The 144,179-nt window shown below is 39.7% G+C and overlaps 4 protein-coding genes across 10 annotated transcripts; 3 read left to right on the top strand and 1 right to left on the bottom strand.

Annotated features, from left to right (window-relative positions):
• Window positions 1–775: 775 nt before the first annotated feature.
• LOC134314837 (BLOC-2 complex member HPS6) lies at window positions 776–5,595 on the bottom strand. Its single transcript, XM_062995600.1, has one exon. It carries the CDS (start codon window positions 5,383–5,385, stop codon window positions 2,854–2,856), a length of 2,532 nt encoding a protein of 843 aa, XP_062851670.1. The 5' UTR covers window positions 5,386–5,595; the 3' UTR covers window positions 776–2,853.
• Window positions 5,596–7,572: 1,977 nt separating this feature from the next.
• nsmce4a (NSE4 homolog A, SMC5-SMC6 complex component) lies at window positions 7,573–14,049 on the top strand. The gene is made up of 12 exons (XM_062994815.1): window positions 7,573–7,611; window positions 7,750–7,787; window positions 8,993–9,240; window positions 9,354–9,434; window positions 9,547–9,677; window positions 9,792–9,934; window positions 11,357–11,456; window positions 12,077–12,167; window positions 12,270–12,364; window positions 12,521–12,569; window positions 13,383–13,468; window positions 13,787–14,049. Exons 3-12 carry the CDS (start codon window positions 9,057–9,059, stop codon window positions 13,853–13,855), a joined length of 1,029 nt encoding a protein of 342 aa, XP_062850885.1. The 5' UTR covers window positions 7,573–7,611; window positions 7,750–7,787; window positions 8,993–9,056; the 3' UTR covers window positions 13,856–14,049.
• Window positions 14,050–16,384: 2,335 nt separating this feature from the next.
• On the top strand, window positions 16,385–102,354 carry tacc2 (transforming, acidic coiled-coil containing protein 2). Of its 7 annotated transcripts, none has more exons than XM_062995618.1 (22): window positions 16,385–16,407; window positions 21,251–21,322; window positions 22,897–22,962; window positions 39,894–40,132; window positions 55,263–55,361; window positions 60,471–60,752; window positions 77,118–77,245; window positions 77,544–78,951; window positions 79,342–79,377; window positions 81,213–81,481; window positions 82,447–82,490; window positions 83,887–83,996; window positions 84,111–84,264; window positions 84,603–84,725; window positions 87,436–87,528; window positions 91,019–91,153; window positions 91,952–92,028; window positions 92,109–92,152; window positions 97,553–97,713; window positions 98,698–98,804; window positions 99,014–99,134; window positions 101,506–102,354. In XM_062995618.1, the coding sequence occupies exons 2-22, from the start codon at window positions 21,290–21,292 to the stop codon at window positions 101,569–101,571; spliced, it is 3,795 nt and encodes a 1,264-aa protein (XP_062851688.1). In that variant the 5' UTR covers window positions 16,385–16,407; window positions 21,251–21,289; the 3' UTR covers window positions 101,572–102,354. The 7 variants fall into 7 exon arrangements, with proteins under 7 accessions (XP_062851688.1, XP_062851687.1, XP_062851682.1 ...); XM_062995617.1 differs by lacking the exon at window positions 16,385–16,407 and adding an exon at window positions 18,882–19,001; XM_062995612.1 differs by lacking the exons at window positions 16,385–16,407; window positions 21,251–21,322; window positions 22,897–22,962; window positions 39,894–40,132 and adding an exon at window positions 52,835–54,860.
• Window positions 102,355–105,352: 2,998 nt separating this feature from the next.
• ly6pge (lymphocyte antigen 6 family member pge) lies at window positions 105,353–107,081 on the top strand. The gene is made up of 3 exons (XM_062995403.1): window positions 105,353–105,413; window positions 106,532–106,648; window positions 106,876–107,081. Exons 1-3 carry the CDS (start codon window positions 105,353–105,355, stop codon window positions 107,079–107,081), a joined length of 384 nt encoding a protein of 127 aa, XP_062851473.1.
• The last annotated feature ends 37,098 nt before the right edge of the window (window positions 107,082–144,179 follow it).

Consider the following 144,179-nt stretch of genomic DNA (forward strand, 5'->3'; position numbering starts at 1 on the left):
TCGCTTCACAGCATGAAGGTTCTGGGTTCGATCCCCAGGTGTGAAGTTTGCATGTTCTCCCTGTGTCTGCATGGGTTTCCTCTGAGAGCTCCGGTTTCCTCCCACAGTCCAAAGACATGCAAGTGAGGTGAACTGGAGATACAAAATTGTTCACGGCTGTGTTTGATATTAAACTTGTGAACTGATGAATCTTGTGTAATGAGTAACTGCAGCGCCACCTTGGCACCTACGTTTAAACATGTTGACCTCTTTATTAGGTACACATGCCTGTAAGCACTCGGTGCATGTAAATTTAGACAGTAGTAATTATTTATTAGGTGGTCACATTAAAGGTGGAAAAGTTCTAAACTGATTCATCTTGGCCTCGTTTTTTTCCACATCACCTGAAAAACTGCTATTGTAACAGGGGTTTGAAGACTTTTTATATCCACTGTATGCTTCACTATAACAGTGAGCAAAACTCACCTTAAAATGCACCACACATCTACTGTCATTTCTGTCTGACACCAAGTACATACTTAGGATCATGGGATGAAAAAAGACTAAACAAGAAATGACAGTAAATGACATTAGCTGTGATAAATGAATGCAGAGCAGCACAAGTCTGGCCAACATGCGTCATTTAGTCAGTCACTCTCATTCCACGTGTAATAACATTTACTGCTTATTTAATTTAATGTCACAGCAGTGACTGCTCAGGAATGCAGTGGGAGAGTTTAAAGAACCAAGCAAATAAAATATAGTCATATTGTAATAACACTACATTCGTCTTTAATGCAGAATCTGTAAGTAATTTCATGTTAATACATGTGATCATATATAATAGCAAATATTCAATTTAAAAATGGTAACAAAGCAAAGCCAGCTGAATAGATCTCTAAATAATAAGTGGATGTAGAACATGGAGGGGCTGACAAGACTTATATACTGTATATAATCCTATGTAAAAATATGTTATTATGTTCCATTGTCTTATAGCGTCATCACAAATATTACTATTTCATATATTTATATTTCTCAGGATATGACAATAAAACCTTTTTAAAAGCAATCAACATTGTAATAGGCTGCATGGTAGCGCAGTGGGTCCTTTCTCTATGGAATCTGTCAGTGTGGGTTTCCTCCGGGATCTTTGGTTTCTCCCACAAGTCCAAAGACATGCAGTTAAGCTACTAAAACTGCCCTAATTGTATGTGTGTTTGTCCTATAATGGACTGGTGACCAGTCCGGGGTGTTTCCTGACTTTCGCCCAATAAATCAGACCTAACGTGACCCAGACCAGGTAAAACAGACAGTGAATGAATAAATGAATGAACAAACTAATAAATGAATGAACATTTAATTGGTGTCTACATTCCTATGTAATTACCAAGCTAACTGTTAAATGCTTTACACATGCATATGTAAAAAAATACACCTGTTATATCAACTCCCAAACCATTAGAATGATTATGGAGAAGCCCCAGCTCAGTTCTACTCCAGTGTTAATAGTTTTTTAATGTGAATACATAATTTCAATTTTGAAAACAATTACAATGAGACACTTAATAACTTACACAAAATGCCAAGACATGCATCACACAGCAGTTAACATTAACTACGTCTGTACAAGGTCTGGATACAATGAATGTAGATTTAACAAAAAGTGACTGGAAAATCTAGCCAACAAATTTGAAACACACAGAACCCTATGTCAAAATAATAATAAAAAAACACACTTAAGTTATTTTAAATAATTTATATTAAAATTACCTGCCTGGTGGTCACATGACTACTGTAGTACATGCTATCAGGAATAGTATGCAGTGTACAGTTAATGTTGGTACAGTGTGTACCATGCACAGATACAACTATGTCATTTTAAACACTGTGGGTGTATTCGAAAACCTACTGAGCTCTCTACATAGACAGCATTTTACGTCATCCTACGCTTGCTCCCGAGAAGGAGGCTGTTCGAAATCCTAGATGCCTTAATATGCTGTCTACTAAGGTATCTTAGTGGGTAGCACTGTCGCCTCACAGCAAGAAGGTCCTGGGTTCGATCCCCAAGTGGGGCGGTCCGGGTCCTTTCTGTGTGGAGTTTGCATGTTCTCACCGTGTCTGCGTGGGTTTCCTCCGGGTGCTCCAGTTTCCTCCCACAGTCCAAAGACGTGCAAGTGAGGTGAATTGGAGACACTAAAAATTGACCATGACTGTGTTTGATATAACCTTGTGAACTGATGAACCTTGTGTGATGAGAAACATGAATGTAACAAACAAACAACTAAGGTATCTTAAAATTTCAACAGTATTTTGACTCAAGTGTCATTTATTTAAGTTTGGGCTTGTCAGAGACAGTTTATCCATTTTCGGTACACGGCGGGAGAAGTTATTTGACATGCTAGCGTGTTGTGCCACCTCATCCCATTGGTTTGAATGGCATGATGCTAACTGTGTTAGCTTAGTAAGCAAAACCCAATGTTATCACTGTCTAAGGCAGATCCCTAGGTTTTCGAACACACCCTGTGTTTTTGTTTAAGCACAGTTAGATTAAAAAAGAAATGAAATATGGACATTCAAACATAAAGGTAAAATGCAAAACAAAAATACTAAAATTTTAAGAATTTAAACTCTTAATAAAACAATTCAAAAATAGTAAAAACATTCTGTGTTTATAGTAGTTTTTATCCAATACTTAACCTCAATTTAATATAAAACAATCAACACTTAAAGTCAGAAAAAGGACCCTGCTATCTAACTTTGGACAGTCCGTTACCAAAGATTGCAACAACAGTAAATCAGACAGTTGTGGTCTGTCCTGTGCAAATACCACAGTCAGAGTGAAAATAGTGTAATGATTTGTGTCTGGGAATGTCAGACAGGGTTGACTTGAGCTCCAAAGGGAGTTTTCTCCTTAAGATCAATGTCGAACCCTGTGTTGACCTGGGTCAGCTCTTGGACCTGGCGAGGAGGAGTAGGGGGAGGAAGGGTGGGCGACTGCAGGATGTCAGCATACCTATGACTGGATCTTCTCTCCCGCTGAAGAACTTTACTAAGCAGAGGCTTTAAGAGCCCAATAGTAAGCTGGCTGTCATGTAAATGTCTCTGAAATGGGGCTGAGGACTGCACTGTGGATGGCATTTTTTGCAGCACAATGTTCAGAATTTCTGTAACCGTCATGTCTTCTGGACAAAGCGCCCATAGTACATCCAGGAAGGGGTCAAGGTCTCTGTGTTGTGGCACCTCACTTAGCAAGGTGGTAAAAATCTCTTTATTAAGAAGGGGGCTTTGACGGCAGAACCTCTTCGCGACGTGTATAACCCGCTCCCAAGAGCTAAGCCCTATAAGCATGTGAAGAGCTTGCATTACCGCATTAGGGCGCTGGCTGCACAAAAGCAGTTCCACCTCCAAGTCCTGGTAGGCACCTTTACAAGGAAGGATGGTGAGTGCCCTCTTATACAGGGGTACGCTCTCCAAGCCCTCTTTGACCCCATAACTCCATGAGGACACGGATGAGGAGATCGACTGCTGCTGTGCCAGGTCAAGAAACCTTGGAAGCCAGGTAGGCTGGAATTTAATGATGGATTGACACAGCAACTCAAAGATGGGTAGTGCACCATTAGCTGGCAAAAGTTTCTGCTGACTGTTGCAGTAGTTGGACACTGTTTGCACAGGACTTAGGATGATCTTCCATAATTCAGAAGGAGCTTTGCTTGATAATGAGCCTTCTCCATTGCATCTGAGTTGAAGCACTGCTTGCACAGCTTGCCAGGTCTCATTGGGGAATAGCTGAAAGATACTATTTAAATATTGCAGGTTTTCCTGATCAATTTCAGAGCTGAAAAGCCTGCAGAGTTCCTGTTGAATTAGTGTCTCCGTGTAACTCTGTAAATCTGTTTTTGAGGCCTTCACCATTGCTGTTTTAGTGTCCTCCATAGAGACAAGACTCTTGAGCTCAGAGTCAAGACAGATTAAAAGCTTCTCATTTTCTAAATAGTGCTTCTCTGTGGTTTTCAGTATATGGTTGGCCAAATAATCCCTGATGATGGCTGCCAGTGAGATGGGTGCCTGAAACATCCCACCCTTTTTCAGTTTCTCAACTGTTAGCTGTGTTGAGCTAAGACTCCTTTGTTGGTAATACTTACATGCCTCCTCAAACACAGCTTCAACCAACAGCGCACTTGAGTTGATATTATGTGGCTTGAATTTAGGTTCAAGTTCCTTCTCAACGACCAGAAATATCCCGTCATCTGTAAGCATTTGTGGGAAATGAGACTCTGCACAGTTTACAAAGAGAAGGCCCTCTGATTTTAGAGCAATTCTTTCCAACTCGATGCCACAATTGACATCAATCAAAAATAAAATTCTGCCAAGTGTTAGTGCAATTACATCACCATAAATGTTGAGGCTGTTCTGAATCCCATAGGTAGTGAGGATGTTATCGGGCAGTTTATAAATCTGGTGCAGAACGCCATCCTTTTGTATGCGACAAATCCATCCAGAGCTGAGAAGAAGCAACAGACTTCCACGTCTTTCTGGGCAAAATCCATAGAGATCATGAGGCGTGGTGGTGAAAAGAAATCCAATGCAATCAGTAACCAGTCTTTTAAAGTCTAGTTCCTTATTTGCTGTGGTATTTCTGATAAGCAGGGTTCCATGGCTGGTACTGTGGACTTTATATATGTCGTGCTGAGGGGACCATGATAAAAACAGTTTTGAAACACTGACGCAAGAGTCATTGTTTGTATCAGGCAATAGATAAATAAGATCCCCTGCACCAATCACCTTGTATCGAGGATTGTTATGCAATGCGATTTTTACTCCACCGAAACTGATCCCCCCGTCATCTGCATGAAAAGTCCTTTTACAGATGCAGTATCTGAAAATGCTCCGAGCCACATTGTAGGATGAGGAGCTTTCTGAAGGAGGCCTTTCCTCACACCATACAATAACATTTTCAATGATACACACTGAGACTATTTTAGCTCTTGCACTGTTACACAGATCCACAGTCTGAATCAGGTTCCATCCAGATTTCCTTTCAGAAAACTTCCAGATTTCAGTTTTGCCATTCTCAAATATTATTCCAAGCAGGAGGTCACCGTATTCTGTGGCATTTTGATTGAAATAAATGAGTTCAACTATTGGGACGTTTCTGGTCAGCATTAAATCCAGTTGCTCCTTGGACTGTACAAGGTGGGGTCTGTGATATTTATCATAGGTCATGAGACCAGGTTTGGGAGAATGCAGGATAACATGGAGATGTCGTCCATCTGGACTGATCCGGACATCAGACAAGCAGTTTTTTGAAGGATCCTTGTGGGAAGATCTTTTTAAAAACTCTTTCAGATCTTTACCTTTAGTAAAATCCCCGAAATCTGTCACCTGCTCCAAATGTCGTGTCATATTAGCTGAAGTATTGCAGTGTACAGTAGGAAGCAGAAGCAGAAGCAGCACTCAGCGGTCGATGACAGATCCAGTCTCTACTATTGATTTCATGGTCAGCATAAAGAGTCTCGATATTTCCATCGTCCCAATACATCCATTACAGATATACGAGTCCAATATGTTCAGATAAAATAGTTCCCAAAAGTCAGCGTTAGTACTTCAACCTTCTTTGCTTCTCCTGACATCACGAGTTTGTTCATTTCCGGAAACGATGTAGGATTTTTTTTTTCTATGGGAGGGGTTAAACAAGGGCGTGCTGACGGCTGGGGCTCATTTCAGCGATTTATAAATCATATGCGCGTAGTAAGTTGCAACAACACATGATTTATAGATCAGTGAATTACGTTGCACCCTTCATGGTTACCGTTTATTTATGACTATAAAATAAAATTAGTATAAGCAGACAAAATATCCTAGTAGTATGTATATTTAAAGTGTTTTTAAATTTTGTTTATGAATGCGTTTATTTGACAGATTAGATACACATTTTTCAGGTCATCAAAGCATTCAGAGCATCACTCATACCTTGGGGTAATTTACAGTAGTACGAGGAAGGAAAAGTAAAACCGAAAGAAAACCCACATTGGCATGGGTATATATACAAAACACATTATAGGCAACAACTCAGGACCAAGGATCAAATCCAGATCTCCAGATCTCAAATCCCCCATTTTCTATCAAAGATCACATACTCTAACATATTTTCTCCCAGGTTTTCAAAACATTTTAAGACTGTTCATCACTACACATATCATAATGAGGTTTTCTAGATCAGGACTTTCTGTTTTCAAAACCCCCTCTACTATGTGGACATCTGCTGGACAAATCATATTTTAGTTGCTGAAATGGTCTCACCAAGAAAATACTGTAATGTTTAAAAATGATTTCTTTGCATTTCTTAGTTTCATGGGACCATACCAACAACAAACAATTCATATTTTTTACTAGTGCATGCAGTATATTTTAATGAGCCTCTACCAAACAGTTGAGATGATCACAAAAATGCTGAAAACTTTTCCTGGATGATTTTTCAGCTGCCAACTTCAAGTTGACATATAGGTTAGAAAGGCTGTTTTCCTATAATAACCTATAATACCAATTTCCTTTAATACCACTATTTTTTAGTTTAACACGTCAGCCAAGAAAAAGATACGGCCAAACAAGATGATGAAAATACAGCTTATTTTTACCCAAGTATTTAGACTCAAAGTAAGCTCAACCAAATAGTTAAGCAGATAGGACATTAAAGACAGAACAATGATCCCAAGCATAACTCAAAGTCCACCAAGGCTTGGTTTCAGAATAAGTGCTGGAAGATTCTACAGTGGCCATCACACTTGCCCGATTAAACCCAATAGAATAATTTGAAGAAGACAGTAGCAAGAATAGTAGTGAGCTGGAGGCCATTGTAATTATATAATTGTTTAGTTACTTTATTATTTATTCTTTTATTGCGGTGGCTTAGTGAGTAGCATTGTCTCCTCACAGCAAGAAGGTCCTGGGTTCGATCCCCAGGTGGGGAGGTCCGGGTTCTTTCTGTGTGGAGTTTGCATGTTCTCCCTGTGGGTTTACTCCGGGAGCTCCGGTTTCCTTCCACAGTCCAAAGACATGCAGTAAGGTTAATTGGGGATACAAAATTGTCCATGACTGTGTTTGACATTAAAGACTTGAACTGATGAATCTTGTGTAACGAGTAAATACCTGTTCTGGCATGAATGTAACCAAAGTGTAAAACATGACGTTAAAATCCTAATAAATAATTAAACTTGTACCTAAAAATTTTCAAAATTCATAATTTCATTTATAATTCTAAAACTAAGTATGATTTTAATTTCTAACAATCTTTAATACGTTAATTTATTTGACAGAAACAGTTTCTCTGAAAGAAATAAAGCTAACCGGCTAAGGTTAAAGCTGAACATACAACAAGCGTGTGAAGCTGCATTAGTCAACGGTTTTAAACAACAAATGGCTTTTAACCATATCAAATGCCTAGTTAGGAAATAGGACACTAGAATCTTGTAAAGCCAGTAGTTCAAACCCCCTAGGTAGTGCACACTCGCAGAGAGGTTGAAGCTGTTTGAGATACAACCAAATATGGAAACGAGGGGAAAAAAACTACTTCCGTGTTTTTTTTTTTTTTCGCGCGAAGTGATTCTTGTAATCCGGTAATGTGGAGTTTCTGTAAGTAATAGTGAAAGACAGTGTTCTTAAATAAACACAACAATGTAGTTTAAAGAGGCTGTGTTGTAATGGATTAAAATGTATATATTCTTTTATTTATAATATTCTTATATTGTAATTCTTCTGTTGTATGTATAGCTAGGTAACAGCAGAACAGCCAGTAATACTATACAAAGGTAAGTACTTTGATTAGTCAATTAGCATTTAATAAAGAAAATGTTGAACACGTGTAATATGTATTACTTCCTAATTACACTTTAATTCATAATCTAGCGATTTATACTTTTTGTAAAATGCACTTTTATACAAATGACTGTCGGTGCAAATATTTAAGTCATGTGTAATACGCCTGATTAATTTGCACCACACAATGTTGTTAAAATTTATTTATTTATTTATTTATTAGGATTTTAACTTCATGTTTTACACACTGTGGTTACATTTATGCCAGAACAGGTAGTTACTTGTTACACGAGATTCATCAGTTCACAAGTTTAATGTCAAACACAGTCATGGACAATTTTGTATCAGTTCACCTCACTTGCACGTCTTTGGACTGTGGGAGGAAACCCACACAGACATGGGGAGAACATGCAAAACTAGAAAGGATCTAGACCGCTCCACCTGGGAATTGAACCCAGGACCTTATTGCTATGACAGTGCCACCCTAATTGGCATTATGTCTACCATCATCATAACAGCTGCAGAGTACTAATTGCAGGTGAACTGATTAAATACAAAGCATTTCAGTTCGGCGGCATGGTTGCTAAGTGGGTAGCACTGTCACCTCACAGCAAGAAGGTCCTGGGTTCGATCCCCAGGTGGGGTGGTCCGGGTTCTTTTCTTTGTTGAGTTTGCATGTTCTCCCTGTGTCCGCGTGGGTTACCTCCGGGTGCTCCGGTATCCTCCCACAGTCCAAAGACATGCAAGTGAGGTGGAGACTCGATATAACTTGTGAACTGATGAACCTTGTGTAATGAGTAACTATTGTGTAATGAATAAACATGCTTATGTATACATGTATACGTAATCATGTGTACCCAACTAGTTATATATAGTGCCACTTCTGGTCTAAAATGCTGGATTGTTGTTGGGTGTGTTTTTGTTTTGTTTTTTGCACATGCACCCCCCAGTACACACTCTAAACTTTTCTTGATCCTAATTGAGACTATGCAAGTGAACATAGGGCACAAATTGCCTTAAAGCCAGCCACAGCATGTCTAATGTTTTTTGTATGTTGGCAATAGAAATTCATAAAGAGGCTTATTAAGGTGAAGTCCGTATTGTATCACTAAACATATCTTTAATCTCAGTGTCATTTTAACTGTGGGAAAAAAATTCTTATTTTGTTAAGTAATTCTTTCAACTTATTTCAATTCAGACATAATCTCAAACAGCTACTTCAACATTTGGAAAGAAAAGAAAAAGAAAAGACAGCAGTAAAGATGTCTGAGTCGAGGCGGAGTTCTGGCAACGGACCGGGTGGGCGCAGTAGACCAGAGAGAGCAGCAGACACAGGTGATGAAGATGACAGTGCTGGTCCATCAGGGCTTCAGGAGGAAGATGATGATCCAGCACGTCGGCGACAGATCAGGAGCCAGTACAGGGATCTTATTAACTCTGTTCAGCGTGAGTTTCAAAACTGAACCTTTGTAATGATATTTTTTACTATTAATCTTAAACATTTTGTAATCAAAATTTGAGTTGTAATCTGAATTCAAATAATCTTTTGATGGTTGCAGAAAATCGGGAGGACATGCTTAACCCTGCCAACAATAAACTCTTTGATGTGCTGGAAGAGGCCAACAAACTGTTTGTTAATGGTAGGATATGCCTATATGTTGGTGTATGTTGTCTTTTCTTTGCCCGTGTACTCTTCAGTAAAAACATCTGCTCCGTTTCTGTTGTGACTGTGTTCTGAATTGCTGCTCATAGTAAGGCAGGCTCGAGAAGCAGCACTAGACGCACAGCTCTTAGTTCTCGCTACAGACCTTGGAAGAGAAAAGGCAAGCCAGCTGCATGCAGAGGGTTCCTCTTTTGATCTTGTTGCCTTTTCTGAGCATTTGGTGAGTAAATAAAATAAATGTTTAAAATATTTGCATGGCGATGTTTAAGATCGCTGTTGGGATTAAATGTGATTATTAAAATCTATTAATGAATATTTCTTTTGCCCAACATAGTTGTCCTTGATGGGTCTTAATCGATTAGAAGAGGAAGATGATGCTGATAGTGACATGAGTGGGTATCTGCCTCCAGATGCCTGGCAGAGGCTTTCCAAAAAGGCACAGTATTGCTTTAAAACAGCTCCTTCATTTCATTACATGTAAGTATGCCAAACACACGTGACTTAAAAAAACAAACATCCCCTGGTCAGTAGTTAAGCATGATTAAATCGTTTACAGCTCAATAACCATCCTCAATTTGCTACAGCTGTGATGTGTATATAAACACCACACAGAGGATAAAGTGTTTAAGGTGTGTTGCAAGCATAGTGAAAACTAAGTGGCTGAGAGAGGAGGTCATTTCATTTCACCAAAAGGACACTGTGTATAGGGAGATATCCAAGATCTTAAACATTCCTAGAGACACCATTGTCTGAATTTCCAACTGATGATGGGAAATAGTCCAACATTTCATCCAGATGCCCTAGTAGTTTCATTAGAACAACAGTTTTGTTACTGCAAAAGACTTATTTGTTGTGTGTTTTTACTGTATTTCATGTTTCAATGTTTTAGTCATTTTGTATGCTTTGGTGTTATGTTTGTTTCTGTGTTTTCTTCTTGTGCTTTTTGTGCTGCAGAACAGGAACCTGCTGTAAAACAGTTTTTAACTGAGTCAGGCCAGTTTAAATGTGGCATATTCTGATGTTGCTTTAAATTTTCCTGTATAAATAAATAAAGTAAGTAAAGTAAGTAGAAGACCCGATGAAGACTGGGACACATGCGTCAGTAGCAACCATAAGAAGATCACTTATCAGGCAAAGACTTCATGGCCGGACTTCACAAAGCATGCTACTCTTAACCTAGAGGCACAGGAAGCGTTGACTGGAATATGCCAGAGGAGACTTGGATGGGTTGGTGGGTCTCTGGGACAAATCAGGAGTAAACAAATCAAATGAGGCTTATGACCAAAAGAGCATCATCCCCAATTCAAGATGTTTTTTTGCTGCAGGAACTGACTATCTTGACCATGTGATTGGCATCAAGGATTTACAGAAATACCAATGCATTTTGAGGAGGAAAGTTATGCCTTCTGTGGTAAAATAGATCCTTGGTGATCGTTGGATTTTTCTGTAAGACAGTGATCCCAAGCACACTTCCAAGTCAACCGGAATCAGTCCTGGGATATCCTGGAGTGACCTTCTCAATCTCTAGATTAAAATTCTATAAAAAAATCTTTGGTGGGATGTAAAGAAAGCCACCACAGCATGAAAGGCATCAAACCTTAATGAGAATATTTTTTTTTTAAAGCAAGTTTCATGACAAATTGTTTCTGGTGTAACTATCACTGTTTAATCAGTGACTGCCTTTGACATCAGTGGCATTAATTTTAATAAGGTCTTTAAAAGTTGATTTAAATGATCATGTTGAAATTCTGTACCTGAAATAAGATGTCAGACCTGAGTGTATTTACACAGACAACAAAATATCAAATACTTTTTAAACCAGAAAGCCACTTTTCTGAGAATAAATCCACAATAATTTCATGTATTTAAATGTGTTTATTAATTAATTTATTATTTAAGGTATGGCTCATTTTTGGCTGAACCGCCACCACCAAGGCAGCGTGTTGAGAGACAGAGAAAAGCACCCATTAAAGAAGCAAAACGAATTATGCCCACTCAGGTTTGAGTTCATTTTTCCCCACTTATTTATTATTATTGTATTATTATTATTAATTTATTATTTATTTTATTAGATCATATTCGATTCCATTATTTAATAAATGTGTGTATTGATGTAATAAAGTGCTGTGAAAAAGTAGTTGGCCCCTCCTGATTTTCTCTCTTTTATATGTCACCCTTAATGGTTTTAAATATTAAAACAAAACTGGCAATAACAAAAGAACAGAAGTAAACATAAATCTTGTGTTTCACAGATCATTGTCTTGTTACATAACAATAGAGTTGATTGAACAGAATTACCGGAATGTTCTGGTAAAGACATTGTCCCCATGCATCCCCACACCATCTCATTACAACAACCATGCTTAACTGTTATGATGGTACTTGTGAAATGCAGTGTTATCTTCATGCCAGGTTAACAGGATCCATGTCTTTTAGAAGGCTTTACTTCATCTACGGCCTTTTTGCGAATTTGAGATCAGTCTAAATGCTGCTCTAGTTGTCCATGTCTAATAAAAAAATTATTTTGAAGAGCACATCAGAAATAAAGAAAAAAAAAAAGAATTTCTCTTGACACTGTACATGTATAAAAACATTCGCTAATAATTTGTTTCATCACAGCTAAAGAAAATGGATGAATCACACCAGGAATCTACAGAGAAAGAGGTGGAGAGAATTTTGGGTTGCCTTCACAAGTACTTCGCTGATGACCGTTAGTACATTTTATTATTATTTTTTGACAATCATAGTACAAAACTTTTAATATCAGCATTTAATTACATATTTTAATATGAACTGGGTTTGTTCTCAACAGCACAGTCGCCTATATTGTATTATGATTTTGTTGTTGATCCTGCGTCATTTTCACGGACAGTGGAGAACATTTTTCACACATCGTTTCTTATCAGGGTAAGTTAAATGTAGTTTGTTTAGGTCATTAACTGTGATTTGCAATGAGTAATTAAATCTCACATTGCTGTATAAGTTCTTTTATGACTACGTAATTCATTAATGCTTTAATTTGTTTAATGGTTGTATAGTTAATTGGCTTTTTTCCTGTCTTAGGATGGCCTGGTAAGGATGTATCTAAATAATGACAAGCTTCCCTGCATAGGTAAGCTTGCATTACGCAATAACTTCTGCAATTTACTATATCTGTTTGTTCATTTATTATAAAGACAGTGGCATTATTGGAAAGATTTACAATAATGAAGATTTACAATAATTTATTGAAAGTAGTAACAATAATAGTGAAGGAAAAAATAAAAACAAGAGTAGACAACAGCTACAAACACCCGAGACAAATGGTTTACTAATCCGCAACGTTTTGCAACATACTCTCAGACTAATGATAAGTCTGATAGGAGCAAAGTCAGCGGTCACACAAAAACAGATGACCTTCAAATGGAAACAATACGAAAACAATAAGCAATTATAAAAATGTAAAAGTGTCGTTATAGTGCCCACATGTTTAAATTAAACACAAGACACATATTCTTTTATCAAATTATCTACTATTATTATTTTACAACGTCGTTGTAAAACTTTAAGCTTAAATATGCTAGTCTCTGATTGAGCACCGATACAGGACTATTACTGTCTGAACTGGCTCAGACTGCATGAGGGGTAATGGGCATGTACTTAAAATCCAATTGAAGGATGGCTTGAATTACTTAAAAATCTGGCTTGTAGATGCACAGATTGCTCTTCGAAGAAGTGGAGTGCACACATTATTATAGAAAAGCTCAATTCATTGTATATTGACAGTGGATTAATATCAATATGAAATGTATATATTACAAAACACTAACAAATTGCATGAAAGCTCCTTGTGTTTCTGCATAAATAGATTAGATTAATGAAAATGTATTAACTTTTTACAAACTTCGACCTGGTTGGTGTCTGTGTACATGTGTGTTTCTCTTAGCTCCAGTTGAAGAAGGTGAGTTGGAGCCTGGTAGTACCAACACTCGTCACCAGTGTGTCATCTCATTGAGTCCTGCTAGCTGGAGGGTAAGCTGATGGACTTCTGATAGACCTCAGATCAGTTTTATATATATATACACACAGTATATACAGTATATATATATATATATATATATATATATATATATATATATATATATATATATATATATATAACATTTGTATTATATGTACTGTTAAATTATAGCAATCACAGTAAAGTATTTCAGTGTGATGTGAGACTGATTATCTGGTTGACAGGTCCTCCGTAGGGAGGAAACTTGAGCTACTTAAATCTAATGCTGTGGCACTGTTCCAGTTTGGTTTTTAATCCCTTAGGTTGTCTATTCCTTTTCTCTCTTGCAGGAAATCATTGAGGTGTTTGACATTAAAGAGGCCCTAATTCCATCCCCCAAAATGTCACAGGAGGACTGATAAAACAATTGTTTATATTATTCTATTTTAATATCTTCACTTTTTAAGAAAAGGGTTTTATTTCATTTACACTTTACATGTAAATTATACATGTAAAATTCACTGTGGTTAAACTTGTTTAAATCTTGTGATACAAGAATATGTTACAATATTAATATTGTAAAATAAAGGTTTACAGAATGTCTTTACATAAACTTGAGTCAGTGTCATTTTATTGCAATAAATAGAAACCCTTGGTTAAAAAAGTCTTTGTGATTCATTTTCCACTAAAAGTTTGAAACAAATCTTACGATTGCAAATTTATCCTGAGAAAGCAAAAAGCCTGGGAAAATGGAACCAGAACCATGAGGAGCAATTACTGGCATGTTAGCATTTTTACTTTTGTGTTCATACTTTATACAAAGCTCCAAGCACACACCATATCAGGGCTGACAAACTGGAATGTGTGCGTCTTCTTTTTTTTAACCACAGTTGTTAGGATTGGTTGTTACCACCTTCCTGTCAGTTTAAACCAGTCTAACCATTTCTCTCATCTTTTTTTTTTCTTTTCCCCTGCAGTACTCCTGTTCACTGGATGTTTTTGTACCATTCTGTGTAAACTCCAGTGTAAATTTAAGAACATTTTAGATCATTAGTTTCTGACCGACGTAAACTAGTACTAATGCTTGCTCACTCTCTCACATTCTTTTAAAAAAAAAAAAATATATATTTTCTTTATGCATTTTCTCCCTTTTTTTCTCCCTTTTTAGCGTAGCGTGTCCAATTGCCCAATTGCGTCATGCTTCCTCTCCACCAATGCTGATCTCTGCTCTGATTGAGGAGAACGAAGCTAACCCATGCCCCCTCTGACACGTGGGCAGCATGCCGTATGCATCTTATCACCTACACTTTGACAAGTGCAGTGCAGCCTAGTGTGTACGGAGAGACACATCCTAAGAGCACTCTTTTATCATCTCTGTGCAGGCGCCACCAATCAGCCAGCAGAGGTCGTAATTGCAACAGTCATGAGAGAGAGAGAGACCCCATCCGACTTAGTCCCACCCATCTGAACAACAGGCCAATTGTTGTTCATGTGGCCGCTCTGCTGAGATTCGATACGATGTAGTCGAGATCCCAGCTCTGGTTCCAGCGTGTGTCTTTACCGCTGCACCACCTGAGCGGCTATACTCACTTACCTTCTTAACCGTTTATCCAATTAGGGTCACGAGGTTGCTGGAGCCTGTCCCAGCTTTTCTAAGGGCACAAGGCACACAGTAACACCCTGGATGGGGCGCCAGTCCATCGCAGGACAAACACACACACACCAGTTAACCTGACTGCATGTTTTTGGACTGTGGGAGGAAACTGGAGCTCCCGAAGGAAACCCACGCAGACACGGGGAGAACTCCACACAGAAAGGACCCGGACCGCCCTGCCTGGGGATCGAACCCTTCTTGCTGTGAGGCGACAGTGCTACCCACCGTGCCGCCCAGTACTTATGCTGTACTTATGCTATCCATTTTGATATTGATGTGAACTTTAATAAAAATGTCTGAACTGTCTTTTTATGATTATGTTTATTGTGATTGTGCTTCGTGACTGGCTTGAGCAGGTGTTCCTAATAACGTGGTAGGTAAGTGTAGTCCTTTTGTCTGAATTTTTGACAACGGGAAGCTGTGTGGAATAAATCAGTGCTGTCATCTAGTGGAGAAGCAATATCTTACAATACTGTTTGTCTCCATCAAAATATCCTTTGTCCCTGCTGTTCACCCAAATGAACTTGAACGTAAATAAAGACTAAAGGTTCATAAACCTTGGTCATAAAAGCTGCACTTGGCTTCATATAACAATGCTTAGATTTTTGTTTATGGGATTATGATTGTACTTTATGAATTCCTTATGTTCCAATACAAGACTCTTATTTACCATCACGTTCATTGTCATAATTGCAATACACTTTTAGCCATAATTGTAAAATGTAATAAATGAATAGATAAATAGTTTATCTTATGTTAGTGCATTTTCATTTTTTTTAGCATGGCTATTGGCTTGATTAGGATTAAATGATTACAGGAGATTAATTATTAGTAACTGTTAAGTGGATCAGTGGGATTTTGTCGTTACAGTACCAGATCAGCATCATCAGTTCAGTAGCTGTGGTCCCTTTAAAACCTGCGATGCTTTTGCTCTCTGTTACACTCTTCTCCCCTCCTCTTTCTGCTCATGTATGTGTTTCTGTGGAAACCAGCGTTCATTTACCCATATATACTGCCACCATCCTTCATTTTTCTTATAGTCCTAAGAAACGGAGGGAAGATTGAAAAATCCTCCATGTTTACATAATTACATTTGTATGGATGTCATCCTTGGCATTGCTTTAGATAAATTGTGTCACACACTTGGACTCACTTGCTCATTTCAGTCCTAGTGAGCTCTGTGATGCCATTTTTTGTGTAGTGGCGATGCAGTTCTGCACAACCTATTTCTGCAAGCCCTGTAGTGCTGCTGTTATCTCCCCACAGGAGGACATGGAGTACAGGATGGGGAGCTGCATTGGAGTCGCGAGTAGCCAGGTAATAACATCCACTATGCTTTAAGTAACAGAGGAATTTGTAAAGAGGGACATGCTTTTAGGGCTGATGGAATATTGGTAGGTGCTAGATGATTGTCAGTGTGCAGAATGAAGGGCATCACTGCTGACGTCAAGGAAAGAGGGAAGTACAGGAGTCGTGCAATTAAAGTCTTGCCAATGCCAGGCTTGTTGCAGCCAGCTGTATGTAGTATGTAGAGCATAAAGCAGATAAGGAGAAAGATGAAGATAAGGAGCAGTGCAAATGGGTGGAGGAGAGTGTGACAAGCGTATTTTGGGTATACACCAAGCTGGTGCTTTTGAACCAACTACAGTTGAGATTATGTACAAACAGTTGTAAGCACCACCTTTTTTCATGGCAGTCTTGGTATTTTAATAATTTCTGCAGTAATATTTGTTTGTGAATACATTATTAGAATACATACTTTTAATTGTCAAAAAAAACCCAAACCCTTTAAAGCACACCAATCATGGGCTTTCTGAAAATATACTGGACCATAGTATTTATTTATTCTAGGATTTTAACGTCATATTCTCACTTGCATGTCTTTGGACTGTGGGAGGAAACCCACACAAACACGAGGAGAACATGCAAACTCCACACAAAAAGGACCCAGACCTCCCCACCCGGGAATGTAACCTAGGACCTTCTTGCTGTGAGGCGACAGTGCTACCTACTGAGCCACCGTGCCACCCGAGGTACCTTATGGTATGCTCTTGTAATCTCTTGTTAGTAATAATGATTGACAGCTAGTGACGTTTTGTACACATAAAATATGGTGAATTGGACCCGTTAGAACGTACAGACCTCATTTCTGTTGGGACATTTTGTATTTAACTGACAAAAGTGCAAGGAAATGATTTGCAGTGTTTTTTTACTGACCAGCTTAATTGCAGTTTGTAAAAATAAACAAATCTTAAATTTAGTGCCTCCAACACACTCAAGAAAGTCTTGATATGTATGTCTTGGTCTTGGTATGGGTCTTGGTATGGGTTTTTAATCACTTGGGATTTTTGTGGCAAGTGGAATTGAGGCATTCCTTGTCAATCAAAGACAGATCTGGAGTGCAGGCAGACCAGTCAAGCACACACTCTGTTTTATTAAATTAAAATAAAATTAATTCTGAGATACTTAATTCCTATGGGTATGGGTTTTTAATCACTTGGGATTTTTGTGGCAAGTGGAATTGAGGCATTCCTTGTCAATCAAAGACAGATCTGGACTGCAGGCAGACCAGTCAAGCACACACTCTGTTTTATTAAATTAAAATAAAATTAATTCTGAGATACTTAATTCCTTTTTCATATCTGAGTCAGATACATGCTTTCTATGTTATTGCCATTTAGCCATTTAACAGATTTTAGCAATTTGGTCATTACATAAAATTACATCAGTTACATAAAATTATGATTAATAAGTAGGCATGTAACGATACACTCTACCCACGATGCGATACAATTCACGATACTGGGTTCACGATACGTTTTTTTTCCCGATTTTTTAAACAAAATGAAATTGAAGACAAATTATGACAAGGTTTCCTTTTATTATTTCTCTTAAAAAAAATAAAATACTGTATTTGTGCTTATCTTTCATTTATCTAAATAATGAATGCCCTTTTATTTCTGAGGTAGGTGCAAACTATGCAAAACAATGCTGGTTTCACTCTTTGTGTAAAAAAAATATAGTGCCAGTGCCCTCTGCTGTTTAAAGTGAATATCGATTTATCTTAAATGAAAAACCGATTCAAATCATGACACATGTGCACCGATTTTTAACTGTCTTGTGGTGCATCGTTACATCCCTATTAATAAGTCATGTTTTGACATACATTTGTTGCATTAATCTACGGGCTAGTTTATTAGCAGTTATCAAATCATACTGTGTGGCAGATAATATGTAATAACAGTCACATCAGTCACATATATACAGTATATACTGTATATACACAACATGCAATGTAATTGCACCACCACTTGTAACTTCTAGTTTTTAATTTCAATTCCTAAGTACTTGTTATATTTTTGCTTGGGAGATTTTCTCCCCCTATTTATGCTGAAATTTCAAAAATGTTTAAGATCTTGGAAATCTTATATCTAGTGCCCTTCTGGTGCAAGTTTTATTTCGAATATTTGAGAAAAATGCTACATTGTGGTCAGTTTTTAAGCATGAGGCGAGGGTAATGTGCTGTGTCACCTTTTAGCGGTCAAACTGACAACAGAGTGCGGTGAGGTCAGGGTGAGACCCCGACCGCTTGCTTAACTGTGGCATGTTGTTTGTTTACAGTGTTACCTAGTCGGTGTCCCATCCAGCTTAAATGGTCATTCCTACCCCATGAGAGAAAATACTATCTGCCCCCTCCTGATTGCACTCTGAGCCTTTGCTTTACCCTTTCACTCCCCACCCACTTCCCCTAGACCAGTCCAGCCTTTACCTATTCAGCAGTGTGTACAGATATAGTGCTCCTGTGTGCCAGGTTCTTCAAGAGGGTTTTAATAAAGTATCAGGTTGTTAGCTCTGTATTTTGACCGGCTAAATGTGAAGAAGGGGATTAATTACTTTTAAGCATTGGATGGGTGAGCAGTGGAAGTGCATGGATTTGTTGTTTATTGTTGCTTCTGTGTTTTTGTTGTATGACCCAGGCTGCTTTTTAATCTTTGCTCATATCTTTTCTTATTGTAGATGTCACAGCACTGTAAATGTGTTTGTACAGTTTACATGAACCTATAACTTTTAAAGTGAATGTATGTTAGTTTAAATTCAAAGGTAATTTTCTGAAATGCATCAAGAGTGAATTTGAATTTTGTTTATGACTAACCCAAAACTAACCCTGTACGGTAGAAAAATAATATTGTACAGGGTTGGCTAGCTATGCATACTTATATATAACAACGATAATAATCTGTGATGCTCTTATGATGAGAAATATTTAAGGCTGTATTTAGGGCTTGATATGTTAACAATATTAAAAGTATGGACACCATGAGTCAGCGTTTACCATAACACATATTACACTCCTCGCCAAAAAACCCGGAATACCATTCTTTTCATTCACCAGCTGCATGTTTGCATTGCTCAGCCTCCCCCCGTTTTACTTTTCTGGATATTCAGATGTAATATAAATAATATAAAAATATAATATTTTATAAGCATTTCCACAACACATACTAATCGTGCAGTGTAAACAACACACTCATTCTGCATGAGGAAATAACACTAGCTTATAAAGAGCAGCTTATTTAGAGAGATGAAAGCACATGACTGGGTTTCAGAAGGAAAGATGAGTATGTGTGACACTGGTGTAGAGATGACACGACGAGGGTCTATTTATAAAGTGTTTCATACCCTGATCTGTGCACTGACTTGTCATGTGCTCATGCAGGCACACAAACAATCCAGCAGTTAGGTGGTCACTTTGTGTTCTTTTTAGCTCTTTTTAGTGTTGGGAGAGATGCGTCGTTCATGTGTCAGTGGGTTGCTGGACCGAGTAGTTACCTTTCTTGAGTGGTTGGGGTTCCACCTAGCGTTCTCTCCATTTAGTTATATTTAGTTATGTATTCCTTGACTCTCGATGGCCAGTCGGGTCGCCGTCTGGTCGAGACTGTCTCGCTCTTGCCTTTATATGAGGGATCTTCAAAAAGTTTCCGCACTTTTATATTTTGGTTGGAAACGGTGGGGGTGGGAGGAGTAGTAATTGGTCATGTCTAAGAGACTGAGAGAGAGAGAGCTTATGGTCCGGATTTAGCGCCATCTGATTTCCACCTTTTTGGACCCCTTAAAGAAGATTTAAGGGGAAGAAGATTTTCATGTGATGATGATGTGAAAGCAGCGATGCATCAGTGGCTACACACTCAACCAATAAAATTTTTTTGCTGATGGCATTAAAAAGTTGGTACGACGCTGGGAAAAATGCATTGGAAGGTGACCATGTAAAAAAAAGTGATGTAATTTGTTTTTCAAATTCTTAATAGAGTTTAAAAAAGTGCGGAAACTTTTCGAAGAACCCTCGAATGTAGTTTAAATAATTTTCTAGCATATGTAACTCACAAATTTGGAACTATAAGCTATTATTTATTTCATTTTTATCAACCACTTTAGCCTAGTCAAGCTCATGGCAGGTCTGGTTCCACCAAGAAACACTGGGAGCAGAGCTGGAATACCCTAGACAGGGTGCCAATCCATTGCAGGGCCAATGCTAAGAATCCCAGCACTATTAGCATTTTTTTTCTATTTATTAATGCATTTTCTCCCTTTTTCTTCTGATTTAGTCTTTCCCACCCAGCAGACTCTGTGGCCAAATTAGGCACTGCCAATTGTGCCCACTAGATGGCACAAAGCCGACCGCTGAAATTCAAATCCAGATCTCCCAGTGATGGTTGGTTAGGATAACAGACGCCACTTAATTGCCTTACTTAAATAATTAGAGGAAGAGGAGAGGTAGCAGAGCCGAGATTCGAACCGGGGTGTTCAGAATCTCAGCGCTGGTGTGCTGGCGGAATATCCCACTTCGCCACCTGGGTGCCACCTAGTAGCGTTTTTAAGCATAGAACCAGGTCCTGTGAATAAAAGGTTCTTTATTTTCAGACATATGTCTTTTATGAGATAGCAATCGTGCTCTTTTTTCAAGAGAACAGACATCATATGTCTAATCTCAACACATGGAAGACTCACAGACTCAAACAAACACACACACACACACACACACACACATTTCTGTTTGCACAAAGCTTTAAGCACCTTCAGACACTTGTGAATAGAGCAGATCCACTGTCACTCGCAGCTGGGTTTATTTCTGCATTAATTCTTTGTTCTGTTGGTCCACTAGTGAGTCAGTGCTGGTGGGTAATGAGAGAAACGCTGCACCATGGGAAATGAGACCAGTTCTGCAGACTTGCCGGTAAGCAGGAGGATGCTAACAGGACTTTGTAGTGTGCACTGTGTAGTGTTTAATAATACTGTAGAAAGTTAGCAGCACATGTTTACATTACCATACTAATAAACATTTCGTTCATGTCATGCTGCCCTTGAGATAAGAGCCTGAGACGGGACAAAGTGAAGGAATGTTATGGTTTGTAACAGAGCTTTGTCAAACATGGTGGCTGCGTTTGCTTGTGATGGTGTGCAGATGTGACATGGGTTTATTGTGGCAGATTTATGTTGCTGGTTTATCTGTAATGGATGTTGTTTAACACTGATTTGTAAATTGTTGTGACACTGACAGAATGTTCAGAACTGGGACTGTGTTCTGTCACTAAAGTCAGTTTATTCACAAGGAAACTGCAGCTTGTATTAATCTGTATTGTAATGTTAAGTGTTATGAATTTGACAGGTGATCTTATATATAATTAAACTTACATTTAATTAAAAATTTTTTTTTAAATCTCCTCATCCAATAACTGGGAAGTGGTGTATGTTAGGTGGGTATAAATATTCTAAAATGTTAGAATTGTGAAAATATCAGACAAAAGGCCGCTCAGGTGGCGCAGCGGTAAAACACACGCTGGAACCAGAGCTGGGATCTCGAATACATCGTATCGAATCTCAGCTCTGCCTGCCAGCTAAGGCTGAGCAGCCACATGAACAACGATTGGCCTGTTGTTCAGATATGGGCGGGACTAACCCGGATGGGGTCTCTCTCTCATGACTGGTGCAATTACGACCTCTGCTGGCTGATTGATGGCGCCTGCACAGAGATGAGAAAAGAGTGCTCTTAGGGTGTGTCTCTCCGGACCAGGGTTCCTTATAACTGATGCAGCTACGACCTCTGCTGGTTGATTGATGGCGCCTGTGCAGAGTCGAGGAATAATGTGGACAGGGTCTGGCTCTCCATACACAAGGCTGATCCACATATGAACTCGCCTCATGCAGGTGAAAAGATGCAGTCGGTACTGCACACGTGTCGGATCAAATCTCTGTTTTGAGCAAAAACAATCCACAAAATTTCAGGTATATGTGATCATCATTCGGCTGCAAAAGTATGTTTGGATGACAGTGACAAATTATTTGCAGGGCTTCGGCCATCACCCCACAGACATAGACATAGCCAAAATGAAATAGTAATTTTCATGGTAAAGTTGGATTTAGCCAAAAGTATGTGGACACACAATGATTAAATTCTGCTAATAGTAGATCATGTTAAATATATCCAATAGCTTGTATAAAAAAATGTATGCTTCCAAATTACTTTTTGGCTTTTCCTGTTCTAGCATAACTTTGCCTGTTTGCACAAAGCAATGCTTATAAAGGCATGGTTGAACAAATATGTCGCCTGAACAGAGCCATGACCCCACTCCCACCACTGACCACTGGGATTAGTTAAATGTTGATTGTAAGCCAAGCCTTCTCCTCTTACATAACTGCTTTTATGCTCAGTGTTTCATTATGACTCAGACCTGCCATGCATTACTCTTGAGACCACTGTCCTCACTGCAGCCTCTTTCTTTCTGTTCTCTGATCTGTGTCCCACCACAGGAGGACAGTACGGACACTGTAGTGCTCTTTCCTCCTCAGGAAACCCAGTCTGGTTCTGCACTGGAGGTACTGATGAGCTGCACTTTGGCTGTGTGGCTTGACCACAGAGTTTTTGAAAACGTGTGTGTGTATTGCATGTGCACGGTGATTGCATATGATCTGAAGTGTTTCAGACAGTCTAGGTTGAGAATTCGGTGAAAGATGACAGTAAGTGGGACGGTTAACTAGAGCAAATAGCAACAATAACCACAACACAGGTGGTTGCTGTAGAGTCAGGGCCAGAGTGTGGACTATGTGAGAGCTTTTTTAATATTGTTCAGCATCATAGGCGGACGTGTGGAACACCATAAAAAGGGGAGGGGGATTCGGGCCCCAAAGCTGTTCAATTTTAAACGGTCTGATTATAAACAGATTTTGGCTGGTATCTGATATTTAAACGTTTAAATCAATCAAATATTTCAGTGTGTCAATGTAACGCTGTTGGATTTGTTTTTTTTATTTTGTTTATGCATTTTCTCCCCTTTTTCTCCCGACTTTTAGCGTGTCCTATTGCCCGATTGCGTCATGCTTCCTCTCCACTAATGCCGGCCCCGGCTCCGATTGAGGAGAACGAAGCTAACCCACACCCCCTCCGACACGTGGGCAGCAGCCGTATGCATTTTGTCACCTACACCAGACGAGATCAGCTGCGGACCAGCTATGTGTACGGAGAGACACACCCTGATCCGTACTCTCTCTCCGTCTCTGTGCAGGCGCCATCAGTCAGCCAGCAGAGGTCGTAGTTGCATCAGTCATGAGAGAGTCCCTATTCATGATGGCAGAGCTGAGACTCAATACGATTTATTCGAGATCCAGCTCTGGTGTGCTAGTGTGTGTTTTTACCACTGCGCCACCTAAGGGGAACGCTGTTGTATTTTTAAATAAATTGTATAAAGCTACCCCAGTTTTCAGGTTGTTTGGTGCACGTCCTGCTGATCTCTTCTATATATCTCTTTGTGCATGTTTAAACAGGGAATAAATAAAAATAGACTTTGGTTTGACAAAAGATATCATTCTTCATAATTAGCCACCATAAAAACTTCATTTAATACCTTACCAAATAGTTAAAATTAAAATTACATCAGCAATAGTGTTGTTGCTATTTAACATTCTATGTAGTACACTAGTATGCAATCAGGAGGTTGTTGGTTGTCACCGTGGGTCCCCTGAGCAAGTTTTGAAGAACTCCTTTTGTCAAACTGCCTTCAATTCCTCAGTGTTATAAGGGTCCCATTGTCAGAATGGCAATTTCAAAATCCTCCACTGATTTACAGTGAGATTTAAGTCAGTAAAATAAAAGCACTTTTCCTCTCTGTGAGAAGCTAGTCAAATTGTTTTATATTTACTTTCACAATTTGGATATTTAAAAGTTCTCTTCGGATTTAGTTTTTTGTTGGATTGAATGTGGATTAAATGTTACTTTTTGTTTTTAGTTCAAATTCAAATCACATTATGTGTGTACACAACTCACAAGCAAACCTGACCTGAGAAGTTTTGCATGTTCTCATTTTGTCAGTGTGGGTTGTCCTGATGGACTCACACTTTCCTAAAACAAGCATAAGCTAGACTAGCTTCTTTAGATTGGCCCTAGATGTGAGTTAATGTTGTATGTTGCCGTGCTATGAACTGTAGCTCTGCCCAGTATGGGTCTTTGGGTTCTTGTTTCCATGTGGTGTTGGATTGTGTCGTTCTGATCAAGCTCAAGCATTTATTAAAAACTAATATATTAATAAATAAAATGCTAGTACCTTGTTTTTGGAAAAGATGAGAGAGCTTGAGTCTATAGTAGCTGAATGAACAGAAATCCCAGGAAAGCAGGAGGGGAAAAGCAAATAGAGTTGGTGGGCAGAACAAGAAGGCGTTCGTCAGTAATTATTAGCATGTATTATTTTTTAGCATGTGTGTTTGGTGTGTTGTTTTGGAGGTTTGTTTGGTTGTTAAGTTTTATTCATTTAAGCTTACAGAGAATTTTGCTTCAAGTCAAACAAGAAATAAATTAATATACACTGATCAGCCATAACATTAAAACCACCTCCTTGTTTCTACACTCACTGTCTTTTTTATTAGCTCCACTTACCATATAGAAGCACTTTGTAGTTTACAATTACTGACTGTAGTCCATTTGTTTTTCTGAATGCTTTGTTAGCCCCTTTTCATGCTGTTCTTCAATGGTCAGGACTCTCCCAGGACCACTACAGAGCAGGTATTATTTGGGTGGTGGATCATTCTCAGCACTGCAGTGACACTGACATGGTGGTGGTGTGTTAGTGTGTGTTGTGTTGGTATGAGTGGATAAGACAATGCTGCTGGAGTTTTTAAACACCTCACTGTCACTGCTGGACTGAGAATAGTCCACCAACCAAAAATATTCAGCCAACAGTGCCTTATGGGTAGCGTCCTTTGACCACTGATGAAGGTCTAGAAGATGACTTTGACTAGATCTTTGACTTTACATCTACAAGGTGGACCAACTAGGTAGGAGTGTCTTATAGAGTGGACAGCGAGTGGACACTGTATTAAGAAACTCAAGCAGCGCTGCTGTGTCTGATCCACTCATACCAGCACAACACATAGTGTCACTGCAGTGAGGAGAATGATCCACCACCCAAATAATACCTGCTCTGTAGTGGTCCTGGGAGAGTCCTGACCATTGAAGAACAGGGTGAAAGAAGGCTAAAAAGGTACAGTATGTAGAGAAACAGATGGACTACAGTCAGTATGGACAGTGAGTGTATAAACAAGGAGGTGGTTTTAATGTTATGGCTGATGTGGTATGTATGTATGATGTAAATTAGCACATCACTATTTACCTTATACAAGCTAGTTAAAACATATAATAAAAATAATATAATATACAAATAATACAAAAAAGGTAAATGCTACCTGGTCATTGCTAAGAATCTTAGCTATTTGCTATTAAAAGAAATCTGATTGCTAACTGGGTCATGAGAACTCTGAGTTTTCCCCCATAGTCTCACTACTTAAGCTCAGAGATAAACTCATTTATTAAATTATGGTAAATCTGATATTTTACAGATAAGTGATTATTTTGTATATGGCTAAACTCATCGTATTAACATGAGCGCGAATGAAGTCTGATTCCCTTTAAGAACACACTGTAACGTGACCTTTGGCCCATTTCCCAGCATTCACCTGCAGTAGGAGTGTCACTGCAGCCCTGTGTGTTCTGAACATAAAGAGACAGAACTGGGCAGAAGTGAAAGGAGGGAGAGAGGTAAAGAGAGAAGGAGGACGGGAGGAGGGGAGAAAGGAGGGACAGAAGAGAAGGAGGGAGGGCAAAGAGCAGAGGAGTGGTATGTTAAAAAGAGTATAGACCGTTTCAATGAGGGTAAACAATAACAACGCTACTGCGCATGTCTGTTCCTTTCGCCTTTCCGGTAGCGCCATTTTTAAACATCCATCCAGCTGTCAACATGACGAGCTCGTACTTTGCGAGTCTCCCGAACCCGAAACAAACGCGATATAAGCAGAAATGAATGATAGATCATCAAGTATCTTTACCAGCCGCTTTTGAGGAGAATTTAAGAAGTCAGTGTTTTTCCGCTGACCTAAAACGTTTGCCTGAGGTAACAGACCCAGCCGTGTATCACTACCTTGTTGAAACGGAGTGTGTTTACACCAGAGGCAGTGAAAGCAAACCGCAGTTTGGACGCATACAATTAATTATTAAAATCATTATTGTGTCATCTCCCCTTCTGTGTCTGTTGAGCTAAGAGCCATTATAATATGATAAAAATATGACAAACCACAGTGAATTACTTCTCATCTGAATTAGAACATATTAGCTAATGCTAAAACTATTTTTTATAGCCTAACTGGAAATACATGAAATATTTTACAGTAAGCACAACGTATTCATAAATAGTTTATTTACTTTTTGTATTACAAAAGTAGAACCATGTTTCTTTACATGTCATTTAATAATGAAGCTAAGCTAATTAAGCTGTTAATATAATTCCATATAGTGACATTTCCCCAAAATATAGTCCTATACAGTTATGGCTTTTACACCGTATTATAAGGGGAATGTAAACTTTTTAAGGCTTATGTTAGGTTTATGTTTATTCTGTACTATTAATACAAATATTAAGCGCCTGCGTATTTTAATACACGTAAGCTAAACGTCAGGGACAAGACACCATGAGAACAGCGTTCAACTGAGTACATTTGTTCACAATATTTATTATGAAATAATATACAGTATATTACATTTATTATAAGAGTTGATGGTGGGTATCCAGCCGTCTCTATTTACAGCAGCAATCCAAGCGTTTCACTGTGTGTTCTTTTGGAAATCTGTTCACCTTTATTTCTGAAAGCAAGTTTGTACCCGGTCTGAGGGAACATCCGACAACCGAACAACACGGTCCTAACTTTAATTTAGACATACCGTCAATAAATCACACCTGAACTAACGCAAAGGAATTGAAGCAGTTGTACTCAATCGCTATTGTTCTGAGCGCTGTTTACCACCAAGCGGAAGCGTCTTAGGAACATCTACGTCACTTCCTGGACTCATGAATATTCATTTGAAACGGTCTATAGAGAAGGGGGAGGGGTTTCGACTCAAGTTGCCTGTGTTTGTCCTGTTGAGACTGGTAGTTCTGTCCAGAGCCGGTACCTGTACCTTTATTCAGCCTGTGGAGCGTTGTTGAGTGTTGAGACCTGATTCCTCACTCATACTCACACGAGTACACATCCTGTCGGCGTGGGTGTAGTCTGTCTCCGTGTACATCTACCCTCACAAGGATATGAGGTTATGACAGGACAGAGTTGAGTAAGGACCGCTGGAAGGACACATGTGCTGCAGTCCTGAGCCGGCTGCTCACCTACATCACTTTTATTACATCTTCTGCTGTGTGTGTACTCATCTAAAGAAAGGTGAGTGTGTGTGTGATGGGAAAACGTTGTCGGGCTGGTGTGAATTCATTACACATGAAAGTGATTGAGCTCTTTATGTGCGCTGTTTTAGTGTGCCATAAACAAAACTTCATAGACGTGGCTTGTTACTTACTCACATACTCATAATACGCAGGCAGAAGTTTCTTCAAAAGAGGGAGCTATCGGCACTGTAGTAGTTTGTATATGCATCAGGATTAGTTACACTGGTGCTTTGCATTGGTGACACTGTATGACCATGTCATGTTAGGTTACCAGCTGTGTTATTTTATTATTTATTTGAACTTGAGCAAGTACATCAAGTAATACTGGTTATTCTCTCCTCCTCTTGCTATCTGTATGATAACTGTTAAAATCATGTGTGAGTAAGTAAGTGGGTAAAAAGGTAGATGTGGTACATTGCCCTGGTTGCATTCCTGTGGTGTGCCCACTGTTTTTGGGATATGCTACAGCTTTAGAAAAAAAGCAATTATTAAATATGAACAACGTGTCTTTCTTTCTTAAAGTTGGTCCACCTTGCAGATGTAAAGTCAGAGATGATCGCTCATCTATTGCTGCTGTTTAAGTTGGTCATCTTCTAGACCTTCATCAGTGGTCACAGGACGCTGCCCATGGGGCGCTGTTGGCTGGATATATTTTTGGTTGGTGGACTATTCTCAGTCCAGCAGTGACAGTGAGCATTGCTGTGTCTTATCTACTCATACCAGCACAACACACACTAACACACCACCACCATGTCAGTGTCACTGCAGTGCTGAGAATGATCCACCACCTAAATAATACCTGCTCTGTGGTGGTCCTGGGAGAGTCCTGACCATTGAAGAACAGCATGAAAGGGGGCTAACAAAGCATGCAGAGAAACAGATGGACTACAGTCAGTAATTGTAGAACTACAAAGTGCTCCTATATGGTAAGTGGAGCTGATAAAATGGACAGTGATTGTAGAAACAAGGAGGTGGTTTTAATGTTATGGCTGATAGTGGAAATGACCTTAACTCAGTCATATACAGTCGTATACTTTCAACTATAGATTCTGTCTTTCTGTAAACAGACCAGTCTAGTACCCATTCTTTCATTCTTATTTAAGTAATCCAGTAAGTTCTCAAACAATGAAATTCTTTTAAAAACAAGGTGTTTGGGGTTATTACTACTTCCTTAGTAACCAGTGTTTTGGCTTGTTGGTAATGAGTAGTGGAGAATAATGGACCCACATTGTTGGACAGAACACATGGGGTCTTTTCTCTCATTCACAGAACCTAGAGGGCAAAGCACTAATCCAGGCAGTGGCACTTCCCCCTTCTACAGCCTTAACTTTAACCATACTTACTGTATCAGAGCAGGTTAAGGACGCTTTTAATTCAGAGCTTATTTCTTGTTCATTTACAGAATTAGACCTATATAATATGTGGGAGATTTAAAATATACTGCTGTGTTGACACAATACTGTATAAGTTAAGAGTGCAAACAGGAAACAGGAAGTTGTGAAGGATTTAAAACACTTGTTCCATTATTTACCATCCAAGTGTTTTACATTGTCCTTCAGCCTTTTTAACATAATGTTTATCTACTGCATTTGGTCCATATGAGTGATCAACATAAGTTTAATACACTGAACTAAAATAGTTTAATTAAACTTGCTGACAGTGAAAATCACAATCAATAAACATGTCAGACACTTGATGTATTACACCATAAACATTCTTTAGTCAAAGTATACGTAAACTAAACTCAAGTGAGTGTGTGGTGAATGGCAATGTGGTGAATGTCGGCGTCCTGTCCAGTGTATATTCCAGCCTTTCATCCTTTGTTAACCAGGTGGTGCTAGTTCTACTGCATCCCTGATCAGGATCAATTTGTGGTTAACATTTGTGCTTTTTAATGTTTATTGGTGCCAGGTTTTAAGACCAAGTTTAAGAACTTGAGCAAGCTTTATTGTCAATACTGCAAAATCCAAGTATATATTAAAACAAAAGATAATCATACTGTTGGCCAGCACACGGTACTGTAGGTTTAAAGTGAGGAAAAGAATATCCAACATACAGTGATATGTAAACAACAGTGAAGAGTTCGTATAGCAGCATTTATAGCTAAATGAATAGTGTGAAAAATGCTAGTGATCAAAATAATGTGAGGAATAGTAGCTGTATGTATTATTTGGAATGTCAGAGTCCAGGAGCAAGATTGCATCAATCTTGTGAAAAAACTGTTGTCGCTTGTGGAAAAAAACCTGTTGCATAGTCTAGCACTGAGGGACTGGATGCTATGGTACCTTTTTCCAGATGGCAGGAGAGGGAAGAGTTCATATAAAGGGTCATCCACAATGCTGAAGGCTTTGCAGATGCATCGTTGGTGTAAATGTCTGTGATGGATGAAAGAGAAACCCTGATGATCTCTTCAGTTGACTCTATTTGCTGGAGGGTCTTGTGGTCAGAGACGGTGCATTTACCAAACCAGACAGTGATGCATCTGCTTATGATGCTCTCTGTAGTAAATGGTGATGGAGATGGTGTTAAGGGTCCAGGTAAGAAAAAAACTTGGTGCTCATAACAATCTCCATGGAAGAGTCAATCATATTAAGCAGAGAGTGATCACTCTATGCCCTCGTGAAGTCATTTACCATCCCATTGTGTTGTCCACATTCAGATACAGGTTGACTTTGCACCAGTGTGCCAGTCGCCGCACCTCTTCTGTGTATTACTGTTCTTGAGTCGCCCTGTCATCATCTTTAAAGGCTGAGTCACGGGTCCTGAGCAGCGTGGCACCTTAGCAGTCACCTAGAGCATCTGGACGAAGCTCTGGTCCTGGCGTGGTGATGTTCTTGGAGGCAGTGACACTGATGCTCATGGAAAAAAACTCCTCCAAGCTGACAGTGTTACCGTCAGTCGCAGCCTTCCCAAACATGCCCCATGCAGTTTGCTCAAAACAGTCCTAAAAAGCAGAGGTTTCACAACTGGTTTAAAGTGTTTGTTGTGAGGTTTGTATGCTGGGATCAGTATTATGACACATGGTCTAAGATGATGCGGAACGAATAGTGTGAAAAATGCAAATAATTAATGTAGGCACTGATTGTGAGAAATAGCAGCTGTATGCATTATGTGTAAATGTTAAAGTCCAGGAGCAAGACTTCGTCAGTCTTGTGGGAAAAAAACTGTTGTGGCTTGTGGAAAAATCTGTTCCATAGTCTAGCACCAAGGGACCAATGCTGATGCTGAAAACTCCTCCAAACTGGCAGTGTCTCCATGCCTTGCAGCCTCCCAAACATGCCCCATACAATCTTCTCAAAACAGTCATGAGAAGCAGAGGTGGCTCCTGCTGAGCAGGATTTCACCTGTTTTACAACTGGTTTGAAGCGTCTGTTGAGAGGTCTGTATGCTGGGATCAGTATTACACACATGTGGTCAGAGATTAGTTGCGGGCAGGGCTCCACTCTGTACGTGTTGGTGATGTTTATATAAACAAGATCTAGCGTGTCTGCTTCTCACGCTGCAGAGTCCACATATTGATGAAATTTAGGGAGAACTGACTTGAGATTTGTGTGATTAAAATTTCCTGTGGCAATAAACAGTCCGTCTGGATGAATGTTCTAGCTTAGCTTGGTACTAGGTTTAGCTTGCAAGCAACATATTTAGACAGTTTTCTTAACAAGCTAGCTTACCAACAAATACCAAAATGTACTTTCTCTGAACGCAAACCCAGAAACCCCAAACTAACTCTAATCTCTAACCCAGAATTAATTTGGCAATAAATCTGTCAAAGGTAATTGCTAACTACAGCTGGACTGCTAACTGTTCCAAAATTGAGGACATGTACTACTGTAGTTTAACTTGGTTACACCTCGGAAACAGGCTGCAGCACTGTTTTTCTTAAAAGTGATTTAACAAACACAATTTAAATGTTTCCTGAGGGATTTTACCTTCAGTTCGACTTTCATTATATGAGTTTCAAATCAACATTGTCTCTTTTTAAAATCGATTTAGAATATTTGCAGTAATTTTATGACTTTATTGCAGCCAAGACTGGGTTGCAAAACACTAAATTAAGTAAAAATATATTTAGTATTTACTAACTTTTGGATAGATAGATACTTTATTAATCCAGAAGTAAATTAAAACCCCAGTAGCATATACACCGATCAGCCATAACATTAAAACCACCTCCTTGTTTCTGTACTCACTGTCCATTTTATCAGCTCCACTTCCCATATAGAAGCACTTTGTAGTTCTACAATTACTGACTGTAGTCCATCTCTTTATCTACATACCTTTTTAGTCTGCTTTCACCCTATTCTTTAACGGTCAGGACCCACACAAGACCGCTACAGAGCAGGTATTATTTAGGTGGTGGATCATTCTCAGCACTGCAGTGACACTGACATGGTGGTGGTGTGTTAGTGTGTGTTGTGCTGGTATGAGTGGATCAGACACAGCAGCACTGCTGGAGTTTTTAAATACCGTGTCCACTCACTGTCCACTCTATTAGACACTCCTCCTTGGTTGGTGGACTATTCTCAGTCCAACAGTAACAGTGAGGTGTTTAAAAACTCTATCAGCACTGCTGTGTCTTATCCACTCATACCAGCACAACACACACTAACACACCACCACCATGTCAGTGTCACTGCAGTGCTGAGAATGACCCACCACCCAAATAATACCTACTCTGACCAGAGTAATAATATCACTCCTGACCATTGAAGAACAGGGTGAAAGGGGCTAACAAAGCATGCAGAGAAACAGATGGACTACAGTCAGTAATTGTAGAACTACACAGTGCTCCTACATGGTAAGTGGAGCTGATAAAATGGACAATGTGTGTAGAAACAAGGAGGTGGTTTTAATGTCATGGCTGATCAGTGTATATATATATATATATATACATTTTTAATATAAATTCATATTAAAAAGTAAAAACCACTAAATGATTAAAAGTTCTTTTGTGTTGCTTGATAGTTGCTTTAGCTTTGATGTATAAGCCTACTGATTTATAACACTAGTGAACAATTCTCCTTTCTTCTTTGTTTATTGAGGATCAGGTGTGTTTGTAATGGTTACATTGATGTTGTGTAGGGGGATAATTATTGTCTTTGTGTGGCCCTTTGTGGGATTAACAGACATTATCATCAGTGTTGTGTTGGGTCTGATTCATTGGGTGAAAGGCAAGAAACACCCCAGACAGGTCACCAGTCCATCACAGGGCAGACACACACACACACACACACACACACACACACACACACACACACACACACACACACACACACACTCATATAGGGCAGTTTTAGCAACTTGAGTGCATGTCTTTGGTCTTGTAGGGGAAAACCAGAGCACCTGGACACACTCCAGATTGGAGTTTAATATTTTCCCCAATTATGTTTGTACTTGGTAGCCTTGTACAAATTTGATACCAAATGCAGATTTCTTTATTTATGAACTATGCTAATCTCAGTGACTTTGAGACAATAATTTTTTTGTATGCCTTATGAACTATAAACCTAGCACCGTGTACTTGTGCTGAAGATAAGAGAAGGGGCTGCTCAGGTGGCGCAGCGGTAAAAACACGCTAGAACCAGAGCTGGGATCTCAGATACATTGTGTCGAGTCTCAGCTCTGCCTGCCTGTTGGCTGGGCTGAGCAGCCACATGAACAACGGCCTGTTGTTCAGATAGGGGTAGCTGGAAAAAAAGCCGGATAAGGACTCTGTCATAACTAATGCAATTACGACCTCCGCTGGCTGATTGATGGCGCCTGCACAGAGACCTGAAATGAGTGCTGTCTGGGTGTGTCTCTCCGTACACAGTGCTGATCCGCATTGCACTCGTCAAAGTGTAGGTGACAAAATGCGTACGGCTGCTGCCCACGTGTCGGAGGGGGCGTGGGTTGGCTTTGTTCTCCTCAGTTGGAGCAGGGATCGGCATTGGTGGAGAGGAAGCATGACGCAATCGGGCAATTGGACGCGCTAAAAAAGAAGAAAAAAGGGGAGAAAATGCATAAACTAAAAAAATATATATAAATATACGTATATATAATAAAAAGATAAGAGAGGGAACTACAAGGTTGATATAGATTTTGTAAATATGTTCAATATTTGCTGTCAGTGAGACAAGATTGTGTTACAAATGTAACTTTTACAGATGTAAAGCCTTTACTTTATCAACCTTCATTTTGATACTTTGGTGCCAGTATTTTGACAGTCACTGTTCCAGACTCTGTTTGCAGAGATATATTAAAACGTATTCATTTAAAGAAAATGGTAAAAATTAATTTTAAACCAGAGTAGTTGTAAAAGTAAACAGATCTATCCTACTTTTATAGGTAGGTGGGTAAATAAAGATTCCAAGTATTGTGAGAATGAGACTTGCATCAACAAGGGGCTGCAAGAATGTGATTACTGTAGGTCATGCGAAAAACCCAGAATGCCGGGAATTCTGAACTGCTCTGTGTTCCTTTAATTCATAACCATTTGTTTATAGGTCTGGTTCAGTGGACACAAACAAAACCAAAATTAGACACATATTTAAAGGAAACCAAAATCCCCTACCATTACCATTTTAAACTAAAGTTAAAAGTTATCCTTGTATGAGTATCAAAATTTTAATGCTCAGGAGTTATTTATGAATATCCAAATGGTTTTTAATTTTAAGGCAATTTAAGGTGAACATTTTGTATGTAAGTCTAAGTAGACGTGGAAAAAACGTTTTAAAACCCACAGCCTTGATGTTATGAGTTGGACATACATTACATCATCTTGTTTCTGCACTTTTATTCACTTTTCCCAGTGTGGAACGGAGCAGAGCTGTGGTCAGACTTTGGCACTGAGGACTGGCTAGAGTAAATGTATTTGCCATGAATGACTTCCCTCAAATTTAAAGCTTCATCTCAGTGGTTATTAAAATGCAGACCGGGCTCTGTTAGTATGTCTAGAACACTGCTGTCTCAACATAAGCAACATGGATTTTTAGATTAACTTGAAATATTACAGTAATGTTTAAACTTTAATTTAATCTATTTAAATGTTCAGTGGAGGGCTTATTTAACCACTTTTGTGCACTTTTGTGCATTTTAGCGTAGCCAATTATCCAAGTTTGCATAGCCAGTTGGACTTCTGCTGCTGAGGAGGGTATATTTGCCTGACACACGCTCCCTCTGACATGTGGTCAGTCCATCGACCCCCTTCTTATTCACAGATACTTTGGTGGATTTGCGTGTGTGGTTATTATTGCACATTGAGAGTCATGCACCGATCTCCATGTTCCTCCAGGGTCCTTACACAGCGTCAACCCCCTTTTTTCACCCAGCAGACTAGTGGCCAGTTTCGTGCCAATTGGGGCACCTAGCCAACCAGTAACAGAGCTGAGATTCGATCCAGAAGAGTTTCAATCATACATCTTTAATATAGTGGCTAAATACTTTTTTTCCTATTAGTGAACTTTTTGATTTCTTCTTTTGTTGCACATGTATCACAGTTCCGCAATCTTTAAATCATTTTAACTGTAATAATGTCTATAATAACCCAAGTACACACAAAATGCAGGTTAATGATGATTTTACTTATTAAAGGAGACACCTATCACCACCCGCTGGCCCTGTGTGAAAATGTAATGAGTAACTTGACCAATTAACGAAATGTATTTCATAATTGTGTTCTTTAAACTAGACACGCCTTAGATTAATCAAACCTGTCCAGCAACATGAAATGGGTGGCGCACACTATGCAGCAATCAAAAATAGTCCGGGGTAGAGAAACGATGTTATTGAAAAATGTTATTGTGGAAAGAGCCATGAAGCCATTTCTAAGGCTCTGTAACCCTAGCAAATTACAGTGACAGCCAACAGTAAATATAAGTAGCCCCACCAAAATTCCTTCAAGAGTGCATACAGGTGCATCCTGTTTGATTTAGTCTTCCTTAAGCTGTGACTAGAACTCATTCTAGTTAACCTGTTGCAATTTTAAATGATTAGACATAGTTTGGAAAGGCCCACACCCGTGTCTATTAAAAGCCAGAATTAACACTAAATTGCACACTGCAGGATAAAAACAAAACCACAAAGTTTAACGAACTGTCTCTGTATCTCAGTGATCAGATTGTAGTAAAGCGTAGATCAGGTTGGGGATATAAAACAATATTTAAGGGTTTGAGTGTTTCCAGGACCACAGTGGCCTTGATAATCTGCAACTACTGAAAGTATTCTAACCACCTCCATGTCCATCTGGTTCCCTTCTGTGTTTTTGCTCTCCAAACTGTAATGCGTCACCCGTTCTGCTGTAAAAATATCAGCCTCCAGCTTCATATTTGGCTAATAAAATGATTCTGATTCTTTAAAAGTATGTTGCTCAATTGACCATTTTAGATTATATATTTTAATTTTTATGAGATTATTTTGTTTTTGAGCTCATATTTTTTTTGGGTGTGGTGTATAAAAGTTTCGTTTTTATTCTCCATATGTTTCCATCGACCATTCAGCAGCTGTAGAGTGCTGAGTCCTCAGATACACTTATGGGTTAGTCACATGACACCTGGAGAGCGGGTGACTGGCTCAAATTATGTTTACAAAAAGTTTTATGTCAGACGTACGACATGCCTGTAAAACTAGGTCCAGTGTGACTAGACAAGGGGGAGCTCAGTGGTTAAGGTACCTGACTAGTAATCAGTAGGTCACTGGTTTGAGCCTTACCACTGACCAAGATGCCACTGCTAGGCCCATGAGCATGGTCCCTAACCCTCAGTTTGTTTGCTTTATTACATTTGTCAGGAATTTGATTTCACTGACTTACATTTATATACCATGTTGGTAATTAAATAATAATAATAAAAAACTTCATCTACTGCTGATATAAAATCAGTATTAGCAGTTCCAACTAAAAAGCCTATCCCAGCTTTTCAATGGGTGCAAGGCACACAGTAACACCCTGGACAGGGCGCCAGTCCATCGCAGGACAAACACACATACACACACACACACACCCATTCACCTATAGGGCAATTCAGTGTCTCCAGTTAACCTGACTGCATGTTTCTGGACTGTGGAAGGAAACCGGAGCTCCCGGAGGAAACCCACGCAGACACGGGGAGAAGAAAGGACCCGACCACTCCGCCTGGGGATTGAAACCAGGACCTTCTTGCTGTGAGGCGACAGTGCTACCCACCGAGCCACCATGCCGCCCTAAATGTATTTACTTAATATTAAATATTATGTATTTAATATTTTAAAAAAGTGCCCATAACTTGTACCTCTGTGTAGACAGTGTTCTACCAAACAAAATCCACTGAAGATAAAAGAAAATAGTAGATGCTAATGAGGAGCTAATGCTAACCACTCTCCAGTTCTAAGAATACAGCAAACACTGGAGAGTTAAATACAAATAGTGATACAACTTTAATGAATCCTTGCTTACTGCATGGTTACTGGAACTTATAAAATTCAATTTCTGCTTTGATGTGTTCTATTTAATCATGCACTGCTAATATGTTACAGTATGAGAACCATTTGTGTTTAGCATGTTTAGCATCTGTTTAGCTCATTTATATAATTAAGTGTAGATTTCTAAATCCATATGTGGTTGGATATATTTTCAGAGGCTTTCTGCAGACTAACTCTGTCATTTATTAAATACCCTGGTGACCTTGCCACTTTCAGACTTCTGCAGCAGCAACATGCCAACATGTGATTGTTTATAAATGGCTACATGGTTTCTGGCGTAGCTGCTTGCTTGGATACGGTCATTTTAACACATTGGAAAAGAGCAGGTGAACCGGCTTGTCCAGTATACCAGTTTTTTCTTCAGTGGAAAGACTTACAGGATTGTCTCAAACATAAAGCAGCTGTTAATTTTTATTAGAAACAGTTATTTACTGGTAGGACTGAGAACATTTGTATTTATTGGATTATTCACATTTTATTCTCATGTTTTACATTCATGACATGACAGATAGTTTCAGGTTACACATGATTCATCTGTTCGACGTCAAACTCCTATTCACCTCACTTACATGTCTTTGGAATGTGAGAGGAAACTGGACCTTGGAGGAAACCCATGCACACATGGGGAGAGCATGCAAACTCGACACAGAAAGGACCCAGTCTGCTCCATCTGGGAATCAAACCCAGGACCTTGTTACTGGGAGGTGACAGTGCTACCCACCAAACCCCTGTGCTGCCCCATTTGTGTTATAATTGTTTGTTTGTTTATTAGGATTTTAACATCATGTTTTACACTTTGGTTACATTCATGACAGGAACGATAGTTACTCATTACACAAGGTTCATCAGTTCATAAGGTTATATCGAACACAGTCATGGACAATTTTGTATCTCCAATTCACCTCACTTGCATGTCTTTGGACTGTGGGAGGAAACTGGAGCACCCAGAGTAAACCCACCCAGACACGGGGAGAACATGCAAACTCCACACAAAAAAAAGGACCCAGTCTGCTCCATCTGGGAAACAAACCCAGGACCTTGTTCCTGGGAGGTGATAGTGCTACCCACCAAGCCAATGTGCTGCCCCATTTGTGTTATAACCCAGTATTAATGTTTATCAGAAGAAAACTATACTTTTTAGTTATTTTATAGTTATTGTAGTTTATAGTTATAGTTATCATTTTTAGGTTACTTTAGACAGGTGACATTATGTTGATTAAAGGAAATTAAAGGATAAAAACAACATAAGAGTTCAAGAGACAATCAAAGTTTCTTAGTGAAGTGTTTGACCACAACAAGCTGCCAAGACAGCTTATATGGACTTTGCCTTGTACTGGGGTAACAAAGCACACTTAGTTGTTGTTTTAATGAAGGTAGTGGTGAACACTGTCCAAATCATCCTAAAGTCACACATATAAATTTTAACTGAGTTGAAATCCAGTAACAGCAAAGGCCCCTGTGAACAGAAATGTTCCATAGTAATCAGGTTATCAGCAAAAATAACCTTAATACTTATCATCATTATTATCATATTTATTTACATAGTTCCTTTTTTCCATGCACAAGGACGCCTTACAGTCTAAGAACACAGAAACATTAAACAGTACAACAAGGACATTACAGATATGACATTCAAGTACAGAAGGAACCATGAAAACTTAATGAAAATACGTTCTTTAACAGACATTTAAATGAAAAAAGAAAGGGGTCATCCTGGATAGTCTTGGGAAGAGTATTCCACAATCTGGGAGCTACCGCACTAAACAATCAACCACTTTGGAACAACAAAAAGCATAAGGTTTGTGATTTCAATGAACAAAATGGGACATATTGATGTAGAAGCTCAACCAGGACAGGTAGTATTGAGTCAGGCAGTGTGGAGCTTTCAATGTAAAAAAGAACCTTGTACTGAGTATAAAATATAATAAGTAACCAGTAAAGACTTTGAAGGACAAGAGTGATGTGGTCAGTCTTCATGGATTAACTATAAACTGTGTATTTGCCTTTGTGAGGATGGTTTTTTGAACATTAGTCCTACATGTGGTAGGACAATGTTAGCCTAATAAGTAGAGCTTTGGGCTACTAACTGCAAGATTGTGGGTTGAATCCTGGCTCTGCTATGTAGACAATGTTGTGCCCTTGAGCAAGGCTTTTAACCATATCTACTTCGGGGATGCTGTACAAAATAAGCTGGGATGTGCAGCGTGTATATGACAAGTAAAGGCATTTTATTCTATTGGAATATTTCCCTCTGAAGTTTTCAACAGACTTCATGTTTGGATGTTAGTTGTTTGGTTGTTTTATGTCATGCCTGGTGTACCATGTGTGTTCATGCATTTTAGGTCCCATTGTAACTGTATGCGGACACAATGCCAATAGATCAGAGAGTGTTTAAACTGATTCACAAAACAGGGTGTAGACTGGTGTATTCTTGTTTGATTTGAACTATTAACCGGTTTTTGAGTGGTCAGTAAACATATCTTTTCTGAACTCTTTGGGTAAGTGAGTGAATGATTCAAAGTAAATGAATAAGCTCATGGACACGGAGGGATTATTTAAATAAACAGGCCTTGATTTAAAATTTGTTTACCTATTAATGCCTTTTGTTGTGTCTGCCAGGCTCCAGTTCACGCAGAGGAAGCCAGTCTAGCAAAAGAGAACTCTCCCAGTGCCGTGAATGGACTAGTCCATACTGAGGTCCTGTCTACACCCCACGGTTTCAGTCCTGTGGCAGATGTGGACAGTTTGACTCACAGGGAGCCAAGTGGAACAGAAGAGGAACTCGAGTTTCCCCATGATCTGCTGCCCAGCACTGATCTGAGCGGTGAGCTCGACTTCACCTGGAGTAACTCACTCAGGTATGTCTTTCTCAACCACATTCTCTGAAAAGCGTGTGTGAGGTGCTGCTTAAGTGCTTTCTGAGCTTTGAAATGCCTGGAGCTTTCATTATGCAACAGAATAATAACGGTCAAGGTTGCAGTGTGTTCTGTCACGAAGTGTACAGAGAACTAAGCTCTCATGGAATCAGTTCAGCGGTTTTAATGAAAATCAGCAAACAGTAATACAAGGAAGATTCAAAGAGTAGTCGTAAACAAGCCAAGAAGTCAGAAATCCAAAACATACTAAGAAGCATTGCAAACAGGGAATAAAATGTAGAATAAAATGTTAAATTACACTAGAAGTATTAATACATAATCAAATAATACATAGAAGGTGTAGATATGTTTAGGGCATGATTGCCTGTAGTCATATTCCAATATTTTAAAAATACTGCTACAATGGAATGTTATTGGAAAGTGGTGTACGTGACAAGAAATGGGTCAGTTACATTGTATGACCTCCAAAACCCAGTTCTAGCTGGTTTAGACCAGTTCCTGTGTTCTAGCCAAGAAATCTCTGTTAACGATGAAATCTGCCACTGTCCTCAAGGTTCCTAAAGGGAGTATAAATGGTGATTATTTTCTTTCCTTTCTATCACACTCTCCATGAGACTTTGTCAGTGCAATCCTTCTCTGCAGACAAGAATAAAACTCTTTTCTTCTCATAATACAGTCTTTAAGGTATTTCATTAAGGGTTTTTCCACCATATTGGTAAATTGCTAACAATATCATTCTCAGCATGCTACTCAAAAGAAAATTATAATATTTCACAATGAAATTAATACAAACAGGGGTAAATATACAAATGTGCAAACAAACTGATATGAAACAGCAGAGGTAATTAGAACTATGGTGATGTAAAACAAATGAAAGACTCCTGATTGGTAACTGCAGTTGTTTTTAGTGTCATATGACTTTCCACAGACTTCTGGGACATGTGGTCTCTGGCAGAGTTCACTGAATCAAGTGAGTCAGCTGAGAGAGTCAGATAAAAGAACTGGTTAGGGTGTTATGTGGAAACATGCTTTTCTCTCACAGGGCAGCACATTAACATTCATTCAGTTATATCTGGGGGGATTTAGAGTAGCCAAGCCACCTTCTGAATGTTTTTGGATACAAAACTCACATAACACTGGGAAAACATCCAAAACACCTAACAGAAAGTGATCAGAGGCAATGATTAAACCAGGGACTCCAACACCCATCTACCAGTTACATATGTATGAACCTTCCTGTGGTTTAACACTGAGTTGTAGTTGTCTGAGCTACGAAAACATGCAATTAAGTTGTCACAGTGTCGGAAATCATTTTATTATTTTTAGTAATCGCTTTCTTTTGTTCGAGGCCGTGGTGGTTTTTTTTTTAGTTAGGAAACACTAGATTAAAGGCAGCTACATGCACTGGATAGGGAACCAATCCATTACAGGACACTGTGTCATTCACACATGTAAAAAAAAAGAATATGCTTTAGACTGGTATTGACAAGTTTTTTTTCAATAAAAGATTGAAATAAGGAAAACAGGCAGGTTTTAGCATGCCATTGCTTGGCAGAGAGCCGATGCAAATCTCTTTCACCCATTTCTTTGCATTTTCAGCTCAGGCAAACAGTATTGTTTTGTGCAACACAGCAGGCTCAGGCGGGTTTGATTTCCAAATCTAGAATGATTCTCTTTAAATGAGCATTTATACAATACACAGGGAGAACATGAAAAAGTCCGTAAACAGTGACAAAAGGTAAGAATTGAACCCAGGTCCCCAAGACCCCACCCAATCTACAACTGCTTTATAAATATATAAGCACATACAAAAATTTAATTTCCAAACTGTAGCGAAATCAAGGAATCAGTATGATATCTGAGTCTGAATATTTGTGAGTAATAGACTTGGTAAAGGATTTAGTTTTTCTCACAGATCTGAAAACCATTTAGTAATGGGTATTTTACTTTGAAGTATTTCAGATCTTATCATGTATTTAAAACAAGCCTTACAGTCTGCATTCCTAAAATAGCAATTTCCTTTTTAAAATAAAGTAGTCTGATTTTTTCAATAATCGGAAAAAGATGGGACAGTACGGAAAAAGCAAATAATAAAAAACACAGAGTTTCTTACATTTACTTTGATTTTTATTTCATTGCAGACAGAATGAAGCTGAGATATTTCATGTTTTGTCTGGTCAGCTTCATTACATACATCAATTTCTGCATTTCAGGCCTGCAACATATTCCAAAAAAGTTGGGACAGTAAAGCATTTACCACTCTGTAATGTTGCCATTCCTTCTCACAACACTTAAAAGACGTTTCGGTGCTGAGGATACCAAGCGATGAAATGTTACAGGTGTTATTTTGTCCCATTCTTTCTACACTAATGCCTTAAAGTTGTGCAACAGTAGGAGGTTGTCGTTGCAGCATTTTACATTTCAAAATTCTCCTCACATTTACTATTGGGGACAGGTCAGGACAGCAGGCAAGACAGTCTAGTACCCGTACCCTCTTATTGCACAGTCATGCCTTTATAATTTGTGCAGCAAGTGGTTTTGTATTGCCATTTTTTTTTTTTTTTTTCAATAGCCCTACATTTTCCCTGTCCCTGTTGGAATGTGTTGCAGGCCTGAAATGCAGTAGTGGATGTATATTAACAAATGAAATAAATTTGACTGTCTGGAATAAAATCTAAATCAAAGTGAATGTAAGAAACGTTGTGTTTTTTATTATTTGGATTTTCCATACTGTCCCAACTTTGGGGTTGAAAGTGCATTTGTGCCATTTTTGCTTCATAACAGCCTTTACTAACTGTTTTATGTTTAGTTTTGAATTACCCTGTGGCATGTTGTATTCTATTGGATAAAATATGATTGAAGCCTGTGTTGTACATTGCATAATTTGGCTTTGAACTTCTGATGTATGGGCCCATTTATAATCTGGTATTAACCTTAAGCCTTTAAGCCAGGAACACAAACCTGTTTTAGCACCTGTTGTAGTTCATAATAATAATCAAAAACAATTAAACTATTTGCTTTAATCTTTCACTGTTCTTTGAGTGAACATTAATATAATTATAGCCACTTTTAATACATTACAAAGCAAGTATAGACATAATGTACATATTAGATGAACAATTTGTATGTAAAATGTTGACACTGAGGAATGAAAAATACAGACACACACATATACACATACACATTTATAAAAATAATAATACACTGTCAGAACAAACATATTTAATACAGCATGCAAACCCAATGAACAGGACAACCAGGTTCTGTTAGAAATTTGAGTAATCCAAGCATAAGGACAAATAAATGTGAAACCACGCTCATGTAACACATGGGGGCATGAACGTGTATGGCTACCAGTAAAACTGACTCATTTGCCTGTTGCAGTAACAACAGTACAGTGAATTCTCAAGCGTACAAATGCAGCAACTGGTAATTGCTGCTCTTAGATTACATACAAGTACACTATACAACCAAACGTATTTAGAAACCTGACCATGAGCTTGTCTGATGTCGCATTTCAAAAACAAATACAATTAAAATAGAGTGACCTCTGTGTGATCTTTTCAGCTATAGCAACTGTCACTTTTCTGAGAAGGTTTGTATGTTTGTGGGAATTTATGTCCATTTAGTCAAAAGAGCAGGCTGGGCGCTGATGTTGGTCAAGAAAGCCTTGAGTGATTGAGGCTTTATTATTGGGAAAGCATTATAACTCACAATGTGACATGAGCCATTCCCCAATTTTAAAAAGTATGAAACATTTTTACAAACATATATTATATTTTTAAATATATATTATATACAAATTTAATTGAAAACTTTTTAAAAGTTGTAATGACAGTATTTCAATTATTTATTTTATTGTTTTTTATTGTTTGAAATTTGATGACTGGAACATGATTTAAAAAAGTTTAGCACTGTGCTACATCTCCTTTACCAATTGTTTTGTAATTCTTTGGAAACTGAGAACAGCTATGTTGTAGCTATGAAAGTGGAATATTTTTTCATCCTTGCCTGATATACCACTTTATGCCTAGTTCACACTACACGATTTTTGCCCTGATTTTTGCTCGCCAACTGGTCGGTGCTAGATTTGCCTGCTCGGGAGCAACTTGGCATTTGCTCGGCGATAGAAACTCGGCTCTGTTCAACAACTCGATCCTAGCAGCTCACTGAGCACCCAGCGACCAAAGATAAATATATAGCTTGCTAGATATCTGGATATAAGTCGGTCGACTGGCAATGAGTGCGGTGTCGAACAGCCAAAGAGAACGCAAAATACGGGGTGAAGGGAAACGCAGGGGAGGTGGGACAGGGGCATATACTTAAGATTTACAGTAATTCTGACCTTATTGTTCTCTACAAAACATAACACCAATGTTGCATTGCAAAAAATATTTACTAACCTTCAACTCACTATAGAACAATCCCTGCTGTTTGCGTAGCCAAATCCACTCAGATTCCCTTATTTTTCCTACTTGCTTTTACTTGCCTACTTGCTAGTTGTATTTAGTGGATAGCAAATAATAGGTAGGTATAAGAGTTTCTTGTGTGGTAGACATATGTTATGCAGTGGAGTTTTGTTCATTATGTATGATGCTTCTAAATAAATATTTAATAAGTTTTTATATTTACATTCATGCATTTTGCAGATGCTTTAAGAAATCCTTACAATTAAGACAGAATACAATTTAAGACAGTGCCAGCTGGTGGTTGAGGCTTATGATCATTATCATATTTATTATATAAGAAAAAAACAGAGTAACTTCAATTATTAGGTCAAGCCTGAGGATTATAGGTAAATCATGGGTGTGCCTGCATTGCAGCAGGGAGGTGTGTGCCCGAAATGTTGTCTACCTAAGGCATGGCATGCAAAGACATACACACACTCTGACATGCAGGCAATGACTTGCCATCCACACCCACTTCACTTCTCGCATCTGGTATGGTGTGTTATTACGAATTTTGTTTGTGTGCTGAAAAAGAAAGCGTTTGAACAGGGATCATTCATGGGGAAAATAGTGAGTACGATACATCCTGGTATTACCTTACAGTCCAAATTGTGAGGTACTGCCAGAAGGTAACCTTGTAATTTTAAGTATGCAATCAGAGCACAGACTGAAATCATTGTACGTCTGTGTTTTCATTTGTGGTTCAGAATGATTAATTGACTTATAGTTTGAAATGTCGGACAGAAATGTTCTAGAAAAATATCAGCTGCGTATGGTGAAAGCCTTTAACAAATGGAAGCACTGAGGGAAGATTATTTGGGTTGAAAGACTAGAAGGAGTGTTAGAGGTGTTTGTTTGAATAGGTTGGCACTGATTTATTGGTCAGTAAGTCAGAAATTATGATTCAGCACTCAGTACATAGTTGGAAGTTTTAAATGCACTAACCAGAGATGTTCACAAGTCACAAAATACGAGTCCGAGTCGAGTCACGAGTCTTTAGGCTAGAGTCCGAGTCAAGTTATGAGTGAATAGTTCCAGATGCTATTAAATGTATAACTGCGTGTCCCATTAGGAATATAATATAACTGCATTTTGTTGCCTTGTACTTGTACATGTGTAATGACAATAAAGTTGAATCTAATCTAATCTAATAATCCGTTATTTTGTAAATGTGCTTATAATTAAAAACCTCCAAACCTTTCCCGGTTGTGAAGTAAAACACGAACCCATTAGAAAGTCAATCAAGCGTTTCATTGACAATCATCTGTGTGATGCTGCAAACTGAATACATGTAAATAACAGCATTTTTTACAAAAAATTTAAATCAGATCAGTCTGATTGGTTCAGAAAGCGGTTCTTACCATCATTTGCGCCAATTCTGTAGGAGCGTTCCATTCACATTATCTGTTACTGTGAAGTGCACTACGTAGGGTATAACACAAAATTGTCACACGTAACTAATGTTGCTGACTTTTGTTGTCCACATGTCATTTTTTGCACGTCACGAGTCGATTGTCATCTGTCGTCTGAGTCATTTGAAACGAGTCAGTGTCGAGTCAGAAGTCGCTGTGTGTGCGACTTACATGCCCATCTCTGGAACTAACGCTTGATGTGTTACTGCATAACCTTGTGTAATACTGGTGCACACTTTTGTTTGGAGTGATCAAAAGAGCTAGTTGTGCTGTGTTGATGCATGAGGTATTGCACTGCCTGTAGAATGTAGTGGAATAGTGCGGCATGTGAAAGATTTATAAACACGTTAACAGATTTATATGTGGCCTCCAACATTTACCTTCACCATTCTCTTGATGAATCCCATTTAGTCAAGATGGTGACCCAGTTTCAACTGGAAGCCGACCTGTGTCGCAGCACCAGTCAGTCAGAGTCTCTCAGGAAGATGTCCCATCATACACCTCAGAGTTGCTGCTGGACCGAGAGCTCCAAGAAGTCTTTGAAGAATGTGAGGAAGAAATTGCTTCGTTTGGCATACCCCCCTCCTCCTCCTCCTCCATCAGTTCATGCCCTGCGGATCAGATCGATACGTGTCTGACAGAGACCCTGCCCAAGGCAGATCATGTAGAGCAAATTAGAACCGAATGCGTTATCCAAGATTTTACGACATTGCCGATTTCACTTGCAGGATCTCATAGCCATGGAAACGTTGGAGAGCAACCCACGCGTGCTGCATTTAGCACTGAAGAGGCTACGTTTAGTTTCAGAGACTATATACTTGGAAATAAGCCTCTTGACAATATTAGTGCGGAAGGCTGTGAAGAATTAGAGAAACACAAGGGGAAAGTGGACAGTGAAACAAAGACAGGATCTGAAAAGGATATGACTTGCAATGCTGAAAAGATTCAGGAACAGCTGAAAAACGACTCAGTCTTACTGACAGAAATTGAAGCAAATAGAATACAAGGAATACAAGAATTGCCCAAATGTGACCCCTCAATAAAATACGAAGACTCTGAGAATAAAATGAATATAAAAATTGCACCAAATGCTAATACAGCAGATTCTCAGAAAGACCCACAGAATGTGTCTGCAAAGAACACACAAACTATTGTTACCTCAATCATCAATACCAAATCAGAAACAAGTGAAATAATTACTGGTCCTTTAGAAAAAAATAAAGCACATGCTCATGAACAGTCATTGAACTCAGATACAGAGGTTGATACAGATACAAATCTAAAATCAGAGCAGTCACAAGTCATTACTCCTACACTGACTCAAACAGAAAAGACAAAAGAAGAGAATCAAACAGAGTGTTTAGACATCCGCTCCTCACATCCGGAGCCTGTGTCTGACCAGGCTCATCTTACCCTGCCGGGGGCTACATCTGCTCCCACACTTGACCATCTGCAACACACCAATCAACAGCAGGACAATGCCACAACAGATGGACCCTCCAAGTCAATTTCAGGACATGAAGCCATCCATCAACATTTACCTGGAAAGGTTGAACATGAGATATGTGATTCTGGGGCATCTGCTACTACCAGTGTAACTGATTTCAGTTCTGCTAAAGTCAATGAAGGTAATAAAGGTACTAAAGCTGACACACACACACATTCTCTGAGCAGAAGTAGTGCTGGTGAACATAAAAAAGAGGAAAGTGCCTTTGCAGAGGCTTTAACATTGTGTGTAGATTTTATGTTGCCAATAACGACTCCCACTATTCCAGAAATGATTCAATATGAGGCAGCAGGAAAAGACCATATTAGGGACGCCCAACAGACAGTAGAGAAAGGACCCTTAGAATTACAGGAAAAAGGCAAATTTGTAAGTTCTGAGGAAAAGGAGGATGGGATTTTGTCAGTAGAAGGACAACTGAATTTGCTCATCTCTGATAATACAAATAACTCACCTGCGAAGGAGGTGAAAGAGAAAGAATCATCATGTGAGGTTGGATGTAGCGGCAAAATTCCACACAACTCGGAGGAGAGTGAAGTAAAGGGAGGAGGTCTAAACGCTGAGGGCTCCCTTGGGACGGATGCTTACTATGCAGCTGAAGAGAATGAGACGAGCGCAGTCAGCGTTGAGGACAGCACTGTGATCATTGCATATTCACCACGGCTCCGAGACGGACGTGACTGGAACGACACGAGCACTGAATCACCGGTAAGAAAGGGAGGGGGACAAACAGAGGCAAGCGAAGAGTACGGGCAAGGAAAAGAAACGGGAGGAGCGCTGACTTCATTCCGACATCAGGCATTTCATCTAAGAGGAGAGTCCTTGACAGAGAATCCTCTCCATGACAACATAGTGACACAGGTGGTGACGGAGCAAAAAAATAAAGATGCCTCTTCGGTTACAGTGGACACGGATGAAACAGCTTTACCTCCTTTGACCAGCAGCAACGCAATCGCCTGCAGCTCGATAAACCCCCCCCCCCCTGTCCTCATCCTAAACTGGACGGATACAGAGAGGAAGACAACACTAAAGAAAGAGGCTTGTGTGAATGAGAGCGCACTGGCTGAAAAACTGCCAAGCAGTGATAATTCACAACTGCCAGCTGTCTCAGCAGATGATAAAGATCCCGCAGTACAATTCAGCAATCAACAGGTACAACACACGCTGTGGATTCAACAGGACAAGACGGATAAAGAAAAAGACACAAATCAGGGGAGTAAAGACCAACATCATTCTCAGCTGGACATGAGCGACATGGCTAAAAGCTATAAGGATGGAACTCCATCAGTAAAGGAAACTGGCGACATGTCCACCCGGGTGGCTGTGTTTGCCTCTCTGCCACCACTAACGGTTCATGAGAATCTGCGGCACCCAGTAAGTGAGAGTTTTAACAATCAGGGGGTATTTAGTATCAGAAAACCAGACCCTCTGCATAAGTCAGGCAGAGCATGTGAGGGTACCGGTGAGGTTTGGGAGACACAGGTAAAGACTGTAAATGACAATCCCAAAGCTCAGAGTAACACTGAAATAGAGAATGATGCAAATGACAAAGATGTTGAGAAGTTATCATCTCCACCAAGTAATAGTAATCCAAATGCCACTGAGAAGAACACTCAATTGAACAAAAATCTTGAGGTGCTTCAGAAAAGTGAAGAGAAGCAGGCAAATGATGAAACTGTAATCATCGCTCAGGGCAGCCTGAAGGAAATATCAGTGGAATGTACTAATGAAAAAACGATTGTATTGCAAGATACTGTTATCACTCAGACATCTGACCCTATCATCTCTAACGGAGAAACAAATACCAAGGTCTTGGTGATTACCAAAGAAGATGATAAGTCAGACAAATATGATGTGACAGCCACTGGTAAAAATGAAGAAAAATGTCAAGGCAGTTTGGAAAGCATTCTTGTGCAGCAAGATTCAAAACCACTGAGAGGTGAGTGTCAGGAATGCTGTGAAAGATCTGAGGAAGAAACAGCATCCTCATCTAGAGCTTTTTCTTCTGTTTGCGCAGAAATAGACAACACACCATCCAGTCAGCCTACCTACAGCACAGACACACCAAATACGAACCATTCGTCTGAGATGTCAAAGGAATATCCTCATTCAAAACTTGAAGAGCACATAAATGAGCTCAAATATGAAACAGTCTCAGGTCAAAATGGTGGTACAAAATATTCCACGCCTCCTGCACTGAGTGGTGTTTGTCCACTGGAAGGCAGCTTTCCTTTACCCAACAGTCACAGCGATGCTAAAGCGGTTATTGCACTTAGGCCTCCTGGCCCCATGCTGACTCATTGGGAAGTCAATAATGACAATAATGTTTCCATCCCAAGAGAGGAATTGAGTTGCAGCTCTGAATGTAATAATGTTAGCACTCTGAACAATGAAAGTGATGTGGAAGCTGGGATGAGAAGTGATACTAAAGAAAAACCTGATGAGCATGTTAAACCCCTGGAGACAAAAGAAGACAAAAAGGAAATTGATGACATATCGTCCTGTATTCTTGCTTCTTCCATGCAGGATGAGTTAACACCTACAGAAAAGGAAGTTAGTAATTTGGTGTTAGACAAGAACCCTAGAGATAGGAAACATAAAATGGATGTTAAATTAGATGAAGTACAGAGACATTTCAATACGGATGTTGAGAAAGAAGCAATTTCAACTACTACAAAGGATATAACAAAAGCTAATAAAGATTCTGACACTGACCCTAATACAAGTCTGGTCTCAACACAGAATACATGTGGCTTTACCATAAATGCCACAGTTACTGAGGATGTAACAACTACTGAACAGATTTTACCTACAGCCACAGTGAAAATACACAAAGAACATTCTGAAGGGGAAAACCAAATGGTAACAGAGCAACACTTTGCAAAGGGTGGTGACCAACTAAAGGAAAAATCCATTATAGTGAACCCTAATGCATTAGATGAGAAGACAAATTGTAATCAGTCAATCGATAATTCACTTGTTGTGAAAGAGCAAAACTCTGAAAACCTTGAAGAACACATAAACGAAGATCAAGAGAACATACAAAAAGAAGAAAGAAACATTAACAATGAAGAACTCCTAGATGAAAAGCTTTCAGAAGTGAATTTCCTGTCTGATTCATTTACAAAGGAAGTCCAGAGTGGTGGTGGGGCTTTAATTGAAGTTTCTAATCCATCCATTCCAGTCGAACAGGAGGTATGCTTTGAGAGGGACCACACACAACATCAGAGGGCATTAAGTGAATTAAATTTGGCACCTGGTGTAAATAATAATCCTGAGGCGTTGTCATCACAGGAATTTACGGATACTCCAAAACCTTTATTTGATTGCTCAGAGGTGCATGATGGTGTCTCTTTGGAAAAAGTCAAGGAAAACGGTGCTTGTTCTGAAGAACAGGCCAAACAAACATTAAAAAGTGGTGCAGAAGATGAGAACTGTATTAATATGGATAAACTGGAGAGTGTCATGTTGGTGAAAGAGATAGGCAACAGCACTACTGGGAAAGATGTTCGTCTTCATGAAAAGGAATGTAAAAATGAATCCAGTGTTAAACAAACAGAACTTGGAACCATCTCTCTAAAAGTTAATGGCATGGCATTTGTTTTAAAAGAACATATTGTTGAAGAAGCAAACCTTGCAGACCAGAAGATAGACCATCAGCAGAGGAAACTGTCAGGAACTTTGGCAATACCTTTTCAAAATACAGAACAGATGCCTGAGCAAAGAGAATTTCCTGTGTCAGTCATCAAAGAATCAAAGGGACATGAGAATAAATTTCCAGATTGTACCAGTCAATCACAGGTCAGTGAGGATAAATCCGAAAGTGAGAAGAAGGCCACACCTGATGTTCTTAAAATTGCAGAACCGGCTGTTAATGATTCATTAACGTCACTTGGGAATTCCACCACCTCACACCATGGGCAGAAAATTGAGGATCAGTGTCACAGTACGGTTACTTTTGACAACAATAACAATACATCAGACAACCAAGCAGAGCAGACAAAAATGAACAAGAAAGATGATCAAGAAAGTAAAATGTTAGGTATTTCAACAGCACGTCTTGAAATGACAGAAATCAAACCAAATCAGAAGGAATTACCAGTGTCTGTCATCAAAGCACCACAGAATAATGAAAGCGAATCTCAAGATTATATCACTGAACCACAGGTCTGTGACGATAAACCTAAACTTCTCAACGAAATGGAACCTGAACTCTGTGAAGGTGTTGTTGTGAATGATTTATCTAAGCCATCGCAACATGAACAGAAAACAGAAGTAGAACAGGAGATGATTAGGCTGAGAGAATCACCAATGTCAGTCACACAAGCCTCACAAGAGGGTGAGAGCAGATTTTTGGATTGTACCAGTGAATCACAGCTTAGTGTGGATAAACTTGGACACTTCAAGGAAGCCGTACCTGACCTCTCAACAATTGCAGAACTGGTCACAGGTGAGTCAAATAAAACTGCAGAGGATTCTACGACCTTACACCATGAACAATCCAGTATTCAGACTAATATCCTGCCTGTCAACCAAACAAACAGAAAGAAAACAGATGGACAAGAAAGTAAATCGGAAGGCGGTTCAGCAGTACCTCTTGAATCACCAGTGTCTGTTATCAAAGAGTCACAGGAAAGTAAGAGCAAACCTATAGATTGCACCTCTGAATTACAGATCAGTGTGGATAAGCCTGAAAGACTTCAGAAAGTCAAGTCTGACTTATGTGAAACTGTAGATCTGGTTGCGAATAATTTGTCTAAGTCTGCTGATGATTCTAGTCCCTCAGACAATAAACAGAAGACTGAGCACGGTAGTTTCAGCACAGCCGACTTTGATATCAGCAAATGTCTTCTGTTACCCAGTGTAAATCCTGATATCACTGTAGAATCTAACAGCCAGAGAGACCAAGTGAAGACAGATGATCAAGAAAAAGAGTTGCCAGGTATTTCAAATGCAACTTTTAGAGATACAAAGTCTGAGCTGAGAGATTTGTCATTGTTCATTGTCAGTTCTTCACAATTAAATGAAAGCAAACTTCTGGACTGTTCCAGTGAATCTCAGGCAAGCATGGATAAGCCTGAACATGTAGAGGAAGCTAAGACTATTAACCTGGCTATAAATGTTCAGACTGATGTTATTAAGGCATCTGGTAAACAACCAGACCAAGAACAAATAGATATCCAAGAGAAGAAATTACCAGAAATTTCCACAGCACCTCTTGAAAATACAGAGCTAAAACTTATGGGAGAATCATCAGCATCTGTCAAAGAATCACAGAAAAGTGATAACAAAGTCCAAGTTTATATCACTGAACCTCAGGAGAATGTCAATAAGCCTGGAAGCTCTGAGGAAACCATAATGGGCCTTGGTAAAGCAGGAGATCTAGACATAAATAAGTCATCTGAGCCATTTGAGACATTCAGCATCACACAAGAGGAAGGTAAAACAGAGGATAACTGTTTCAGTGCAGTAATATCTGGCAACAACAAGTGTCCTGTGGTATCCAGTGTCAGGAATGGTGGTATGCAGGCATCTGGCAATAAAGTAAACCAAAAAAAGACAGACAGTCAGGAGTGCAAATCTTCAGAAAGCCCACCTGTGGAATTTTTACCTCTTGAGACTACAGAGCTAAAACCTGAGCTACAAGAATCATCTGTAACTGTCAAAGTCTTACAGGAAATTGAAAGCAAACATTTGGACTCTACAAAGGAATCACAGGCTACTGTGAATAAACCTGGCGAACTGGAGGATACAATTTCTGACCACTGTAAATCTGTAAAACTGACCATAAATGATTCACCCGAGCCGCTTGGAAATTCTAGCACCTCACGTCATGTAGAGAAAACAGAGGATCAGTGTTATAATGTTTTCAAGTGGGAGAACAGCAAGTGTGTTGAGGTGTCTGATGTTCAGACTGAGGGTTTGCTGGAATCTAGCAAGCAAGCGAACCAAAACAAAACAGAAAATCAAGAATTGGTAGACATAACAACATCATTATTTGAAAATAAAGATGTGAAACCTGAGCTGAGAGAATCATCAGTGTCTGTAAACATATTAAAACAAAGTGGGAGCGAACTTGTAGATTGTACCATTGAACCGCAGGTCTGTGTTGCTGAACCTGTGAATCTAAATGAAGCTGAAGCTGACCTCTGTAAAGCAGAAGTGTCTCAAAACGATTCATCTAAGCCTTGTATTAATTCAAACACTCCACACACTGAAATAAAAACAGAGGATCAGTGTTTAAGTGCATCCACCTTTGACAACAAGTGTCCTGAGGTGTCTGAAACTCTGAGACTTAATAATGAACAGAAAGCAGGGCATACTGCGTCCAGCAGTGATAAACAGCTCACATTAATGACCTCCCCCATTCTGGATTCTGTCCTGGATAAGAAAGTGGAAAGTGAAAAAGTGGAAAGTGCTCCTCAAGAATGGGACAATGCAGGGCTGACCAATAAAGCTCAGACTTACCAGACGTTTCTAGAACCTAGCCATGCACAGAACAAAGAGTGGCAGGATGCGGTCCATCCTGAAGCACAACACACAGATGTACAGGAATGTATTACATTAATGGAAACTGTAGAGAACCCAGAAACAAGTGTTTCATCAGAGGCCAATCAGATTGAGCACGAACAGGAAGAGATAAACGGATGCGAGGAAAAGAAAAGAGAAGATGATGTAGCAGAGAGCCGGAAACTTGTCAAAATGCCTGAAAGTCATGAGAGCGAGCAAGACATCGAGAAAGGGACCATAAAAGACCTCCCGGACAACTTTTTCTCCTCTGCAGAGAAAACAGTAGGCGATGACACTGACCTGTTAGCATCAACATGCAGTGATGGATTGAAGTCTGAAAAGAAACAGGACTCTGCCTCAGAACAGTTATCAAACATCACTCACAAAGACATTTCCATGGTGTCAGAGTCACAGGACCCTTCCCAGACATTACTCGGTACCAAAACACAGTCCAGTAATGATGAAACAAAATCATTTATTCAGATAATGCGTGAAAGAGCCTCTGAAGTATCAAAAACTGAGAGTGAAAATGATTTTAACTCAACAGATGGGGAGGTCAGCGAAGTAGCACAGAAGGAAAAGACTGACGGTAATAAGAGCACTGGATGTACATCCACAAATGAGGAATGGGCAGTTACTATTGGGACTTGTGTGTCTAAGGAAGTTTCAGACAGCCCAGGTGCAGCTGTTGACCCCATAATAGAGCTGAATCCAAAAAAAGAGAGACCAGACACAGAAAGGTCATGTGAAAGTTCAGACTCGCTAAAAGCATTAACGCAGGCAGCCGCCATCTCTCATACTCAACAGGAGTGTAAGCTTGGATCTGCAGATGACAGGTACTGCAGCCTTGAATATTACATGTTGACTATGTATCAGATTGATTTACCAAAGTATTTTTATCTATCACATCACATAATCTATCATAAGCTTACATATATCTGACTTTAAGTTAACAAAAGTACCCACAAGTAGATGTCAAGTTTATAACATTGTTGGTTTTGTAAAAGGTTAGATTACATGTTGAGTAAAACTGGAGACAATCACCACCATGATCTATTATGCCCTGGCGGTGACCTAAGCCATGACATCAACTCATGCCTTTTGGGGCAAGAAAGAGCCCATTCTTATACACACCCACCAGTTCTCACAGAGACTGATAACAGTTGCTCATGGGATATTTGTGCTGTGACACATTCTTGATCGTCTCTTGATTTGATTCTCTGCTTGTTTCTTTCCAGACCCTTTGACAGGGCTCAGGCTGAACCGGAGTTCCATTACCCTGCTGAGGAGGGCCCAACTGAATTAAAGGAACAGCCCGAGGACCCACTAGATATCAGGTAAAAAAAAAACCTTATTAACCTCCAGGACCATATAAGGAACTATTTCACAAACTGTATTTTTATTCTGTATGCAGTACATTGTTCTGTCAGAGATAATTGAATCAAAATAAGTTATTAAATTATGCCGTAATAAAATAACATCTAAAGGCCATATAGCAGCCACTGCTAATAAAACGAAATGTGTGTTGATTGGTGTACATTTTTTCAAAAAATAAGTGGACACAATTATGGGACACACTAGTGTGTGTGTTTGACTTTCTTGCCTGCAGTCATGCCTGTCTTCTGTTGAAAATGTATGGTGCATCATGACGAACATCAAGGAGAACCAGACAGTGGTGTCTCACATCAAGCAGGAATAGTCAAAATTTCAATTTACAAAACTACAACCATTAGTGTCATCAGTTCTCAAATGATTATTTATTTATTAGGATTTTAACGTCATGTTTTACACACTTTGATTACATTCATGACAGAAACAGTAGTTACACATTACACAGGATTCATCAGTTCACAAGTTCAATGTCAAACACAGTCATGGACAATTTTGCATCTCCGATTAACCTGACTGCATGTCTGTGGACTGTGAGAGGAAACCGGAGTTCCCGGAGGAAACCCACGCAGACACGGGGTGAACATGCACAGAACTCCACACAGAAAGGACCCAGACCTCTCCACCTGGGGATCAAACCCAGGACCTTCTTGCTGTAAGGCGACAGTGCTAACCACTGAGCCACCATGCCACCCTCTCAAACAATTAAAAATTGTTATGAATAGGAAAGGTTATGCAACACGGTGTTAAACATGCCTGTCCCCACGTTTCTGAGTTTGTTGTATTAAATTGAATTATAAAAATATCTTTGTTTACAAAATGGTTAAGCCTTGCTCAGGGGCCCAATAGTGGCAGTTTTTTGTTTTTATGTCAGTTAACTAAAGGTTCAAGAGAATTAATAAATCACAGAGGTTCTTGCTTATTGTGCTTTACAAAATGTCTCATTTTTTTGGAAATCAATGTAACACAATGAAATTGAATAAACATTAATTAGAATGATAAAATCCTTAATTTCACAGAAATATTGTGAACAGTAGAAATGTTTATACCGAAACATTCTATAAAAATGTCTAATAGGCCTTTGAGTGTAATCTAAATAACTATTTTATTGTAGTAATAAGACATACCTTCTTGACACTACACTTACTGCCAAACATAAGAAAATATGCACTTGCTTCTTATTACTCAAACAGTAGCTAGCTTGTTAGTTCTCATTAGAAATGTGTGTTGTGAAATGGAGCACAAGTGTGGCTATAGCTTAGTTTTAAAGCAGGAGTCTGCTTCAGATGTGTTCCAAGAAATTCAGCAGCATGCTTGGGCATATGTGTGTGTGGGTGTGTACACAGCCATACATATGTGTTTGCTATTTTCACCAACACCATGACATGAGGTCATTCTTGGAGGAGTGTGTGTGTGGAACAAAGGGAAAATGCAGGAGCACACTCCAGAGTGTGAGCGAGTCCGAATGCATGACTGTGTTTTTGGAGACTGGGGCCATGAAGTGGCTGTGTAAGGTATTTTAAGTGCACTGACTGAAGGGAATACACTCCATGCTGTAGTCTGAACTCACTCGGGCTTGTGAACTCCAACACTGGGTAAGTTCTGAGTTCAACAGTTGTTACTGTAGTTTAGTCATTTCTCTATGTGATGTTGCTGTAGCATGTAGACTCACAAAAAGTGCTGTTAATTATAAAATGGCAAGACTCAATAGAAAGTTGGAGGGACTGATAAAGAACAAGACAGCATAAATAAAAGTATCTTGCTTCCTCTACAGTTGCCACTATTTCTAGTTTTGGATGTCAGGTTATTACGCTACTCAGATTAGAAAATTTAGGCAGTGTATAATCTGTATTACAGAAAAAAGTGATTAGGTGTCTGATTGACATGTTCAAATGAGCCACAAGTACATCTGCACATGCTTACTATAAGAAAAACAGTATAATTAATGTCCCCCCCTCCAACCTAAACATGAAGCCAGTTGACATGTTTCAGATATTTCATCCTTCTTAAGAGGTAAACTTTATAGATGGTTGTAAGGTGAATTATTTATTAAATATTTTAGCTTTTAGGCTGGACAAAGGTAAGCCAATAAGAGGATTCTGGTGTTCCTGGAGTTGTTAAAAAGAATTTAATTGCAGTTGGCTGTGCTAATATTACAAACGTACATATTATGGAAAATTTGGTTTGCTTATGATTAAATCAAAAGGATGACTTTTTGATTAAGAGTCTTATGTGGAAATCCACCTTGTGTTTACCTAATAGCTTCAGTAATAGTTTATTAGCACTTAGCTAGCTAGCCTTCTGATTTGTAATAGTGACAGGGCTTAAGGAGGTAGCATAGTTTTATACAACCCCAAATCAGAAAAAGTTGGGACGGCATGGAAAAAGCAAATAAAAAACAACACAGTTTCTTACATTTACTTTGACTTTTATTTGATTGCAGACAGGATGAACCTGAAATATTTCATGTTTTATCTGCTCAACTTTATTTCATTTATAATAAACATTTATTCCTGCAGAAGAAGAGGGTAAATATTGAATGCTAGAGGAAAGTATTTATGTGTTATTACTATATGTAACAGATAGTTGGATGGTTTACATAATCTGTCTTCAGCAATATGTTTGCTTTAGATAACAAATAATAAATAATATTTTATAAAGAATATTTAGGAGATATTTTTGGCTGTGTAAACGGAGCTTCACTACAATAGCTGATAACCTTTAGTCTGTTTTGCTAACTGAGAAGACTGCTTCTGAAGAAGTGTTAAAAAATGTGAAAATTGCTGCAGCACATACCAGTTACATTATTGTTATTTTTATAGCTGGTGATACATCAGCTATTTTGGCAACTTTTAACACTCTCTGTTTGTTATTAAACGCTGACTGAGGCCTTAGCCTATTTCCCAGAATACAGCTGCTGCTCAGTGATTATACTAACTGTAAGACTGTATATGGGGGTTGAGAACAGAGAAGTGTGTATTTTTGTATAACAGTTATGATAGACAGACAGATAAGTATGTACAGTAGACTAATACTATATTGAGGTTAAATATCATGTGTGAGATGTACAAAGCTGAAGATAAATGAAGCTTGCCGGGGTTAATTAAAGGATGCAGTGTGTATGACAGGCCAGCGCTCTGCTATGCACAGTTGTTAGGGGTGTGTGGAGGTTGTTGAGGCTGGGCGCTATGAGTGAGATGTATTTTTAGAGCATGGCAGAAGGCTGGTCCTCACAAAGAGCAACTGCTGCTCTGCCTGTCTGAGCACCCAACTGGGAATTTACCATCTTCCTTGGGTCAGTAGCAATTATAACATGTCTTGTGTGTGTGTGTGTGTGTGTGTGTATATATATATATATATATATATATATATATATATATATATATATATATATATATATATATATATATATATACTTCGATCAGGCATAACATTATGAGCACCTCCTTATTTCTACACACCCTTTTATCTGCTCCACTTACCATATAGGAGCACTTTGTAGTTCTACAATCACTGACTGTAGTTCATCTCTTTTTCTACATACTTTTTTTTAACCTGCTTTCACTCTGTTCTTCAATAGTCAGGACCACCACAGATCAGGTATTATTTGGGTGGTGGATCATTCTCAGCACTGCAGTGACACTGACATGGTGGTGGTGAGTTAGTGTGTGTTGTGCTGGTATGAGTGGATCAGACACAGCAGTGCTGCTGGAGTTTTTAAATACCGTGTCCACTCACTGTCCACTCTATTAGACACTCCTACGTAGTTGGTCCACCTTCATGAAGAACAGCATGAAAGTGGGCTAACAAAGCATGCAGAGAAACAGATGGACTACAGTCAGTAATTGTAGAACTACAAAGTGCTTCTATATGGTAAGTGGAGCTGATAAAATGGACAGTGAGTGTAGAAACAAGGAGGTGGTTTTAATGTTATGGCTGATCGGTGTATATGCACACTTTATAGACAAAAGTATTAAAACCGCTACACATTACTCTTACAATTACAACACCCCCCATATTAGTGACTATATTGGGCTTCCACTCTTCCAGTAGGGCTTTCTACAAGATTTTGGAGCTTATTTGTGGGAATTGCACTGTGGGATCAGACACTGACGTTAGAAAAGAGGGCCTGGCTCGTAATCTCTGTTCTAGCTCAGCCCCAAAATGTTTGATGTGGTTAAGATCACTGTACGGGCCAGTCAAGTTCTTCCGCACCAAACTCACCCAGCCATGTCTTTGTAAACCATGCTTTGTGCACTAGAAAGGAGCACAAACTGTTCCCACAACAGAAGCATACAACTGTCCAAAATGTCCTGGTATGCTTCACTGGAACTACGGGGACTAGGTCAACAATCCCAAGCAATATCCCTTCACCAAACTTTACAGTAGCCACAGTGCAGTCAGGCAGGTAACGTTCTCCTGGCATTTGCCAAACCCAGACTCATACATCAGATTGCCACATAGAGAAGCATGACCTCTCCATTTGGCATGTTTCCACTCCTACAGAGTCCGGTGGCAGTGTGCTTTACACCAATCCATCCGACGGTAAGTGTTGTGTTTGGTGATGTAGCTGCTTGGCCATGGAAACTTATGCCATGAAGCTCCTGGCACATAATTTTTGTGCTAATGTTAATGACAGTTGAGTCAGCAGAGTGTTTGGACTTTAATGCACTATGCGCCTTAGCACTTGGCATCCCCGCCACCTAGTATGTGTTGCTGTGGTTTCTAAACGCCTCCATTTTTCAGTAATATCACTCACAGTTGATTGGGAAACCATATATTTGCACTAAGCCCATGGCACATATGTTTTAAAATGATTGCTAAATCTGATTATTTTTCATAGCAGCTCACCTAACACCTAACTTATAATGTATTAATTCCAACCCAATTCTTTGGAATTTTATTTAATTTATATCTGCATCAATGGTCAAAGAATTGCAACATATCACTACCACATCCCTCTCTCACATATGCCTTATTTTATTGTATTATATTTTAGTATGTTGTAATAGAGAATCCCACTGACCCCTGTTTGTACATCTGTGTGTGTTGTCCAGGCCCCAGCTGACAGAAGCAGCTGAAGAGAGCGAGTTTGACCCTGACTTCCCCCCACCCCCAGAGGAGCATCTACTACTTTCTGCACTCCCAGCTCACCTGTTTGAAGTCAATGCCGAGTTCCCCACGCCACCTTCTACCCCCCCAGAGAGTCCTCCTATAGAGCCTGAACCTGAGTCTGTTCCCGTGGTTTTTACCGCTTGTCCTTCATCTGACCCAGATCAGGTGCCTTCATCTCCAGTTCTTCCTCTGCAGTTCCAGCACGACCAGCACCCTACAGCTAGGTAGCTTGCTCTTCCTTTTCTTGATCTGATGAGTAGTCCAGTGTGATCTATGCATGTTTGAGGTCAGTTGTTGTCTCTGGTTTTAGGCAAAAGGTAGTGTTTTTAAAAAGGATTTGTCGTATGTTACAAATGTGAATCAAGTTTTAATTCACTTCTTGAAAAGATGGGACAGTAATGATTCTAAAATCCGTATTGTAAATTTGATGGCTGCAAAACTTTCCTAAACTGTTGAGAGCGGGACATAGGTGTTACATGACCTGTCTTGAATGTACAAATGTAACCCATTCTTGGTTGATAAACATGTCACCATTGTGTTCTATTGTACTTTATAATGCACCACACATTCTGAATAGGAGACAGGTCTGCAGGCAGGCCAGTATGGCACCTGCACTCTCTTACTGCAAAGCCATGCTGTAACATTTTCTAAATTAGGATGTTATCTGGAAGGCAGCATATGTTTCATCTAAATGTGTACCCCCTCAGCATCAATGATGTCTTCAAAGTTGTAAATTACCCATGCCATTGGCACTATTTGAGCCCCTTACCTTGTGGCACACACATGGCTTCCGCATTGTGTAGTAGAGTTTTGAATTTGTAGATGCAGTGGTAGCCTTTGTTTACTGACAAGGGTTTTCTGAGGTATTATTGAGCCCATGTAAATATATCTAAAACATAAACACCCATTTATGTGGCATTTAATATTATTGTCCCTGCCCTTCAAGCACAAAGATTCATCAGGATTCCTTTTATAGTCTATAGATGATGAAATTCCTAATCTACTTGTAATAGTATGCTGAGAATGTTGTTCTTAAACTATGAAACCATATACAAATATATTTGAATATATGCCATAATTTGTGTATATACAAATCTCGATCCATCCTTGCTTGTAATACAGAATAATACACCTTTCATACCCTGATAGCATCATCTGTTACCTTTTCACCCGTGTAAATTTGAATATTTGCAAAACATATTTTTGATAATTACCCAAATTTCCCAGTCTTACATTTTTTTTCTGCATTACCTCGGAATGGGTTGCAAGCATTTTATTAGCAACTAGTGGCCATGTAAAAAAATCTGTAAAATTGATCCTTTAAAACAATCATTATTTCTTTTTAGTGCTATTTTAAATATCTGTAAAACAATTTACAAATGGCTTTTTGGAATTGGGGTTTAAACTTTTGTTGGCATGCAGATATTGATGAAGACAACTTACTGTTAGAGGTGCTGAGTCACTTCTATTGTTCTGTCCGTCCTGTTCCTGCTAGTCTTAATTAGAACCACACCGAGGTGCCAGCTTCTTTCTGTGTGAGTCATAGAAACATTACTCTACAAAAGATGTCATTTATTACCAGCTGCTTAAGGCAGATTTTATTAGCAGATTAGTCAAAATAGCAGGCAAAGGCTAAATACCATGTGTTAAGCTGTAATGAACTCATCAGGGCTTAAGCTACACCCTCCCTTTGATGATTGTTATAAAAATGGCATCAGTGTAATGTGTAATGCATTTACAAAATTAATAGGCTTCTAATTGGTATGAGGTTCTTATACACGTTTCACAGGGTAATGGCAGATGCCAGAGAACTTAGAATTGAAATATACTGTAACTCTTGTTTTTTATTCATTTTTGTAAAAATTCTGGGCTGGGCTGGTCAATGCAATGGTATACTGTGACAGTGCAAGCAATTGAGGGTTATGCGCCTAGCTTAGGGCCCAGCAATGGCAACTTAGCATTAGTGAGGATTGAACATGCAACCTTCTGATCAGTAGTCCAGGTCATTAACCACTATGCTACCACATTTATTTAAATACATAAATCGTACAGAAATTAGAAATACATGCATGCTTCATTTTAGTAGCAAGTCTAAATATACTGTACATTTAACAGCCATAACATTAAAACCACCTCCTTGTTTCTACACTCACCATCAATTTTATTAGCTTCACTTACCATATAGGAGCACTTTGTTGTTCTACAATTACTGACTGTAGTCCATCTGTTTCTCTACATGCTTTTTTAACCTGCTTTCACCCTGTTCTTCAATGGTCAGGACCCCCACAGGACCACCACAGAGCAGGTATTATTTAGATGGTGGATGATCTTAGCACTGCAGTGACAATGATATGGTGGTGGTGTGTTAGTGTGTGTTGTGCTGGTATGAGTGGATCAGACACAGCAGCGCTGCTGGAGTTTTTAAATACCATGTCCACTCACTGTCCACTCTATTAGACACTCCTACCTAGTTGGTCCACCTTGTAGATGTAAAGTCAGAGACGATCGCTCATCTATTGCTGCTGTTTGAGTTGGTCATCTTCTAGACCTTCATCAGCGGTCACAGGACGCTGCCCACAGGACGCTGTTGGCTGGATATATTTTTGGTTGGTGGACTATTCTCAGTCCAACAGTGACAATGAGGTGTTTAAAAACTCCAGCAGTGGTGCTGTGTCTTATCCACTCATACTAGCACAACACACACTAACACACCACCACCATGTCAGTGTCACTGCAGTGCTGAGAATGATCCACCACCCAAATAATACCTGCTCTGTAGGGGTCCTGGGAGAGTCCTGACCATTGAAGAACCGCATGAAAGGGGGCTAACAAAGCATGCAGAGAAACAGATGGACTACAGTCAGTAATTGTAGAACTACAAAGTGCTTCTATATGGTAAGTAAAGCCGATAAAATGGACAATGTGTGTAGAAACAAGGAGGTGGTTTTAATGTTATGGCTGATCGATGTATGTTTGTACATAAGGCTTCTAAAATTCTTGCTATGTGTTTGGCCACACATGGTTAAATAAAAGCTTTGTTCACCCCCTAAATAAAGTATTTTACTAGCATTGCATTGTTTGAATAAAGGAACAGGTCTGGATGACTCAGCCATGCTGACAGACCTTGTTATTAGCATTCTGTTCGTCGTGCTGTGGTAGTAAATGTTTATGGTGCTGTACAGACACTGTCTGTCTGAGTCTGCACACTGCTGCCCTCTGGAGTACACAGTAAGTGGGTGCAGAGGAAAAATACAGCTGTGGTATTTAAATTGCAACTATTAAGGTCTGTCTTCAGCTGATTTTCCGTTCTCTCTTAATCTAGGAGTCAGAGGAAATGTGAAAGTGGCGACCAGCCAGCTGAACGGCTTGGTTCAAACTCTCTAGTGCTGAAAGCGAATAGGCTAGAGGCTCATGGAGCTAAAAGGTCCTTTGTTTTGCTTTCCCTGTTGTGAACAAAAGATGTGCAATCCTTATATTTCAGCCTTCCTGGCTCACTGTAAATCAGTATGAGTTGTACAGATTGGGTGCACTTGTGAGAGCTACAGTGTCTCCCCTTTAGGCATGTATACTCTTTCTTTTCTCTTATATTTTCTTCATCTTCTCTCTTAGAAGATTAAATTTCTTGGTCCCAGCTGTAGTTTGGTTTAAGTCTGAGTTAATTAGCTTAATGGTCAAGCTATCTGCAGGGGTTCCTTTGGGACTGTCAAATTTAATTGCCACGTTGCCGTGTTGTCCTTTATTTTGTTGTCTAGGATAAGCTGGAAAATTCGGCACGGGTCCTTTCTGTGCGGAGTTTGCATGTTTTCCCCGTGTCTGTGTGGGTTTCCTCTGGGATCCCCGCCCCGCCCAAATAAGCGTATTTAAATACTTTGTCAGCTCCACTTACCATATAGAAGCACTTTGTAGTTCTACAATTACTGACTGTAGTCCATCTGTTTCTCTACATACTTTTTTGCCTGCTTTCACCCTGTTCTTCAATGGTCAGGACCCCCACAGAGCAGGTATTATTTAGGTGGTGGATCATTCTCAGCACTGCAGTGACAATGACATGGTGGTGGTGTGTTAGTGTGTGTTGTGCTGGTATGAGTGGATCAGTTACAGCAGCGCTGTTGGAGTTTTTAAATACGCTGTCCACTCACTGTCCACTCTATTAGACACTCCTACTTAGTTGGTCCACCTTGTAGATGTAAAGTCGGAGACAATCGCACATCTATTGCTGCTATTTGAGTTGGTCATTATCTAGACCTTCATCAGTGGTCACAGGACGCTGCCTATGGGGCATTGTTGGCTGGATATATTTTTGGTTGGTGGACTATTCTCAGTCCAGCAGTGACAGTGAGGTGTTTAAAAACTTCAGCAGCGCTGCTGTGTCTTATCCACTCATGCCAGCACAACACACACTAACACACCACCACCATGCTAGTATCAATGCAGTGCTGAGAATTATCCACCACCCAAATAATACCTACTCTGAGTGTAGAAACAAGGAGGTGGTTTTAATGTTATGGCTGATCGGTGTATATATATATATAATTTTAGTATTTGACTATATTATTTGTAAATGATTGCGTACAGTTTTCATTATTAATTCTTGATTTTGCCATTATTTTATGCTTTTAAATCATGGAATTTTAAGCACTAGAGGTATCTAAAATGGTGCTAGTGCTTTTATATTTGAGACAATAAAAAGAAACAGAGGGCCACCATGTACAACTAAAATTAAATGAATATAACATGAATTGTCACACACAAAGATCTTTCATATGGTCTGTTGTTTACCGCCTTGTGATTTAAGCTGCCATTATTTATTCTTTCTGGAAACTTCCATTATATGAAAATGGTTTTGTGGTCAGCAATCTCTTTTCAGCTGAAGAGTAAAGAAACATGAAGTAAAATTGTTGAAAGGTGTATTTTGAAACATCAGGCCTTACTGAGCTTTGTCGAGAAAGATCGAGACGGTGAGAGAGTCACAGTGGGGGATGTGTTACAGAGCTTAGTGTGGGGTGCTCTATTGTCTGCGTTCCATTTTCAGATAGGAGTGTGCAGACAGACGCGAAAAAGCTGCTTGATTGTTTAACTCGAAAAGTACGAGGAATTAATGTGGAGAGGAGGAGGATAACCAGCAGTAGCTTTACCGTATGACCTATCAATTCAGCAAGGGGAGGAACAAAACAAGCAGCATCATCTTCCACCCTCCTCCCTCGGATATTCCCTCCATCTTCATTTAATACCTTTGCACACTGTTCCACATAGCTACCCTTAAGGCTCTGTTGTTGTCACGGATACAACAGAGGCTCAGCCTCCTCCCCCTGCCATGGAAAAGCAGACTGAATGATCGAGCGAGGCAGACAGTCATCTGGAGATCACTGGAGAAAAGGATTATAAGGCAAAGATGAGCAGATGCTAAGCTTTGCCTCCCCTAATGCCATCGTATCTGGGTTCGTTTTACCGCAACGATAACCTCACCCTCCACTCTCCTGTCCTGACGTCTGGAGGAGAGGGGAGGTGGGGGATCAGGAGGAGGGTGGCACGAAGAAGTTCATGCCAACGTAGCTGAGAATGGGAGCAGTGGAGTCCACCGAGCAAGGACAGGTCCCCGGTCTGTCTCAGGAGCGTCCGGAGAGCATGTGAGTGATGAGCAGAGAGCTGATGAAGGGGAGGATGTTGATGATCTCATTGTTATTTTTGTTCTTGTTGTTTTGTAATAGCAGTAATGATGTACAGCTCACCTGCTCTGTTTCTTGTGTTTGTGTATGTATTGAGCTGTGCTAGTGCTGTGTGAAATGATGTCCTGATTGGCTCATTAGAAATGAAGCTGATGGTTTGTTATTGTATGTATTCTCGGATGGTGTAAAAAGCCCAGATGACGTCATTATAATTCTCCGTGTTTATGTGTACATGCTGTGTTGCTATAGGGTAGATGTGGTGAAGTGAGTCGTGTGTTTTTGTTCAGGCATGGGAGACGAGAGAGAGAGAGAGAGAGAGAACTGAGTAAGCTGGTACTGAAATAGAACACTGGGGGGGGGGGGGGGGGGGGGGTAATGGACAAAGCGGGGGATGGGACATAAGTAATTTATGTCCCAGACCATGTGGAAACAAATTAAGGATGTCAAAAAATTGTATACAGTAGATTGTGTACGCCTCTGATTACAATATTAAGAGCCACTGTTTGCAAAACAAATGATTCATTTTGTAAATCACATCATTATATGATGCTACCTGGAAACTGGGTGGAAACAGGAAAACATCTGGATTGGGGACCAATCCATCACAGGACATCACACTCAACCATCACAGTGTAGGACCAGTTATCTTTCTGCATATTGTCTCATATTAGGGATGGGAAGGAACTGAAGTACACAGAAAGAACATCAGTCAAACTCCCTAAACTCTTTCTAAATTCATTTCTATGCATTTCCCCCCATTTTGCCTCCCAATCTAGTCGTATCCAACTACCCGATTTGTATTTCTGCTTCTACTGCTGCAGACCACGACTCTTGACCAAGGAGGGCTGCACCATGACATAGTCCCTTCGACAAGTGTTCAGTAGTGGACCGCTTCTTTTCACCTGCATATGGCTGGTTCTTATGGGGATCCATATCGTGCACACACAGTCACGCAATGATCTCCATTATCCTCCGAGTAATCTCTATGGCCCTCCGTCCCACGGACTAGCCGGTCATTGTTTGTGTAGGCATCCGGCTGGCTGTTAGCAGTGCTGAGATTTGAACTTGCAAGCTTGAAGTGTCAGCACTAGTGGGGTAGTGTGGTGGTAATGCTGTGCCACCTGAGTGCCCCAACCTTCTTTTTCAATAGAATTTTGTATAATTCCTTGGATTTCACTATGTATCTTTAAACATATAAAGGCTACACAACAGACATGTAATAGCCACCAATAATAACGATAAGAAACAATATTAAAATTGCTATAATAGCCGTCTCGGTGGCGCAGCGGTAAAAACACACGCTGGAACCAGAGCTGGGATCTCGAATACATTGTATCGAGTTTCAGCTCTGCCTGCCGGCTGGGCTGAGCAGCCAGATGAACAACGATTGGCCTGTTGTTCAGATAGGGGTAAGATATTAAAAAGCCGGATAGGGACTTTCTCATAACTAATGCAATTACGACCTCTGCTGGCTGATTGATAGTGCCTGCACAGAGACGGGAAAAGAGTGCTGTCAGGGTGTGTCTCTGCCTACTCATTACTGATTCACATTGCATTCGTCAATGTGTAGGTGACAAAAATGCATACGGCTGCTGCCCACATGTGGTAGGGGGCGTGGGTTAGCTTCGTTCTCCTCAATCAGGGTGGGGATCAGCATTGGTGAAGAGGAAGCATGATTGGACGCGTAAAAAAAAAGGGAGTAAAGGGGAGAAAATGCATGAAGGAGATATATACAGTGTATCACAAAAGTGAGTACACCCCTCACATTTCTGCAGATATTTAAGTATATCTTTTCATGGGACAACACTGACAAAATGACACTTTGACACAATGAAAAGTAGTCTGTGTGCAGCTTATATAACAGTGTAAATTTATTCTTCCCTCAAAATAACTTAATATACAGCCATTAATGTCTAAACCACCGGCAACAAAAGTGAGTACAACCCTAAGAGACTACACCCCTAAATGTCCAAATTGAGCACTGCTTGTCATTTTCCCTCCAAAATGTCATGTGATTTGTTAGTGTTACTAGGTCTCAGGTGTGCATAGGGAGCAGGTGTGTTCAATTTAGTAGTACAGCTCTCACACTTTCTCAAACTGGTCACTGAAAGTTCCAACATGGCACCTCATGGCAAAGAACTCTCTGAGGATCCTAAAAGACAAATTGTTGCACTACATGAAGATGGCCAAGGCTACAAGAAGATTGCCAACACCCTGAAACTGAGCTGCAGCACAGTGGCCAAGATCATCCAGCATTTTAAAAGAGCAGGGTCCACTCAGAACAGACCTCGCGTTGGTCGTCCAAAGAAGCTGAGTGCACGTGCTCAGCGTCACATCCAACTGCTGTCTTTGAAAGATAGGCGCAGGAGTGCTGTCAGCATTGCTGCAGAGATTGAAAAGGTGGGGGGTCAGCCTGTCAGTGCTCAGACCATAGACCGCACACTACATCAAATTGGTCTGCATGGCTGTCACCCCAGAAGGAAGCCTCTTCTGAAGTCTCTACACAAGAAAGGCCGCAAACAGTTTGCTGAAGACATGTCAACAAAGGACATGGATTACTGGAACCATGTCCTATGGTCTGATGAGACCAAGATAAATTTGTTTGGTTCAGATGGTCTCAAGCATGTGTGGCGGCAATCAGGTGAGGAGTATAAGTGTGTCATGCCTACAGTCAAACATGGTGGTGGGAATGCCATGGTCTGGGGCTGCATGAGTGCAGCAGGTGTTGGGGAGTTACATTTAATTGAGGGACACATGAACTCCAATATGTACTGTGAAATACTGAAGCAGAGCATGATCCCCTCCCTCCGGAAACTGGGTCGCAGGGCAGTGTTCCAGCATGATAATGACCCCAAACACACCTCTAAGACGACCACTGCTTTATTGAAGAGGCTGAGGGTAAAGGTGATGGACTGGCCAAGCATGTCTCCAGACCTAAACCCAATAGAACATCTTTGGGGCATCCTCAAGCGGAAGGTGGAGGAGCGCAAAGTCTCGAATATCCGCCAGCTCCGTGATGTCGTCATGGAGGAGTGGAAAAGCATTCCAGTGGCAACCTGTGAAGCTCTGGTAAACTCCATGCCCAGGAGAGTTAAGGCAGTTCTGGGAAATAATGGTGGCCACACAAAATATTGACACTTCAGGAACTTTCACTAAGGGGTGTACTCACTTTTGTTGCCGGTGGTTTAGACATTAATGGCTGTATATTGAGTTATTTTGAGGGAAGAATAAATTTACACTGTTATATAAGCTGCACACAGAATACTTTTCATTGTGTCAAAGTGTCATTTTGTCAGTGTTGTCCCATGAAAAGATATACTTAAATATCTGCAGAAATGTGAGGGGTGTACTCACTTTTGTGATACACTGTATATATATAATGAATCTAGTTTTATTTGCAAACTCAGATCCTTTTTTTTTAAATAAGTGTTTTACAAACTTTTATCACACAAAAACATTCATTAATAATTCGTTTTATAGTCTGTTACAAAAATCTCTAGTCATATTTATCATTTAAATAACCTTAATGTGAGCATCACTGATAACCATGGGCTTAAGGACTGCTGGAAAGTTCTGTGGTCAGACAGACAGTAAAGGTTTCTTGGCCAGAAGTATATTTGGAGGGTAATTTTCTAGCACACAGCAGCTACTGTAAAGCGTGGTGATAGTATCATGCTGTGGATCTGTTATGCTGCCAGTGAAAGTGGTGCATTGCAGAAAGTAAATTACCCCCATTTTTTTCTGCACAACCTTAAACCCACAGCTGGAGTTTGGATGCAATTAGGTGGTCTATTAAATCACAAACGCTTTAGTAATAGCTTAAACTGTCTATATTTTTGGAATTGTCATTTCCAAGCCCTATCCTCAATTGAGAATACAGAGTTGTGCAAAACTCTTTTACATCATAGTGGGGAAATTTTGGCTCACTCTTCTGCAAAATTGGGAGGGTGTTTGAGAGCTATTTTTGAAGGTTTTTCAGCATGCTTTTATTAAAAACAACTTACTAGTACTGTGACAGTATATTGTTTTAGCAATTGAAGGTTAAGGGCCTTGCTCAAGGGCCCAAAAGTGACAGCCTGGCAATTTTGTTACTCGAGTCATTAAGAGGTGAGCTTGCTTGTGTGCTTCGGATCCTTGTCCTGCTGTAAATTCCTATTGCACATGAGCTTTAGATCATAAACTAACAAGCAGACACTGTCCTTTAGGATTTTATTACATAGAGAAGAATTCATGGTTCCATCAGTTCTGATCTGAGTCTGATTTGGAGAAGCAAATCATCCCCAGACCTTCACACTAACACCATAGTGTTTGACTGTTGGAATGATGTTCTTATGATGTTTTGTGTTAGCTCCACGCTAGATGTGTCGTTGATGTGTCCTTGGTGAAATTTTGGTAGGCTGGCCACTCCTGGGAAGGTTCTTCATTGTTGGCAAACTTCCCTCTTTGTAGATAATGGCTTTAACTATGGTTCAATAGAGTCCCAGAGCCTTGGCAATGGCTTTGTACCATTTCCATTTCAGTAAATTTGAATCTCTTTAGAACTTGGCATTGAGCTGATTTTTGAGACCTTCCAGCCTGCTTTACATTGCCAGTCTAGTTCTGTTTAAGTGATGTTTAGATTTAACAGGTCTGGCAGTAATCACATCTGGGTCTGGCTAGTGAAATTGAACTCAACTGTCAACTTAATTTGATTAACTGGTTGTTTTAGTTGCTAAGGAAATTTTATTTTCACATAGGGCCAGGTAGGGTTGAGCAATTTTTTTCCTCCAATAAATGGTATCATCATTTAATAAACATTGTGTGTTCACTTGGGCTATCTTTAATTGTCTAATTTTAAAAGTAGTTTGATGATTTGATTATGTAAGAGTGTGTGTGTGTGTGTGTGTGTGTGTGTGTGTGTGTGTGCATTAAAAAACTTAATGGTGAGCTGAGCCCAGTATTTTGTACAAGCTGTTCATGTCTCCCCAGTGAAGCATATGGCCTGAGACTCTGTTGCCATAGCAACAATCTGTTTGCAGGGATGTAGAGAAATATCCTCACAAAGATGCTTAGCGTTTACTGATCATGCTTTACTGTCTTAATCACAATACTATCTCATTCACACATCAGATCTGTAGAATATATCCAGACTCAGTAATGCATGTGTCAGTAGTAGCTTTTAGTTAACTGGGCTAAAATTAATTAATTAATTTATTCCTGTTTAGTAACCTCCTTTAATAAACTAAAATTATTAAAAAGCTACAATTTAATTAAATGCAGTGAACATTGCCTCAAAATGAGTAAGTTTAAACTCTGCTTCTGGTTGCTGTCTTTTGGCATGTATTCCCTGTGTCAGCATGGGTTTTTTGGGGGTATGCCAGTTTTGTTAGACCTTACATACAATAAAAAACATAAAATAGGTGGACTGGCTTCCCGAAATATCCCTAAGTATGAGTAAGTAACAGTAAATGTGTGGTGCCTTGTGATTGTTTGATCAATATTGTGTATTTATTAAAGAAAAAATGTTTATTACTATATAAAAAATTATATTACGTAAACAAATTTAATTTTGGCACCCAGGTGGCGCAGCGGGATATTCCACTAGCACACCAGTGCCGAGATTCTGAACTCCTCGGTTTGAAACTCGGCGTTGCCACCGGTCGGCTGGGTGCCATCTAGGGGGCATAATTGGCAGTGCCTGCAGGGAGGGATACCGGACTATGTGGGCGGGGTCTTCAAATGCTGTGTAAGGTCCCTGATTGGCAGATAGAGAAGCGCCTGTGCTGCGCGCGAGTTGGAGGAGACGTGAGCAGCAATATACCCTCCTCAACTGCAAAAAATCGGGGATCCCCAGCAGTGGAGTTGACTATGCTAAATTGGTAGAAAAACGCATAAAATATAATAATAACAAAAAATAGAATTTTAACTTGCAGACCAATAATGACAAGAAGAAATTTTGTCATGCAGATTGATTGTGCCTGTTCTAAACATAATGATTTACAATTTAAGATCCTCAGTCCTGTGTTAGGACTAATCCTGGTCAAAAAATAAGATGATAAAAGTTACATTTTGTGTATTTATTCATTACTCACTAAAATGTCCCCCAACATGTTTTTGCTTGTAAGGGTGTAATTTAATTGAAGGACACAAGTAATGAAAGAATTGTACGAGTAACTCAATGAGAGTACATAAAGCTGTGTGTAGATAAAGCTTCAGTATTTAATGATTTTATTAGCCATCATCCCATAATTTAGGAAGGTAGGTAGAGAAGCCTCAGTAGTTTTTGATCTGTGGTGGGTTGTTGATTTTAGATGATCCGTGATGTGTCCTCAGCTGTTTTGGGACTGGCCTTGGCATTAGATGAGCCTGCTTGATCAGTAATGTTGGATGAAGGTGTGCTTTCTAGTGGGGATTTCAATAGAGTTTAGCTGTGCCACAATTCATATTGGCCAGGGCTTCTTTGAAGTCTATGGAGTCCACTTTAAAAGTCTTATGAACTTATGTTATGCACTGGTTTTTAGTGAAGATCTCACTGAAGGTTTTACCTTGACATTCTCTGTTTGTGATGGTGCAGAATGAAGTCAGTGGGAGATGCAATTTATATTTATTTCCAGTTTATATGTTTAGGTGTTTCTGATTGGTCAAGGAGCATTCAGGTCTGTTTCTGATGAAATTCTACCTCCCCCCTTTCCCTTCCTATACACACTTCTTATACAGGCAGATAGATAAAAAATTAGGAAATTCATCCATATTATAAATGTCATAGTATTTTTTATTAAGAATGATTTAAGCATGCATTTAAGACCAAACATGACAAATATGTTACATTTCCTGAACAAACAAAGAAATTAAACCACTATGAAATATAATAATATAAATGACATATTGTAAAACTTATTAAGGATCTTATTAATGTCCTTGTATTAATGTTCTTGTAATGTCTTTTCGATTCAGATATTATTCATTGTAACATATTCGCTTCACCTTTTTAACACAGACTCTTAGTTCTTTATCTTTATGGCAGGGCATGCTTAAGATGAGATGGTTAAAAAATTTTGAGCATCTGCTTAATCTACATAGATTATGATGCCCATCGAGTAATGGACATCTTTGACATTTTGTTGATCCGTAGATCCTAGATTGAACGTCAACAATGTGCTTCTGTAAGATGCCAAGAATGTTTATGTAAGCTCAGCCTCGATCTTTAGATAAAAGGGAAGCACCAACTATAGACACTAGACAACACTGGACACTAGATCTGATAGACATCTGGGATGAATCAATAATAGCACTTTTAGTGGAGTGTGTGTTGATCTTTGGACATGTTTTCTGCAGTCTGACCAAATTATAACACATTTATTAGAATTTGAAACACATGATAATAATAAAGGTTATGATGTTAATTTTAGTGCATAATAAAATAATCACAAAGCTCACATGCTTTAACAGTGACTGTCAACAAATGCAAATTTGCTGAATTGTAGAGAACTGTAAAGCTGCCTGACTGCTCAGCACAAGAGAGAGAGAGAGAGAGAGAGAGAGAGAGAGAGAGAGAGAGAGAGAGAGAAAGCCTGAAGTGTCTGAGAGAGCGAGAGGGGGGCTGAGAATGAGGGAGAGAAGCAGGCAGCTAGGAGGTACAGTAGTGATTATCTGCCACCAGTCTCTTAAAAAAAACATCAGCTGGAGAAAGAGGTACTGTAGGATGGTACTAGCTGAGCTATAGCTGAAGTCAGAACTGAGGAGAGGACATTAAAGACCTGACAGAGCTGGACAGTGGTGTTTGTGCATTTACAAGTCTCCCTGGTGATGATGGCTTTAAACGCGTGGCAGGCTCTGTCGCCATTTCATTGGGCCAGATGGGGATGGGATACGCTGCTGGGGGGTTCTGGAAAAGGCAATGGAGACGACCCTGCTCTGGGGCTTCTTCGGCACCTTACATGGAGCTCTACAAGCGACCATATGATCATGGCTGCTAGAGGGCCAGTGAGACAGAGGTAAGAAGCCAGCCGGCCAGCACATTCGACGGCTGCTGATGCAGGCAGATTGGGTGGGGTCTGCAAATCTGGAGGATGATGTGTGCATGGTTGATTTTGATTTTATTTAAACAAATAGCTCAGTGAATTATACATATATAAGTGTATATTTGCCTGTCTGTGATTACAGTGTGCCTTTGTCAGCTAGATATAATTTTGATACATTGCCTGTGCAGAAAAATGGGTTGCCCTGCATACACTTGGAAAGTCCATTTGAATTGATGTTTTACTAGGAAGATGGTAATTGTGGGTTATTTTGAGATTGTGTTTAGCTTTGTGTATAGAAAAAAAGGAAATAGGAAGAAGTATGGCTGCTTGTCTGAGCTGCAGTGTCCATCGTGTTGCAGGGTAAATGTCTCTTCGTTTTCAAGCCTGTAATCCCCCAGAGACAGAAACCTGTGTTTAAAAGAGTGGCCATAAATTAATAGACAATTAAATTGATCCTAATGGCCAGCCACGTGGTCTTGTGCTGATATTGGCTAATATCTAATACAGTGAAACCTTATTACTTCATAATGACACTGACGTAAGCATAGTATCAACCTATTAACCAGATGCCTTATGCTAGTGGTTCTTAAAGTGGGGTCAGGGGACCACTGGTCCGGTGTCGGTGGGTCCACAGGTTTTTTTTTTTTTTTGAGTGGATTGTTATATTTGTCAATGAAAAGCTGAATTATGTTTTACTAATACAGGTGAACTATTAATTTCAAAACAGGCAGCTGAGCTATTCCGTTGATCACTTTCTACACACACTGTCCATTTTATCAGCTCCACTTACCATATAGAAGCACTTTGTAGTTCTACAATTACTGACTGTAGTCCATCTATTTCTCTACATACCTTTTTAACCTGCTTTCACCCTGTTCTTCAATGGTCAGGACCCCACAGGACCACCACAGAGCAGGTATTATTTAGGTGGTGGATGATTCTCAGCACTGCAGTGACAATGACGTGATGGTGGTGTGTTAGTGTGTGTTGTGCTGGTATGAGTGGATCAGACACAGCAGCACTGCTGGAGTTTTTAAATACCATGTCCACTCACTGTCCACTCTATTAGACAGTCCTACCTAGTTGGTCCACCTTGTAGATGTAAAGTCAGAGACTATCGCTCATCTATTGCTGCTGTTTGAGTTGGTCATCTTCTAGATCTTCATCAGAGGTCACAGGACGCTGCCCACGGGGTGCTGTTGGCTGGATATTTTTGGTTGGTGGACTATTCTCAGTCCAGCAGTGACAGTGAGGTGTTTTAAAACCCAATCAGCATTGCTGTGTCTTATCCACTCATACCAGCACAACACACACTAACACACCACCACCATGTCAGTGTCACTGCAGTGCTGAGAATGATCCACCACCCAAATAATTCCTACTCTGTGGTGATCCTAGGAGAGTCCTGACCATTGAAGAACAGCATAAATGGGGGCTAACAAAGCATGCAGAGAAACAGATGGACTACAGTCAGTAATTGTAGAACTACAAAGTGCTCCTACATAGTAAGTGAAGCTGATAAAATAATCAGTGAGTGTAGAAACAAAGAGGTGGTCATAATGTTATGGCTGATTGGTGTATATGTCAAGAAAAACAAAATATTAAGTGAAGTACACTGTCATTTATTGTACACTCAAACAGTGCTAACATCGTCCTCTTGTGGACAGACTTCAACCTGCTAAATATGGATGACTGAGTTTGTTACAAATAAGATGCATGAGGTGCATTAAAAATAAGAAATAGAATAGAATAGAATAGAATGCCTTTATTGTCATCGCACAGTGCACAACGAAATTTTCTCCTTGACGGTACATGTATGTACACACAGACATATATATACACATGTATTTACAAATAAACATATACACATCTAGATACAAAAATACACGTGTGGTTTTAAGAACTTTACAGAAAAAAAAGAAGAAGGTTATTGCACAGTCCCTATAAATTGCACATTATTTTCTAGGATGTAAAGTTTGATAGTTTAGTGTTTTTATGGCGGAGGGGTAAAAGCTTTTCAGGAATCTGGAAGTACGGGCCTTGATACTCCTATAGCGCCTACCAGAGGGCAACAAGGAGAACAGGTTGCAACAAGGGTGAAATGAGTCCTTAATGATGTTTGTGGCCAGACGTTCTGTAAATGTACACTAGTGAAGGCAGCTCAGCGTTGATGGTTCTCTGAGCTGATTTGATGACCCTCTGAAGAGCCTTCTTGTCAGCCTCAGAGCAGCTGGCATACCACACCAGAATGCCATGGGTGAGTATGCTTTCCACAGTGCTGCGATAGAAGGACACCAGTAGCTACTTGGACAGGTTGGCTTTTCTTAGTGTCCTTAAAAAGTAGAGTCGCTTCTGTGCTTTTTTCACTAGAGAGGTGGTGTTGGTAGTCCATGTGAGGTCCTGGGAGATGTGTGTGCCTAGGAATTTGCCTCCGATGTATAAGGGAGTAGGTTCCTCTCTCTGTCTCCTGAAGCAGATGACCATCTCTTTTGTTTTAGAGGTGTGCCAGGTTGTTAATGGAGCACCATTCAGACAGTTTGAGGACTTCTTCCCTGTAGGCAGGTTCATCTCTATTCTGTATTAATTGTTTATGTAACAAAAGACTTTAGATTTACTTTAAATATTTTTTGGGTTGTATATAGCACTGCAATAGGTTGTGTCGTTGCCTTACAGAACGAAGGGCCTGAGTTTGATTCCCTGGCGGGGCAGCCATGGTCTTTTATGTGTGGAGCATGGTAACAAAAAGGCTGATACAGAGATCCTAAGGCATACAGGAGACTATGGAAAATGGTCATGGCCATCAGTTCTGATTTTTTATCAGTTTATCAAGTCCATACAGTAAAAATGGAACAGTTTACCGACAGTATAAGTTGCTTGCTGTACGACACAACTGTATATAACTGACTCCTGCCCATGTTTTTAGGAGCTCAGATTCTGATGGCACATTTGAGACCCCTGAATCCACCACCCCTGTGAAGACTGCATCTCCCCAACTTCCTCCACCCGAGCAGCCTGAGCCCAGCACAGAGCCTTTGACAGTTGAGGACACAGGTAAACACTGACAACTACAACATTTTCATTACATCTAATCACATTAATGCTCATTTTATGCAACTGCACAGAACAGCTAACCACAGACGATGGTCAAATGTATTAATGGGACTATAGAACAGACAGAACAAAAGTTTTTTGTTAGGACAGGCACTAATGTTGGATCAGAAGGCCTGACAAAAAAACCAAACAACCAAACCCAGTTTCAGTAGACTCCTGGATATAGTTCACTAGAGCTGCATTGTAGTCCAGTGTCTCAAAAAATTTGTAATTAATTTATTTTTAATGTATTTTTCAGAACCATGTCCTCCATCCACCTTAACACTAGATGACTCTATCACTGATGTTCTTGATCCTCCTTTACAACGGAAGTCCAGTCGCGCACTCTCCCCTGTCTTTGATGAGGACAAGCCCATAGCAAGCAGTGGAGCCTACAACCTTGACCACCTACTTTCTTCTGACTCCGTATTAGCACCTCTAACCCGCTCACTCAGCTTCCAGTCTGGAGAGTTAGACAGCATTAACTCTGGAGACAGAACTGAGGAGGGATCTTTTGACATAGTTACTCATCTCAGATCGGAATCTTTTAGTGTGGGTACAGAGAGTGCTCCAGGGACCCTCCGTCGTGTCAAAAAGCCTCGACCGGGCTCACTGAAGAAGAAGCCACTTTCAAGGCAGAACTCAAATCCAGAAAGTGCTGAAAGATCTGGCTCATCCAGCAGTACACCAGACGTAAGGAAAAAAGGGAAGCCTCAGACAGAAGGTCCTTCACAAGAACAAGAGGAGAAGGCAGGCCCCTGTACCTCTCCTAGTCCCAGCCCTGCAGGCACCCTTAGGAGGACCAGAATTAAGTCTCGAGTGGAGAGTCCTCCACCGGTAGCTGAAGAAAGCCCTCCAGATCCAGCACCGATAACTACAAAACCCCAGGAAGAGGCTCCCTCAGTTCCTGACGAGGACTCCCCTATTCCTCTCAGTGCCAGCTACCAATGGGACCCAGACAACTTTGAAAATATTGACCCGTTTTGCTCAGGTGGCAGTAAGATTGCCAACTCTCCGGTCTTGGGTAGAAAAATTGACTTTGCTCCCTCTCCACAGCCCACCCCTGTTCCTACCAAGGAACTTGCTGCCTCTGCTACACTCCACTCAGAGAAACCCCTTTGCCCTGAGGAGCAGCCAATCACCAAGCGGTCTGTCAGACTAGAATTTGATTACTCTGAGAAGAGTGGGGACACATCACAGGACACTCCTCTCCCTCCAAAAAAACTAGGCAAGAAACCAGGGGCCAAGATGCCCATTCGAAAGCCAAAGCTGACGAATAAGAAACCCGCCCAACTGCGGACTGAGCAGCTAGACAACGTGCCTGCTGCAGGGAATTCAATTGACATCGATGATATTCCCATTCCCAAAGCATCCTGCAATTTTGATCCCAGCAAATGGGATGATCCTAATTTTAATCCTTTCTCATCAGCGAAAGATATCCCCAACTCCCCAGGTCAGTCTAGGGCAAGTTACAGTTTTAATGAGGAATCTTTCGATGACTCGGTCGACTCCTTTAAAACGTCCATCAGGATGGCGAATTCACCACCAAAACCAGCATCTTTTGAAGTGTCCAGCAATGACAATGAAAACGACAATGACAACATTGATGAGCTGGATGATCACAATCAGAATAAACCAGCCAAAAACAAGAAAAAGCCACTTAAATCGTAAGTCCAAACTCAAGTGTTGAGAAATCTCACTCATTCTTGTCAGTATGTTTAAAGTATGTCTGATTGTCCCACTTAGTGAGCAAGCATTATTTTGTATTTATATTTCTGGTTTTATTTCTAAAATGGACAGTGTGTTTTATTATTTATTATTATTCTAATAACCAATGAGATTATTATTTAACAACTACTTCATTAGTGGACCACAATTCCTATTCTTAGCCCCCTCCCCACAAGCTTAAAACCCTTTCTGTCCAAAATACTGGGACATGGACACAGATACTCAGTTAGGGTAAAAGTATTCTGGATTTTGACTGTACTGCCCTGTCCAGAGGCAAAGTGGCTGATTCAGTCTGTCACTTGTCTGCATGTTTATCTTGTGTGTCACAGGAAGTCCAGTGGTTTCTCTTCTCTCTGTTGTGCTTTGTAAGTAAAGAAATCAGAAAATTAATCAGCATCAGTAACATCAAGAAACATTACCATGTGCTTTCTGACCAAACCATGTTTTAGATCAGAATATTTTGTTCATTTGTATTCATTGATAGCTGAAATGCTGTTATCTGAATGTATGTCTGCTAAGTTGGATATCTGCTACGTGTCGGGGTTGGGGAGGCTAAAATTAGTGACGTCTGGTCAAGGATTAGATGCTTTAAAAACAGCATACACTGATCAGCCATAACATTAAAACCACCTCCTTGTTTCTACACTCACTGTCCATTTTATCAGCTCCACTTACCATATAGGAGCACTTTGTAGTTCTACAATTACTGACTGCAGTCCATCTGTTTCTCTGCATGCTTTGTTAGCCCCCTTTCATGCTGTTCTTAAATGGTCAGGACCCCCACAGGACCACCACAGAGTAGGTATTATGTGGGTGGTGGATCATTCTCAGCACTGCAGTGACAATGACATGGTGGTGGTGTGTTAGTGTGTGTTGTGCTGGTATGAGTGGATAAGACACAGCAGTGCTGCTGGAGTTTTTAAACACCTCACTGTCACGGCTGGACTAAAAATAGTCCACCAACCAAAAATATATCCAGCCAACAGCACCCCGTGGGCAGCGTCCTGTGACCACTGATGAAGGTCTAGAAGATGACCAACTCCAACAGCAGCAATAGATAAGCGATCGTCTCTGACTTTACATTTAGAAGGTGGACCAACCAGGTAGGAGTGTCTAATTGAGTGGACAGTGAGTGGACACAGTATTTAAAAACTCCAGCAGCGCTGCTGTGTCTGATCCACTCATACCAGCACAACACACACTAACACACCAGCACCATGTCATTGTTACTGCAGTCCTGAGAATGATCCACCACCTAAATAAAACCTGCTCTGTAGTGGTCCTGTGGGGGTCCTGACCATTGAAGAACAGGGTGAAAGCAGGCTAAAAAAGTATGCAGAGAAACAGATGGACTACAGTCAGTAATTGTACTGTAGAACTACAAAGTGCTTCTATATGGTAAGTGGAGCTGATAAAATGGACAGTGAGTGTAGAAACAAGGAGGTGGTTTTAATGTTATATATATATATACTGTATATAGATGAAGGATGAAGAGAAAGTTTTTTATTTGCTTAGATTTTGGCTTCAAGCTATTTTTGAGTTATCTTTAATATATCTGAACTGGCTTTACTTCCAAAAAACTGCTTACTAGACTTACTAGAAGTCATTTTGACTCACTAACAAAAGTGATCAGTCATTTAATATTAACCAATCAGTGATTAATACTTAACTTCTTTAATATCCACTCCAATATTTCACTCTTACTAACCAATTATACATATTTATTAATATATTTCTGATCAAAATAACAAAGAAAGCATTTACAGAATGAACACTATACATACTGTATGTATTTAACTCTGAAATTCGAATGATCAAAAACTATGTAGCAAAATTGGTCAATATTTTGATTGTTGTTACTGTACTTATAACATGGACCTGAGGAACACAATGATGTCTAAGAAAAAGAGCATCTAAAAATACAGATGCAGTGTGGGCTGGAGTTCTTTTTGTATTTAATTCACTCCTGTCAGTCACAAAAATAGACACTACACTTTTATGACCAGTACGGCGGATACAGTAATTAAATTGTTCAAATGTTTACCTTGCAATGACTAAATTTTACCCAAATACACCTTAAAAGACTTAATCCTCTCAAAAATAAAAACAAGCTGTGTGAACAAAAATTTCGAACGTTCAAGCGTTTCGAACTTCTTGCCAAAAAGTGTTGGTTTTCATAACCTTTTTTTTTAATTTGCAGTAACACATTCAGAGTGAAGAAGTCACCAAAGAGGTCACCTCTGTCTGAACAGTCTGCAAAAGTTCCCCAGGACCGCTCAAATGATACCAGAACTGATCACATGCAAGACCTTGCCACAGATGAAGAGAAGCTGGCCTCCTCCACCAACCAGAAATGGACAGCTCGGCACGACGTACAAATGGAGTTGACGTCTGATGTCCAGGACTTTCCTCAGCCTTCGGACCTCACGGCATTTGTCAACGAGAGCAACTTACCTACACAGAACCAGGGTGAGTGTTACAGGCTGACACACAGAGGAAATGTGTATGAATCTGTTTAAAACTTGTAGTGAGACACAATCTTTAAAGGTTTTTGTATTTCTTTAAGAACAAATGACTATTAGCACTTCTCTGCTTGTTCTTGACTAGCCGGTTAGGTGGGAGGCTGGTGTTGTAATCTATATTTTAGGAATGATATATATTATAGGAATGATGACTTTGTCTTTGCATAAAAGAGTTTTAGGTTGAATTTCTTGATGCACGGCGGACTGTGTAAAATAAAGACAGTTTTCCGAAACGCTCTCAAGTCCGTGTGGCTATATTTATCAAAGTAGAATGATTGTTTGTGTGCATTGCCATCCTAGGGCTCAGATTTACTGCCCATTTAACAGTGGTTTCTGGCCTTACCAAACCATGTAACCTAATTATTCTGTATTGAACTTTTTACTCAAAGCCTTTAACCTTAACGTCTTACAATGGCTAAATCAAAGCAGCGTGACCTCAGCAGTTTATTGAAGTATGCTAGCTTGTGTATAAAAATTTATAAACCTGTTCTAGTTGTCCTGTGATATTAAATAAGCAGCAGTTTGATAAACTTTAGTAAATGGCTTTATGTGTCTCAAATGAGTGTCTTCAAGTGTTAGCCTTTAACCTTCCGGGCTGGAAAGCAGAGCTTGTTGGAATTGGCTATGACAAAAAGTGTAGAATTTCTGTTTAAACTATGGTAAGAGAAAATCACTAATGAAATGCAGAAATTCATGTGTATTCACTGAGGTAATGCTGCCAGTCTGAGTAATACTAGTCTGGTTGAAAGTCCAGGTACCCCAGATTGAAAGAGCTTAAGTCCCATTGTATAAACTGATCTGGGTCACAGCTGCAGTGTTTACTGTGTAATGACGCTGTTGTAGTTATTCTAAATTGGTCAGAACATAGAAATTGTTCAGACTCACTTAACTGTGTCTCTTTTGTACTTACAGACTATGAAATTGAATACATGGAGAAGATTGGCACCAACACACCAGTAAGTATCTGTCTAAAGCAGTTTACCCTTATCATCTTTGTCACCCTAAACTTTAATGCTGTTTGCGTTTTAATATTTCCTGCGTGTATCCACTAGCATAGGATAACTGTTGAAAATAAACAATATCCATAAACAGTAAATGGCTACTGGATGAAATGAACACCTAATTGCACATTTATGCATATTTTGACATCATAAAAAGTGTTAAAGCATGCCTGTATATTTAACAATACAGAAAACATTATCCAATGTAAATACTGAATTTAGACCAGCCCTAACCCTGCACAATTCCACATGGTCTTCCTAGTAAACCAGTTTTTTTATGAACTGCACTTGCAATCTTGAACATGATTGGCTCTAATGTTTTATGATGCAATAATACCAGCTTCCTGTTTCTTAAAAGAAAACTGATTTTATGTACGCGCCCTAATTAGTAAGACAGTATGTGACAGATAATACCTTATCCAAGTACAAGCAGTAACAAGTTTACCCACAGTTCTAAAACATTGCTTCTAAACTATCACAACCATGTTATGGTACCTGTTTTAGCTGTTTACATTTAAATTTTGCTGTTGCACCATTAAACTAAAAGCTGTGTATTTTAACATCAGTGTTACTTTTTTGGAGAGAACTAAACCAGCAAAACAAGCTAGAAAAAGACAAGTGAAAATAGTAGAATTTAGGAAGAAGAAATTAACCCTGGACTTAACATACCTAAATGTCACAAACAAATTCCATATATTTTAAACTTTTTTTCTTCATTACAGTTTTTCTTTAATAACCTAAAACATGTAGTAACATACTGGGGATGAAAGACAAGTTAACAACCAAATAAATCCACATAGAAGTTGAAAAGACAAAAAAAGAAGCAAAAAAAAAGACAATCCCACCCGCCTTTTAATTATAAGAAAAAAACTTCTCTCTTCCGCCCTAAAATAATATAGCATTCATCAATAATATTGAGTACAGGTGGCCTGGCCAGGTTTTGTTAAAGATCTGTAGAGACCCCAACCTGTAGACGCGTAGCTTTTCCAGTTTAATATTGCCCGGTAGCTCCCGGAGCCACCAGTTGTGGGTAGGTGGAGATAAAAGTTTCCATCCTAAAAAAATGACACGTCCAGAAAGCAAGGTATTAAATTTAGTATTTTAATGTTGTTAGACGAACAATAACGTTATGAGTAACCTGTTACTTATCAAAACCTGCATTAAATGGATGTTAAAAGCAAACTGAATTCTGTAATACTACACCATACCTTTTTAACGGTGACGTGCCGTTTTAAAGAATAATACTCATCTATTAATCTTCTATTATTTTATGATAGCGCATCTCTTTTCAAAAAATACAGCTATAAATGCAGTGTTCTGCTTTGTGAATTAATGTCGATTTGTTTTTCAGCCTTTATCAGTAAAAAAGCCCTTCCTCTACCTAAATCTGGATCCAGTGACAGACAGTCCACAACAAACCCTGAATATGGACCAATCAGGACCCAACTCTCCTTGTACAGGGTAAAACATTCATACACAAACCCCTGTCATGCATTTCTTACCTTTGTGCTTAACAGTCCAAAAAGGTGAATACATGTTTTACATTTTTTTAAACATATCTATTTCTCTGTATAGGAGTTTTGAGGAAATGGAGGCAAAGATCTCAATGGAGGGGAAATCACCTGTAGTGACGTCCCATGAGACCCACGAACCCCCAGCATTAGTGAAAAGCAGACAGAAGGAAAGCAAATCTCAAAGTAGAGCACAGAGCAGTGAGAGAGGTCGACGGGTTAGTATAAATTATCATTATTTAGCTAAACTTTTTAACATTGCTAGCTGTGCTATTTGAGAAAATTATACACTAAGGTGCAATTATTTGTTGTGCATTCCATGTATGTACTGTCTTCAATCTCTAGAGGGAGACAAAGGACAAGTTGTCTGCACATGTTTTGGTTTTACCAGCATAATAGAATGTGCAATTTATTACCAAAGAAAAATAAATAACCCACGTTAAAGTTGCAGGAGATCTCATTGTTAAGATTGTTTACATTCCATCACTAAACACAAACATCCTTCCTCCTCTTCCTGTCCCTTCTTCTACTGTGGATTTAATACTTCCACTCCCAGGGCCCTGCGGACCCGACCGATCTAACACTGTTAGACAAGCTGAGTGAATCGTCGGTCCCCCTCAGCTACCTGGAGCCTGACCTGGCAGAGACCAACCCCACAGCATTCGCCCTCAAACTGCAGGTGTGTAGAAAGTGAAGTGCCTGCTGAACTCTTTCCTCTCGACTCTTTCCTCAGACCTTTGCTGCTAGTGTGTGCGGCTGAATGGTGGCAACTTTTCATTTCCATCTTCTATGTGCGAGCATGTCGGTCTCTCTTGTGGTATTTTTTTATTTCTGAATAGGTTGTTTTTTTTCTTGGTTTTAATGTCTTTTTCAAGGCTGGGATCTCACGAATACACTATTCACTCTTCTGCAGTAAAATAAAGCTGCTTGAATCTTAAAGACAGCATGACATATTTACATTCCTATTAGTGAAAAATAGGCACCTTGTGTGAACATAACCACTACATAAAGAATTTGGACCCAAGTGCAGTAGCTGAACCGAATCAGTATCAGCTACTTAAGAGTGGCTGATAAAGAAGGAAAACCAAGTCTGTAGAGGCAGGATTCAATACCATGCTATAAAGCATCAAACATAACAGACTGAGCTATCTGGCAAAACAAAAGCATTTAAGCATTAAGGTGAGGGAGTGTTTGTTATCGCTTTTACCCAGAAAACTGATCAGTTAGCAAGGTAAAAAAAAAAAATATATATAGCATAATCACAGATCAATGCTTTCCCCTAAGCCCCAGCTATAAATGGGAAGAGATTAGGGGTACCAGGCCCCATTAAAATAGCAATAATTATAGTGTTTGCTTTCTAGCTTTAAAACTCACTGTTTAGTTTACTATTAGCACAACACCAGCCGACCATGGTTTGAAATACAGGGGAATTGGGGGGGGGGGGGGGTCTGACCATCCTACTTAATACCTGAACTCCCCAAAAAGAGGTAAAAACAAGTTCTTGCTAAGGTCGTTCCTTATCAAAACTGTAACTTCAGGCAAAATGGTGTTAGCATTCATCAATATTTAGTTGATACACTAATCTAGAAACTCTAAAAGCAATAATGTGTATTAAACAAGCTAGATAGCTGCTAATTACATTAGCATAAAGTGCCTTCTCTGGCTTGCACAACTCAAGCCTCAAAGCTGGCTAGTAATATCGTCTAGCTTAGCTGCAGTGTGCTAGCGCTGATAAACACAAGTGCTCCTGGGACATGTAGTTTGTCTAGAATTCCTACTTGTTGACCTTTGCTTCCCTCTGCTGGTGACAGAGAGTGTCACAGGCCGATTTGTTAGACTAATGCAAAATTATTAGATCAAAATTAAGACTTATTTAAACAGCTGAACTCTTCTGTTTGGGTTATTGCCATGATCTCAGCCCTGAAGTTAAAGGTGTGACCCTATAATTTTGTATGTAAGTATTACAGAAGGCCCTGATTTACCAATATTTTAAATGAAGAGGTACTACAGTAATCTAAAATTCTTATAGATGGTTTGTAAAGAAAACAATCATTCAAACAACAATGTATACAGAAAGGTAATGAAAACAGCATTTAAATCAGGTCTCTGCTGTTATGTATTAATTATTCTGAAAAGTGACATTTTCCAGAACTGTAAAGAAATAGTTCTTGGTTTATGCATATTTTGCATCATATTAGTACTGCTTCTCAGAAGAGGTACTTATCTAATGCAAAATTCACATTAGATTAGTTGCTGCCTTTTAGTCATAAAACACACACACACATGCACACACACACACACACACACACACACACACACACACACACACCATAACAATGCCCAAAATTACTTTCACATTCGATAAAATACCCATAAATCATTTTTAATTGCCAGTATCTGGCATCAGTAGGTGAAAGAGTCCCAATTTGTATGTATTTTATCCTGGCCATTTTCGCTGTAGGTCTAATTTATTGTGGGAAAGCGACATGTTCCAGAACTGTAAAGAAATAGTTCTTGGTTTATGCATATTTTGCATCATATTAGTACTGCTTCTCAGAAGAGGTACTTATCTAATGCAACAGTCACATTAGATTGATTGCTGTCTTTTAGTCATAAAACACACACACACACATGCACACACACACACACACACACACACACCATAACAATGCCCAAAATTACTTTCATGTTTGATAATATACCCATAAATCATTTTTAATTGCCAGTATCTGGCATCAGTAGGTGAAGAAGCCTCAAATTGTATTTATTTCACCCTGATCAGGGTCGCTGTGGGTCTGATTTATCTAGTGAAAGGCATGAAACACCTTGAAGAGGTCGCCAGTTCATCACAGTGCGCACACACACATTTAGGGGACACTTAGGGCAAATTTTATTAGCTCTAATGAACCTGACTGCATGTCTTTAGACTTGTGGGAGGAAACCGGAGCACCTGAAGGAAACCCACACAGACAGGGAGAACATGCAAACTCCACACAGAAAGAACCCTGGCCACCTGGCCTAGAAATCAAACCTAGGCCTGACAATGCTAATCAAACCGAGGTGACAGCGCTACCCACTGTACCACCATGCTGCCCATTTACTTTAGTGTATCCCAATACATCATTAGTTAGCCTGAAAATTTTGGGATCACATGTGATCTTTGTTGTAAATGAGGGCCATACGTATTTGTGCTATAATATTATTTTATGTGCGTGGGTGTGTGTTTGGTAATGTTCATGTGTTCTATTGAACTCAGTTCAATTTAGATAAGAGGTAAGAGATTGAACTCTAACCCCTCTTTCCCTCCTTGCCCAACACCCTTCCTGTCATGGTGCTCCCCCTTTCTTGCTCTTCCTCCTCTTTCTCTTCGTCCTCATCCAACATCTCAGGAAGAGCTAGTGCTCGCAGCCCTGAGGATTGAGGCACTACAGGTAGCCCAAAACATCTCTCAGAGCCCTACTCTATCCACTGTTTCCCCTCAGGTATTCCACAGTGCCAGTGTGTGGGTGTGTTACGGTGTGTGCACTTGCTGACGTGTGTGTGTGATTATGCGTAATTCCCTCTGACTGCATTCTGGTTTGAGTGTGTACCCACATAGTACTACCTCAACATGTTGATGAGTGGCCCAACACTCACATTCATCCCTGGTTTTTGCCATGCGATGTCTCTAACCTGGCTCCTGCTTCCCGACTGGTGCTGCTCTTTCCTGAACTGACACTCTCTTCAGAAAGGGTGTGTGTGTGTATTCTGCAAAAGCTTTGTGACAATCCTGCATGTTTGCCTGGATAGGAGATGCATAGAGACAATAATCACTGTGACATGGGATGTAATGCTGGTATTTTGTGTACTGTGTACTTTATTTTAGATCAGTAATATTCTGTAGGGGTTAAATCATTGTGACATGGCAGTATGAACAATTTGCTGCATGATTTAATCCCCAACTCAGACATTAGCCAATCTGGTAAAATGGCAAGATGTAGCCTAGTGGTTAAGGTACTGGACTAGTGATCAGAAGGTCGCTGGTTTAAGCCCCACCCCACCACAGGTTGCTGCTGTTGGGCCCTTGAGCAAGGCCCTTAATTTCCAATATCTCAGACTGTATACTGTAAGTGCAATGTAAGTCGCTTTGAATATAGTCATCTGCTAAATGCCTAAAATGTAAATGGTCTATGCTAATGCCCAACTGGCTGATAGCACTGCTGAGATTTGAACCCTTGATCCCTGGATCTCACACGTATCTCAGTACATGTCATACTTAAATATATTTAAAAGCAGTTATAAAAGGATACCATTTACAACACTGCCTACAAATTCTATTGCACTATTATGTTGATAATTTCATTGAAACTTACCATCTTAAACAAATGCTTATTATGTAGCTCAAAGATTATTTACTTATCTATATATTGATTACAGTTTTAACTGTACATCATTTTACTATATCATTTTAATCCTGTGCATTATAGAATACAGTTGTCTGGTTATGATTTTCATCAACTTGATAGAAGCTTTTCCGACATTTTGCATTATAAATCCCCTTGTTGCTTTTAATAGCTCTATAAATGAGTCTATAGGTGAGCCTATCGTCAGTAAGCTTTCGGGGGGTGGGATGAGAGTATAATGGCATTATCGTAAGTACTAGGCCAGACCTAACATTGCACCCTTAGCACTGTGTGGTTCTACTCTGCCATATGGACCAGTAACCTCTTTAAAACCACAACTTAGTAAAATAATCTCCAAATCCTCCGTTAGGCTGATTTAATCTTCTCCAATCTCCAGATGGGTTTTAAGAGCTGAAAACCAACTGTGATTACAATGTTATTGCCTCCCATTTCAGACTATAAATAAAAATGAGGATGTTCTTTTAGGTTCAGATTAATGTTGTGGCAGGTTTGCTCACTTTAGTGATGTATTGTTATTTTTATGCAATTTATAGTAAGAATATATGTGGTAATATATGTAATGTTTTGTTGTGACACCTGCCCTGGGCCAGTGATAGCTCAGTGGTTAAGGTACTGGACTAGTAAACAGAAGGTTGCCGGTTCAAGCCCCACCACCACCAAGTTGCCACTGTTGGGTCTCTGAGCAAGGCCCTTAACCCTCAATTGCTCATTGTGTAAGTCGCTTTGGATAAAAGCGTCTGCTAAATGCTGAAAATGTAAATGCTACAAAGTGCAGAAGCATTTATAATGGTTTTTTTTTAGGATTTTGATGTGGATTTAAACTGTATGACAATTATTATTGTTAAACTTTTTAATTAATAATAAACTTTTAATTAATTTAATAATAAACCTTTTCATTATTAAATTAATTAATAATTAATTTTATTATTGTGGGAATGTGCCTTATGGTTATGGATGCACAAATGTATCACATTTTAAGTTGTCACATACGCTTATACATGTTTTGTCTCTCTTAATAAACATTTAACTGTTTGCGTTTAATCTCACATAACATGATGTTATGATTTTTATTTGTATGTTTATGTATTACTGTGATATTGCTTAGATCGGGGTTTTCAACCTGTGGGGCACGCCATCCCGGGCAATTTTAAGGTCGACACACGGAAGGGGGCGCATGTCCAAAAAGGTTGACAACCTCAGGCTTAGATTAGCAAAAGGTTTTTGGCTTACATTATGTATACAGTATACGGAGTGACACGGTGGCTAAGTGGGTAGCGCTGTCGCCTCACAGCAAGAAGGTTCTGGGTTCCATCCCCCAGGTGGGGCGATCCGGGTCCTTTCTGTGTGGAGTTTGCATGTTCTCCCCATTTCCTCTGGGTGCTCCGGTTTTCTCCCATAGTCCAAAGACATGCGGTGAAGTGAGGTGAATTGGAGACACTAAATTGTCCAAGACTGTGTTCGATATAACCTTGTGAACTGATGAACCTTGTGTAATGAGTAACTACCGTTCCTGTCATAAGTGTAACCAAAGTGTAAAACATGATGTTAAAATCCTAATAAACAAACAAACATTATGTATATATCAGTTTAAAATTTTTTCTTTCTTACTTTTACTTTAAGAACATGTTGAAAGGTGCACATAAGGGCACTTAAAAATAGAAATCGCTATACAGGGTTGACTAGGTCTATCATAGCCATGATTTTAAATATGCATTAAAAAGAGAATCTGGGCAATATTACTCTTAGTGTACGTCACCAGTGTCTGCAACTGCCATGACAGCTTTTAGCATGTGACATAAGCTGTTATGACAACTACTGATCCTGGTAACATTACACTATTATTATACTTGACCTTAACTGTTGAGACATCATAACAGCATATGACATTTTGTATGCCGGGTCTATGCTATTAAAAGCATTAGACATCATATGCTTCATGCTGCAAGTCCAATAGTGAGGTTTATTTTACCTTGGCCATGAAATCCTGGAAGATTTGGATAAAAAGTATTTAGTGTCAGTGTTCCAACCAAGGGCAGCACGGTGGCTTGGTGGGTAGCACTGCTGCCTCACGGCAAGAAAGTACTGGTTCAGTTCCCAGGTGGAGGGACATTGTGTGTGTGTGTGTATATATATATTTGAACAGATCACAAACAGAAGACAACGTAGGAAAATAAAACAAATGCCTTTAAACTATTGCTCTATTAACTATCCAAGCATGTCACTAACACGGTTCATTCTTTTAGCTTCCTTTTTTCCTTGGCCTGGACCCAATCACAGCTGTCCTCTCTGTCCAGTTGCTTTAACCATCTTGCTTTGAGCATCTCCAGCCTTTTACAGCCCTGGATTGCAGACTAAAGCTTCATCCTAACCGCACAAAGCTTTTAATCCTGAGCTAAACTCCTGCTCTCATTGGCATTATGGCTTCGCTCTGTAGAACCAGTAGAAGATGTGCTGCCTCATGGCTTGGTTCAGAATTCCTGCAGTATGATTGTATGTGTGGTACAGATTAAAAAACGTCACCAATTCATTCATTTCTTTTTACTAAAATGCATCATTTTTGTCATACCAGGTGAAAGAAGTAGCCTCATCAGGGGACAGTGGTGTGTCTAAAGGTTCCCTGTATTCCCGGGTGGGGTACAGTGAAGCAGAGAGCCCCTACCTTCCTCGAGAACTGGACCACTCACTTGGGATAGCAAGAGAAGAGGTACATAACCGAATAGGGATACATTGTCCTAAATATACTGTGAAAATTTCTTGAAACATTTAAACAACTGTTTCATAAGTGTTCACGTATATAATTTTTTAACATTTTTTTTCTGTATGAAATACATTTTCTGAGTATCCTGAGTACTACTCTCTGAAAAATAAAAAAACATTACAATACTCAGCAGAATTAAAGCTCCAGAGAGGAGGTGTAATGCAATCTGAGAATTGGATACAACTAGATTAGGAGAAAACTGAAAAAAAAGAGAGATTAAGAAATTGAGATTTAGAGATCGGGAGAGGAGGATTACAGTAGTACAGACCGAAATGCGAATCATGCAATTGGATACAACTATATTAGAAGAAATTTGGCAGAAAATGTATAAATATAATAATAATAATAATACATTTTATTTATGGGCACCTTTTAAAACACTCAAGGTTACCTTACGATACTTATAGTTAACATTAGTACATAATTAATTACACAGATTAAGGGTAGGCAAGTTTAAAGAAGTACGTTTTAAGGATTAGAATAGAATAGGATTTAAGAATAGAACATTTTTGATGACAACTAGAATTATCCTTTAAATGACAGTTCTACAGATTTTGCCATTAATTAACTTTTTTGAGGTAGACATCTGATGTAATTTAATAAAAGATATGCAAATATTATGCAAATTATAGCTGTTATGTACTACCAGGTAAGCAATAGCAAGGCACCAGGCATGAACTTTAATGTATAGTAGCATAACTCTTCAATTCCTGCATTTCTAATGTGCATCGCTTCCATTATCAGGTGGTTGCCAAAGAAAAAGAAGTGTTAGAGTGGCAGCAAAAGTACGAGGAGAGTCGACAGGAACTGGAGGAGATGAAGTAAGACTACACTCGATTAAAGCTCGAACAACACGCAGTTCTGAATTAAAGTAACACATTCTTTTTCTCCATGTTTGTAGGAAAATAGTTGCAGAATATGAGAAGACAATTGCACAAATGATTGGTGAGTATTCACTGTCTGCATTGATTTTTTTTACTTTAAAAAGGCTCCACACGTCCCTTTAATTTTGCTGAAATGCCCTCTGCACCCTCACTGCCTGTCAATACAAAGTAATTTTTCCATGACCAACTACCAAAACACCGAACCAAACCAAGAGATCTTAGTTATAATAAGATTAATAGTATTTCATATTTATTGAGTTATTTTTACTTGCTTTATCCTGGTCAGAGTTGCTGTGGGTCCGCTACCATTTGGAAACCTTTAGTGCCAGGCATAAATACACCCTGGACTGGGTGTCACTTTTCTTTGCAGGGCCGCACACACATTTACTCACTCATTAACACCTAGGGGTAGTTTTAAGTAGCCATATAGTATCTACATTCTGTAGGTTACTGGGAGGTGTAGGAAAACTAGAGTATTCAAAAAATGCTAAATCAGTAACAAGAAATGAGGATCTAATTAAGGAACCCAACAAGGATGCTATACAGCACCCACTCCAGCTGTGCTACCATGCCATTCGAAGCTACACTCAGGTCAATTACTCTGATTGCATTACGCTTCACCTCTACTGATACAACCCTCCACTGCTGACTGAGGAGCTTCACAACTGACACACGCCCCCTTCGACACGTGTGCAGTTCATATGCGGATCATCCTTGTGTACGGAGAGCCACACCCTGATCAGCGCCATAAATCAGCAAGCAGAGGTCATAATTGCACCAGTTATGAGGAACCCTGGTCTGGCTCATCCCACCCTGTGAACAACAGCCAATCGTTGCTCATGTGGCCGCCCAGCAGGATGGCAGAGCTGAGATTCGATACGATGTATTCGAAATCCCAGCTCTGGTGTGCTAGTGTATTTTTCCTACTTTTTAATATTAAGCCTTTATCGCCTGTTATTTTTTGCTTATTGTACTCACTCACTCATTTTCTGATCCTAAATAGGGTCACTGGGGGTGGATTTGCTGGAGCCTATCCCAGCCCTTAATTGGCGCAAGGCACACAGAAACCACATGGACAGGGCGCCAGTCTATCACAGGGCAGACAAACACACAAACACACAAACACATTAACACAAACATGTAAGGGTAATTTTAGTATCTCCAGTTAACCTGACTGCATGTCTTTGGACTCTGGGAGGAAACCGGAGCTTCCAGAGGAAACCTATGTGGACATGGGGAGAACATACAAACTCAACACAGAAAGGACCCAGACCGTTTCACCTGTGAATCGAACGCAGGACCCTCTTGCTGTGACGTGACAGTGCTACCCACCAAGCCACCGTACCACCCCGGTGCCATCCATATTTAAAATATTTTCTTTTTACAAATCGAGCCTTACATTTTAAGTCACACTCACATTAAGCTTCCCTTGCCTATTATATTTTGCTTATTTCATTGATTATTTTAAATTTCCCCTCACAATTTTTAACTGATCTGAATCCAGCTCATTTCATTCTTGTGAGACCCTGATGGAAGGAGGAGGATTTCTTTTTTTGTATCTGTGACTTACTTCCCCCCCACGTATCACTCCCTGCTGGCTTGACTTAACACAGTCCCTTGTTTCTGTTTTGCACACTGCTTTGCCCATAAATACCCGATAAATCGAACAGGCATGCCAGGTAAGTAGAACAGAGCTTTCATCTTGTCTGTTTGTTCTGCAAATGTTAACATCTATCGATGAGATGTGGTGCCGTCTGTCCACATTTGTCTTCTATCATCTTTTATTTCTGTGTGTTTTCCAGTTTTGATTTTTAATCCATTTACATTTCGGCATTTAGCAGATGCCTTTATCCAAAGCGACTTAGAGTACTGTGAGAGTATACAGTCTAAGCAATTGAAGGTTAAGGGCTTTTCTCAGGAGCCGAACATCAGCACCCTGGCAGTGGTGAGGCTTGAACCAGTGATCTTTTGATTACTAGTTCAGTACCTTAACTGCTAGGCTACAACGTCCCTTCATCCCAGGTCTAATAACATCCACAGCTGAATCAGATCTACACTTCATATACAAACCACATTGTCACATTGGGACATTTTGTAAAATGCAGTAAAACCAACTGTAATTTATTAACTATCTTTAACCTTTATTAAACTGGCAAAAGTAGCACTGACAAATTTTATTTTAGTTTGTAAATATGAACATTCAGAATTTGATGCTTGCAACACAATCAAAAAAGTTGGGACAGGTGCATATTTACTACTGTGTTGCATCAGCTCTCCTATTACACCTTTTTAATGGTTTGCAAACTAGGGACACTAACTGTCACCGTTTTGCCCACTAATTGGATTTTTGCCCATTCTTGCTTGATACAAGTCTCAACAGTCTGTTATTGCCACTGTCTGATTTTCCTTTTTATGATGTGTGATACATTTTCAGTAGGAGACAGATCTGGACTGCAGGCATGTCTACAAAGCCACACTGTTGTAGCACATGCACAATAAAGCCAGGCTGTAATGAGCCCACCTGCCATGGAGATTGGCAGAGTGCTTAGATTAGAGTCATGCCCATCTGTCCTGCCACTAATGGCCAGTAGGGGGCATGGAGGTGCAGGTGACCTTAATCAGACATCTCTGCTTTTCATTAGAAGTAATGGTCTGCACCTGGGAGATAATTTCAAAAGCCATTCTCATTGGGATTTTGGAGTTTTGTGTTGTATTGTGTCCATGTCTTAGTCCTAAGCATGTGGCTATATACAGTTGTGTTCAAAATAATAGCAGTCCAACATCACTAACCAGATCAATCACTGTTTTTGGTAGAAATTATATTTATACATGGCAAAAAATTTAATAGTAGGTGTAGTAGAGTATTAAAAAAACCAACAGACCCAACAATCATGACATGCATGCTGCTGATTCTGTGTAATTGAATAATTAACTAAAAGGGGCATGTTCAAAATAATAGCAGTGTGAAGTTCAATTAGTGAGGTCATTCATTCTGTGAAAATGGGTGTCAAACAGGTGGCCCTTATTAAAGTATAAAAGCAGCAGATGTTGTACATGCTGGTTATAGTGCATTTCTCTCTAAAAATTAGAGTAAAATGGGTCGTTCCAGACATTGTTCAGAAGAACAGCGTACTTTGATTAAAAAGTTGATTGTAGAGGGAAAAACATATAAAGAAGTGCAGAAAATTATAGTCTGCTCAGCTAAAATGATTTCAAATGCTTAAAAATGGCAACCAAAACCAGCAAGACGTGGAAGAAAATGGAAAACTACCATTCAAATGGTTCGAAGAATAGCCAAAATGGCAAAGTCTCAGCCAATGATCAGCTCCAGGGAGATCAAAGAAGGTCTAAAGGTAACTGTGAGTACTGTGACAGTTAAAAGACGCCTATGTGAAGCCAAGCTATCGGCAAGAAGCCCCCACAAAGTCCCATTGTTGTAAAAACGACATGTGCTGAAGAGGTTACAATTTGCCAAAGAACACATTGACTGGCCTAAAGAGAAATGGCGCAACATTTTGTGGACTGATTAAAGCAAGATTGTTCTTTTTGGGTCTAGGGGCCGCAGACAGTTTGTCAGACAACCCCCGAACACTGAATTCAAGCCACAGTACACTGTGAAGACAGTGAAGCATGGTGGCACAAGCATCATGATATGGGGATGTTTCCCATACTATGGTGTCGGGCCTATTTATTGCATACGTGGGATCATGGATCAGTCTGAATACATCAAAATACTTGAAGAGGTCATGTTGCCTCATGCCGAAGAGGAAATGCCCTTGAAATGGGTGTTTCAACAAGACAATGACCCCAAACACACCAGTAAGCGTGCAACATCTTGGTTCCAGACCAACAAGATTAACGTTATGGAGTGGCCAGCCCAATCTCCGGACCTTAATCCAATAGATCACTTGTGGGGTGACATCAAAAATGCTGTTCCTGAGGCAAAACCAAGAAATGCAGAGGAATTGTGGAATGTGGTCCAATCGTCCTGGGCTGGAATACCTGTTGACAGGTGCCAGAAGTTGGTTAACTCCATGAAACACAGATGTGAAGCAATTCTCAGAAACAATGGTTATACAACTTAATATTAATTTAGTGATTTACAGGAAAGCTAAATACTGAAGCATTTTTTCAGTTTACACAGTAAATATTTGAGTTTGTAAAGAAAAATGCAGACACTGCTATTTTTTTGAACAGCCTAATATTCCCTTTTCTTTACTTTCTGTAAAGTAATAACAAATTTGATCAATTTTAATTCATGTTTTTATTTGGAAAAGAATGCAGTGTTCTCAATGCATTTGTGTGTATGAAAATAAAAGCTATTATAAGAATTCTGAGCTTTATTCACACTGCATTATTTTGAACACAACTGTATATCACAGTGGTGATGGCATAATGGTTTCTCACGCAGTTCTCTATATGTGGGCTTGAAGATAATACACATTCAACTGTGGTTTCCAGCCCTTTTCCAGATTCCAAAATCTTTTCACAATATTATGTATGGTAGATGGTAAAAGACCTGAATTATTTGCATGTTTTGCATTGGGAATAGTTGTTTTTGAACTGATTGACCAATAAGGTTTGGCACAAAGTGGTAAGACACGACATCTTTACTTGGATGGATCTTGGTTTTATACCCAATCCTGATAACCCTCACACGTTAGCATTATTGTGGGATGTTCGGATACTCAAATAGAGTAACTTGAATAATTTCCCATGGCACTTGTAATTAAACAAAGGCAAAAACAGGCTTAAATTATTACTGAAAAGCATAGTGTCATATGTCATGACAATGACAAAAGGTTTATTTATAAGTGAACTAATGACATACTGTATATATACATTTATGACAAATATCAGATAAAAGTAACAATTACACTGCAGTTCATGATCAATCTGTCACAATGCATTAGTTACAAAAACTATTCATTTATTTCCTTACTGCACTTTTTACACCTCCAGAGTCAGTTAGACTGACAAGTGTGTTTATTACATGGGAAAGCTTTGACATATACTGGAAAAGTCTGAATGTCAGCCATGAAATTGCTGGAAGAAAATACTTAATTTTCCTTTTTAAAAAGCTAAACAAACCCTGCATAAGACTCCCTGCCTTAAATGGTGGAATTATTCTGTGTGGTGGTCTCATCTGTCATCCTTCATCTTTTCGGTTCACCATCATTTAATGTGTTTCTTGTCTGCATGCTTCACAGGGGAAACACAGTTTAACAGAATGTCATCAGATATTAGTGACCATCATTTGTAGTGCATAATGCGTGACATAATTTGTCCGTTCTGAAGCCATTTATAGTTTCTCTATTGTTAGCCTTCCACTTGTCTACTCAGTAATGATTTGACCGTGTGACGTGTCCACTGTTGATCAATCATTCATTTAGCAAAACTTTTTTCATGGTTATTTTATAGCAGCCTTACAACTGTGTATGTCTGTGTGTGTGTATTTTAGAGGATGAACAAAAGGAAAAATCTCTGTCCCATCATACCATCCAGCAGCTGATTTTGGAGAAGGATCAAGCTCTGGCTGATCTCAACTCTGTGGAAAAGTCGCTGGCAGATTTGTTCCGCCGTTATGAGAAAATGAAAGACGTTTTGGACGGCTTCCGCAAGGTGACGTGTAGAGCCAAAAAACAATTAGACACATTGTACAAATAGCACTGCACATACACCGATCAGCCATAACATTAAAACCACCTCCTTGTTTCTACACTCACTGTCCATTTTATCAGCTCCACTTACCATATAGAAGCACTTTGTAGTTCTACAATTACTGACTGTAGTCCATCTGTTTCTCTGCATGCTTTGTTAGTCCCCTTTCATGCTGTTCTTCAATGGTCAGGACTCTCCCAGTACCACCACAGAGCAGGTATTATTTAGGTGGTGGATCATTCTCAGCACTGCAGTGACACTGACATGGTGGTGGTGTGTTAGTGTGTGTTGTGCTGGTATGAGTGGATAAGACACAGCAGCGCTGCTGGAGTTTTTAAACACCTCACTGTCACTGCTGGACTGAGAATAGTCCACCAACCAAAAACATCCAACCAACAGCGCCCCGTGACCACTGATAAAGGACAACTCAAACAGCAGCAATAGATCGTATCTGACTTTACATCTACAAAGAGGAGCAACTAGGTAGGAGTGTCTAATAGAGTGGACAGTGAGTGGACACGGTATTTAAAAACTCCAGCAGCGCTGCTGTGTCTGATCCACTCATACCAGCACAACACACATTAACACACCACCACCATGTCAGTGTCACTGCAGTGCTGAGAATGATCCACCACCTAAATAATACCTGCTCTGTGGTGGTCCTGACCATTGAAGAACAGGGTGACAGCAAGCAAAAAAGGTATGTAGAGAAACAGATGGACTACAGTCAGTAATTGTAGAACTACAAAGTGCTTCTATATGGTAAGTGGAGCTGATAAAATGGACAGTGAGTGTAGACACCAGGAGATGGTTGTAATGTTATGGCTGATCGGTGTATGTACTGCAGCAATAGTCCATGTACTAACATGACATGTGCATTGAATTATGAGTAGGTTATAAATGTGCTTTTTGTAACATTGAATGTTTTTATTTTACTATTTACAGAATGAGGATGTGCTGAAAAAATGTGCACAGGAGTACCTGTCTCGGGTCCGCAAAGAAGAGCAGCGCTACCAGGCTTTAAAAATCCATGCTGAGGAGAAGCTAGATAAGTAAGTAAAGTGCAGAGAAAACTTGTAGCGCTGATTTATTGCAGCATTAGTTTGATTTGTCTTGTGGATTTCAGGCTGCTTCAATGCTCATTCCTAATAGCAGTTAGTTCAGGGAATCAATATGTGGTTCAGTGTATCTGTGGTTATAAAATCTAAAGGTAATGTGGCGTGGCAGTGCCAGCTTTAAGTTTGTCTGTGTAACTTTGTAGGGCAAATGCAGAAATTGCTCAAGTGCGTACCAAAGCTAAACAAGAACAGGCGGCGTACCAGGCCAGTCTGAGGAAAGAACAAATGAAGGTGGATTCACTGGAACGCACACTGGAGCAGAAGGTTTGATTCCAATCCCATGTACATACACTATACAGACAAAAATATCTAGACACCCCTCATAAAGATTGAACATAAAGCCACAGCCTGTACACAATGCAGATTCTATAGAGAGTTTGATGTTTAACTACTAGTGACCTGCACAGAGCCTTGACCTCAAGCCTACTATAAGGCTTCAGGATAAATTCACCAATTGCAAGCCAGACCACCTTGGTTAACATCAGTGCTGGACACCACTAAAGCTCTTTTCACTAAATCAGCACACATTCACACTAACACACTTTGAAATCTTAGGTCCTTACAGCTGCACAGGGAGTGGTCAATTGTGTATTAATCCTTATGATTTCAATAAAGGATGACCAACAGGCTCATGATCAAGTATGCACATAGTGTACATACTGACAGGGTGCATTAATTTCTTTAGGTAATCATGTGTGTTATTTATATTCTACAGTTACAATTTTTCTGATGACAAACACTTCGCTCATCATAACAGCTGTAAAATTACTCATGAATAAAATAAGTATTGCCCTAATTAGTGCACATACAACATACTAACAATGATTTGCCACTGATGGAGCTTACTAGTAATCATAAATTGCCTATTACTGTTAAGGCAGGTTGATTATAGGTGTATTTTTTATTATTATTCATCAAAATGAGTCACAGATGTGTATTTAAAGCATGATGATTAGTAATCTCATGTAAGCTCGCTGAAAAGGTTCCCACAATAATAAAACAACACAAAGTTGCAATTGGAAATATTCAACCCCCCTTACCATAACAGGTGTTATCGTGATGTGTATAGAATTGAATGAAAATATACAAGAAGTTGAGAGTATTTCACTCAAGCAACGTTTGTAATGGGTGGGCTGGTACAACTGAGACTAACCAGCAGTGGGAGACAGGAGCCAAGGTGCAGAGCAGGGGAAGAAGGGTTAACCCAACTAAAACTAATGAGGACAAAAGCCCTAGGTGGGACCCACAACCACGGTCAGCCAACCGGCTACTCGATCCGCCAACCGCCTGACACACGGGCCGAGATCCTGAACGCTTCTACACAAAATTTTAACTTAAGATATAGTGAGAAACGATGGGAGAATCGAGTCACGAGAGGAGTCACTTTTGTAAGAGAAATGGCTTTCAAACAAGGAGGCGACTGGCTACTAAGAAACGCTTCTTTTTAAATAAAAATAAGAAAAATAAGCCTTTAAGTGAAACAAGGAGCGAGCGAGCGAACGAACGTACACCAGCCGACTACCTTATCGACTGAGTTTAACTCAGCACAGAGTAACGTTTGTGGTTTTTTTTAAATATGTAAATCGCAGGTGCTGCGAGTTAGCTCTTATCAGCGCGGTGGCTCCTGGGAACTAAGTTAAACTTAGGAGAGAGTTAGCCGTTAAACGCCGTTAAAGCGAGGAATCGACTCACGAGTCAGATTCAGATGGGAGAATTGAGTCTCGAGAGGATTCACTTTAATAAGGGTGAAGGCTTTTAAACACAGGCGGCAGACGACTAAGAAACGCTACTTTTTAAATAAAACGCGAAAAATAAACTTTAAAATGAAACAAGGAGCAAGCGAACGTGCACCGTCCAACTACCTTATCGACTGAGTTTAACTCATCACAGTATAACGTTCGGGGTTTCCCTAAATAGGTAAATCGCAGGTGCTGCGAGTCGTAATCAGCGCGGTGGCTCCTGGGAACTGTAGTTCATTTGGAGTTGAAAGTGGTCGATCTACCCTTCCCTTTTGCAAGAAACTGTGGATACAAGTAATCGACCCGTTATAACGTTAATCATTTAATGTGACACAATTCTTTTCAATGAAACACATCTGATTCTTTTGACAAATGTCCCTGTGTACTATTATTTAACCCCCAGCCTCAGTACATTGTGGAACATCCTCATACCCTGATAACCTCCAATAAGCGATTTTGGTAAATGCTAATAAGCCCCTTTGGTGCAATAAAATGATTCTTTCTCTTAGCTTTTGTGACAGCTCCAGGTCATGGTTGCAACACACATTGAACACTTCTCTGGGTTGTGTTTATATAACACATCACACCTGAAGCAAATTAATGGTGGTTATTGAGTCCCAATGGTTTAATAATGTTGTAACCCAACTTTAGGTCAAACAGATCCGCAATATTATGTAGGGGTTGGATAAATATGAAATGGGAAACAGGCATAAAAGTATAGGGACAAGAATGATCCACTGTGGCAACCACTGAACATAAGATTAGCTGAGAGAAAGAAACAGAAACACACACACACACACACACACATTGCTAAATAACTTGAACTAACTGATTAACAACATTTTGTCAGCTTTATATTTTAATTATTTTACATAAAAGATCTGATTTTGTTACAGAACAAAGAAATCGAGGAGTTGACCAAGATCTGCGATGAGCTGATTGCCAAAATGGGAAGGAGCTAACTGTCCCCTACACTCTATCCACACCAGCACAGAATCTTAATTGTCCTGTTGCGTGCTGGACTGAACCATGGACTGTTCACAGATCTTCAACACTACTGATATTTGTTGTAAAGTGTATCTCCTAAGGACTGGGAGGATCCACACTCCACTGTAATTACTCACAGAGCATTTTGATGTTTACTGTTTACTGATGTACCTGTAATAAGGGTGACGTGGATGTTTTTAGAGATGTTCCCCATCAGTAAAGAATTTTATGACAGTGTGTGAATGAGGGAGAAAGAGTGCTTGGCGTGAGGATGATGATTTGAGTGCTACGATGCCATGACAGCCACTGATGGAGCTGACTGTTAATTCTGTGGTATCCTCTTTGAACTTGAAAACACAAGTGATAAGAAAGACAGCGTCTATAAATATTAGAAACAATGATACAAATGCATGTGTTCGAATGAAACCTCGTTTCTGTGAATATAAGCTGAATATAGTTTAGGAACACATCTGCGGGTTTTGATACTGTTTAATCTGCTTCCTTGTGGATATTTGTAGATAATGTTAGTTTTATTGCCTCTTAGCAAAACTGATGTGCAATTTCATTTTGGGAATTTTATTTTAATATGTTAATTAGCATAATGTATTATTTCTGGTTGTAAATGAGCTACATTTATTTGAATGGGATTGTCTTAGTCCTGCTCTGGTTGATGTGACACAGTGGAAGTCTCCTTGAGAAGGAGCTCTACTCAGCTGCACAGCACCTGCTTACGAAGTGCAATAAAAGATGGCAATAAACACTGATGTTCTTTTTGTGATTTATCCAACAAAAGCCAATCTAGGCAAATGTTCACATTTTGTATGTCACTTCTTTCATGAACCAGTAACCTAGTTTGCTCTATTCTAGTTTAATGACAATCCTACTGGCTTCTCCAGGTTTCTGGGCTATGAGCTACTCAGTACTTATCAAACACCTCTTACTCTAACATTAAGACCAGTAAAAATAAATATGACTATAGATTTTATGGTTTTACTGATTGATGTCAACTTCCAGTGGCCATTTATTTTTGGGTCCCCAGCTTACCTGCCCAACTGCCTTCCCATAAATTGGCTGACAGCTGTTGGAATCTTTTAACAGACATATTTACTTTTACCATGTTGCATCTAGATGTACAATCTTTGAACCAAGACAGCTCAATGCATTGAATTCAATTCCTTATTCCCATTTTAGCCAATTGGTTTATTACAGTTACTTAAAATACAAGCTATGCGAGACTGGCATCTACCAGCTTTCCCACTGCTAGACGGTAATGATGATGTATTCTGCATGTTGACCCCAGGCTTGTGGCTGCATGGTCACCCCAGTCCATCTAGTTTCAGACAAAATCATTTTTCCTCCAGAGGCAGTGTGGAAGTCAATGGTAAATGTTGCAAGCCAGTTTAACTATAAAGATGTATAGCTGGAGATGGATGTATAGAATATAAAGCACATAATAACACCACATCTGGCTAAACAGCAGCTAGTTAGACAGATTAAATCTTTTTTGGTAGTGAGTCTGTTTCTGAGAAAGTGTGTGCCTGAGAGAATACCAACAGATGGCTGTTTAGCTCAGACATACAATATTAGCACTGATGCCAAGCACAGAAATAGTTTGTGAGGGATCTGCACATCTGACACCAAACAGGTGACAATGAATCACTTCTATTTGGTTTAATTGGCTTTCTGTCTAATGTGGGTTTTCTGTTTGGTCTAGATCTGCACTCATTTATTTTTTCTGTTTTTAATACCCAATAAATGAAAATATGCTGTATGCCCAAAAATTTTGGACACCCCTGCTAATTATTGATAAAATATTTCAGCTACTATCTATAATATAAATACAATTTATGCTTCCAATTTTGTAACCACACTTTGGAGAAGGCTCCAGCATGATTGTGCTGTGTCTGTGATTAAAGTGAGGTCCATAAAGACATGGTTGGACAAGATTGGTGTGGAGGGACTCCAGTAGGCTACAAAGAGCCATGATTTTAACCCTATTGAACACCTTTGGGATAACCTGGAACACCTGCTCCTTTTTTGCTACTTTTTTGACAATTATTTCCCACAGACACACTTCAAAAGGGGTGTCAATAGGGTCTAGTTTATAAAGAAAGACTCTGGACAGGGTGTAAATCCAGACATAGCCAATTATGTCTGTGTAGATGCCCGTCCGGCCGAAAGCACCTGATTTTAACGATTGTGGGCTAGAATGAAAGGCTGCTGTGCTACCCAAGCAGTGTTGCCCAAATGTTGTCTGTACATACGTGTAGGAAGGAATAGACTAAATATCGAGTAATAGAGCCGGGTTCAGTCTCTAACCAGTCTAAACCAGTCCTAAATAATACAAAACTTCACTAGGTGGCGATATATGGCCACTAAGTGGATCATAAATTCATTGCTAAAACCAGTGAATAATTTTAAAGACACCTGCAACTGCATTTCTTTTTCTTAGATTCTCATTTTAAGTGTTACAATTGGTTCTGACCCTGGATATAAAGCTTACACTGTTTTATATCATATTTTGCTGTTTTTAATGTATTTAATTTCATCTATTTTTATAAATCCACCATCTGTGGAGTCAATATTGTTTGTATAACATCTATTCAGTTAAGTTATTAACCTCCAGGTTGTTGTTTTTGTGCCACTGGAGTTGCAAATGTGCAAATATTTAATATACAACCAAAATTACACTGTAAAACCTTTATAATATAAACGTGAACAATAACTTTGTGTTATGACAAAAACACCCTTTAAACATTTATTGTTTAGTATATAATTTAGTATATAATTTAGTTTCATATACTAGTTTTATATATTTAGTATTTATTTTAGTTTTTAGTTTTATAGTATAGTATTTCATTAGTTATTAGTTTATTTATTAAATTTTTGTATCACACTTACATGAGAACACTTACATAAGAATGTCGGCAAAGTTGTATTATTTGACTGCAGTCCAGCAAAACCAGATCTAGTTCTGGTTTCCAGGTATCGGAAATAATAATGATTGAATGGAAAATGATTTTTTTCTTTCAGTAAACAAAGCACGTTTTATAACTTCTTCATTAATTATTTGAATGTCATGTCACATCAATGTAACTCAATTTAGGTTTTTTTGTGGTTAGCAAGACAGGGTTATTTTGTCTTTTTCTCTTATTTTATTGAATTCCTATCTACTGTTGTTTCCTAATGCATGAATCTGCGAGTCTGAGGGCTGACATGTGCTTCCTCTAAAACACACAAAGCCAGATGTTGCCTCTCTATGAACTGCAACTTATGGATCATCACTGGATGAATCAATACATAGTCCACTATGTCCGACCATACATGTGAGCTCATCGATGCCTTAGTCTGTGTTGCTTTGAATTATAGAATGGAGATGAATGCCTTCTTATTTAGCATGAAAAGACAGGGCAGAATAAGCTCTCTTGGACTTCCGGAAATACATGGTTATGACATTGCTGGGAATAAAGCATGTACTCTGCAAATGTTGGCATAAATGATTTCCGTTTTGCCACTGAGCTGAAATAAAATTGTGGAAGGCAAATCACTGGACGAGGCTCAACTGAGTAACAGCCGAATGGATGAATAATTAAAGACGGGATGATCTAGCTTCAGGGCCTCATTGAAAAAATAGGTAATCTGGCTATGCTCTGTTGCTGGTGGTATTAGCTCCCTGCTAATACCCACCAGTTAGGCTAAGTGGGGATCAACCTGCTCAACAGTTTCAGGATCTGTCAGACAAAGACCAGCATGAGGATGAGAGCTGTTCAGTACTGTTTATTGCTCGGCCTGTTGTTTGTACTGCTTTCTGCTCACAGTGAGTAACATTTTCTTCTCTGCTCTTTACACACTTCAAACAAGTTTGTCTCACTTTTAAAGGTATGGCTACAGTAAGCACGACTGTCTCATAATCTTTTCAGTCTAGACCTCCATCTGTTGTTTTAGCTCAGGGTATATGCTGAAAGAAATGAGCACCAAAGTGATTGAAACACATTAGTCTGGAATGGTTTTGAATTCAAAAGACCCTGTGACTCCAGCAAACCACGTAGCTTTTATCGCTGAATAAAGGCAGCTTGCATCATAGTGACCAGCCTATTAAAATATCTCCAAGAGTGCATTGGCGACTCATCCATACAAGAACAATGCAGAACTGCAGGCCTGGCTTGCTTCAGCTAAGGTCAGTAGTCATGATTTCACTTTAAAAAAAGAGACCATCAGAAAAATGGTATTTAGAGAGAGCTGCGAGGAAAAAAGCACCACTGACCAAAATGAACATAAAAGGTCAGCTCACATTTGTCAGAAAACACTTTGAAAACACCAAGCCTGTTCTGTCGACAAAAGCTCAGCTGCAGCTTGGTTGTGCAACTAGAAAATGGTTTCTAGGGTCAGGTAATACAAAGTAAAGCTTTCTGGCAACACTTTACATGGGCTTGTGGAAAATACAAGGTTGGTGATGCAGAATTTTTTTTTTTACTGTATAATATATTGTAGGATCTGTGAATTTAACATGTTGTTTATCTATCAAAGGGTCTGGGAATCCTTGGGACTGAAGGACTGAAATAACAAGAGATTTAAACTTAAAATCTAGATACTTTGTAAAGTATTTTACATTTACATTTACATTTTCTGCATGTAGCAGACGCTCTTATCCAGAGCGACTTCCATAGTAAACATTTCATTTCTCAAGTTTTAGTAAGCAACAGTCGAAGAACACAAATCTGCTGAAACCTGTTATTACCAAAGTTTTTTTTTTGTTTTTTTTATTTTTGGAAATGGAAGAAAAATCTTAGTAAATATAGATATACTGTACAATATAATTATTTACAGTATGTACTTGTCATATTTATAATTAATCTAGTTTTATTTAAGTGATGTTATTTCTCCTAAAAAATACATAGAGCATGATGGTCATATATTGTATGTCTTGTCTACTAGGTGAAGCACTGCAGTGTTATACTTGCATCGGGTCAACAGATGAAGACTGCAATCGCCAAGAATCCAAAGCATGCCCGAGCTACTCAGATGCATGTGCTGTCATTAAAGGACAAGGCAGTAAGTTTATATGGTCAATTTCTTTTAATAATTAGAAAATAATTTTAATTTTAAAAAATAATTCTATTTTTCAGAAATGAAATCTGTGTTGAAAAACTGCTTAAAGGCAGGTACTAAATCAGCAAGTTCTTTAGAACCAGTAAGAACTGTACTATCTAATCGAAGCTGCACTATCTATGCGGGTGTGAGGTGGTTGATAAAAAAATTACTATACTTATTTTTTCCAGGTGGTGTGGTAAAGTCATGCTCCTACAGGTCCTTCTGTAACCAAGCTAACAGCCAGAGCTATAGTGCTTCAGGTGTGACGGTTCACTGTTGCTACTCAGATAACTGCAATGTGACAGGACGTGGCAAAAGGATGGACACAGGGCTCATCTACGTCTTAGTTCTACTAACGGCTGGGCTTATGTTAAGCTTGAGTTACCAAGTGTGAGTCTAAATGACCTACAAAACACACAGCAAACATGTATTATGAACTCTGGTGTTATATTTTACTTATGAGCAAAGCTATTAAAATAAGCCAAATCAAATTGACATGTAATGAAGTCAGTGCTTTGTAATATGATAAACATGTTAATTTTCTACACATGTACAAAGTTAAAAGCTATTTAAATACTACTAATATGAGTAAATGTAATGAAACAAATTGACAAAGTGTTTTAACTTAATGTTATGTAAGGCTTTACATACCATATCTAGGCTATTTTTTATTATTATGTGACTTTCTGCCTGTTTATTCCCCATATTCTGTAACAATGTGGTTCACGTTTTACAAATGAAAGAAAGTCCAAAGACATGCAGTCTGGCCAGCTACTGGAAATTGCCCTAGTGTGTGTGTGCGTGTGTGAAAATGCGTCTGTGTTTGTCCTGTGATGAATAGCCAGGTCAGTGGTGTTTCCTGCCTTTCACCCAATGAATCAGACCCACCGCAACACTGACCAGGAGTTTGGCATGTTTTTAGAATGCCTGCATGTTTTTGGACTGTGGGAAACCGGAGATCCCGGAGGAAACCCGCACAGACACGGGGAGAACATGCAAACTCCGCACAGAAAGGACCCAGACCACCCCACCTGGGGATCGAACCCAGGACCTTCTTGCTGTGAGGCGACAGTGCTACCTACTTAGCCACTGTGCCACCCTACATTAAGTTCTGTTGTATATAATTTATAACAGTGTGTAAATAACTAACCTGTCTGTACTGTTTTTGCCAGAAGGACTGAATGACCTTTTATGCTGTTATTTTAATCAAACCTTTAAAACAGGATAAAGTGGAATGGTTAACCGTCTTTTTTACAGGATCAGGTTATCTTCTTGCCACATTTTTCCAGGCTTTTTCCCCATTATTTTAAATGATTTATATAGCATAACACAAGGGGTCAGTATAAATTCACAAATGTTACGATTATTGCTGCGTAGAGTGAAACTGTGACCTTTTCCAGGATCTGCTGCATTATAAAGGGTATTTTGAACAACCATTATTCTAAAATTCCCTCTGGCAGGCCCTGTGTGGACATTTTGAATTATAATCCAATGACACTATTCAAATATAACAAGATTTAATAGCACTAGAAAAGCTTACATTCTTACATTCCTAAGCTGTAGGGGTTTGGTGTCTTTTGTTCGTTTTGTTTAATGGATTAGAAGTAAGCCTGTGTGGGTCTTTCCCACCCTTTTAAAGTACATGTGTGTGGATTGGCTACTTTAAATTTCCAATAGCAGTAAACGGTTCACTTTGTGTCTGTTGCCTGTGATGTACTGGCAACCTGTCCAGGGTGTTTCCTACCTTTTGTCCAGTGAATCGGACCCACTGCAGCCCTGAATAGACTATAGTAGTGGTAAAAGAAACAGTGAATGAATGAATGAACCCAACATGTTTTGTAATCTTTTTGAACGAAGTCAAACAAAACAATTTGTTTGTCATCAGAGCAAAAGGTGGCATTGTCTTGTTTGATAAAATAGGTACGTTATGATTTAACTGTAGAGATGCTACTACCTCTTTTCTGGAAATTAAACAGCTTAAATACAGGATGTCACATTACAGCTTTGTCTCTTTTTTATTGATCTAACTTTTTTATTGATCTAACTTACAGCAGTGGTCCCCAACCACCAGGCCGCGGACTTGTACCTGTCCGTGGGTCAGTTATTACCAGGCCACAAAGAAAGAATAGATAATTGGAGATTGATACAAGAGCAATTAAATTTCCAACACTCTTCAGGTGTTATTGTCCCCAATCACCACTAGGTGGGAGCGGCGTCTCGTTGCAGCGGAAAAAGCTCAGGCTTCACACTGATTTTCCATTCTGTAGTTACTCTATTTTAAATCCCCCGCCCTCACCGGTCCGTGAAATTATATCTGAAATTATATCTTATATATATATTATATCTTATATGAAATCGGCAAAAAAGGTTGAGGACGGCTGATATACAGAATACTAATCATATAAATAACATAAGGTGTCAATAGTTTGTACCAACTGGACATTTTTAACTATGTCACATCAACATATGATCCATCTAAAAGTGTTAAAAATTATTTTAAAAGGAACTGTAAATTTCCTTGTGCTCTGCTATAGACTACCCCTCTTTATGGGCTGTACTACCACTACCACTTTTCCTCTACAGAGACTCCCTTCCAATATTTAGATATGCTCCAGATGTCCCCACAATATACTGATGATAAATGATAAACATATTCTACTCACTCCGTGCATAATGTTAGGATCCGCCAGTGTTCCCATCAGTTATTAATGGCAGGGAAGTTATGTTACAGAAACCTAAAGGCAGTTACACATAACATAGACATTTTTCCCTATAATTTATAGTAGTTTTAACTAAGCAGTGATTCGGACATGGCAGAAACACACCCACAGGACAAAACACACATACACATATATTTACTCACTTACAGCTATAGGCCTTTTAGGCATTTTGCTTGTTTTGGAAGTTGAGGAGAAGAATATGCCAAATCTCTTACAGACAGTGACAGATGTGTCTAAAATATGTGATGTCAGGACCTGGATCATTTAAAAGCTTTAATATTTTAATCATCTTAAGTGTAAAAGAAAAATGGATGATGCAGCAAGACAGATTAAGAACAACCAAGAAAACGTAAAATGTTCAGAATCCTGTATTAGAATGCTGTATATATACAGTATATATATATACTGATCAGCCATAACATTAAAAGCACCTCCTTGTTTCTACACTCACTGTCCATTTTATCAGCTCCACTTACCACATAGGAGCACTCTGTAGTTCTACAATTACTGACTGTAATTGCTATTTGAGTTGGTCATCTTCTAGATCTTCATCGGTGGTAACAGGACAAATGGCGCTGTTGGCTGCATATTTTTGGTTGGTGGACTATTCTCAGTCTATCAGTAACAGTGAGGTGTTTAAAAACTCCATCAGCATTTCTGTGTCTTATCCACTCATACCAGCACAACACATATATATATGGTTCCACTGACTGGTCCAATGTACCTAATGTTTCACTTTAAATCCACCAAATGTGTTACTTTCCACTGTAAAAGTAAAATGTTAATGGCTCTTACAATTTAACATCGTTTCCTTCACCCTGTGGTGCCCCCCTTTGACAGGTAGGTGTGATAGTGTGAATGTTCTGCCCTGGTGAGGGATAAAAACTGACCCCAAACTGTGATGCAGCAGGGCCGAGACACCGGACGATCTACTTTCCTGTGTCAAAGCTGATCAGCTTTATTTGAAATTCTTTCTCACCCTCATTAACAAGAGGCCTAACGGCATGACTGCTAGGTGTCTACACTAAAGAATGTTGATTTGAAACGGAGGTAACCCTCATTAGAGGACATAACCAGTCACAAGTGTGTATCGGTCATACTGGAGTAAAAGTACTGATGATTTTTTGGGGGAAATAACTCACACACACAAAAATTGTATTGTTGATTGGATTTTGATTGGATATAATTGCCATTTTTACTCATCAATCTGCACTTACACTAATCAGCCATAACATTAAAACCACCTCATTTCTACACTCACTGTCCATTTTATCAGCTCCACTTACCATATAGGAGCACTTTGTAGTTCTACAATCACTGACTGTAGTCCATCTATTTCTCTACATGCTTTTTAAGCTGCTTTTACTCTGTTCTTCAATGATCAGATTCAGGACCCCCCACAGTACCACCACAGAGCAGGTATTATTTAGGTGGTGGATGATGATCAGTGACACTGACATGGTGGTGGTGTGTTAGTGTGTGTTGTGCTGGTATGAGTGGATCAGACACACAGCAGTTTTCATGACAAAACGTAGTTTGGGAGACCAGAGAAGCTCAGCTGTGATTCCAGTTGGTGATAGATAGTGTAGTGTGAAACCCCCTATCGCCGATTAGTCATGTAGTGTGAAAGCCACACCGACTTAAAAGACTCCCGATTACAAGAGATCCAGTTGTGTAGTGTGAACTGTACAGCGACCTGATGAATTGGAAAGTCGTGTAGTGTGAACTTGGCATAAGTTGAATGAACAGTTTTTATATGCAGTCAATGGTTCATATTCACTGGACATTTTCCATTATGTTGCATCCATTTATGATCTGTCTAAAAGTGTTAAAAGTGTTGTATTTATTTTAAAAGAACATTTTGTTTATTTTGTTTATTTTATTATCTAGGTGGGTGGGGGTGGGGGGGCACAAGAAGGTCCTGGGTTTGATCCCCAGGTGGGGTGGTCTGGGTCCTTTCTGTGTGGAGTTTGCATGTTCTCCCTGTGTCTGCATGGGTCTCCTCTGGGAGCTCCAGTTTTCTTCCCACAGTCCAAAGAGGTGTAAGTAGGATTACATGGAGATACAAAATTGTCTGTGACTGTGTTTGACATTAAACTTGAACTGATGAATCTTGTGTAACCAGTAACTACTGTTTCTGTCATAAATGAAACCAAAGTGTGTAAAACATGACGTTAAAATCCTAATAAATAATAAATATTATCTAGGTGGAAGAATTGGTATAGTTTATTTTTAGTCTAAGCAACAATAATGATACTTAGATTGAAAAACTCCACAATAATCCACACAATGACGGAGTTAACAGAAACAGTTGTACTTGAGAAGTTTTAAGAGTTATATCCTGAAACACTCCAGTCTTGCTTGAAGGACTTTTTGCCCTCGCTGGCAGCCACAGTAACGTGGAGACCTCTTATCTGTAATGGCACCGGATTTGGTACCTTTCGTTCATGGCAGTTTGATGTAAGCTGTGTTATTTACAGCAACATTTTATTACCACAATCTGAAGCGGTGTTTGGAAGTTTGCTGGGAAAGTGATGTCATTCTTATCAAAAATAATGTCACCCATTGCCATGAGTGCCAGGTATAAAGGTCATCATCACCATGGTGACCATCTAGGCTGAAATTGCTCATTTGATCACCTGTAGGTATCTGTTGGAACCTAATTCTTTTCTTCCTAAGGGCATTATTACAGTGAATTATATTTTTTTCTCTGCAGACCCTTGAGCCATGTGGCCTTTACAGGCTGGAGAAATGGCTATAGTCATTTTGATCCCTTAAAATTCTTCATGGCTTTAGGTTCTTCAAACTACATTCTACAAGATGTTATCAGTCTAACTTGATATCTGAATACCTTAATCTTTTAAAACTAATAGTCATAGAAAAGGGCAGTTTGAAAGGTGTACGGATATTAAGTAGGCACAAGAACACTTTAGGTATATGCATTTCCTGATCAATGCTTCCAGTAAATGCGATCTTCAGTTCATCTCTTTTCACACTGTAAATTGCAATATAGGCTGTGCGCTGACCAGAAGCACCTGTTTGGACATTCTTTCAAATGGCAGTTAATCAAAGGGCCAGATGAACACAAAGGGAACACAAGATGAAGTTGGACACATGCCCTCTGTGTCCAGCGAGCGAGAACAATAATATGAGGTGGGGGGGGGGGGGGGGGGATTAGGGGGAGCAGGACGTGTGAGGCCAAGGCAGTGTTTAGGATTGTGAGGGGCTCACCGAAAGGCCAAAGTCATCTTCGGTCATCAGTTTAGGGATCCCTCTTGCTTGCTCTCTTTTTTATGAAATATGAAACAGAAATAAAGTGATCTACCTTTGAGGAGACATTAGGCTAAGAATAATTAATTCATTGTCTTATTTACCACCACTTTATCCTATTTAGGGTCGCAGTGGGTATGATTCACTGGGCAAAAGGCAGGAAACACCCTGGACAGGTTGCCAGTTTGCCATCACAAGGCAAACACACTCACACACACAGAGGTGGTGGATTTAGGTGGTGGATGATTCTCAGCACTGCAGTGACACTGACATGGTGGTGGTGTGTTAGTGTGTGTTGTGCTGGTATGAGTGGATAAGACACAGCAATGCTGATGGAGTTTTTAAACATCTCACTGTCACTGCTAAACTGAGAATAGTCCACCAACCAAAAATATATCCAGCCAACAGCGCCCTGTGGGCAGCGTCCTGTAACCACTGATGAAGGTCTAGAAGATGACCAACTCAAACAGCAGCAATAGATGAGCAATCGTCTCTGGCTTTACATCTACAAGGTGGACCAACTAGGTAGGAGTGTCTAATAGAGTGGACAGTGAGTGGACACGGTATTTAAAAACTCCAGCAGCGCTGCTGTGTCTGATCCACTTATACCAGCACAACACACACTAACACACCACCATCATGTCAGTGTCACTGCAGTGCTGAGAATGATCCACCACCTAAATAATGCCTACTCTGTGGTGGTCCTGACCATTGAAGAACAGGGTGAAAGGGGGCTAACAAAGCATGCAGAGAAACAGATGGACTACAGTCATTAATTGTAGAACTACAAAGTGCTTCTATATGGTAAGTGGAGCTGTTAAAATGGACAGTAAGTGTAGAAACAAGGAGGTGGTTTTAATGTTATGGCTGATCAGTGTAAGTGTGTTTTTATTGACAGTCAGTTGAAGCTCCTTCATGGTTGGTATAAAAACCCACAGCCACTGTGGCTCTTTCTGGTGCCAGTGGCTTGAAGATCTTGCCATTTTAGTTCTAGTGCCCAATAGCAGCAACCAGTTGGTGAATTCTCAGCTTTCCTTTATTGCTGTGAAAATGGACTATAAAAATGTGCCAGTCAGAACATATGGTAATTGAAGTGACCTCTGTGTTAATGATTAAATGCCAATCAAAATCATTTAATTTGTTTTTAAAGTCTGTTCTTGCTCTTGTCAGAAACTGAGAGAGATATTTAGCCGGGAAAATGTGGGCTATAAGAGCTAGGAAGGAGTCCAGAGCCAAAAGCAAATCACATCAGTAACCGCTGCGCCCTCGGGCCGGGGCAGGCTATGTGAGCCATGCCATGCAACTGAGATAATTAGTTTTGGAAACGAGTATCAACCAGTTTAATTGAGCACTCTCCCCTAATGACGGTCCTCTACATTGTTGAAGGCAAGGCGCTAAGTGAAGGCAAAAGTGTAGGGATGACAGCGAGGCCCCTAAATGGGTTCTCTTGCACAAACTTGATGATCGAGTCTTTGTTAAAAACTGTCGAGTTCAGATCCCTGGTGCTGCCTTTGTTGCTCCCTGTTTCCTGTGCTTGCTTTTCTATTTTTTTTTTTTTTTTTTTTTTTTTTTTTTGCTCCAGCTTGATGTTTATTTTGTACTTTGTACTTTGGTCTGTCTGATTCTGGATGAAAGAAAGCTCCAGAGAAGAATTACAAAAAGCAAGAGAAAGTAGGAGAAAAACCAAACTAAAACTGCTGTGTTTTTGTTTTGTGTTGGGGGGTTTAAGAAAAGCACAGCGTTAGAGATTTGGAAAAGGGGGGAACAGCCATGGGAGGTCACTGTGAAATTAGTTTGGGGGGATAATAGGGGAGCAAATTGGTTTTGACAAGTTTGGTGAGGTGGAAGTAATACACTTCTTTTAAATAGAAGAAGGGGCGATAGAGAAATACCATGAGATAATAAGGGGCCTGGAAATGAAAGGGAGGGGGTCGGCTCAGGGCCAGGGCCGTCGGGCAGAGCTTTTGGTGCTGATGTAGCCTACGGTTAAAGAATCCCAAATCACATCTCACCTGTACAGAAAGGCATGGCAAGGTGCCATATAATAAAAGAGCCTCAGCTGTGGACCATAATTATGTGTATGACAGTGGTGGCTCAGCAGAACAAATCTACTTGATGATTCTTTCACTTACAAATGAGGTTTACAGGGGTTGGGCTTGCAGAGATATTTGGAAATTAGTTTTGTTCGATGTGATTCTATTCATTTTTGCGGCTTGACCCCACACCCGCAGATCTCCCTCCTGCTTACCAAGCCCCTGACTAATCCTTTTTACCATTAGAGTACCATTTTAGCCTCTTGGTTATTTTTCTTGGTTATACTTCCAAATAAAAGGCACAGAATATTTGGTTACATGCTTTTTACCTTATTTAACCTCTGTTTTTACCTCTGGTACATTTCTGTTCGATCTTTGACCTCTCTGCTTGGCAGAGTTGATAAATTTTAATAGAATGTGTAGGTTTTCTGGCATGAACTTTGCTTTTACTCTCCAGTACAGTCCAAATGTTCTTAATAGGAGATAGTTCAGGGCTTAAGGTCAGAAAGGCCATTCCAAATCATTTTAATAAGTGTTTTAAGTCATTGCCCTGGTGGAACAGCCAGCTGCATATAAGATAGACCCTCCTTGCTGATGGTTTTCTCCTTTATTATTTCACACAATTTCTGTTTGTTTGTTTACTAGGATTTTAACGTCATGTTTTACACTTTTGGTTACGTTCATGACAGGAAATGGTAGTTATTCATTACACAAGATTAATCAGTTCACACAAGGTTATATCGAACACAGTCATGGACAATTTTGTATCTCCAATTCACCTCCCTTGCATGTTTTTGGACTGTGGGAAGAAACCGGAGCGCCCGGAGTAAACCCACGCATATTCTGTGCAAACTCCACACAGAAAGGACCCGGACCACCCCATCTGGGGATCAAACCCAGGACCTTCTTGCTGTGAGGCGACAGTGCTACCCACTAAGCCACCGTGCCGCCCTAAACAACTTATGTAACAACAGTACTACCCCTATGCCAAATAACAGCTATTGTTAATATGTTTTAATTCATCACCTTCTCTCCTCCAAACGTATCTCACTGTGGGCAAATGACAAAAAATGTTTACCTCCTGATCGATAGGAAATGTTTCACATTGATCAGATAATATTTTTCAGTATAAACCACACAGCAAGGATGACTCAGAATAAAATAAAGGATTATAGTGAATAGTAGGAAGATATCATTTTTGTCCACACCTCATAAGACATCTGACTATATTTCATACATCATTTATCTCACACACATTTTTCCTTTTCTGTTTTGATCCTAAATCCTACTGCATTTTTACACATTTCATTAGGAACAGTAGGATCTCATTCTTATTGTTGTGTGATGCAGTACAACTCTGATAGAATCTGCATTCGTCATGTTTCCTTACTCATTTACTCATTGTTTTTTTTTTTTTTATCTGAAAAATCTTTCTTTAATCTATTCACACTTTCTTATATAACACACACTTTCAATGTCAGTAGCTCCACTTGGCCTGATAATACTTTCAGTGTATTAAGTTATGCCACACAATTATGGATAGATAATCAATCATTGTTTTATATATGTCATGTAGGGCAGTTGTAGCCTAGTGGTTAAGGTACTGGATTAATAAGCAGAAGGTTGCTGGTTCAAACCCCACCACTGCCAGGTTGAAACTGTTGGGCCCTTGAGCAAGGCCCTTAACCCTCAATTGCTAAGACAATATACTGCCACAGTACTGTAAGTCCCTTTGGATAAAAGCGTCTGCTAAATGCCATAAATGACATGAGACTCTAATGACACATACTCTGTGTAATGAACTCTAATGACACATACTCTGTGTAATGAACTCTAATGACACATACTCTGTGTAATGAACTCTATTTATTTATTAATTTTTTATGCATTTTCTCCCCATTTTCCTCCCAATTTAGTGCACTCAATTTGTCTTCTGCTGCTGAGGAATACCTGATTGCATTCGAGGAGAGCTCGTCATTGTACACGCATCTTCCGACATGTGCACAGCCCTCCTTTTCTCGCCCCTGCATTCTGCACAGGTGTCCTTACACAGTGTATGAAGATCCCACCCACACATAGTCCGGTCCCCCCAGCAGATACGGTGGCCAATTAGAATCTGCTACAAGCACTGCCAAATATGCCAGCCAGATGGCTCCCAGCCGACCAGTGGCAACGCTGAGTTTCAAACTGAGGAGTTTAGAACCTCGGCGCTGGTGTGCTAGCGGAATAATGAACTCTAATGACACATGTTGTGTGTACTCATCATCTCCTTTTTATTTTTCAACTTTATTTTACAGCTCACCTTAAAATATACAGACTATTTAATCATACCAAACAATTACCGATAAACAATTATTGTTTATATATGTCATGACATATGCCACTCTAATGCCACACACTGTGTGTAATAAACAGTCATCTCCTTTTTATTTTCCATCTTTATTTTAAGGCTCACCTTAATACATAAAGTATATTTAATTATGCCAAACAGTAATGGACGGATAAACAAATATTGTTTTATAAATGTCATTACATGAAACTCTAATGACACATATTGTGTGTAATAGGCAGTCATCTACTTTTTATTTACCATCTATATTTTAAGGCTCACCTGAATATATAAAGTATATTTAATTATGCCAAACAATAATGGATGGATAAACAATTATTGTTTTATACATGACATGAAACTCTCATGACACATACTGTGTATAATAGGCAATCACCTTTTTCCATCTATATTTTAAGGCATATCTTAATATATAAAGCATATTTAATTATGCCAAACAATAATAAATGGATGAACAATTATTGTTTTATATATGTCATGACATGAAACTCTAATGACACATATTGTGTATAAGTAACTCTAACGGCACATATTGTGTATAATAAGCAGGCATCTCCTTTTTATTTACCATCTATATTTTAAGGCTTATTTTAAAATATACAGAATATTTAATTATTCCAAACAGTTAAGGATAGATAAATGATTACTGTTTTAATTATATGTCATGACATGAAACCTAATGCCACACACTGTGTGCAATAAGCAGTCATCTCCTTTTTATTTTCCATCTAGATTTTAAGGCTCACTTTAATATATAAAGTATATTTAATTATGTCAGATAATAACGGATGGATGAACAATTATTGTTTTATATATATATATATGTCATGACATGAAACTCTAATGACACACACTGTGTATAATGAACTCTCATTCTGAGTGTAATAGGCAGCCATCATTTAATTTTTCCACTATATTATTTACTGCACTGATGCAGGCAAACAAAGAATGAGTCTGAAGTGAAACAGAGGATTAGCAGAGGGAACTGAAAGCTGCGGGAGTTAATACAGCATTAGGCTTCTGATATTACTACACAGAGTAAGGACTGCCTATGCATCAGCAAACTCAGCTGGAGTGTTAGAAATGTGATAAATGGAGGAAAGGACTGCACTGAGCACAAACCTCTGAAAAATGCAGAAATGACTTACACGGTGTTATCAGGGAAAGCATTTAGTGCGGGAGGCCTGGCAGCCCAGCTGGTTGTTACTGAGTAGTTGCACACTAATTTTAAAGAAATGGTCAGCAGTAATGGAGCCCTGATACAACTTATTGCTTGCTTAATATGAAGCGCAGAAATTAAGCTCCGAGCCATTATGCCGGAGTTTCTCATTTGTGGAAGAATTACAGCTTTTTGTTCATTGCTTAGTGCTGTGGGGCAGACTACAGAAAGAACAGGTTGCTCTTTTGAGAAGTTAAAGTGGACAATTCGAATTTGAAATCACAGAGAAGATTAATCTGTAAGCTCTGTTGAAAATAATTGCATATTTACGTCTTTCAGACCCTGAATCCTATATTATATGCCAATCAAATATCTGTCAGTCCTGACCTTTTAAAGAAGATCTATCCCAGCAATTAAATTTGTCCTTTTTCTTACAACACATGTACTGGGTAGTTGTGCTACTGGTTTCAGTTTTACATGTTTATACAGTATCTCCTACCCACTCAGCTGAACCTGGTGATGACGGTGACGGTGGTAGGCAGGCGGTATGTAGGGAGTTGGCAGACAGTGGCAGACAGCTACTGCATATGAGCCTAGACTCAAACTGTGCCTGACTGTCATTAGTCTGTATGTGTCTAGCAGGCACTCCCCCTTTCGCTGATTATTGCTCATCCCAGAATGCCTGCCATTCTAACGCTTTAGATCTGTGCCTGCGTGGCTCCGCGCTGTGGGAAGATATCACAGTTAACAGAAGAATGCTATTTTTATAAGGTCTCTGTACATGACCTTTGGTCCTCTTTTGTTTTAGCAAATAAAACACTTCTGTGATGTAAAGGTTAAGTTTATTATGCTCATTATCCTAATATTATGCTCATCTAGTCAGATCAGGCCATGAAGGCATATAAAGCATGTATGTTTAGAATAATAGAATAAAATTTTCCTGCTTTTTAGAAAGTGGAGTAGAAAGTGGAATAGTTTTACATAATGATTTAAAGGCAAATATTTTGTTTGTAGTTTTTTACATTATGATTTCAATGCATAATAGTTTCCTTGTTGATGAAATACACTGATCAGCCATAACATTAAAACCACCTCCTTGTTTCTACACTCACTGTCCATTTTATCAGCTCCACTTACCATATAGAAGCACTTTGTAGTTCTACAATTACTGACTGTAGTCCATCAGTTTATCTACATACTTTTTTAACCTGCTTTCACCCTGTTCTTCAATGGTCAGGACCCCCACAGGACCACTACAGAGCAGGTATTATTTGGGTGGTGTATAATTCTCAGCACTGCAGTGACACTGACATTGTGGTGGTGTGTTAGTGTGTGTTGTGCCGGTATGAGTGGATAAGACACAGCAGTACTGATGGAGTTTTTAAACACCTCACTGTCACTGCTGGACTGAGAATAGTCCACAAACCAAAAATATCCAGCCAACAGCACCCCGTAGGCAGCGTCCTGTAAACACTGATGAAGGTCTAGAAGATGACCAACTCATACAGCAGCAATAGATAAGCGATCGTCTCTGACTTAACATCTACAAGGTGGACCAACTAGGTAGGAGTGTCTAATAGAGTGGACAGTGAGTGGACACGGTATTTAAAAACTCCAGCAGCGCTGCTGTGTCTGATCCACTTATACCAGCACAATACACACACTAACACACCACCACCATGTCAGTGTCACTGCAGTGCTGAGAATGATCCACCACCTAATTTATACCTGCTCTGTAGTGGTCCTGTGGGGGTCCTGACCATTGAAGAACAGGGTGAAAGCAGGCTAAAAAAATGCAGAGAAACAGATGGACCACAGTCAGTAATTGTAGAACTTCAAAGTGCTCCTGTGCAAAGTGGAGCTGATAAAATGGACAGTGAGTGTAGAAACAAGGAGGTGGTTTTAGTGTTATGGCTGATCGGTTTATGTCACTGTGTATATCAACAAGTTTATTGTTTTTTTTATATATATTTTATGTATATACAGTGTATCACAAAAGTGAGTACACCCCTCACATTTCTGCAGATATTTAAGTATATCTTTTCATGGGACAACACTGACAAAATGACACTTTGACACAATGAAAAGTAGTCTGTGTGCAGCTTATATAACAGTGTAAATTTATTCTTCCCTCAAAATAACTCAATATACAGCCATTAATGTCTAAACCACTGGCAACAAAAGTGAGTACACCCCTAAGAGACTACACCCCTAAATGTCCAAATTGAGCACTGCTTGTCATTTTCCCTCCAAAATGTCATGTGATTTGTTAGTGTTACTAGGTCTCAGGTGTGCATAGGGAGCAGGTGTGTTCAATTTAGTAGTACAGCTCTCACACTCTCTCATACTGGTCACTGAAAGTTCCAACATGGCACCTCATGGCAAAGAACTCTCTGAGGATCTTAAAAGACGAATTGTTGCGCTACATGAAGATGGCCAAGGCTACAAGAAGATTGCCAACACCCTGAAACTGAGCTGCAGCACAGTGGCCAAGATCATCCAGCGTTTTAAAAGAGCAGGGTCCACTCAGAACAGACCTCGCGTCGGTCGTCCAAAGAAGCTGAGTGCACGTGCTCAGCGTCACATCCAACTGCTGTCTTTGAAAGATAGGCGCAGGAGTGCTGTCAGCATTGCTGCAGAGATTGAAAAGGTGGGGGGTCAGCCTGTCAGTGCTCAGACCATACGCCGCACACTACATCAGATTGGTCTGCATGGCCGTCACCCCAGAAGGAAGCCTCTTCTGAAGTCTCTACACAAGAAAGCCCGCAAACAGTTTGCTGAAGACATGTCAACAAAGGACATGGATTACTGGAACCATGTCCTATGGTCTGATGAGACCAAGATTAATTTGTTTGGTTCAGATGGTCTCAAGCATGTGTGGCGGCAATCAGGTGAGGAGTACAAAGATAAGTGTGTCATGCCTACAGTCAAGCATGGTGGTGGGAATGCCATGGTCTGGGGCTGCATGAGTGCAGCAGGTGTTGGGGAGTTACATTTCATTGAGGGACACATGAACTCCAATATGTACTGTGAAATACTGAAGCAGAGCATGATCCCCTCCCTCCGGAAACTGGGTCGCAGGGCAGTGTTCCAGCATGATAATGACCCCAAACACACCTCTAAGACGACCACTGCTTTATTGAAGAGGCTGAGGGTAAAGGTGATGGACTGGCCAAGCATGTCTCCAGACCTAAACCCAATAGAACATCTTTGGGGCATCCTCAAGCGGAAGGTGGAGGAGCGCAAAGTCTCGAATATCCGCCAGCTCCGTGATGTCGTCATGGAGGAGTGGAAAAGCATTCCAGTGGCAACCTGTGAAGCTCATGTAAACTCCATGCCCAGGAGAGTTAAGGCAGTTCTGGGAAATAATGGTGGCCACACAAAATATTGACACTTCAGGAACTTTCACTAAGGGGTGTACTCACTTTTGTTGCCGGTGGTTTAGACATTAATGGCTGTATATTGAGTTATTTTGAGGGAAGAATAAATTTACACTGTTATATAAGCTGCACACAGACTACTTTTCATTGTGTCAAAGTGTCATTTTGTCAGTGTTGTCCCATGAAAAGATATACTTAAATATCTGCAGAAATGTGAGGGGTGTACTCACTTTTGTGATACACTGTATGTATATATATATATATATATTTTTTTTTCCCCCCCGACTTTTTAGCGCATCCAGTTGCCTGATTGCTTCTTGCTTCCTCTCCACTAATGCCGACCCCCACGCTGATTTAAGGAGAACGAAGCTAACCCACGCCCTCTCCGACACGTGGGTAGCAGCCGTATGCATTTTATCACCCACACTAGGCGAGTGCATATATGCGAATCAGCCTTGTGTACGGAGAGACACACCCTGATCCGCACTCTTTCTCCGCCTCTGTGCAGGCGCCATCAATCAGCCAGCAGAGGTCGTTGTAGTTAGAGGAGTCCCTATTCGGCTTAATACCCCACCCTTATATGAACAACAGGGCAATTGTTGTTCATGTGGCTGCTCAGCCCAGCCAGGTGGCAGAGCTGAGATTCGATACGATGTATTCGAAATCCCAGCTCAGGTGTGCTAGCGTGTGTTTTACCGCTCCGCCACCTGAGCGGCCCAACAAGTTTGCTGTTTTAAGTAATTCATGTCACCCAGCATGCTTGGCAAATATGGCTAAAAGAATTTGGATACATAACCATGAGCTTGATGGACGGCTCATTTAAAAAACAAATAGAATTAAAATAGACTGACCTCTGTGTGATCTTGTTTATCACAACAGCGACTCTTCTGAGAAGGCTTTTCACAAGACTTTAAAGTATGTCTGTGGAAATTTGTGCACATTTAGTCAAAGGAGCATTTGTATGACTGGGCACTGATGTTGGTTAACAAAGCCTAGAGTGATGTTCCAGTTCATTCCAAAGCTTTTTAGTTGGAGTTTATTTAAATCAAGTTTTTCTTTATGTGTTAATAGAGCTTGCTTTGTGCACAGTCATGATGGAACAGGAAAGGGGCTTCCCTAACTGCTGTTTGTTTGTTTGTTTTATTAGGATTTTAACGACATGTTTACACTTTGGTTACACTCATGACAGGAACAGTAGTTACTCATTACACAAGATTCATCAGTTCACAAGGTTATATCAAACAACCGGAACACCCTGAGTAAACCCACACAGACACAGGGAGAACATGCAAACTCCACACAGAAAGGAAAGGACCCGGATCGCCCCACCTGGGGATCGAACCCAGGACCTTCTTGCTGTGAGGTGACAGTGTTACCCACTTAGCCACCGGGCTGCCCCTCCCTAACTGTTGCTGCAACTGTGGAAGAGTATATTCTTTATATAATTGATTTATTACATCTGTTAGCAATTGTTAAGGCTTCTTCAATTAGAAGTAGTGTCCAAACATTGTCATGATACATTTCTTCCTCTGTCTAAGAAGATCTGATTTATCTGATAAAGAGCTAGATTTAAAAAAAGAAGTGTGGAGGTACAGTGCCTTGCAAAAGTATTCAGCCCCCTTGAACTTTTCAACCTTTTGCCACATTTCAGGCTTTAAACATAAAGATATGAAATTGTAATTTTTTGTGAAGAATCAACAACAAGCGGGACACAATCGTGAAGTGGAACGAAATTTATTGGATATTTTAAACTTTTTTTAGAAATAAAAAACTGAAAAGTGGGGCGTGCAATATTATTCAGCCCCCTTGCGTTAATACTTTCTAGCGCCACCTTTTGCTGCGATTACAGCTGCAAGTCGCTTGGGGTATGTCTCTATTAGTTTTGCACATCGAGAGACAGAAATTTTTGCCCATTCTTCCTTGCAAAACAGCTCGAGCTCAGTGAGGTTGGATGGAGAGCGTTTGTGAACAGCAGTTTTCAGCTCTTTCCACAGATTCTCGATGGGATTCAGGTCTGGACTTTGACTTGGCCATTTTAACACCTGGATACGTTTATTTGTGAACCATTCCATTGTAGATTTTGCTTTATGTTTTGGATCATTGTCTTGTTGGAAGGTAAATCACCGTCCCAGTCTCAGGTCTTTTGCAGACTGCAACAGGTTTTCTTCCAGAATGGTCCTGTATTTGGCTCCATCCATCTTCCCATCAATTTTAACCATCTTCCCTGTCCCTGCTGAAGAAAAGCAGGCCCAAACCATGATGCTGCCACCACCATGTTTGACAGTGGGGATGGTGTGTTCAGGGTGATGAGCTGTGTTGCTTTTATGCCAAACATAACGTTTTGCGTTGTGGCCAAAAAGTTCGATTTTGGTTTCATCTGACCAGAGCACCTTCTTCCACATGTTTGGTGTGTCTCCCAGGTGACTTTTTATAGATATCTTTGAGAAATGGCTTTCTTCTTGCCACTCTTCCATAAAGGCCAGATTTGTGCAGTGTACGACTGATTGTTGTCCTATGGACAGAGTCTCCCACCTCAGCTGTAGATCTCTGCAGTTCATTCAGAGTGATCATGGGCCTCTTGGCTGCATCTCTGATCAGTCTTCTCCTTGTTTGAGCTGAAAGTTTAGAGGGACGGCCGGGTCTTGGTAGATTTGCAGTGGTCTGATACTCCCTTCATTTCAATATGATCGCTTGCACAGTGCTCCTTGAGATGTTTAAAGCTTGGGAAATCTTTTTGTATCCAAATTCGGCTTTAAACTTCTCCACAACAGTATCTCGGACCTGCCTGGTGTGTTTCTTGGTCTTCATGATGCTCTCTGCGCTTTAAACAGAACTCTGAGACTATCACAGAGCAGGTGCATTTATACGGAGACTTGATTACACACAGGTGGATTCTATTTATCACCATCAGTCATTTAGGTCAACATTAGATCATTCAGAGATCCTCACTGAACTTCTGGAGTGAGTTTGCTGCACTGAAAGTAAAGGGGCTGAATAATATTGCACGCCCCACTTTTCAGGTTTTTATTTCTAAAAAAAGTTTAAAATATCCAATAAATTTCGTTCCACTTCACAATTGTGTCGCACTTGTTATTGATTCTTCACAAAAAATTACAATTTCATATCTTTATGTTTAAAGCCTGAAATGTGGCAAAAGGTTGAAAAGTTCAAGGGGGCTGAATACTTTTGCAAGGCACTGTATATGGAAGGACGGAGCAATATTAAAGCATGCTGTGCAAAAGGAAACATATGTAATGTTTTAAAATAATAGTATGAAAAAGTGTATGGTATTGGACTACCGAGGCCGTTATGATTCAGTCATGACTGCATCTAGGCTTTTAGCTATTGCAAACAGTTTTGACCTGGTGTAACCCGTGTCATAAATATTGAGATCAGTGCATGAATTACGAACGAGTAATCCCCTTAATTCAAACAAAAATTTCCTCTGATCTACCTACACGTATACCAACACGCACCTCACACCTACACCTACTGAAGATTGCAGCTTTTCAGATACAGGGATCATTTCTGGGTGTCACAGCCTATGTTCGGCCTGACTCTTGAGTGCTTTCAGTGGGCTATTAGTGCCACTAAAGCATTTCAGAAGTCTTCAAGAGGCCATAAAAAGGATGAAATGTATAAACGGAAGCCACAAAGCTTCCTGGAGATCTGGCCTAAATTGCTCCTAAAATATTTGCCTGAAATAAAAATAGCCGAGTCAAAGCCGGGTTATAAAGCATGTGCTACTGGACTGTCATGTATTAACAAGTGTTAGAGAAATTGACAGACAGAGTGTGCTTATGGACTTTAGAATTCCTAAGATCCATGGGGGAGGCTTTAATTTCCACTGGTTCTGCCCATGGCTTTTCGTTTTAGGAGTTTTAGGAGTAGGGCTGGCTCGATACCACTTTTTTATGTCTGATGCTGATACTGATACTGCAAACTGAGTATCTGCCGATACCGATACCAATCCGATACCGTCATTTCTCCTCTCAAACAACTAAGCAGTAATAATACACGTCTCAATGCACCATGGTTAAACTAGCTATCTAAATAACAATGCTCTGACTGTGAAACAAATATTCTAAAGGAATAAATAAAGAACCTACAACATCACACTTATGCAAAGCTGCTGTTTTTATTTTCACTTTTACACACAGAACATTTAGCAGCATTTTTGGTTTCACTTACGTTCGATCTGTTGTTCACATGACACATCTCGCTTTACGGCGTGTCGTCCAAAGTGTCTACAATTGGAAGATGTGGATGTTAATCAAACACAATGGACCAATTAGAATTGATGCATTGAGAGTTGAGATTTTCCGTTAAAGTTCTGTCACGTTTTTAGATAATTAAACCCTGCTGGATTTTGGAGAGGACATCTGTGGCTTAACGGGAAACGGTGAAGTTTGTTTTATTTCATAACACTAATGGATTAATCGTTGAGGATGTGAGAGATCTCCAAGCCAAGATAGATTTTCTTTATCTCAGGTGAGAGATTTATCATTTATAAAATGATTTTTATTGTGTTTAAACAGTGTTTTTAGATGTGGCAGTAGTAGATGATTTTTAAAAATGCTATGTTTAAGTAGATCAGTGTGTTTTAATTTCTGAATGGTTGTTGCAGATGAGTGGTAGATCAGTGGCACATGTTAATGATGTCATCCAAGAAGAATAGGTCCCTGAGTCTGGTTCCTCTCAAGGTTTCCTCCTGTAATTTTAAGGGAGTTTTTCCTTGCCGCTGTCGCCCTCGGCTTGCTCAACAGGGGTTTTGGTCTGTTGGTCCTGGATTCTGTAATGTTGCTTTGAGAGAATGTCTATTGTAAAAAGCGCTATATAAATAAAGTTGACTTGACTTGACATGTCATCAAGATGCACCTTGTTACGGCCGTTGCCAAGTGAGCTGGCAATAAACGGCACTCTGTTGGAACGCATCTTCGTGTGTTATTTGCTTTACATACAAACAATGGCCTCATTTACATTGTGTTATTTACATTGTGTTATTTACATTAAGTGTTATTTACATTAAGCAACAGTATCGGATTGGATTACATGTTTTTTTCCTTCCGATATCTGATCCAGTGATTTGGGCCAATATCGGACCGATACCAATACAGAGGAGTAAAAAAAAATACACCATGCTGAAGACTAGTGTCTGTCTTTGTGTGCTCTTTAGATATTTTAAAATAAAAAAGTAGAAAGAGCTAGACCTCATTCTGACTGTGGATGAGATGGAGGGAAAGGTTGACTAAAAGACAGAGGATAGAAAATAAGAAGGACAATAGCGAGTGCCAGACAAAGACAGAGCAAAGCAGAGAAAGCGAGAGGCAAGAAATGAAAGCGTGTGGCCTCTTTGGCCTTAGCCTGAGGTGGACATGGTCTACCGTACTCTCCTCCATGTCCCTGACTCCACTTTAGACTCCAGAGATGTGGCGAGGTCTCGATACCTCCATCGAGCGCTTAAGCGCCCTGGAGCCATAGCTGACTTTACAAGCACCTGCCCGTTATGTGGAACAAAGCACAAATCACCCCTCTATTTTCCTGTTCCCTTCTGAAGAACAGGCTGGACCCAGTTAACAGCTGCCGGGTACCGCGTTTGGAAAGTCATTTGTTAAAATCTAATTGATGACTCCAATTGTACCTCCACTGATCAGGGCCAGGCAGAGTGGAGCTGAACTGCAGCAGATGCTGGCAGTCCTATGCAGGGCATTGCTGCAGGCAAGGTGCTTTAGCGCACACACACACACACACACACATACACACACAAGCACACTTATTAAGCTGGTCCAAACCCTACGTAGAAAGTTTTTTTTATTATTGATAATAGAGACACAAAAATGTAACCCCTACAACCATGGCAACTAGTATTATTTTTAGTAAGGCTTCTTTTCAGTCTTGTTGTCTTGTCATTCAAGAAATGTCTCTACCATAAAGGTATTTTAATAACCCAAGTGAGTGGTTGGCATACACTTCTGTTTACTTTAAGGTGGTTTGCTCAGTAGCACAGAGTTACCAGAAATGATGTTTCTTAGGCATTGGCACTACATAGAGAGATGGATGGATGGATGGACAAAAGGATGTACGGAAAGACAGACAGATAGATTGATTCAACTTCGTCATTGCTCAGTACAAGTACAGAGCAATGTAATGCAGTTAGCATCTATGCAAATAGTAGAATTGTGCAAACAAAATAAATAATAAAAATAAGAAATACCAGTAAACTTCTACATTCATGTTTAATACAATAGTTAAAACTATATACATACACTGATCAGCCATAACATTAAAACCACCTCCTTGTTTCTACACTCACTGTCCATTTTATCAGCTCCACTTACCATATAAGAGCACTCTGTAGTTCTACAATCACTGACTGTAGTTCATCTATTTCTCTACATACCTTTTTAGTCTGCTTTCACCCTGTTCTTCAACGGTCAGGACCCCCACATAGCAGGTATTATTTAGGTGGTGGATCATTCTCAGCACTGCAGTGACAATGACATGGTGGTGGTGTGTTAGTGTGTGTTGTGCTGGTATGAGTGGATCAGACACAGCAGCTCTGCTGGAGTTTTTAAATACCGTGTCCACTCACTGTCCACTCTATTAGACACTCCTACCTGGTTGGTCCACCTTGTAGATGTAAAGTCGGAGACGATCGCTCATCTATTGCTGCTGTTTGAGTTGGTCATCTTCTAGACCTTCATCAGTGGTCACAGGACGCTGCCCACGGACGCTGTTGGCTGGATATATTTTTGGTTGGTGGACTATTCTCAGTCCAGCAGTGACAGTGAGGTGTTTAAAAACTCCATCAGCATTGCTGTGTCTTATCCACTCATACCAGCACAACACACTCTAACAGACCACCACCATGTCAGTGTCACTGCAGTGCTGAGAATAATCCACCACCCAAATAATACCTGCTCTGTGGTGGTCCTGTGGGGGTCTTGACCATTGAAGAACAGCATGAAAGGGGGCTAACAAAGCATACAGAGAAACAGATGGACTACAGTCAGTAATTGTAGAACTACAAAGTGCTTCTGTATGGTAAGTGGAGCTGATAAAATGGACACCACAAGGAGGTGATTTTAATGTTATGGCTGATCAGATGCAGAAATGCTTGCAGCTCCTCTGTCATATGTTGAAATGTATCAAGTGTGCTGTTGATTTAAGACATCAAGTTTGTCACCTCTTTGGATGCTACACCTGAACAAAAGAAGCTAGCGCCCTCCACAGACGTGACCCACGCCTTCTCAGCCCTTTTTTTCATTTGTACCTTTCAGGATGTAGGCCTGAATTTTTCAGCTGGGACTTTACCTGATAATCAGGCCAGCAGCTGTGTTGTTGCTGAGCTCGGTCAGCTCTGGCATCGTGTGTGTGTGTGTGTGTGTGTGTGTGTGTGTTGGTGCAGTGGGGGTTAGAGTGAGAGGGTTAACACTATCAGACCAGACAGTGAGAGCAACAGAAATGTGTTGCTGGTGTGTGGCCTCCACTGTCTTCAGCTGCAGTCATTTCACATCAAAGCAAACCGTGGTAGGCCTGGGGCGTTATTTTCACAACCAGAAATCTGATATTGGATGTTTCACATTACCTCCCCAATATCGCACGTATGGTTCCCTACTAAAACACACACGTATTAGACCCTGAGTCAGACATGGCACACACACAAACAATGTGTAATTATGTTTGGAAATAATAACCTGCAGTTCTAACACTCCCAGCACGCTACAGGCATCTGCCATCAGTTCTCTCCAAGTGGGCTTCAGAAACCCTATTTTCAGCAGGTGACTATTAGAAGGTATTTATATGGTTTTACCAGTGGGATGTATTAAAGCTCATGAAGTGAATGAGCAGCAATAGCTTAACCTGAATGAGCGCATTTACAGCAAGGTTATACTGCGGTTGTGTTTAGATAAAGACCAGAAGTGTGTAATGTAAGTCTAATAGTGGTTTAAATGACCAGAGGCACTTGTTTACTTCCATGAGGAGCAGCCGGCTAGCTTGACAGGTGCTACGAGCGATGCAGCAGCTTCATCATCAGCATCCTGGATCGGTCCTGCTTCAGGCTGGAGAGCTCAGGCAGAGGCAGCTGCAGGCTGTATACATAGTAGTGTTTATAAAACCTCAACATACGGAGCAAACTGTGCTCAAGTGTATCATTGTAGTCACTGCCTGAAATAAGTTATCGAGGTGAAACTAATAAATTACCTGCTTTATGATTTCCTTTGTTATGACAATAAATGATTTTGGGTTTTATATTTTCATTTATTTAAAAAGCATAGCTACCCAACACCATGTCATCCCTGTCAATTCAATTCAATTCAATTCAACTTTATTGTCATTATACAATACAGGGTTGTACAGTATAACGAAACACTGTCAGGTTACATCTCCAGTGTAGACAACAAATGACAATAGTGTAAGACAAGAGACACACAAAAAAAGGTGCATAGATAAAGGTGCATAGACAAAGGTGCAAGGACAATGTGCATAGACAATGTGCATAGGCAAGGCAAGGTGCATAGGTGCATAGACAGGTCTGAGGTAGTGGATGAGCAGTGAATTAGTCAAAACATATTTGAACCCCTAGTCAACAAGTTTAATTACTAAGCAAATTTAGCTCATTTCTATTATTTTAAAATAACATAAAATCGCTAAAAAGTGGGGCAACCAATTATTTATTTAGGGGGTAGTTACTTGTTGGATATACTCTTTGAATAAAACCATGTGTTTTTACCTAATGCCTAGTTCACACTACACGACTTTCGGAGCTTTCAGGTCGCTGTTCAGTTCACTACACAACTGGGTCTCTTGTAATCGGGAGTCTTTTAAGTCATTGTGGATTTTACACTACACGACTGATCGGCGATAGGGGATTACACACTACACCATGTACCATCAGGAGGAATCTCAGACGAGTCTATCTGGTCTCCCAAACTACGTTTTGTCATGAAAACACATGCAAGAAGTGACGAGGGGTTTGATGATACCATGTCCAAAAATGCATGTAAACAATAAGCGAGCGATCAAAGTTGTTTCTGCGCTGATGTGCAGCGTAAAAGCAAGTAAGAAAAATAAATGAATTTGAGTGAATTGGGTTACGTGGCCCAGTTGGAGGTTAATAAATATTTTTTGCAATGCAGCGTGGGTATTATGGTTTGATGTGGACAATAAGATCACAAATACTGTAAAGCTAGTGTGTGTGCCAATGAATTCTGATATAAACTATATTATGCCCCTGTCCCACGTTTTTACAGCTTCTCCCCCGGGTTCCCCCTCACCCCGTATCTTGCATTCTCATTGGCTGTAGTTTGACATAGCACTCGCTGCCACTCGCAACCTGGACGCAACGCCTTTCATACTACAGGATTTTGACTCACCGACTGGTTCAGATATTCGCAGGCTAGATATTTTATTTTGATTCTGCAAGCACTCTGCGACTCGCTCAGATCAAGTTGTTAAGCAGCTCACACATAGCGATTGAGAGCCGAGTTTCCAGCCCTTAGCGAGCGCTGAGTTGCTTCCGAGCCAGCACATCTATCCGCGACCTGCAAAAAAATTGTGTAGTGTGAACTAGGCACAAGTTTCCTTTATATAATATTTGCGATAAATGCAATAACAGCACACTAACATGATTATTGAATAATAAAGGACAGTAAATTGTATAATATTTTAAAAACTATTAAACAGTGGCTACACACTGGACGGAAACATTTAAGTCCACTTTTTTCATGTCCACATTTTTCAGGCTACAAAAAGTGTTTTTTTTGTTGGTACCAGTTCCAGAATTTACTACATAAATACGACAAACTGTATTTTTGTTTTAATAATAATCAAATATATATTTTTTTAAATAAAAATTATTAATAAAACAAGTGTTAATACAGGGACAAAAGTACACCCTACATTCATATTCTTATGGACATTTGGTGCACCAGACTCTGGACCCATTATTTAAAACCCTGTGGATAGTGCATCCATAATAAAGAGGATGATATTTGGGATTGGGTGTGTGTTTAAAAATATTTCTGCACATTAACATGTTAAACTTTATGGAATTTGAAGGTTAATTAAACAAATCTAAGCTATTACAGTTTCAGATAAAATAATAATTGTGCCTTTGTTACAAAGCTACACAATTCACCATCTGTTGTTTATGCTTTTAGTGCATTGCTCTTTTTCATTTGTTATAAAATCAATTCTTGGATAAAATAGCATTTTATATATATATAAAAAATCTAGAGCTCATTTGCATGGTTATTATCTGGTTTGGTTAGTATAAAAACCTGATTTTTTAAAAATACTGCTTATCCTTACTGGTCCCGTGTCCTGTTTTCCTGCTTTAGACACAGGGTGTCATTCAAAGAGTCAGGGAGCATCAAAGAGGCACGGAGAAGTAAAGCAGACAGGTACTGACCACTCTCTTATTAGTTCATGTTAGTGTCTGTGCGATTGCTTTTAATATGCAGGCTCCAATTATTTTACTCTCACCTTTACTCTCACTTTATTTTTTACTCTGGCTGTGTTTCTCTCTTGATTTTCCTCTTCTTTTTCACTTGGCTCTCGATTTCTTCTAGGCTTCTTTATAGTGAGATGTCATTAGGCACGGCAAACTACTAACTTCATTTCTGTGACTGACGTCTGGGCTGAACTGTCTGGAGGTTTGCGTATCTTTCCTCGGCTTGTTACCTGCCGCTAATGGTGAAGATCCCCTAGACTACAGTTTCTAAATTAGCATTCGCAAGTCTGGGAATGTGTCGGTTTAATCAGCCTGGGATTGGAAGGGGAAGGAAAGGGAGGTTTATATTACAATCCTTTGCAGTCAGATGGAAAGAAGACAGGAAAGTGAGATATCTCAGCATCGTAGGAAAGAATGTGAATTCTAAACATGATCACTGACAGATCCTAAATTACCACAGAATGTCTCCAATTAAAAGATTCCACATAATTTCATATATTCATAATAAATGACCTTTGTTTGTGGTATATAGGTGTCTCTGTATGTGTGTGTACAGTATGTATGTATGTGTGTGTAAAGCATTAGGGACTGTGTGTAATGGTGTAGATGTCCATTTGTGGTGAGAGCGGTTACTCCTCTGCCATAATAAGAAAAGCCATACGAGTGGAAATTGAAGACTCCACCATGGATTTCAGGAAACCTGAAGAGCGGAGACTCGAAAGCAGCTCAGGTGGATGCCAGGAAGCTGTATACGATCACACTGAGAGACAGCAGATTTTCCTGGAAAAAGGCATTATATCTAACAGTGGTCTAAAAAACATTAATCCCACTTGGGAAACACCACAGCATGAAAAGCAGCGCATGGGCATTATGATAAATGCTTTTTATAGAGATAATCAATAATGGCTTCAAAGCTCACTGAGCCTTTAAAATGATGTGAAATAACAATAGGGCTGGATGATATGGCAATATTAAAATCAAAACATATTGAAGGTGGAATTAATTGGATAACACAAAGACACAGTAAGGTTAAAATACTGTAATGAAAGCAAGTACACTGATCAGCCATAACATTAAAACCACCTCCTTGTTTCTACACTCACTGTCCATTTTATCAGCTCCACTTACCATATAAAAGCACTTTGTAGTATCTGTTTCTCTACATACTTTATTATTTATTTAGGTGGTGGATCATTCTCAGCACTGCAGTGACACTGACATGATGGTGGTGTGTTAGTGTGTGTTGTGCTGGTATGAGTGGATCAGACACAGCAACACTGCTGGAGTTTTTAAACACCGTGTCCACTCACTGTCCACTCAATTAGACACTCCTACCTAGTTGGTCCACCTTGTAGATGTAAAGTCAGAGATGGTTGCTCATCTATTGCTGCTGTTTCAGTTGGTCATCTTCTAGACCTTCATCAATGGTCACAGGACGCTGTTGGCTGGATATTTTTTTGGTTGGTGAACTATTCTTAGTCCAGCAGTGACAGTGAGGTGTTTAAAAACTCCATCAGTGCTGCTGTGTCTTTTCCACTCATACCAGCACAACACACACTAACACACCACCACCATGTCAGTGTCACTGCATAAAATGGACAGTGAGTGTAGAAACAAGGAAGTGGTTTTAATGTCATGGCTGATCGGTGCATATTATAAGTCTGAGAAGAACATATTAAAACACATTTGTGTACAGTGAAGCTTTTTGAGAGACTTTATGTTGTGATGCTTGCTTGAAACCTGGTTCTGCTCTATAGTTGGGATGTCAGTTTGTTTTTGTGGAGAAATAGCATCTGCAGGATTATTATTTTGCCACTGCAGGTCACACCCTCAACTATAGTAAATGAGGAGTGATAATGAGACTGTATAGGAGGGCAGGGGAACTCTGAGAATATTGGGCTGGAGTTCAGGGTGGCTCCCTCTTTGTTCTGGGCAGCTGAACCCTCAAATGCTACAGCTGAATTGGTACTGGCTGTTACCAGCACTGCCCATACAGGTACATATCCAAGGTGAGGCCCCTAAATGAGGCAGCAATGAGAGCGGGTGGAATTTTCGTCTGTAGCTGGATGTGAATGGGTGGACTTGATGAGATTGTTGGGTTTTGTTGTGACTTGATGGGATTGTTGGGTTTTGTTGCGTGAGGATTAAACCTTAAAAGAAACCATGCGTGTCATCTGAGGGTGTTTTTTTTTTTTCAGACATGACCCAAAAGCACTAGAAGGTTGGCTTCAATATGCTCAAACTCATATAAATAAGCCACAAAATTCTTCCACAGTATTCTGTTCTGTGGAGTGATGAAACAACACTGTAACTTTTCGAGCCTATGGATCAGCAGTATGTCTGGGGGATTAAGCTTTTGCTGAAAAGAAAACCCTACAGTGAAGCATGGCGGTGACTCAGTGATAATCTAGGGCTGTGCTTTGCTTCTTCCTGCACTGGAAACCTTTAGCATGTGGAAGGCAAGATGGATTTAACCAAGTATCAGGAAATTCTAGAAGAAAACGCCATGCTTTCTGTGAGGACGATGAAGCTTGGGCATCATTGGACCTTGCAACAGGACAGTGATCCCAAGCATACCTCAAAGTCCACCAAGGCTCGGTTTTAGAAGAAGTCCTGGAAGATACTGGAGAGGCCGTAACAGTGGTGGGGTTTAAAGAAGGCAGATGCAGCACGCAAACCCAAGAATATTAGCAAACTGGATGCCAAGTTGGTAGCAGTGGGTAGCACTGTCGCCTCACAGCAAGAAGGTTCTGGGTTCGATCCCCAGGCAGTGTCTGCGTGGGTTTCCCCTGGAAGCTGTGGTTTCCTCCCACAGTCCAAAAATGCAGTCAGGTTAATTGGAGACACGGAATTGCCGTATAGGTGAATGGGTGTGTGTCTGTCTGTCCTGTGATGGACTGGCGCCTCGTCCAGGGTGTTACTATGTGCCTTGTGCCCATTGAAAAGCTGGGATAGGTTCCACAACCCCCCCCCCCTTCCCGCAACCCTAATTGGATAAGCGGTTAAGACAGTGAGTGAGTGAGTGGATGCCTAGTTTCCTCAGGACCGGTCACTTTTAGATCACATGACACTGTGGCATTATAGTTGTGGTTTTAACACAATTCTCCCAGCATTGACATTGAGGTGTTTAAAAATCCCAACACTGCTACACCTGCTTTATACACTTATACAGAGTTACCATGTTAGTGTCATTGGGTCCATTTCAATTGATAAATGAGGTACAGGGGTGACAAAGTGCTCAGAGCAACATTCAGTATTGTATGCACTTCGGATGTGTTAGTTGTGTTTCTAAGAGAAACTACTCTACATTATTTCTTATTCAGCTCGCAGCGTTGGACAGATTATGCTGCAAACCTTACTTTCGTGCTCTCTTTTGTCCAGTTTTTATGTGCGATTGGTAACTCTAGTGGAGGAAGTAGCTAAGAGAAATCATGTTCAGGGGGCTTTTTGGGTGATTTGTTATACTACAGACTGTGTGGCTGATACCAGAGCCTGGCAGTGAATTGTCGGTCATTGGCTGCCGCAGGGCAAAACCATGTGATGTATGGATGCAGGCTGGCCTTGGGGAAAGCCATGTTCTTTATACTATTCGGCATTGCTGCTTTTTCTCAGTGCTTTCTGTCCCTGAATGAGCCTCCGTCGGTGGCCTGGTTCCAGCTTCGACATGATTATGTTTTTTGTTATTTTGTTCTAGCTGCTGTTTCTTTTGCTTGTCACCAGTGGCACAGGTCTGAACACGATACAGTCGATAACAAGATCTGTCTATGTCTTATTGCTCCCAGTCACTTTCCAGGGAGTCTGTAGGTTCAGTGTTGTTTCTGGTTTGATGTGTAGGTTAAAAGAAGCAAATCTACCCTGCGGTAAATGTGAGCATTTTAACTTTGGTGGTAGCAGGAGGTAGTGGTCGTGATGATGTCCACTGACTTAATTTGAGTTGTCAGAAGTGCTGTGTGATAGCAAGAGTGACTTCTCTGCCCGAGGTGACTTCTCTGCCTCCTTAGATTACATGGAATATGTTGTAATAAATAGCAAAAAGATTCTTACACTGATCAGCCATAACATTAAAACCACCTTCTTGTTTCTACACTCACTGTTCATTTTATCCGCTCCACTTTGTGGTTCTACAATTACTGACTGTAGTCCATCTGTTTCTCTGCATGCTTTGTTAGCCCCCTTTCCTGCTGTTCTTCAATGGTAAGGACCACCACAGAGCAGGTATTATTTAGGTGGTGGATCACTCTCAGCACTGCAGTGACACTGACATGGTGGTTGTGTGTTAGTGTGTGTTGTGCTAGTATGAGTGGATCAGACACAGCAGCGCTGCTGGAGTTTTTAAACACCTCACTGTCACTGCCGGACTGAGAATAGTCCACCAAACAAAAATATATACAGCCAACAGCGCCCCGTGGGCAGCGTCCTGTGACCACTGATGAAGGTCTAGAAGATGACCAACTCAAACAGCAGCAATAGATGAGCGATCGTCTCTGACTTTACATCTACATCTTAGGTGGACCGACCAGGAATAGAGTGGACAGTAAGTGGGCACGGTATTTAAAAACTCCAGCAGCGCTGCTGTGTCTGATCCACTCATAGCAGCACAACACACACTAACACACCACCACCATGTCAGTGTCACTACAGTGCTGAGAATAATCCACCACCTAAATAATACCTGCTCTGTGGTGGTCCTGTGGGGGTCCTGACTATTGAAGAACAGGGTGAAAGCAGGCTAGAAAAGTATGCAGAGGAACAGATGGACTACAGTCAGTAATTGTAGAACTACAAAGTGCTCCTATATGGTAAGTGGAGCTGATAAAATGGACATTGAGTGTAGAAACAAGGAGGTGGTTTTAATGTTATGGCTGATCAGTGTGTACAGCACACATATCAGTTGTTTATGTTGCTCGACTGTTTGGTCCTCCATCAGCATGTAAGTGCAAACTAACTAAGTTGAAGAAGACAGGAAACAGGAGGTTATATTTAAGGTGACTAGAGCTCAGTTAGATGTGAGTATTAGGTGCTAATTAACAGCAAGTATCAGCAAAAAAATAGCTCAGACAATTAGCACTGTGATGGTTGAGGTTTTAAAGCAACAGGGTCCTAAAGAGATGTGACAGAACAGAATCAAGTCTCAAAAGAAGTTTCCAAAGTCATGGCAGCACCTAACAAACAAAAAGAACATATACACAGATCAGGCATAACATTATGACCATCCTAATATTGTGTTGGTCCCCCTGACCTGTGGAGGCATGAACTCCACTAGACACCTGAAGGTGTGCTGTGGTATCTAGCACCAATATGTTAGCAGCAGCTCCTTTAACTCCTGTAAGTTGTGAGGTGGGGCCTCCATGGATCGGACTTGTTTGTCCAGCACATCCCACAGATGCTCGATTGGATTGAGATCTGGGGACTTTGGAGGCCAAATCAACATCTCAAACTCATTGTTGTGCTCCTCAAACCATTCCTGAACCATTTTTGCTTTGTAGCAGGGTGCATTATCCTGCTGAAAGAGGCCACAGCCATCAGGGAATACCGTTTCCATGAAAGGGTGAACATGGTCTGCAACAATGCTTAGGTAGGTGGTACGTGTCAAAGTAACATCCACATGGATGGCAGGACCCAAGGTTTCCTGGCAGAACATTGCCCAAAGCATCACACTGCCTCCGCCGACTTGCCTTCGTCCCATCGTGTATCCCGGGTTAGCACCGTTCCTTCCTTGGACAACTTTTGATAGATACTGACCACTGCAGACCGGGATCACCCCACAAGAGCTGCAGTTTTGGAGATGCTGTGACCCAGTCGTCTAGACATCACAACTTGGCCCTTGTCAAACTGGCTCAAATCCTTACGCTTGTCCATTTTTCCTGCTTCTAACACATTAACTTTATATATTTAACCTAATATATCCCACCCACTAACAGGTGCCATGATGAAGAGATAATCAGTGTTATTCACTTCACCTGTCAGAAGTCATAATGTTATGCCTAGTCGGTGTATATATATAGTTTAACCTTAAAAACCTTAACTTTAGAAAGTCTCTGCATGTTTTTTTCCGACCCTAGACGTTGACTGATGATACCTGTCCGTCTGTCAGAAGTACACTAATTGAGTCCTATTTAAATCATTAGCTGGCAGTGCAAGCCTGAAGTCCCAGTGGTCTTAAAACAAATTGCTTGTAGCATATTTCAGTTCTTACTGAGAATACCACACTTCCCCAGAACACGTCTATTGATGCTGAGCCATCAGTGTATCCAGAGAAGAATGTAGTGGTGAATCTGTGGTGTTATTATGAGTTGAACCTCATCCAATTTCTAAATGATGAAAATTAATTTCAACTTACTGAACTCTGGATGGCAGATTTTACAATAAATACACTACATGACAAAATGTATGTAGACAATTTTTCTTACTTGTACATGTATCTTTTTTAGGCATACCCATTACAAAGAAATAAATAAAATTAACTATGCAGCCTTGCAATCTCTGTAGATAAACCTTGGTAGTAGGCTAAGCTTTACTGAATTAATACAAAGTCAGCTTTTTGAGTATCTACCCCGCTTGGGCTGCTCCATTTAAATGTTAATTGCCATTTTCTCAAAGAAAATGTTTAGATGTGTCAAACAGTAGGCCATACAACCTCACAGAACAGGACCTCAAAGTGCTGAAGCAAGAATGATATAAAAACTGCATCTTACAAATTCATCTAGAAACTTTAATGAAGCTTTAATGATTAAGTTTGGGGTACACGCACGGGCGGCTTGTTCCTTAGGGCGATCGGGCGACGCACCACCAAAGGGAGAAAGGGAAGAAATTTTTCTATCACATTCAACCAGTGTTAAACTAGCTATGACTGTTCTGGACAGTCTGTCTTGCCTCTGAATATCGTAGTCCAATCAGCGTCGAGTTGTGTTCCGTACAGTATTTCTGTCTGATTGAAAATCGGCCGGATTGCTCTCATAGACTCTCATGTTAAGGCACTTTTTTTTTCGAACTATAGACACTGCAATACAATCTGTATGGGTTCCGGGAGGGCTCACACCTATGTGCTTGCGTCACACGTAACCTGGTGTAGCGATCTCATCACCATGAAAACCATCAACTCAGTTCGGAGCAACTCCATTGTGTCATTAAGGGAAATGCCATTCAGTCATCGTAATCAGGATAAATTAGCAACTAAAGAATTAGGGCCACCCAGACCAAACTTAATCTACAGGGGGGGGGGGGGGGGGGGTCATATAAGTTACAAGTAAATTACAAGTAAGTAATGTCATTTTTAAATTGTAAATTGTGATTGCACTTATTGTGTCTCCCCATTTGTTTAATTGTACTTCTTTATTCATTGCACATCAGCCCCGATGCCAATCTTTATTCTGGATCTGCTGCTCCTAAAATAAAATGCTATCTGATGAAGACTGAAATTGTTTGTGTGAAGGCTTTACTTAACTTAATTTTATGATTAATAGTAAAGCTGGTCTCTCTCCATGTTCAAAGTTATTTGTGAGGGCAAACTGACAGATGACTTAAGATGTTAATTATTTAAGCTTTAATTTACCCATTGAATGGGTCACCTTGGCCATCATCGCAACAATTGCCCCCCCTGAGAGGTTTGGCAGGAGCCGCCACTCGCTAAATGGCTTGAGCTTGTTGGACATCCCATTCCAAAACCATGTGCATAAGTATAGTGTTGCGACCACTTTGCTGAAGTCACTGCCTACTCTGTTCTGGGAAGGCTTTGCACAACAATCTGAAGGTAACCCATGAAGTAAGAGCATCTGTGAGGTCAGGCATTGATGCTGGACAGAACGGTTTGGCCCATAATGGATGTTCTGATTTCTTCTGTTAAGTATTCAGTGTTCAAGTCAGATCTTTATGCAAGCCACTGAAGTTCCTTTACACCAAACATATTCATCCACGTCTTTAAAAACCTCATATTGTACACAAGCACACAGTCAAACAGAAACAGGTAAGGCCCTTCCTCAAACTGTTACCACAAAGTTAAGCATTTAATGTATAGCTAATTTGAGAGTCACTTAGAATGACCTTGAATTTCTGCATCAATTTAAAATAAATGTGGTGTAATCTTAATTTAAGTTATAATAATAGACTACACACACCATATTGTAATTCAACAAACAATTGTCATGTCTTTATTTATCACTTTAATGAATCACTCATGCTAATCAGACTTATGCACAATAATGAAAATAATTTGTTTTCATGTTACACCACAGCATCTCACTTAAACTTACTTCTGGATTTTGACTTTTTGGACTCTTGCTTTTCTAAAACACAATGTTGTTTTAAAACCATTCCAAGGTCAATTTGTTAGTTTATTTTTGTGTAATTGCTTGAGTGCATCGTTTGTTTTTTATTAAGCTACAAATTACTCAAAGCTACAAATTTCTTGCTTTAATTCTGATTTCTTTATTCCTTCAAAGATTGTAAGCAATTATGGACAACAATAACTGAAATTTGGTTGACCACTGACTTTGGTTGACTTGCTTCACCGCTCAACTGGAATTTTGGGCCACTCCAAATTCATTTGGCATCTGCTTCGGCTTTTTAAATTTTAAGATTGCCTCTACAGCTCCAGTGGTAGCTTGTAAGTCAACGTCTCCTAAACTTGAAATATTTGAAACTTGACACCCTTCGCTGAGAAATCTATACCCTTAAACTCAACATTTTTCATAAATTCGACATGTTCAGCCTTTAAAAAATTATTTATTTAATTTAAGATTAACAAAGACCAGATTGTGGAGAATCACCTTTTAAAATGCTTATCGTTAAAAATAAAGCATAACGTGGATTAATGTACTAACTAAAAGAATGACACAGAGACACTAAACTTAATTATTACTGCTCATAAGTTCTCGCCACTAATGAAATTCCTCGCTCGTTGTTTTAGTACAATAAGTCTATATGAAATACTGAAATACAATTCATAATTTGGAGACGCTCTTGGAATGCCGTATTCCGTTTAGCAAAGGCATATTTTACAGGCGGTGCACAAACGATGAAAAAAGCGGAAAAGCACAAAAGCTATTTTCTCACTACTCATGTGAAGGCGCCTTTACTGTATGGTATACGGTATTAAGCGTAAGGAAACAAAGAAGTAAAAGTAAAGAGCAGGTTTTATTGTATTTTTATATTGATTTTTAACTGTTTTTAATTGTATTTCAGTGTTTTTATATTATTTTTGTGTTAGTTTCAGTGTATACGTGTCAAAAACAACCCCATTATTTTACATTTGCCTAAAATAAATGAAGTTCCACAGGACCATGGAACTCATTAACAAGTTTCCCATACATCCTTATGGAAAAAAATACCTTGAAACTCAACGTCTTTTAAACTCAACGCCACTCCCAGAACCAATTAACATTGAGTTTCAAGGTACCACTGTATTTAATAGGATATAGACTCATTGCTCTCCAGCATTGTGTCTTAATCCATTTCTGGGTGCTTTGTGAAGTTTGGGTTTGGGTCATTGTCCTGCTGGAAGACTCTGGTGGAGACCCAGTTTTCTGACGCCGGGTCCTACAATGTGCATTCTTTGATAGTCTTTAGATACCATGATGCTATGCACACAGTCCAGTCAGTAGTAGTAATTTGTAACACTGGTTAATGGTTTGTTGTTTAAAATGTTGTTTACAATTATAGTCCTTGGCATCTTCAAGACAAGTGTGTGACTTTCATTTTTTGTTTTGGAAGCATTGTAAATATATTACTGTGTATTATATTACTGTGTATTAGCAGTGTATTTAGTTTTTAGCTATAGATACCTCTACTAAATAGTTTAACTTTAGCTAGATCTTGACTCATGTTATCTGTAATCAGAACCAAATTCTTGCCACTAGTCTATGAATGGTCTTTTAAAAAATGTGTATTTCTTTATCTTTCTTTATCACAGATGACGATGTCTCAACACCTTCTGGTTTTCTCATTGGTGTATGGAGCTGATGGATGGTAGTCTTGGTGATGAAGTGGCAGGCTTCATGGACTGCAGAAAAAGACATATGCAAGCTTTCATCCTGCCAGATGGTACTGTCACACAACCAGAGAGAAGTGAAGCTCTTAGAACCGGGTAAAGGGGTGAAATGCTAAAATGTACTATAATTACAGATATAATGTAAATACAGTTATAATACTGTTTGATTATAATATTTACTTATGTGTGGGTATAATTTGTCGTTAGAACGTGAGCCAGAGTCTGTTAAGCCAAAAAGTTTAAGGATCCTTTGAGACTGGACTTCATATGTTGTTGCTATGGTAATGAAATGTGATCACTAAAGCATATTATAAGGGATTTTGCTTCTCCTTGGTGTCAATTTTAATATTCAACATAATTCCTTTTTATTTGGTTGCTGATCCATGGCAATATGCTCCTTCTCCTGTGACACTAATTACTAAGCTTTATTTACTTTTCTCAATTAATGGACATTATTAGATCGAAGTCTACAGCAGATTTGTAAATGCCACGGTTCCCCAGATTCAACTAGGTAAATTAATATGGTAATCTGAAGGGTTTTGTGACAGATAATTATTATATGAAATGCATTTTTTCTGTAAGAGGCATGCTTGTGCTTTAATTAAGACAACATGTTGTGTGTATGTGTGCATGTAAGTGTGCATGTAGGTGTGTGTGCATGTGTGTGAAGGTGTAGGAGTGCATATGCTTTTCCAGATTAACTTATGCATACTATAACATGGTGGCAGCCGTCTATGAGCTGCTCCACTTCAGAAGTTGTGTCCCTCTGCGCAGCCTAGTTTGGCTGGCAGTTGGGGCACAGAGGCGCAGTAGCATGTTGATCTGTTAACCTATCATACTTGATAATCACCTGTGCCTTGTATCCGTCTGCGCTGCCTAGTTTGGCCGACAAATGGGGCACGGAGGCTCAGTTTGGTGTGAACTGCCAATCTCTCTTAATTGACAGTCACCCTGTGCTTTATGAAGTTGCTTCAGGTGAAGGGTTTTCTATACATCATGGCTTCTCTTTGTATTCTTTCCCAGGTCCTTTTCTGGGGCTGTGTGAGCGGTCCGGTTTTCCACTGAGGAGTTGTCAGCATTCATTTGTTTTCTGGGAACTTGCCGGTGCTGGATATTTTCTGGGAGCTTTTCAGTTCTGGAAATGCCCTGAAATCAACTAGTATGTGCAGGGGAGCACAAATTGCTGTGATAGGGGTTCTACCCGAGTTTTCTGTCTGTTCTGTTTCCAAGGGCCGGCTTGTCCTGAACAGCTGGAATAGCCCGTCATATCACATCCAGTTCTCATTTCTGCACTATCTTTTTCTATCTATTTTCTCCATCATGGGTTGTTTCTATATATTTTTTTATTTTGTTTATGCATTTTCTCCACTTTTTCTACCTTTTAGCGCGTCCAATTGCCCGTTAGCGTCATGCTTCCTCTCCACTAATGCAGAGCCCCGCTCTGATTGAGTAGAACAAAGCTAACCCACGCCTTCTCTGACACGTGGGCAACAGCCGTATGCATTTTTTCATCTGCACTAGGTGAGTAAAGTGAGTAAAATAAAGCTTTAAGTGAGTAAAGCTTTGGGCTATCAATCAAAAGACCGTGTGTTTGATTTCAGGCTCTGCTATGCAGCCACTAGGCGAGTGCTAATGCGGATCAGCCCTGTGTACGGAGAGACACACCCTGATCAACGCACTCCTTCCCTGCCCCTGTGCAGGTGCCACAAATCATCCAGCAGAGGTCATAGTTGCATCAGTTACTAGGAGACTCTATCTGGTGTACTACTACCCCACCCCTATATGAACAACAGGCCAATCGTTGTTCATGTGGCTGCTCAGCCCAGCCGGATGGCAGAGCTGACATTCGATACAATGTATTCGAGATCCTAGCTCTGGTGTGCTAGCGTGTGTTTTACCACTGCGCCACGTAAACGACCCATGGGTTGTTTCTATTAAATTGGCCATCTCTTGTAGTTGAAGTTGTACCAATTTTGAAGCTTTTTAGTCACAGTTTTGTTCTACCTCAATTAGATATTTGCAAATGGGTTCTGTTTCAATTCTTGCATGTACACGCTCTTTGTAGTGAGGTACGCTTTGGCTTTGAGTACATTATGATAACTTGTAAACTTATTGAATTCATTGTCATGACAAGCCACA

This window comes from Trichomycterus rosablanca, chromosome 5, assembly GCF_030014385.1.
Source record: "Trichomycterus rosablanca isolate fTriRos1 chromosome 5, fTriRos1.hap1, whole genome shotgun sequence".
Classification (NCBI taxonomy): domain Eukaryota; kingdom Metazoa; phylum Chordata; class Actinopteri; order Siluriformes; family Trichomycteridae; genus Trichomycterus; species Trichomycterus rosablanca.

Bases quoted from the DNA above. Each gene is read 5' to 3' on its own strand.
- LOC134314837 (XM_062995600.1), bottom strand. From the start codon at position 5,385: ATGACACGACATTTGGAGCAGGTGACAGATTTCGGGGATTTTACTAAA.
- nsmce4a (XM_062994815.1), top strand. From the start codon at position 9,057: ATGTCTGAGTCGAGGCGGAGTTCTGGCAACGGACCGGGTGGGCGCAGT. The intron at 9,241-9,353 runs GTGAGTTTCAAA...TGATGGTTGCAG, and splicing joins TCTTATTAACTCTGTTCAGC to AAAATCGGGAGGACATGCTT. The intron at 12,168-12,269 runs GTTAGTACATTT...TGTTCTCAACAG, and splicing joins CAAGTACTTCGCTGATGACC to CACAGTCGCCTATATTGTAT.
- tacc2 (XM_062995612.1), top strand. From the start codon at position 52,873: ATGGGCCTTGGTAAAGCAGGAGATCTAGACATAAATAAGTCATCTGAG. The intron at 84,726-87,435 runs GTGTGTAGAAAG...CCAACATCTCAG, and splicing joins CATTCGCCCTCAAACTGCAG to GAAGAGCTAGTGCTCGCAGC. The intron at 97,714-98,697 runs GTGACGTGTAGA...TACTATTTACAG, and splicing joins TTTTGGACGGCTTCCGCAAG to AATGAGGATGTGCTGAAAAA.
- ly6pge (XM_062995403.1), top strand. From the start codon at position 105,353: ATGAGAGCTGTTCAGTACTGTTTATTGCTCGGCCTGTTGTTTGTACTG. The intron at 105,414-106,531 runs GTGAGTAACATT...CTTGTCTACTAG, and splicing joins TGTACTGCTTTCTGCTCACA to GTGAAGCACTGCAGTGTTAT. The intron at 106,649-106,875 runs GTAAGTTTATAT...TATTTTTTCCAG, and splicing joins TGTCATTAAAGGACAAGGCA to GTGGTGTGGTAAAGTCATGC.